Here is a 144179-nt window from a genome sequence, read left to right as displayed (position 1 = left end):
TTCAAGACTCTGTTATACTGCCCTACTAGTAATTAAGATTTTCTCCAGAAATCTAAGTGGTTCTTGTATCCTGAACTTGCCAGTATTTTGAATAAACTTTTGTTCAGCTTTTTTTTTTGAAAATGTGAGTCTTCATTTTCGTAGCATTATGGCCAATGGTGGGATTCAAATTTTTTTACTACTGGTTCTGTGGGCATGGCTTGGTGGTGTGGCATGGCTTTGTGGGTGTGGCTTTGTAGGCATGGCAAGGAAGGATACTGCAAAATCCCCATTTACTTCCTACCCCACTAACCTGCTTTCCAGCTCCATTCTCCTATTCAGGGCAACAAAAGAAGATCAGCTGGGGGGCAGCAGGGGCGTGGCCAGTCTATTTGCCAGTTCTCCAAACTACTTAAAATTTCTGCTACCAGTTCTCCAGAACCTGTCAGAACTGGCTGAATACCACCTCTGGTTACAACCCTCTTAACTCAGGGTAAAGTCGGGGTGACAGGATGGAGCTGAGCATTTACTGGCTGGATGCCCTTCCTGGCACCACGTGGAGTTTGCAGCAGATTTTTGTTTCTTTGAGCCCTAGGAGAGAAATGTCTGCTGCTATCTAGGATTGAACTCTCAACTTTCATATAAATGGCTGTGTTTGTATGTGTGTGTGTGTATGTTCCAGCATAACTCTGGAACGCCTTCAGCAAATTCAACCAAACTTGGTACACAGATGACTTACTCTCTGGAAAAAAAACACTGTGGGGGTAAGACACTCCTAACACCCCTTGGGGGGATGTTCTGTTAAGATACAGCCTATTGTGCCTTGAAATGGCTTCTACTGTACTGCTGTAAAATGGCTTCTCCTGTACAGCACAGTGGAATTGCTTCACAGTACTCCACAAGGGAGCTCCCTATGGTAAGGGGGTAAATCCAACATTAGAAATTATGTTTGGTCCAGACATTTTCCCCTTATAAATAAATACCCAGGCAACACCGGGTTATCAGCTAGTGATAAATAAAAGTATGATACTTCAGAAACGTCAAAGCATTTTTGAAGAACTGGCAAACAAATTTATAATAAATCTTTCTTGAACATTATAAATAATGACAGATATAATAAATATATTCAAGACTTTGTGGACAGACAGGATTAACAGGAAATACAAACCCTATCTGATGGAGAAGTTTTGAAAAATAACGAAATGGAGGATTATAAAACAGATATAACAATCAGATTGGAACGACAAATGAGAAATCAAGAGCTGAAAAAGGATCTGGGCAAGGACTTGTTTTTGAATTTACAAAAGAAACATTCTAAAAAGTTGAAAAAAATTGAGATGAGAGAAAGAAAATCTGCATGGAGATTAATTCTATAACAGCAACTTGATGGATTAAAAATTAACATTGGTAGAAGCAAAAGAATTTAAGATTAACTTATTTCCATAAAATCTGGAATATTTTTATAAAATTCTGGAAAACCGTTATGGACTTTTTGCTGACATTTGGAAAGAAATGAAAACGATTCCATTTGTGAATGGAAAAGGGGAAATATTGGGGAAAAAATGAGTATGTACTTTCACAGGGATTGGACAACTATTAATTTGCCTGCACCTATTGCAAGGACAATCAGAAATAATTTCTTTAAATGTTCTTTTTTCTTTCTCCACTTTATATTTCTTTTTTCCCCCTATTCTTTTTACTGGTTCCATTTTGTATTTTATTTTAGTACAACATTTAGTACTCCCCAACCTAACGGTATCCCAAAGGCGCTAAGCAACGTGAGTGCCTTTCCCCCCTAGCTCCTGTGGCTTGCCGCCTTCAGGATACCCCTTAGTCAGTGAACAGTGCTCTGCCTGGCAGGAGGGGGAGGTTGTCCAGGGGGATTATTTTCAGGGGTGGGCTTATATTTTTGCCCACCAGAAAAATGTGGCAAGGCCTTAGTTTCAGGACAGGTTGTATTTTCGGGAAAACATGGTACTTCGGAAGGTCCTCCTCCATTTTAGGGGCATGGGCCTCAAATTGAGGCACAGCAAATGTGTTTTTGCTGTACCCCAGGTGGAATTCCTGGGCTTCTTAGTGGACGCCCAGGGCATCCACCCCACCCACTCCAAACTTGCCGCCATTAGGGACGTCCCCACTTCTATCTGTAAGGTGGAGCTGCAGGCGTTCCTTGGCCTCCTCAATTTCTAAGCCCCTTTCATTCCCCACAAGGCATCACTTGCTGAGCCACTCCATCGGTTGCTCGACCGACTGACGGCCTGGTGCTGGGGCAGCCGCGAAGCACATGCGTTTGCAGCTGTCAAAGCCATGCTTACGTGAACATCTGTCCTAGTACAGTATAATGACAGGCTGCTGCTAACGTTAGCGTGTGATGCCTCCCCCAATGGTGTGGGGGCTGTCCTGAGCCATGTCTTCCCTGAGAGCTCAGAAGCCCCCATTGCTTTTTACTCCTGGACACTATCTTCCACCGAATGGAATTACAGCCAGATTGACAAGGAGGCTCTGGCTGCAGTGTCTGGGATTTAAAAGTTCCATGATTACCTTTATGGGTGGCACTTCACCTTGCTCACCAATCACAAGCCTCTCCTTGGGCTTCTAGCCAGTGACCAACCACCCCTCCCATCCTTTCACCTCTCATGTCCAAGTGGACTGAATTCTTGGCAGCGTATTCTTATACTCTGCATTATTGCCCGGGGAAGCAGCTGGGGCATGCTGATGCCCTTAGCCACTGCTTGTTGCCCCTCGCTCTCACAGACCACTCTCCGGCCTCCTCGGTCTTAGCCATAGAGTCTTTGGACCTGCCACTCTCAGCTTCTGATGTTGCATCCCACTCACTGACGGACCCCACTCTCTCACACGTCCTCACCTGGGTGCAGAGGGGGTGGCCATTGGGGAAGTTGGCTGATGATTTTTGGCCTTTTAAGATAACCAGAATTTCCTGGTGGTGGTGGATGCCTACTCGAAGTGGGTTGAGCTCTTCATCATGACATCAGCACTGCCGAGGCCACCATCCGAAAGCTGCAGCGCCTTTTTGCTACACATGGTATTCCGGACACATTGGTGTCTGACAATGGCGCTCAATTTACGGCTGCAGCCTTCCAGGAGTTCCTGGCCAGCCTGGGCATCCATCATGCCCTCCCCAGACCCTACAACCCTGCCTGTAATGCCGGGCGGAATGTGTGGTCCGCTCAGCCAAAGAGGCTATGGGTCGAATGGGCCCTGGTGGCTGGCCGGACAAGGTCACGACCTACCTCCTGGGCCAGCATTCAACCCCCCCGCCCTATCTCCCACAAAAGCCCTGTGGAGCTGCTAATGGGTCGCTGCCTGCAGACCACCCTTGACCAGTTACCTCTCACTACATTACCCCTCTTCCGGATGGTCCCGGGAGCCCTCCAAGATTTTTCCAGGTGGGGGATTTAGTCTACGTCAGGTCCTATACCAGGGACCCTAGGTGGTTGATTGCCACCATCACCCAAATAACTGGACCCTGTTCTTATAGGGTCGGCTTCCTGGATGGGCGTGAATGGCGGTGCCACATGGACCAACTGAAGTGCCACCTACCAACCAAGGCCTTCCCTGAGTCAGACCTCTCCTATGACGCTGCCACCTGCCGGCCATCATCCAGCTACCAGCCTCAAGCTGTACTACCGCTGTTGTTGGACTTACCTTCTCAGATGCTGCCACTTGTCAGGGAGGGTCTCCTGACATCACCTGGAGCTCCACTCCTGTGGGGAAGGAGCTACCATGGGCACGTCCTACCTCTTTGCCTGCAGCTCCACTACTGCGGCGCTCTGGGTGGATCCAGTGCCGCCCCACCTATTTAAGCCACTTCGCTTGCGCCACATCTGCGCATGCACCCTCGCTGGGGGGGAGGAGTGTTATGTCCTCGACTGGTGACTGGTCTTAAGTCCCCAAAGTACGACTGTCCGCAAATCTTCGACATACGACTGACAGCCGGCAACTGTTGAGCCGCGCCCGATTGGCTAAGGTGTGGCTGGCTGAGCACAGGCTGTTTCTGCTGTTATTATTGGTTGCCCTACTTGATAGCTCTAGTATAAATAGCTGTCAAGCAGGGCAAGGTTTTCAGTTGTACATAGTTATCCTTGACTCTTGTTGTTAATAAAAGCTGTTCTAATTTACCTCAGCTGCTCCACGCCTCTTATGTCTCTCTCGGTATTCTTTACCTTTACATTCACCTTTTTATGGCTTAAGAAATGGCTGTCCAGATATCAATCTATTCTTCAGTTTAGGACAGGTATTCTGTCTACACAGCAGTTATTTACGGATTCTGCTTGGTTGATTTCCCTGGAACTTTCACTCCTTCCACCTCCAGGAAGAAAGCAAATGTGATCACTTTTCATGACCCGAAGGTTATGCCATTTCCATTAAGAATCCTTTGGTAGCATTAACTCTTCTTTGAAAGTTTTAAAAATATCCATTCTCCCTCTATCTTCATGTCATGTTCTTCATTTCTTCTGAAAGAAAAATATTAGTTCTAAAGTAGTTCATTGGAATGAAATTTCAGAATAAATGATGAGAGAATCACTCAAGATTCACTGCTCTCTGACAGGAGCAGGAGAAAATTCCTGCATTTTTTCTGCTAGGACTTCTCATTCTGTTGGATGAAAGAGTATTTGCTTTAAAAATTATCCAAAGACGTCAGGGACGTTTCCCTGTGCGGGTCATGATTCGCTCATAATTTATGATGAGGTGGCCCAGCTGTGTGTGTGAACATCCCATCTTTCACTGCACTCTCTCACGGCCTGCAGTCTTTTTGCTTTCGACTCTTTCCCCGAAGTTGCAAGAGAAACTTTCATGAGGAAATCTTCCAGTCAGGCTCTTTTCAGCCAGAGAAGCTTTAAAGTGAGAAAGTTAACAGAAGAACCAGTAAGTACCACTTCCAGCATGAGGATAAACTCAAAAGCACAGCTAACAAAAATTTAAAAATAAAAAATCCTGAAATATCAAGCAGCTAACAAAGAAAAATAGAAAAAAAATAGATTTGAGAAGCTGCAAGGTAATATTGGTGGCAAGGACTCTAGGTCAGGGGTGAAATCAACTTATCTTCGCTACTGGTCTGCAAGTGTGAGAGCGCGTGTGCGAGGGCTCACTTCACTAGTGCCGCCTCCGCACATGCACAGGACCTTCTGCGCATGCGCAGAGCATCAAAAATGAGACGTGATGATGTATAGGTGGGTGAGCAGAGCTTCCCGCCGTCACCACTACCCGTTCACCCAAACCAGATAGAACCGGCTGCATTGCACCTGCACTGGTCCAGGTTAAAATTAGAGAAACATTCCTTTACCAAGACACAATGAAAGATCCTTGAAGGATTTCATTGGAATTCACTTAATAGAGTTATTTTACATTCTTGGGACATCTTAACATTTGTTACTTTTTAAAAATCCAACAAAAAGATTTGATGGATTCATATAAAAAATATTTCTTTTTTTTTTAAAAAGGACTTTTCCAAAAAATAGAAATTGCAAAAGAAACAGAAAGATATGTATTTCTGATATATCTCTGGGGAGCTTTTGGTTTTCTGTTTTCCTGCTTGCCAATTGAATTATATCCATGAATCTTTGAACGGCTTATCGGTTAGCTGGAAAGAAATATGCTTTATTTTTCTTTGCACAATGTAACAATATTTCCCCTTCTATTCGGAAAAAAAAACCTTTGAGAAAAATGCACGCTGGGATATTTATATTGTTTTTGTTGTTCTCCCTTTGGCCTTTGCGTTCCCAATTTATTACCCTTCATTGCAAATTTATTTCCATCCATAACAGTATAATTATGTTTAGTGGTAAATGATGGCAATGCTCTTCAGGGTGTATAAATGTGACCGCCAGGGGGCAAAGCCACAAATGTAACATGGAATTAATCTGAAGAACAGCAAAATGGTTTTCTTGTATTTCTTTTTGATATAACATAAATAACATCATCATTTTATCCAAAGATCTGGTTGACTGAATAACTGTGCATAAATCTTTACATTTCCTCACCTCTTCATTCCTTTTTTTCTTTCACAATACTGAATATTTGATTCCATTATGTATTTAAAAAATATATCATGATAACATGCAGCTGCTTTTTGCATACATATTTATTTGCTGAATTTATTTGTGTGCAATCTTGGGACTCTCAGCAGCATACAGAATATAACAAGAAAAAATTAAAACAGCCATGATAAGATTTAAACACAAACAAGAGAAAGAGGAAATAAAACTGGGGAAAAAATTAAATAACAAGTAAAAGAAGATGTGGTAGGTTAAAAAAGACTGTTCTTCCAAACAGCCCAGTTTTGAAGACCCTTCAAAAAAAGTCATCAGAGGTGACCTAACCAGAGGTGAGTTCCTACCAGTTCAGACCGGTTCATCCGAACTGGTAGTAACTTGATGGCCTGGGTTACTGGAACTGGCAGTGACCCAGGCCTGCCACGCCCCAAACTGGTTCTCTCGTTGGCGCTGTAGGCACCACCATCTTGTTTTTGCCTTCTCCGCATGCAGAGATAAACTTTTGTTGCAATGCACATGCACACACAGCATACATCAAGCCCGCGCGTGCATGGCACGTCCCTGAGTGAACCGGCAGTAGCGGTAGCTGGAACCCACCCCTGGAACTAACAACATCCTGGAACTCCAGAGGAAGTTCAATACAGAAGTGTGAGACCACTAGGAGGTTGTCTCAACTCTAGGAGGTCACTTTTTTCAGTGCTGTTCTAACACCTACTTCTAACAATCACTAAAAGAACTGTTGTAAGTGAAGGATTACCTGTTTTTAAAAATAGTAAAATTTTGTCATGTTGGCCAATAAGTTATTGACCTAGGTAGGTGTTATTTTTTTCCTTTAAAATACATTTTAAAATGTGCTTTTTATCCTGATTGTGTATATGCTGTTATGTCTATGAACATAATAAAATTTTAATTTGATTTGATTTGAAGCTGATAACATTTGGAAATGAGGACACATATAAATTGATGTTTTCTGAAAGGTCAAACAACTCTACCAGATCTCAAGTTCTGGCATTTTATAATGTCAGCCAATGTTCTATTTCGAATGCTCATGTTAGCATCACTGGAATTAGGCAGTGTATTGCCTCAAGTTCACAAAGAAGAGACGAAGAGCCAATAACCTATTATTTAAAAAATTTAGCAATCCAGAAATGTGCTGTGCTTGAACTGAGAAAGAATGTAAGAGCAATTCTTAAAGTATCTGAAAAACTGGAATCTTACCAACTGAATACAGCCTGCAGTTATTGCTTGCCCTGAAAAACTACAAATACAAAGACCAGATGCTTAGTCTATTCTTCTAGAAACTATCCTCATGCTGAATATTACCCAGGAAAAACAAAGTAGATGATTTTGCTCAACACCCAGTAAAATATCTTGGTTCAGATTCAATTTGATTTTTAGAAGTAGTCTTATTGCATGCTTCAATATTTAGACTGTATTTCCACAAAAATAAGACAAGGTCTTATTTTCTTTTGACTCCCGAAATAAGCACTTGGCCTTATTTTCAGGGAGGTCTTGTTATTTTTTGACATTCAGGAGGTGGTGAGTTTGGTCACCTCACAGCTGCTTCTGTGTTGCAATATTTTCAGGGAGGGTTTATTTTGGGGGGAAGGGCTTATTTTAGCGCATGCACTCAAAAGCCCGATGGGGCTTATTATCAGGGAGGGCTTATTTTCGGGGAAACAGGGTATCTGATTGCTTTCTTCACTGTTCACTTTACTGTTTTTGACTCACAGCTATAGGCAATGCTGAACTTTATACAAAATGATCGACCATCACATTCATTTAATATGCCCAACCGATTATTGGTAGAAAAAAGATGACTTATCAAAAGGATGAGATCTCTATGATGACAGAATTGTTCTTCCAGTTCAGATGAGATTAAATGGTACAAGAAGTACCAGAAACACCTACATTTAATATATCTTCCTTTTCTTTTCTATCTTTTTATTTTTTTTACTTTTTAAATTATTTTTAAGTTTGCATTAGTTTTTTTTCTTTGTATCTGTAAACTTTAATAACAATTATTGAAAAATTTACATGGCTATCAAAATTATTTTTTCTAGGGGTTGAAAACATGGCCAATCAAATCAGATCAGCTTCTATGAAGCACTTTGAAAACATTAGTTAGATGGACATATACTGATAAACCCATAATGTATCTAAGTCAGGGGTATCAAACTGAAGGCCCACGGACTGCCCTGGAAACAGTGAAGGACCAGCCCACAGTGTGTCTGCCAGTGAAAACAGAGCTCAGGAGGGCCACATATGGCCCTCCCAAGCTCCATTTTCGCTGGCAGAGGGTTGTAGGAGGCCGGTCCAGCCAGAAACAGAGCTCAAGAGTCCATTTTCGCTGACAGAGTGCTCAAGCCACCACAGCCCCCCCCAGGAGTGATGTCAAGCTGGCCACACCCATCCTGGCCACACACACCCCTACCTCCCAAGGTCAAACACAACCCTGAGGCAGCCCTCAATGAAATCGAGTTTTACACCCCTGATCGAAGTTCACACAGAAAGATCTCGATGATCACATATGGTTCTAGGCCACATGCTATCTGCCATTGATCAAAAGGGAAACATGCTATAAATCAGATGCTGATACCATTTAGTTAGACTTTGACTTGAAGCATAAAGGTTAACCACTCTGTAGTCATGGTCAATTGTTTTCAGTGGCATTGGTCTGAAAGTGCCAAGATTTGTTCTGTGACTGAAGAATCATCCATAAGTAGACATCCAAAAATGTTACACAGTATTGGATTAAAAAAATAGAAATAAATATTTTCTGCCCACAACATGGTAAGGACACACAACTTTTGGTTCCATCTACACACGTTGAAGGTCCCAAAGGTGTGGTGTTTTTTTTTTTTTCCAAAACGCAACTGGACTTTCTTGATTTCTTTGAAAACATTTCATTTCTCATCGAAGAAGTTAGAAGTTAATTTAAGTTAGAACTGGAGAAGCTGCTTGGATGAGAAGTGAAATGCTTTCTTAAGACAAAAACAACCCCAAGAAAGTCCAGTTGCCCTTTTGGGTGGAAAAGCACCTTTGGGAGAACCATCACCTGGATGATTGAAAATCTCCATAGATACATGTTGAAGGATAATTCAATTATCTGATAAAGTTCAAGGTGGGTGACTGCCATACCCAAACTGCCATACTAGAACAAAACCATGCAGAGAGTGTGCCAGTGAGATACATAAAGTGACAACAAAGTGTTTCCTTTTTCCATCATAGTCCTAGGAAATTTCAGCATCACAATACTTTCAGATAAATTTGTGGGTACTTGCAAAAGCAGATTTCTTTTACATTGAGAATGACATTCTTTCTTTATACTTTTGAATACTATTTTCTGGCAGGCAACAATAATTCTGCAGGCAGGCAGAGAGAATGTTGTCAGCTGGAACAAGTCTTGGAGATGGGCCGTTCTCCATTTGGAACAATCTTCTTTTCACCTCCAGTTTTGTACATTAAATTATAGCCAACGCAATCACTGGGGACACCCCCCCCCCCTACATACTCTCTTTTGGATTGTGTCCATGGAATTGTCACATTCCTTAATGCTGTCATTAGTCCAAAATAAACTTCATAACCACCAAGCTTTGGAACAATTCTTTTCCAGAAAGGGTAAATTAAGTAAATAAACTCTTCAGGTGGACAATTCTCCAACCTCCCTTTTTTGGGGAAGGTTGTTGAGAAGGTGGTGGCCCTTCAACTCCAACAGACCTTGGATGAAGCAGATTATCTAGACTCCTTTCAGTCTGGTTTCAGGCCTGGATACTGCACTGAAACCGCCTTGGTCGCGCTGGTAGATGATCTCTGGCGGGCCAGGGATAGAGGACATTCCTCTATCCTGGTGCTCCTTGACCTCTCAGTGGCCTTCGATACCATCGACCATGGTATCCTTCTGCGACAGCTGGAAGAGGTGGGAGTGGGAGGCACCGTTTTACAGTGGTTCTCCTCTTACCTCTCCGACAGGTCGCAGTCGGTGTTGGTTGGAGGACAAAGGTCGACCCCTAGGCCCCTTAAATATGGGGTGCCGCAGGGCTCGGTCTTGTCCCCCCTCCTATTCAATATCTATATGAAGCCACTGGGTGAGATCATTCGCCGGCACGGGATTAAATACCATCAATATGCGGATGATACCCAGTTGTATCTTTCCGCCCCGTGCCAACTCAGTGTAGCGGTGGAAGTGATGTGCCAGTGCCTGGAAGCTGTCAAGGTCTGGATGGGAGTGAACAAACTTGCACTCAATCCTGACAAGACCGAGTGGCTGTGGATGTTGCCTCCCAAGGACAGTCCAGATATTCCATCTCTAAGCCTGGGGGGTGAAACTCAGAGAGGGTCCGTAGCTTGGGTGTCCTCCTGGACCCGCAGCTGACATTAGAACATCACTTGTCAGCTGTGACCAGGGGGGCCTTTGCCCAGGTCCACCTGGTGCACCAGTTGCGGCTCTATCTGGATCGGGAGGCACTTCAAACAGTCACTCACGCCCTCGTCACCTCAAGACTCGACTACTGTAACACGCTCTACATGGGGCTGCCCCTGAAAAGTGTTCGGAGACTACAACTGGTCCAGAATGCAGCCGCGCGTGCGATATTGGGTGTACCAAGATACACCCATGTTACACCTATCCTCCGCGAGCTGCACTGGCTTCCTATTGGTCTCCGATCACGTTTCAAGGTGCTGGTTATTACCTTTAAAGCCCTACATGGCCTAGGACCCGGATATCTGCGAGACCGTCTTCTGCCGCATACCTCCCAACGGCCGATAAGATCACACAGGGTGGGCCTTCTCCAGGTGCCGTCGACCAGACAATGTCATCTGGTGGCTCCCCGGGGGAGGGCCTTCTCTGTAGCCACTCCAACCCTACGAAGTGATCTACCCCCAGAGATCCGGATCCTTCCCACTCTCACAGCCTTCCGAAAGGCTACCAAAACCTGGCTATTCCGGCAGGCCTGGTGCTGTTGACCTCATGAATGAGGTCCAGCCCCGCCTAGATTGAGTCATGAAGCGATCTTTTAATCTGTTTTTATCTCTATTTTTTATTTTTTATTTCTCTTAAAAATGTATTTCTATAAGCCGCCCGGAATCCTTCGGGATTGGGTGGCCTGTAAATTTATTAAATACTTAAATACTTAAATACTTAATTCTGCAATTCAGCAGATCTCAGAGTTAATTATACTCAGAATATTAATTTCATCAGGTGTACCATTCATGTTTTTATGATTATGCCTGAAAAGTGAATAGTCTAATTATAGGATATACAATGTAGCTTGCATCATATAAAATCTCAGAGATGATGCTATGACCCAATTACTATATTTCAAGCGTGCATCAATGAGCGTAGTCCATTCTTCATTCTTGTCACAACACCCTTGTTTTTGCATCACAAGAATGGTCATGTTCAAATCTGCACTTTCCCATGTATAGGTAGTTCTTGACTTATGACCACCATTGAACCTTAATTTTATGTTGCTAAGTGAGACAGCTAAGTAAATTTTGCCTCACTTTATGACCTTTCTTGTCACAATTGTTAAGTGAATCCCTGTTGTTAAGTTAGTAAGTTAAGTTTGTTACTACTTTTGGAGGATTTTAGACCATTGTATTGACATTGCTAATGAGCTATAGCTGAACTTTATATTCTTTTTTATTTAACTGAGCTCTCTCTCTCTTTCACACACACACACACACACACACACACACAGAGAGAGACACGGTTTAGGGGTTTTCTTAATGTTCCCCAGCAATTCAAAAACACAGGAGTGTGCCAACTGAGTCCAGGCAAAAGCAAACCAACATTAATCCATAGAGCAATGGCCCAATGAGTCCATAAGATACATGGAAGTTCCCAACAAGGTAAGTCCACCAGGCAAATTAAATCTACAATACAAGAGAGTTGAAAAGGCAAGAAGAGTCCAGAGTTCTGAGGCATGATCTAAAGTCAAAGCACAGTGCCAGTTCAGAGGTAGGAATCACGATAACCAGGAAACACGTTCCCAACGTCATCTCCATCTATCTGCTGTGCTAAATAGCCAACTTTGAATGCAGCCCATCAAGAGGGCTACTGCCTCATAAGTGGCCAGACTTGACCTTCGCTGCACCTATCTTTTCTTCACCTTCCATGATCTTGGATCAGGCAGAAAGGGCAGTCCCTCTTCCTCATGGTTGACCAGCTGCAACTGTGTTCTTCCTCCACCAAAGCCTCACGGCTGTCCTACTACTGCTGTGCCTCAGCCAAATCACTCTCAGCCATCTGGTCACTCCCATCGACCGTTCCACCTCACTTGGACTCACAGCCCCCGCTTCAGAGCCATCAGCTTCCTCCCCTCCTGGTGTGCCCAGGACTGGCACATCTTTTTCTGAACTAACAGCCTCCAGAGAAGCTTCTGGGGAAGCATCCGGGAAAATGATCATATCAACTTTCTGAGGGAATTACCGATATGAATATGCTTTATTTGTCAGGCTCTGTAAAAGTTGAGTGACATGAAAAATCAGATGTCACATTTTCTAGAGGCAGAAATTTTCAGAAATTAGGAATGCCATAAACCTTGTTGACAGATCAACCGAGCTTACCATATGGGTAATTACATTGATCTCGAAGCTGTTGCCATAAATGTTTACAGATCTCTGCCATTCATTTGTCAAGTCCGAAAGAAAATCACAGATCACTTTTAATTGACTGGATCTTTCAGTCTTTCCTTTTCTTTCATTTATTCCCTTTTGGCAGTTATAAATTCAGTTCTGATTTTGTATCCACAGACACAATCAGATAGCTTTGGGGGTTTCTGTCTTTATTTTTCATCAGGGGCTACAAGTCAATTAAATTGTTTAGACATTTTTTGTCAGGAAAAAAATGCTCACTGGAATAAAAAGTTGTTTATTAGGATGTCTCGACTATGGGTAATTATGTAGTATGGAAAAATGAATATGCATACAGCTGGGAGAATAAATTAGATTGTACAGTATGTGCTTCAGGTTAATTATTACCAATCAAGTATTTTAATGTTTTAAACCTGAAAAACAGTATTGCAGCAAACCAATAGTACTAAATTATACAAACTAAGCTGGATTAGGGCAAAAGTTTCTTTAGTTTTGCCATCTGTTTCTAGGTGTAGTCAATCCTAAATGTTATAGCTATCTGTAGATATGATGGGCTAGATCCAGAATAAATTAATACTTAAAGCAGAATTCTGCAACTTGAAGACCACAGGCCTGAAAGTTGCCAAGTTTGGGGGCCTCTGACTTAAAGTGAAAGTAACATTAAATGTTAATTATTAGCAACAATTCCATGGATTTTAATGGTATTTTGGCACAATTAAGTTAATAAAAATCCAAGATAACAATGACAGTTAAGATTTCTTGTTTCTTCCCAACCTCTAATAACATCATACTTCAGTTGTACCTGTGGCTTAAATTGAACCAATTAAATAATTAATGGCAATAAACTAACGCAACCTGCATGAAGCTACCAACCCTATTTCAAACAGTAATTAAAACCACTACAGACATACCTTGCGGTGATACCTTCCATGAATTAAATTGGAAAAAGAATATTCCATCTTAAAATGAAAAGCCGTATCAATCTGAATAACAAAAAATGGTACAATTTGTTGGACCTGATTTGTCCAACAAACATGTCATTACTTGCCTATCTTTAGGTCTGAGAGTGACAACATACAATACACACAGATCAGAAAATAGAGAATATATTTGGTAGATAAAAGCAATTAGTATTTTAAAATATATTTCAACAAACCTGAAATAAGTTTTGTTTCTTTTAGGATGAGGAATATTTTTAACCTCTTATACAATTCTTATCTAGCATATTCAACAAACAATTTATTATTACAGCCTTAGACTAGTGACCAGAACAAATAAGAGCACTCAGTATATATACACTTAAAACTTCTAGTGTAAAATAATAAATAACTAAAATCTATAATAAAATCCAGTGTCAATTATACATGGTCTGACTATAAGATAGTTGCAATCCCTAAACTGCATGGCCCGCCGTAGGTACAATGCTAAAAGGGAAGTGACTAAGGACTGCAAGGGGTTTGCCATGATTGTTATATAACATCGCTATGGAGAAGAGACGTGTTTGCGATGAATCCCTAGTGCTGCTGTGCAGAACCTGGCCACCTGCGCTGTAGTTATGGACTGTTCGTCCTCAAGTAGCCACTGGAGATAGGTAGTGTCGGAATGGCCAGGATCGTGGCACGACAAAACCGCACTCGACTAAAGCGCGCCCGATTAAACCCCGTCGCTGATGTCATCAACAGGGCAACAACAGCGAGCGCGGAGAAAGAAGGGCGTTTTAAATAGCGCTTTGAAAGCAAGCCGATTCAAGTTAAGGTAAGGGTTAGGTTTAGGGTTAGGTTTAGGGTTAGGTTAAGGGTTAGGGTTAGGTTTAGGGTTAGGTTAAGGGTTAGGGTTAGGGTTAGGGTTAGGTTTAGGTTTAGGGTTAGGTTAAGGGTTAGGTTTAGGATTAGGTTTAGGAGGGTTAGGTTTAGGTTTAGGGGTTAATTTTAGGTTTAGTGTTTACAGCGTGCTTTTTTCTCCACGCTGTTGTCGCGCTGTGATGACGTCAGCTACGCGGTTTCGTCGAGTGCCCTTTAGTCGAACGCGGTTTTGTGGTGGAACTGGCCAGGATACCTAGCATATTCTTCTCTGATTCCTTCGCCTGTCATAAGTTGACTGTTGACTGAAGCTACTGCCAGAGCCTACATAATTTTTTAGATATATGAAAGACTCAAAGTTCTCCCCCAAAACAATTGTATTTGGTATTTTGCAAGACCTGGATTCAGAGTGTTAAAGAGAATGATATGTTCTGGAAAAGTGAAGTGTGAAGCTATAAACAGAAGAATTGTGATCTGTGTGACTACAGAGTGATATTTGTCCTTTAGCTGTTAAGAACATTTGTAATGCAATTCAGATATGACAAGTAAATGCTTTATCTTTTTACTTAATATTTTTGTTTGGGTACACTAAAGCTAAATATTTTTTAAAAAAATGTGGATCATGGGAACTTTTCTTGTAATAAATTGTACAAATGCAATTTTTCTGTGCACCCCCCCCCCCCAATAACACTAACACACATATACACTGCAACAACAGAGGCTTCTGGAAAATATTCTAGATCTAGATCCATAGCAATCTGGCTTCAGATCTGAAGAAAGGAATATAAACTGTGTTGGATTCTACTATGGAAGACTTGGATCATGTACTGCCTTGTCCTCCAATCCAGTGTTCTCCAACCTTGGCAACTTTAAGACTTGTGGACTTCAACTCCAGCTTTGCTGGCTGAGGAACTCTGGGAGTTGAAGTCCACAAGTTTTAAAGTTGCCAAGGTTGGAGACCCCTGCTCCAATCTCTCTCAGAATCCTGAACATTCACTTTCTTGATCGTCTATAGGTTTGTGATTTGGCAGTGTTTTAGAAGACACGATCCCTACCCAATATGCAGTTAAAGGGAAAGAGATTGGGCCTACAGGCCCTCTTTTATGGACCCTACCTTATTTAACACCTACATGAAGCCACTGAAAGAGGTCATACATCTATTTGGATGATAGTTATACATCTTCATCCTGAACCCAATGAAAAATGATGTAGAATTACTGACTCAATGTTCTGATGGTATCAGGGTCTAGATTGGGTCTAGAACAGTTCAGACTCAACCCTAGTCAGACAGTTGAAAGGCTGGACAAATCAAAGGGAGATTCAAAAGGATTATGTTTCCTCCGAAAGCACATTATTACTTGAAATATTTTTGATAGATGCTCTGCTAGAACACTTAATGCCTATCAGGAAATGTACCATTACAATGGAAAAATTACTAAATTTCCTCAAATCAGTGGACCTCTATTCTCCTTCCTGCTGAACCATAAACAAACCAATTATACAACCAGCAGAAATGCTTAAGAAATGCATTGCACAGATCATGATGCTCAAAATAGATGCGTTGTTAGCCTAAGGGAAACAAAAGAAAACAAGGTATAATACCTATCAGCCCTGTATGGGATATTCTTCAACAGTGTTCTATGCCCTGTCTTTTTAGGCACAATCTAAACAGTGCAGTGGCTCAGGGGCTAAGATACTGAGCTTATCGATCAGAAAGGTCAGCAGATCGGTGGTTTGAATCCCTAGTGTTGTGTAACGGAGTGAGCTCCCATTACTTGTCCCAGCTTCTACCAACCTAGCAGTTCAAAAGCATGTAAAAATGCAAGTGTCAACTTGTACAGGGACCACCTTTGATGGGAAGGTAACAGCATTCCATGTGCCTTTGGCGTTTAGTCTTGCTGGCCACATGACCACGGAGACGTCTTCGGACAGCACTGGCTCTTTGGCTTTGAAACAGAGATGAACACCCACCCCGTAGAGTCAGGAATGACTAGCACAAAGGTGCGAGGGGAACCTTGACCTTGACCTTAAACTATCACAGAGGGAAAGGGCAAGCATTCTGTTTCTGGTTCACTTTTTTCCAGGTGAAAAGACTTCAAGTTTTGGCAATTGTTGACTCCTGATTCAAGCCATAGTATATTGCAATTTCTGGCTTCTAATGCTAACCTTTTGTATATTACAGGTGCAAATCTTAAATAACAATTTTAAGGACTTGAGAATCATTGTGGATCTTTTCAGTGTTTCTTTCCTGCCTTTTTTGTGTCTTGGATTCAGATCCAGTTTCTCTAAACTTCAATCAAATATTTTGACTGTTTTGTGTTTCTGCCAAATTGAAAATTGGTTCATTTATAGCTGTGTTAATAATCATTTGCTACTATTTGTTTACTGCTTCCATAGTTGAGAATTGTATGCTTTGTGGATTTGGCGTGGCTCACAATTAGTTCCATTTACGTTCCTGTTCAGTACAACACTCTGATCATTCCTGTAAATCCACAAACTTTGGGAAACAGTTTCAGATCGGCTTTTTGCTTGCCTCACTATTGTGAAATTGAAAATACATGAAAATCCACATTAAAAGTCTGGGTATTATTTAGAGCATCTTAGCATTTGCAAGAAGGGTGTTGCAAAATCAACAATAATATTACTTCTCTCGATGTAATTAAATGGTATTTAAAAACCAGGGAAGCAATACTGAGTTGGTGTTATTTAACCTGTGCAGGTAATAAGGACAACCTGGAAGCCAAAAGTCAAGATGATGCAAAAGTTCTCAGCAATGGTCTTTTGCAAAGATTTGAAGAGCTCCTGAGTTTCTATTTTAGTGCAATGCATTTCCTGTAGAACTGCAGCCAAGTTGCAATAAAGCATCTGAACTGAGACTTATCAAAGGAGAATGTGGATATAGCAAAAGTGTTATTTGTGCAGGTGCCCAAAATGTTATTGTTTCAAACCATTGTCAAGCGAATGGTTGTAAGTCGAGAACTAGCTGCAGCTTATTTATAATACAGCAAATTTTGATCAGTGATATTTTTGATAAGATTTTAAATCTAATAGAAACAGAGTTAATAAATTCAAAAGCCTTAATGTAACTTGTCCAAGAAATGCAAACATTCTTAGTGAGGTATCTTCATATTTTCCACCTTAAAGAACTGATTGCCTAGTTATTCCTGCTTTATGCAAAAAACCACCCTTGTTATAGCAATAGCAATAGCAGTAGACTTATATACCGCTTCATAGGCCTTTCAGGCCTCTCTAAGCGGTTTACAGAGAGTCAGCATATTGCCCCCAACAATCTGGGTCCTCATTTTACCCACCTCGGAAGGATGGAAGGCTGAGTCAACCCTGAGCCGGTGAGATTTGAACCGCTGAACTGCTGATCTAGCAGTAGCCTGCAGTGCTGCATTTAACCACTGCGCCACCTTGGCTCTTAAATAAATTGGAGAAGATAAAATATGCGAAATCTTTAGGATATTAGTCATTTGGGGGTGGGGGGGTGGAATGATGTCTGTAACAAATACTATGTGTTATGTAATAAAATGGCAACTTATTTGGCTGATGATGTTTGAAAAAGAAAAGATAAAAAGCCTATGTGAGTACTACAATGTTAATCAAAATAAATTACTTAGGCATCTACATAAAATGTTCGGGTTCTTTGTTCAGATTTCTCCTATTTCCTAATTCTTGACTTTTCTCCAGCTTCTCATTAAGTATTTCAAAGTTCCTTTGGTATCTCATCAATATCTGCAAGAATTTCAAAGTAAAAGACACATAAACAAAAATGCTGAGCAAACCAGTAAATAAAGCCTTCTCAATAGAGGCATATTTTGTTTTGCCAAAGTACTGGAGAAATTGCACTTGATTTGCTAGAGAAAAACAGTGGCACACAACTTTATATCATTTCTGAGATCTGCTTGTACTGGAAATGCCAGATTTCTATTTTAAAAAACCCAAGCAATATGGTGACTTTGTTTCACTCTTGTGGATGAGAGAGAGAGAGAGAGCAGCATGAAAGTTTTTTAAAAGTGGAATTGCAAAAGTGGAGTTGAAATGAAGCAATCCTTTGAAATGGCACAGCCCTATGGTTAAAAATAATTCTTTCTTTTTCCACTAGGTGGCCTTGCATAACCAGCTGACTTCAGAAACTGCTATGTTGGATTTTTTTTTCCTAATAGCAAGACAACTGCAAGAAAGCCATATTAAATATTTTCTGAAATATACAAAAAATACTTTCAGCTGTACCATCTTTTTAATAAGATTGAAATCAGTTAATTCAATAGCTTCAATAGCTTCAAAAACATTTCCACCTTTATAAAGGAACATCACATTTAACTCACTGGAAGAGAATTACTATGTGTCATATACAGATTAAAAAATATTATGGTGTATTCAATCATCTTAAATCATTTATATATCGAACACCAAATTAAGAAGATGTAAAAACACACATTTGTGAGACTAATAAAACAGATTAAGAGAGGAAACAAATGGTATAAAGTAAGAGGAAAATAGGATAAATTCAATAGGATAAAGTATTTTATATATGTTCATAGCTATAGCACAAGAGTAAATAGCATGAGATTATTTTTACAGTCCCTCCAAACCCCCAATGCTTAAGACCCAAAGAAGTCTGGACTCATTAGCTTCTGATAGTGTTGTGGCCTGGCAGGAGCTGTTGGAGCTGCCACCAGACTCCGACAGCGAGGGGCCCTATGAGTCAGCCCTGGAGGATGTGGAGGACCCTGGACAGGGTTCCGACTCCGAGCAGGGCACAGAGAGACTGGTTGGCCACCAGGTGGCGCCTGAGCCTTGGATCAGTGGGGAGGAGACAAGAGAGAGTGATCCAGAAATCAACAGTGAGTTGTTCCGGGATGCACGCCGTCGAAGGGCTACTCGGCGTCAAGAACTACTACATAATTACAGGAGGTAATTATGCTCAGCTGATGGTCATTAAGCTTCTCTCCAGATTATAAAAGAGACTGCTTGTGCCACACTCTTCTTGCAGAAGTCAATGTTTGGGACTAAAGAGAAACAAACTTGGCAGGCTGGATTGCTGCCAGAATTTGTTTGCATTGCTGCCAAGGTTTGTCGGACTTGCTGCCAAAGTCCTTACCTATTTGTTTATTTGGCTTTCAGCCACCAAGATTCTGCTCTTGTTAATTAAAGGACATTCCATTTTACGCTTGTCTCGGCTTTCGTTACTGGACGGAGGAGGGGATCAGAACAGATAGCTATTGTACAGAGTAAGATTCAGCACCTGTCGTGTTTTCAAGGGTTGTGAGAGGTGGCAGTTGTAACAGCAGCTGCAATTAGGAACATCCCCATCCCTTTGCATCCATGTGTAATGTCAAGTGGGGCTTTATTTTCAGGGGTGTCAAAATCACATCATCATGGTAGCATCATGTGATGTATTGCAACTTTTATCCCCTTTACTAAACCGGGCGTGGGCATAGCCAGTGCATTCACAGCCCTGATTTAATATAGTCTTAACCACTATCTGAACACTTCCTGACAGGTGTCTTTCAGAGTTAAAATAAATGTATATACATAAATTATTGCTTTAATTTCAACAAGCATTTTCCAACTTTTCTGGTTTCTAGGCTTTCAAAGGTTATACAGTCCTGATAGAAGTTCAAAAATTTGAGAAATATTGACATTTCTTAGCGTCACTGAAAACTCTAAAAACTCAACTTAGGAAAGTAAAGAAAATAGTATTCTGTGAGTCAAAACTACCATAAATCCTTTGGCACAATTGTAATTGTTACTGTTGTTAAAAAGGAGAATAATCATAACCGAAAGCAAATACTGTATGTTATGCCATATTTTGACACATTCTGTTTGAGAATGATTCCGTTTTACCTCGAGGAAAAAAGAAGAGGTGCATCATTAACTTTATTAACAAGAAAAAAGGCCAAGGATAAATAGGTAGCTTGGGGAAAACGAAATAATAATTTACAAAATATTACCTCAGATTATAAAATGAGCAAACTTTTTACAAATGAAGTACTACATCTTTTGGGCCATTAGAACATTCTTGATAAAGATAATGTCAGAAGAAATTATAGACCATGGTTAACTGACTCAATTTAGGGCGAGTACAAAGTTTGTCCATTACTGCCTCCCAAAAATAATTTTGGTCCTAGGACAACTGGTTAATATGGATAAGCACTATGAACAGAGAGAATAAACTCGGTATGTTTAATCTTAAGAAAGTGAAGTTGGCTTATTCCAGTGGTGGGTTGCTCTTACCATCGCTACTGGTATGCTGCTCATGTGCAATCCACCACCCCTGCGACACCCAGCTCCTTCTTGGGGCTTGTGCAGTCACCGCATGCTGTGCGCACGTGAGCAATTGGCCGGTTGTTTTAAAAACAGGTATAGAACGTGGGCGGGCGAGCCAAACAAGCCATCGTACCAGTACGCTGTCAGCTGCTCCCGGCTACTACTGGTATGCCCAGACTGGACCACACCGAACCAGGAGGAACCCATCATTGGCTTATTCCAAAGATATCCCACAAAAGATGACCAAGATTCATTTCCCATTATTCTAGAATGCAGGACAATAAATAAGGAAGTTACAGGAAAACATACCAGTGAATATTAGAAAAAAAACATTACAGCAATAATAGTTCAATAATGGAGTCAGTGAAGTAAGGTGAAGGTCTCTTTCATTGGATGTGTTGAAGTGAACACCAAGCTGTTGTGGATGTTTTAGTTTGGATTTCCTCACTGTGCAGTACACAATGGCTAGAACAGCTCTTTCTGTCAAAGAATACTAGGGGCCTTACCTCAGTATTCTTGCTTTCTAATGTCAAGCTGTAGAAATGGTGGCAGTAAGGAACCAATGTTGAGCAGTGATGTGCAGTGACGTTTATGGCTGGTGAGGTAGTCCTCTCTCCCGACACCCCACTGACTAAAGCGAGCTCAGGCGGGCGAAAGAAAGTGCTTTAGTCAGTGGGGTGTCGTGGGAGAGGAGAGAATGCCTGAGCATTGCATTTATTAAAGAAAAAAAGGAAATTTGAAGGAAAAGAGGGAGTGTGGAGTGGGGGTCATCAGAAACGGAGAAAGAGAGGAGGAAGAGTGAGCACAATGCTGCAGTTTTAAACAGAATGACAGAGTTGAAACCTCTACTATGAGGCAGGAGAACTGCGTGCCTCAACTATCTCGGGATTTTTTAGGCTTTTAACCCTCACTTAACTCTGCTCGAGCACCTAAAAGTCAGACTAGATGAGGCATGCAGTTCTCCTGCCTCATAGTAGAGGGCACTTTTTTAGAGGCTTTTTTAAACAGGCAGTCATTCACGGTGTGGCAGCAGCTAGCTAGCCTAACCTCAGCACTCGCCTTTTCCCGTTTACATTTTTTTCCTTTTCATGATTGACAGTGTTGAGGCTGTTTCTCCCCCTGCCTCCATGTCACTGATGTTGAGTAATATAGGTTCTTATGCAACAGAAGATATGGGACCATGAACAAGAAGTAAAGAAATAGACAAAAAGAAAGAGATGGTTGTTTACTTCAGGAGGACACAACACGACTGCTCCCTGCTGAACATCAATGGCTCTTCCATGGAGATCGTAGAGAGCACCAAATTCCTTGGTGTTCACCTGGCAGAGAATCTCACCTGGTTCCTCAACACCGGTTCCATAACAGGGAAGACCCAGCAGCGTCTTTACTTTCTTAGGAAACTGAGGAAGGCACAGCTTCCACCACACATTCTCACAACCTTCTACATCGAGAGCACCCTGAGCAGCTGCATCACCAGCTGGTTTGGGAATTGCACCGTTTCAGGTCGCAAGACCCTACAGCGAATAGTGAGGATGGCAGAAAAGATCTTCGAGGTTGTTCTTACTTCTGTCATGGACATATACACCACATGCTGCATTCGTAAAGCCAGAAACATTGTGGCTGACCACACAAACCCCTCATACACGCTCTTTACTCTCCTGCCATCTGGAAAAAGGTACAGAAGCATTCAGGCCCGCACAAACAGACTGTGTAACAGTTTCTTTCCAGAAGCCATCAGACTCCTCAACGCAAAGAAACTGGAACCATAAATACTTGTGTATTTAGCTTGTGTATTTTTTGTGTATTTAACTTGTGTATTTTTTAAGTTCTTAGATTTAGAGCTATATGTAGCTCTGTGTCCTGCTTTGTCTGACGTAGCACCGTGGTCCTGGGGAAACCTTGCTTCGTTTCACTGTGTACTGTACTGTATATTGTTGAAATGACAATAAAACTTGACTTGACTTAAATGTTTATAACTTATGTAAACAGTTCCAATGATTAATTCTCCCTCATTCATGCACATATATAATGCGCTGTTCCATAACCAGTTTGTTCATAATTTGATCTGGAAAAGGCAGGCAACAGAAGAAAAACAAAATGGGTCACAAGTCTTCTACCAAGTTTCTTGATTCCATCTTCCTTTAATAATATTCTTTTTATTGTTTCCTCCATAGTAGCATGCACTGTTCACAACCTTTGGCTCTTTTTGGGGGGGGGGATATTTCCAGGGGTGGGATTCTACCGGTTCGGACCTGTTTGGGCAAACCAGTAGCTCCAAAGAACTGAGTCGCTCCCACTATCAAGTGGGTCCACATGCCCGCTTCTGCGCTTTACCTACATCTTCTCAGCTGGGTCACACGTGGCTCTGCTGCACCTCAGCTGTTTTCCTTCCCAAGCTGTAATCCGGAAGGTAAGTCTTCTCTAAACTGTGCAAACATGTGCAGGGTGCGCTCAGTGAACTGGTTGTTAAACTGGTAGGATCCCACCCCTGGATACTTCTTTTTTCATGTACTTGCTAGCCTCAAAAGGATTGGTTTTCTGCTGTTATTGTGAATCCTTGTCTTCCCCATGGTGACAAAGAATTCATAATAGCTTTCTATTGGTTCTTCCCATAGCCTGTTTTTAATACTTTGAGCTTTGTGATTCTACAGTTGTATAAGAGGGGAAGAACTGCTTAGATGATCTTTGGAATATGCAACTTACAGGTGAAACTCCAAAAAATAGAATATCGTGCCAAAGTTCATATATTCTAGTAATGCAACTTAAAAGGTGAAAATAATATATGAGATGGACTCATCACATGCAAAGCAAGATACTTCAAGCCGTGATTTGTCATAATTGTGATGATTATGGCTTACAGCCCATGAAAACCCCAAATCCAAAATCACAGAAAATTAGATTATTACATGCAAACATTAAAACAAGGATTGTACATAGAACAAAATTGGACCTCTGAAAAGTATAAGCATGTATATGTACTCAGTACTTTGTTTTGGCCCCTTTTGCAGCAATTACTGCCTCAATGTGGCGTGGCATGGAAGCTGCCAGCCTGTGGCACTGCTGAGGTGTTATGGAAGACCAGGATGCTTCAATAGCGGCCTTCAGCTCTTCTGCATTTTTCAGTCTCATGTCTCTCATCTTTCTCTTGGCAATGCCCCATAGATTCTCTATGGGGTTCAGGTCAGGCGAGTTTGCTGGCCAATCAATCCCATGGATATTGAACCAGGTTTTGGTGCTTTTGGCAGTGTGGGTAGGTGCCAGGTCCTGCTGGAAAATGAAGTCAGCATCCCCATAAAGCTCATCTGCGGAAGAAAGCATGAAGTGTTTCAAAATCTCCTGGTAGACGGCTGCATTGACCCTGGACTTAATCAAGCACAGTGCTTCATTAAGCACACCAGCAGTTGACATGGCTCCCCAAATCAACAGAGACTGTAGAAACTTCACACTGGACTTCAAGCATCTCTCCATTCTTCCTCCATACTCTCAGTCCTTGGTTTCCAAATGAGATGCAAAAGAGGACTTTGGACCACTGAGCAACAGACCAGGTCTGTTTTACTTTAGCCCAAGTAAGACGCTTCTGACATTGTTTGTTGTTCAGAAGCGGCTTGATAAGAGGAATACGACATTTGAAGCCCATGTCCAGGATCCGTCTGTGTGTGGTAGCTCTTGATGCACTGACTCCAGCCTCAGTCCACTCCTTGTGAAAGTCCCCAACACTTTTCCCTTCCAGATAACTTTCTATTAATGTGCTTTGATACAGCACTTTGGGAACATTCAACTTTTTTTGCAATTACCTTTTGAGGCTTTCCCTCCTTACGGAGGGTGTCAATGATGGTTTTCTGCACAACTGTCAGGTCAGCAGTCTTTCCCATGATTGTGACTCCTACTGAACCAGACTGAGAGACAATTTAAAGGCTCAGAAACCCTTTGCAGGTGTTATGGCTTAATTAGCTGATCAGAGTGGGACACTTTGAGCCTAGAATATTGCACCTTTTTACAATATTCTAATTTTCTGAGATTGTGGATTTTGAATTTTCATGAGCTGTAAACCATAATCATCATAATTATGACAAATCATGGCTTGAACTATCTTGCTTTACATGTAATGAGTCTATCTCATATATTAGTTTCATCTTTTAAGTTGCATTACTAGAATAAATGAACTTTTGCACGATATTCCAGTTTTTTGAGTTTTACCTGTAAGTGGTACAGGAAGCTTCATCCACTACAGGAAGTTGCTTATACCACAGCACACATCCTTGGGCATGTCCCAGATTCACTCCAGGACATTAAAGTACATCTATTTATCACTCCGAGAGATAAAGACCTGTAATGTTCAACTGTATTAAACTTAAATGACAGTATGAAAAAAAGTTCTCTTAAGAGGTGCAAAAAGTGTGAATAATCTCCAAGATTTCTGCTTAAGAGGAATAAAAGAACAACTTAAAATATAAATAATGAAAGCAACGTCATGTAAAAGTCAGGAAAATGTAAAGCCCCAAGGATTCCTGTAAGTGTTTTATTTTAATGGAAACCATCAGGTTAGAGTGCAATGATATGAAAAAAACTGTAAAATACGTACACAATTTCCATTTGAAAGAAATAATTCTCATTCAGTTCATATCTTTCTAGCACTTCATAGACAATAAACAAGACTTGGTTAAGGAAATGCCTGTTAGTTATGAGATAATGGAGAATTCATAATTTTTCCCATTAATTTCTCCAAAGGTTCAGTGTGAGAATGATCTGATTATAGGCCTGTTTGTCAGTGAAATACATTGTGTAACTACTCCATAAAGAAGCAAACAAATTAGCATGTAACCAACTATAGCACTTCTAGTTAAGTATTTAAGATAAGGGAACAACCATCACCTCTGAGTAGTTTTTGTTGTTACTACATGAATCCCACAAAGTACAAAACTGGTTGCTTGCATGTTTCCAAGATTGTTTAAATGCTGTATCTTTACGTTAAATGTAATCTGTGTCAATAGTGCAAAGGATAGTTTGGAGGCTGTGTAAAATAAATTGCCTATTCCAGGAACGCCTTTGGGATTAACATAAATTGATGCGTTCAGCAGATTTAAATTGAAGTCCATGGAAATCAACCACACCTAAACTATTATTAGGCTTTTAGATATTAAAATCATAACCTAACACAATCCTCTGAATTAGCCTCAATAAAGAACATATTGAACGAATCTAATTGTAGTATATATTTTATCAGTTATCTTTTCCACAACAAATGCCAGAGAAATGTCTCTGCATCTACCAATTATCATTCATTTTGATAAATTTTTAGGCTTTATTTAACAAGAAGAGAGAATTTCAGATAATTTCTCCAATGCCAAATTGTATTCTTGTACTTGGACCATGTCACAGCCAACTAGTACTTGGTTGTGACATGGTCAAAGGAAGGTATAAAAATAGCCTTTTCAACTGTCTTTCTTCTAGTGAAACATTAATCTGCTTTGCCATGTAGGTAGTCCTCAACTTATGCCCATTAGTTTAATAAGTGTACGACAGTCCTGAAAAAAGCAATTTACCACCATTCCTCAAATGTACGACTGCTTTAGTGTCCTGAGGTCATGTGACTGCTGTTTGTGACTTTCCTTGGGGCTTCCAACAAGCAAAGTCAACGGGGGAAGCTGAGTCACTTACTGGCCAGGGCAAAAATGGTCATAAAATCAGGCGTTACTCGAGCCGAGGTGGCGCAGTGGTTAAATGCAGCACTGCAGGCTACTTCAGCTGACTGCAGTTCTGCAGTTCGGCTGTTCAAATCTCACTGGCTCAGGTTTGACTCAGCCTTCCATCCTTCCGAGTTGGGTAAAATGAGGACCCGGAGTGTTGGGGGCAATATGCTGACTCTGTAAACCGCTTAGAGAGGGCTGAAAGCCCTATGAAGCAGTATATAAGTCTAACTGCTATTGCTATCAACAATCACATTGCTTAGTGACGGAAGTTCCAGTACTGATTGTGGTCATGTATCAAGACTATCTGTACTTTAGTTAAGTCCCAAAGGAAGAATGAGGGATTTCCTTTCAGTGGGCTCTGTTACTACAGCGGTACTGTCACTGCGGTAAGTGATTATTTTCTTGCCCAAGGAAAAGTTGAGGAATTTCTCCTTTCCCTGGCCTGGAGATACTATCCATCCAGTTTCTTTGCACACAGTTTTAGATGATAGAATGAGGCTGGCTTTATTCATTATAAGCATCTAGTTTTAGCCTATCGTTAATCATCTGATACCATACCACACAGTACTACCAGCCTTTAAAACTACATAATTGAAGAGCTGAGATGGCACAGTGATTAGAGTGCAGTACTGCAGGCTACTTCAGCTGACTGCTAGCTGCAGCTCAGCAGTTCAAATGTCACCGACTCAAGGTTGACTCAGCCTTCCATCCTTCCAAGGTGGGTAAAATGAGGACCTAGGCTGTTGGGGGCAATATGCTGACTGTTGGGGGCAATATGCTGACCTAGGCTGTTGGGGGCAATATGCTGACTAAGAGCCAAGGTGGCGCAGTGGTTAAATGCAGCACTGCAGGCTACTGCTAGATCAGCAGTTCAGCGGTTCAAATCTCACCGGCTCAGGGTTGACTCAGCCTTCCATCCTTCCGAGGTGGGTAAAATGAGGACCCAGATTGTTGGGGGCAATATGCTGACTCTCTGTAAACCGCTTAGAGAGGCCTGAAAGGCCTATGAAGCGGTATATAAGTCTAAGTCTACTGCTATTTCTAAACTGCTTAGAGAAGGCTGTAAAAGCACTACGAAGCGTTACATAAGTCTAAGTCCTATTGCTACTGCTATAATTGTTTATAAACCGATTGCCCTCATTGACAATTTATGGTATAATTTACCCCAAAGGACAGAGAAAGAAAAGTCTTTGCTGAAAAAAATGATCTGATATATAACAGTGTAGTATGTTACCACTCCATGGATAGCTACTGTGGGCAAGGCATTTCTGCTATGCCCAGCTAAATAATATACTTACTAGGGAAAAATTAATATCCTGCCCTTCTGGTGCATGTACACATCACTTAGAGAAGCCACCAGGAGCAATTAAAATCATTCCAAGGAAAAAAAGGAAGAATCAAGAAATAGGCCGATCTGGTAGCCTAAAAAGTCTATCTGGGACACAAGTAAAGGTGTTACGTGTTCAATAAAAAACTAAGCTTTATCACACGGTGAAAGAATTACCACGGGACAAAAGAGATGGACTATTTGGATTGCAGTCTCCAGGAAGGTGTTTGTCCTCTTTTCCTCAACCAGGCCTCTCACATTAGGATCAAATTAATTGTTTGTTCATCTGGTTATGGGCACCTACTTCTACATTCTCATCCACTTTAGATGACTTGCTTGTTCACAGGAATACAAATTAATATTCTAATAGGAAGATATCCATATCCTGGGTGGATGGATAACCATCTTAAGATAAGGCCACAGGGAAATCTTATCTATTATTGTGTGCCATTCAATGGCCCAGTAGATATACCAAATAAACAGAAAGGAGGAGGTAATTATCTTACTCCATTGTTGCTTCCCAGTAAATTATTTCGGTCATGCTCCCTTATGTTGGAAATACTGTATTTTGAGGGAAATGAGAGAAAAACACTCAGGACATCTAGAGAAACTAAAAAGGTGGAGTCGCAATATTTCTAGAATAGTGTTTCTCAACCTTGGCAACTTTTACAATGTGTAGATTTCAATGTTTAGTAATGTAGGAATTGAAATAAATACATCTTGCGGTTGCCAAATTTGAGCAACAGTTCCAAAATGTCCTCAGTCCAGCAGGCCTAACCGGCTTTATCTTTTCCTCCAGGTGTATCTATGGAGATTCTCAACCATCCAGATCATGGTTGTCTTAAAGATGGTTTTCAAAAGGCAACTAGAGTTTATTGGGTTTTTTCCTTGAAAACTTTTCACTTCCTTGAAAATGTTTCACTTAATTTTTTTTCTTTGAAAACCTTTTGTTTCTCATCCAAGAAGCTTCTTCAATTCTTAATTAAAACTTCAGTTAGAACTGAAGAAGCTTCTTGGATAAGAAGTGAAATGTTTTCAAGCACAAAAACCAAGAAAGTTTTGGAAAAGCACCTTTGGAACAGGTCTGAACCTGGAGTTTCCCTAATGATATTTAGATTCCCTTTCTTTCTTTTTCTTTTTTGTATTGTAACTCTATTAAAGCTTACAAGGGCAAAGTTAAAAGACTAATGTAAAGTAAGGAAAACAAAAAAAGGAAAAAAGAGAGTACAGAGAAATAGGAAGAAGAAAGGATGATCTTTCTCTAGAGAAACATAAACAATTTTAGTAATAATACCTTCTCTGGTATTTCAAAAGAAAAAATAATCTCCCATCTCTTTTCTTATCAATAATCAAATTGTAAAAAAAAACCATTCACTCTTAATCAGCAACATTCTGTTCTGTTCTAAACATTCTATTAAGAACTATAAAAAATAGTAAATTATTTTTTAATTTGTATTTTGCTTAATGTAATCAAACAAATCTATTTTGTTCTCTCTCTCTCTCACTTTCTCTCTCTCTCTGTATATGTACACACACACACTCTTATCCACCAATCTTTAAAATCCCTTCATTCAGTTGTGATCAAAAAGAAATTCTATTAATACCTACAACATATATAATTTAACCCATATAGATAAAAATGGGCCATATGCTTGGGAACAAATTGATTAATCCTAAGGAAGAAAACAATGGCAAACAGAATCGAGAAAAATAAGAATACTTATTACAGTGTTACAGCAGTCCTCTTTCTGGTGGAAATGTATGGTTTGGAAAGATGTGTGACTTGAAAAAGAGTGACGAAAGATAATCTGTCTTCAAATTATGGATCTGAAATCCACAAGACTGGACTGTCAGAAGAACAGATTAACTGTGGATAAAACAGACTTATTGCTTCCTGGAGGCAAAGATTGGCAAACAGAAACTCATACATTTTGAGTATGTGGTGCAAGTGGAGGATTTAAAAACTTCGATGGGAACAGCAGGAGGAGGAGGGCGAGTCATTCAGTCTCTTTGAACTGTGACCCAATGGACATACTATCAAAAGGATTGTCTCAGTAACTGATGGGATTTGTTGATAGGATGAAGAACACAGGAAGAGCTACAAATTATTATTATTAAATTCAACGTGTATATATTTCCATGTCAGTGTACATGTAGTAAATATAAAAATCAGTGCCACTTTGTTTAGATGTGATAGATTTATTTATTTATTTGTCAACAAGTGGAAGAAACAAGCATGAAAACACATGAAAAAATGACACAAATAAATGGGTATAAATAAGCAAAACAGCCATAAACACATAGAGAGTACATATAAATGGGACAGTAGGACAGGGGCGGTAGGCACTGGTGTGCTTATGCATGCCCCCTTAGGGACCTTTCAGAAACGCATAAGATCCATGGTAGACAGTTTAAGGTAAAAGGTATGGGGGTTAGAGGATAACAGTATCACAAGTTGTTCCAGAAACCATAACCATTACTCTTCTATATGAAGCTATTCATCCACCCTGACCAGTATTAAAGTGTGCAAACTGAAAAATATCCATTATAATTGGATCAGCACACAAAAAAAATTAAATATACTACATCTAACTTATTGAATGTTTCAATTGACCTGTTGACACTTTTGAAGTTATTTGAATCACGTTCAATGAATGGTTAATTATTAAAATGTACATGTATTTTAACAACATTGAGCTTCTCATATGGTTTGCGCTGATTATTTTATTCAAACTGAACTAAACACATTACATTTGTGGAAGATTTGATCTATAAAGTGGTTAAAAACATGAAAGGTTCTGGATAGAAAGTTCTTAGTGCTGTCATTCTAATCAGAGGTGATATGCTGCCAGTTCGCACCAGTTCAGGCGAACCGGTAGTGGCGGCGGCGCGAGGCTCCGCCCACTCACCCTGACCTCATCACGGACTTTCTGCACTTGCCAGATGTCCGTGCACTCCCATTACCGAACCCGTAGTGAAGAGAATAGAATACCATTACTGATTCTAATGAAACTATGAAGCTATGCCATCTTTTAATATATTTTTAACAAAAAGAAAAACTTTTTCTAGTAGTAGAAACACATGGAAGTAATAAGGTAGGTAATAATTCCTATAACCCACAACTAAGGCAGGCTAAGTTAAAAAAGAACATTCTAGTGATGTTACTCATATCCTTATGAAACCAATGTCATGATTTGGCCTATTGCTTGTTATCAATCAGAACATTAAAATATGTGACTCAATAGTAATTACAGACGTTCCACAAATATATGTTAAGACCAAGAGATCAAATATTTCTCTCACAGAATGGACTAGGCTATTGGCTGTTTATTGGGTCAGATAGGCTTATGTAGGTATTAAGTCTCTTTGTATTCATTTATGGCTTAGCAGACAATAACAAGTAAATACTGGTGAGAAAAATACGCCCTGCTTTTTAACCTTTTTCCTAATTTTGCAATTCATTTTTGTGGAAATTGTTCTTTACTCTGTTCCCATTTATTTTATACATTCCATGGGAGTAACTATTTATTCATTTCTATATGATTTTATACCCTATTAATTTTACTGGTGAAAGACTTTCAGAGACAAATTCAACTCTTACTTAGATTTACTTGAAAATAGCCCATTAACCTGAAACACAACAAATTACTTGTTGGACGTATCCCTTTTAATTTCAAGAAATAAATACACTGAAGTTTTCCAACCTGTGGCCTTTTAGGAAACTTCTGATGATCTATAATGTCCCGTCAAAATAAATTAACCTGGCCAAAAGTTTGCAAAATTACCAAATTTCACAAGGCTTTGATACTCTTTCTTGAAATCTTACAGAATTTGGCATTTAAAGAGGTAATCCAGAGTTTCATGCAGTTTGGTGAGCTCACCTGATTTGAGCCATCACAACACATGCCTGTGTGCCCACATACACAGAGTTTAAATTTCATTTTGGAATGCTACCTATAGGATATCATTTGTGGCATGATATTGAAAACTTTGTGTGGTGATCCCAAAAATCTTTCAGTGTACTGATTTATAGAAAAGTACTGCTGGTTTTCATTACAGATATCAACAGTGTTTTGTTTTTTAAAGTAAAATAGTTTCACAACAGAATCCCTTATTATTCTAGTTTTGTTACATAGCTAGAGAGCTTTGTGAAAATCAGAAACTGCATGTATTATTTTTGTGGAAGAACTCCATATGTTCCAGCAATTCCCAGACGATTCAAAGTTTCAATTAAGAGATATATTCAAGCTGTTATTCAGGGAATCCTGCAGTTCCAAGGACATTTAACTGGATTCCTCAGTAAGAAATAACAATAGATGCTTTCTTTTTCTAAGATAAAATATTGGCCTAGTTAAAAATCTAAACCTAATGAAATCAAGTTGTAATCAAGCTTAATGATGATCAAAGGTTTGTTCTCTGAAAGATGAACTCAGAGCTTTTGTATTGTGAGAAGAGAGCACATTTGGAGAAACCCAAAGGCAACTCAACTTTCTTGGGTTTTTTTTTCTTCATTTTGGTAGTTCATACATTACATCTAAACATAAAACCATGACCTAATTGCATAATATTCGTTAATGATTAGCATTACAATGTGGTTGGATGATAGTTTGTGATTCTGGGTGTAATACAAATCTGGGTATCCATTTGCTTTACTAGATGCATCAAATCTTCATGTTTTTTTCAGTCAGCTTTCAGATGGTGCAACAGAATGAATGAATCTGTGATTCTGTATTAACAAGTGCAAACACTTCAAAAGATGGACGGACGGACGGGTAATAGATAGATAATTTACTAATTTATTACTCTTATGACCATAATAACAAAAACTTTGTCATACCAAGGAAAATTTTACAGTTCCTCATTCATAACTTTCTCTAAAGTTACTACATAGTTTAATCCTCATATTTTTTATTTTCCTTTTGCTGTTTTAATACAGAACAGCCAACTTGTTTTACCATATACCCCATGTGTTACCCAGCCAACTAGAACACATTTACTAAGAGATTCTAAAGATTAGCAATTAACTATTTCTGGAATCTCTGGGGCAACATTTAGTGTATGTTATGTGTGTGCCAGGGGTGAGTTCTGGCTGCTGCTACTGCCGGTTTGCTTGTTGCACGCTATGCGTGCATGCACAGTACTAAAAAAATTGCTTCTGCACATGCAGGGGGTGTGGGAGGCCAAGTTACTACCTACTTGGCCGAACCGGTAGGAACCCACCTCTTGTATGTGCATTGAAAGAGAGAATCTTATACTACACGCTACATGTGTGTATAGTGCAAGATCCTCTTTAAATTTCCCACTAAATATTACCCTTCTCCTCTCCTAGACCATCAATACACGTCACCTAAAATCTACACTTCACACCCACATTTACCCTGGCCCCACAGCAGATTAACAATGTTGTTGTAGTCATATATTATGTTATTGGTGCATTGGCATTGACTGTTATTCTGTACACTGTTTAAATAGTCTATAAATTCATAAATAAATACACTAACTTAAGTCTATCTGTGATTCTGTATTAACAAGTGCAAACACTTCAAAAGATGGACGGACGGATGGGTAATCTAGATAGATAATTTACTAATTTATTACTCTTATGACCATAATAACAAAAACTTTGTCATACTAAGGAAAATTTTACAGTTCCTCATTCATAACTTTCTCTAAAATTACTACATAGTTTAATCCTCATATTTTTTTTATTTTCCTTTTACTGTTTTAATACAGAACAGCCAACTTGTTTTACCATATACCCCATGTGTTACCCAGCCAACTAGAACACATTTACTAAGAGATTCTACAGATTAGCAATTAACTATTTCTGGAATCTCTGGGGCAACATTTAGTGTATTTATGTGTGTGCCAGGGGTGAGTTCCGGCTGCTACTACTGCCGGTCTGCTTGTTGCACGCTACGCGTGCATGCACAGTACTAAAAAAATTGCTTCTGCACATGCAGGGGGTGTGGGAGGCCAAGTTACTACCTACTTGGCCGAACCGGTAGGAACCCACCTCTTGTATGTGCATTGAGAGAGAGAATCTTATACTACACGCTACATGTGTGTATAGTGCAACATCCTCTCTTTAAATTTCCCACTAAATATTACCATTCTCCTCTCCTAGACCATCAATACACCTCACCTAAAATCTACACTTCACACCCACATTTACCCTGGCCCCACAGCAGACTAACAATGTTGTTGTAGTCATATATTATGTTATTGGTGCATTGGCATTGACTGTTGTTCTGTACACTGTTTAAATAGTCTATAAATTCATAAATAAATACACTAACTTAAGTCTATCTCACTAATGCATTATGAATTAGATGACGGCAATGTCATGGAGAGATGGTAAAACAAGGGGTTAATATATTTATATATTTGGTTAGTTATGAGTTGCAACACAGTCTTACTGAGTCTGCAAAAACAGATTTAATGTTTAGAGTAAACCTGGATAAGTAAATTCTAAGAAACCCAGATAAAAAGATTAAGGAGCCACCAAACTGTTCACATTTCACGAGTTACCTCCTTTGGGATATACTTCTCATGAAGGTATTCAACAAAGTAGACCGCAACCTACTTTTGGTAAGCTAGAAAAAAGTGGGATAAATAGCCTCACCATCAGATGGATTTGTAACTGGATGATACTAAGCTGACAGGAATAACCAACACCCTAAATGACAAGCTCAAGATCCAGATGGATCTTGACAGATTTGAACACTGGGCCCTATCTAACAAAATGAAATTCAATTAGAGAAAAGTAAATCCTTACATTTAGGCAAGAAAAACCAAAAGTACATATGTAGATTGGGTGAAACCAGGTATATATATATATATCATATTTCCCCCGAAAATAAGACCCTCTAAATAAGGGCTTGGCCTTATTTTTGGGGAGGTCTTATTATTTTTCAGGTGTAGGAGGCAACAAGCTCACCAGCCCCTCTCTCTCTGTCCCACCACCTGCTTGCCTGCGGCCACAATGATCCAAATTCTCCTTGCATCCTGGCCTTTGCCTGCCCTGCTTGCTGGCCGCCAAATAGCTGACTGTGCTGCTCTGGCCTCGCGGGGGGCTCTTCCTGGCAGAACACGCACACACACACACACACACACTCCCCTTCCAAGGCAGCCACATCCCTTCACTAACTTGCTTTCCAGCTCCATTCTCTGTTCCACGTGCAGGACAAGAAAAGTAGACTGTATGCCTATGGCAGTGGTGGGATTCAGCCAGCTCGTACCTATTCGGGAGAACTGGTTGTTAACTTTCTAAGCAGTCCGGAGAACCGGTTGTTGGAAGAAATCTCCTTTTGTTTTTTTTCCCACTTTACAGGGCTAATCCTGTAAGGAAGGCAGGAAAGAAACATTCTGGTTTGTTGCCCTGCTTACAGAAACTGCCTCTCCGATTATCCAATGTGAATATACAGGTGAGAAACGATTTCCTGTAGGCATGGAAATCCATACACTTGGGACATCAGAAGAAGCCCTGCAAGGAGATGCTGCTGCCGAAATGTAGGAAATCCCCCCCTCCCCTGCAAATCATCCTTTCAAAGAGGAGTTTCACCAGGACGAAGAGGTGGCTGAAGGTAGCGTTTGTGTCTCCTTCATCCTAGTGAAACTCCTCTTTGAATGAATGATCTGCAGGTGTGGGGGGGGGAGATTTCCTGCACATCAGCAGTGGTGTCTCCTTGCAGGGCTTCTTCCGATGTCCCGGATGTATTGATTTCCATACTTTCCTTTCCTGTTTTGTGGACGGAATTTCCTGCTGTGACTGTCATCATTAAGTAAGGAGGGCATGAGGCATTTGGGTTGTGTTGCTTGGCCTCCAGATTCTTTTGCAGTCACAATTGGCTGCAAAAGCAACTGGCGCTTGCTGGAGGCAGAGGCCTGAGTGGCACCCGCGAATCAGCTGTTTTGTGAATGGAATGGCTCAGCTGATCTGATTAAGGGGCTGAGAAGCCCTGAGGTAACGAGAAAGGGAAGGGCTGCCCCCTATTCTGGTTAAACCCACCCCTTCACTAGGGCTTATTTTCAGGTAAGAGCTTATATTTTTACCCATCCCAAAAAACTGGCATGGCCCTAGTTTCAGGACATGTCTTATTTTTGGGGAAACACGGTGTATGTGTGTGTGTGTGTGTGTATGTATGTATATGTATATGTATATGTATATGTATATATATTGTAAAAATGAGAAAGTAAACAAAGAAGAATATGTATAAAATAATAGAATGGAAAATGGAAAACCTGAAATCAGAAAAAAGAAATACCAGTAACAGAAAGCTGTAAAAGTGTAATTGTGATTTTAATGTTTGGAAAATGTCAAATAATTTAAAAAAAAAAAAAAAATACCTCCATAAAACCTTAGTAAGACCACACCTAGAATACTGCATGCTGTTTTTGGTCACCACACTATAAAAAAGATGTTGACACGCTAGAAAATGTGCAGAGAAGATGATTAGTAGACTGGAGGCTAAAACATACGATGAACAGTTGCAAGTACTCGCCATGGCTAGTCTCGTGAAGAGAAGGACTAAGGGAGACATGACAGCAGTGTTCCAATATTTGAGAGGGTGCCACACAGAAGAGAGGGTCAAGCTATTTTCCAAAGCACCCGAAGGCCAGACAATAAATAATGGATGGAAACTGATCAAGGAAAGATTCAACCTACAAATAAGAAGAAATTTGCTGACAGTGAGAACAATCAACCAATGGAACAGCTTACCTTCAGAGATTGTGGGAGCTTTATCACTGGAAGCTTTCAAGAAGAGACATAAATTTCATAAATGGTGTAGAGTCTCCTGTTTGGGCAGGGGGTTGGACTAGATGACCTACACGATCCCTTCCAAATGTGTTAGTCTGTATAGGACATAATAGGAAGTTTTAATTTCTCAATAATCAAATAGAAGTCAATTAAAACAGCTATTCTGTTTTAAGAAATGTGATCCCTTTAATTCTTACTAAAATAGGTCCTAGAAACGTTAAAAGGTTGTTCCAATCAAATATTTACTTAGTGCGGGAATACTAACACAATTCCTGCAAGATGACCCAAAGGTGGCCACCATCTTTAAAAGCAGCTCTGACCATTAGGACATTCTTCTGAGGTCCAAATAAAATCTATTGCCTCGGAATATAAATCCATGGATTCTTCTCTTTGTCTTCTTGAACAATGCAGATAATTATGTGTCATCTTCTACGCAAAAACCCTTCTTCTACAGAAATATCACCATAGTGGATTTGCAGCCTTCTCTTTTCCATGTTAAACTTTGCCAGTCCTGCCAACTGTACCTTATAAGTGTTTCCTTTTGGGTCCTTCATCACTTCTCTTGCTGTCTTCTGAATACAGTCAGTTCAACACTTAACACTTCCCCTTAGCTTCCTGTAGAATTGTAAATACAATGATATGGATGTTCAGCTAATCATAGCATAGTTTAGCATCCATTATGCCATCTTCTCTATGAGAATATCATGAGAGATTTTCAACTATTAATCTGAATGTTTAGTGTTTTTATTGTTTTAAAATTTTATTAGTATTTTTAATTGTAATATTTGTTTCTTTTCTGAATCTAAGTCTCCCAGACTGAGATGGGGGTAGTTTAGAAATTGAATAAATAAACCAGGAGTGTCAAACTCAAGGCCTGGGGGCCAAATGCAGCCCGCAGGGTGCTTAGATCTGGTCAGCAGGGCTATCCTGGAAACAGAATTGGCCCGCGGTGCTTCGGCCAGTGAAAACAGAATCCCGTTTGGTGTGTGGCAGAGGGTTGCAAGAGGCCACTGCAGCTGGAAATGGGGCTTGGGAGCCCGTTTTCGCTGGCAGAGTGCTTGGGCCATCACAGGCGCCCCTGCCACGAGGGACAACGCCCACCCTGGCCACGCCCACTCGTCCCCTGAGGTTAAACACAAGCCCTCAATGAAATCGAGTATGACACCCCTGAAATAAATAAATAAATAAATATTTTGCCAAAACCAATGTATTTATATTGTTGTGATCAAATAAATTAGGCACACTGCCTAAAAGGGACAAGGTTATTTTGATGAATCCACACTGATGCCTACAAAGGAGTGCATTTTTTTTCTAACTGCTACAGTAGTTAAATCTTTATTCTGTTATCTATCTGTGTATATATAGCCTTGTTCAGAATACTGCATGTTTATGAAACAAGTAAAATTTAGTTTTACCCAAACATTTATTCAAAAAAAGTGTTAGAACTTCAATCCACTTGAGTATTCTTATATGTGTCAAGTTATGTTGTCAGTATAGAAAACTTTGGAGGCACCATCTTTTTACTTACTAATAATTTTAGGTTCTACAAACCTGTTCAGACAAGCAAATATTCAAAATAATGTATCTCTTCTGTCATCATTCTGCCCTTGAAATTTTACTTACCACATTGGTGTCACACAATGTACTCTTCAGAATAAACAGGTTTTACTACTTATTTTATGCAGGATGCTAATTATTTAGCTCTTAAAGAGTCCCACAAAATTGTAGTTTCCCTAGAAGCAGTCTGGTTTGGTCTTAAACCAGATTAGGTTATTTCTCTATGTAATCCATTTTTTCGTAGTCATTCATATTGGGAACAGGCATCTATCAGAAAAAGAGAGGGGGAAAATGGGTATTAGGTACCATTTTGCTTGAAATGCATTAGAATCTTTCCCCCTATTCCAGGGATTTCACCCTTTATCTAGAGAATAAGTTCTATACCAAGAAAGTTAATTTTATAGCTAAGACATGGACCATTAATCACTAAGAGACAACAAAACCAATCTGATATTCTGTTGTTATTTATCTGTTCAATATATAAGGTTTATTATACAACAAATTAAAGCAATAAAACTGTAAAAAACCACACACTCTCCCTCCCTCCCTCTTTTGAATTCTTTTTTTCAAAAATGATAGCATAGAACTTTGAAGTTTGGGCACTAAGGGAAACCAGAAGAAACTAAAGATTTTAATTAAAGGTGAAGAATTCTTAAATATGATTTACTAGTAAAGAATGGAGCAACATATTTTAATATTGAATGTACTGAAGGATACTTGTGAATAATCGATCCAGAAATTAATTTTTCCATAACTTATTTAAACACAAATAAAGTTTTTTGTTTAAATAAGTTATGGAAAAGGAATGGGTTTTACCAGAAAAAATTGACACTGATCTGAAAATAGATTTAAAAATGACAGACTTCAAGAATGGTATGGAAAAATAAGCTACACCAGATACACAAATGAAACTGGCTGGTGTCTTAATAAGGCAAAGTAACAAATCAAAAGCGCGACCTGCATGATTTTATTATATTGGATTTACAAAAGAGACTTCTTAAAATTTTGAAAGATTTTATGAAAATGGACAAAGAAATGAAAAGAAATCAAATTCTAGGACGTTATTTGAAGAGTTTAAAGAGCAGTTAAAAGTAAAATAAAAAATATGTAATTGGTTAAAATTAGATACAGTGCATTCTCTGGTCATTCTTAGGGGACTTTTATGATCAGGACTGAATAAGGATTTAAGGATTCAATTCTAGATAAGAAATTAGATTTGGGGAAAAGAGATCATTTGTTGCATTTTTTTAAAGTTACTAAATTGTTTATAGGTGTTCATTGAAGAAGTCATTTATATATTTTTATTGTCTATATTCTTTTTTTTCTTTATTTTCTTTTCCCTTTTTCATTTGTATTACTTTTTTATCTTTTCAGTTGCCATGTTTAATAAATATAGATTTAATAGGGCAGGAAAGTATAACTGCAGAGAGGCAGTCCCTCCAGAAAAGCATATTTTGCATAGTTGCATAAGCTCAGCAAAAAACTCATGCCATATGGATAAACTGATCTGTCTTCAGGACAGACTACAGACAACAGAGTAACAAAATTACTGCACACTTTTCTGACTATTGCTTTGAGCAGAGGTGGGTTCCTACTGGTTCGGCCGAGTAGGTAGTAACTCGGCCACCACGCCCCCAAACTGGTTCTATCGGCAGCACCATAGGTGGCCATCTTGTTTTACTACTGCGTATGTGTGCATTGCACACATCAAGCACGCCAATGCATGAAGCGCGTCCCTGAGCAAACCGGCAGTAACAGAAGCCAGAACCCAGCCCTGGCTTTGAAGCTTCTTAATAGATTTACAGATTAAAACTAGCAATATATCTGTCAAGTGCAACCAAGAAACCAAAATATTTTGGCAGCTTGAATGGAAAGATACACTGCCTGTAGTGCACCAATATGGTGCAGGTATTCCTCATTTACTGACTGCGTTTAATGATTCAAAATTAAGACGCAATAAACTAAAAGCTTTGTGACCATGACATCAATCCATTATTGCTATAAGGGTGCTTCGCAAATGGCACACATTTATGACAGTTTCCTATGATCACGTTATCCCTGCTTATGGGCTTCATAACTAGCATCAGAAAGCCCAATTATGGTTACTAAGCAAAGATTACTTTTGCATTTCTTAAGCTTCACTAAAGAAAACTCATCAACTACAAGACTTACTTGTTGAAATCAAAGCAAACAAGATTTACTTATTGCAATCAAATAAAAACATCAAAAACATTCAACAAGGCAGGTTGAAATGTACACTCATCTGATAATATCCTCTGCCTGTTAAATAAATCCAGCCAATGAGAACAGAGGGAGAAACCACAGACTTCAATCTTTTTTTTTAAAGCTAACCACAGTGCAATCTAATGTTCTCATTCTCCATGTTACATAATTATCTTACTTTCTTTTCTTTTTAATATATGTTGAGTTGTTTAATTATATTTCATTCTGAGACAAGTTCTTATTTAGAAATACACATCAATAATTGAAAACATACATTATTTCATTTCTGTGTCTAATTTTCCCCCCAAACAACATAAAATTGCATGCATGAGGTTTGCATGATACTTTTCATCTTTGAATTAGTGCTGTGGGTGCAGTAGTTAGAATGCAGTATTTCAGGCTAACTCTGCCCACTTCCAGGAGTTTAATTCTGACCAGCTCAAAGATGATTCAACCTTCCAAGATCGGTAAAATGAGAATCCAGATATGTTGACTCTGTAAATTGCTTAGAAAGGGCTGAAGTGGTTATGTTGTGGCCTGACCCCGGGGGGGGGGGGAGGGAGGAGAGAGAGACAGAGAGACAGAGACAGTGACAGAGAGAGACAGAGACAGAGGCGGAGCCTGGTCCATCTGTCAGCCCTCAGATGGAGAGACAACAGCCTCCTAAAGGCTGTGCAGACCATTTTTGCAAAGGGGGCAGGGTTTGGGGAGGCAAAAAAATGCTGTGTTCAGTGTATAAGACGCACGCAGATTTTCACCCTCTTTTTGAGGAAAAAAGGTGCGTCTTATATTCTGAAAAATACGGTAAGTCTCAGTGCTATTGCTATTAAAGAGAAATAGAAGGACATGCACCAAACAAAAGAAAATAAAGTCCACATACACTTGTTAAAAAAACCTTAATGCTAGAATACAGGTTGTCCTCAATTTACTACAATTTACAACAGCACTGAAAAAAGTGACATGACCATTTTTCACACTTAAAAAACTGCAGCATCCTCATAGTCACATGGTCAAAATTCAGATGCTTGGCAACTGACACATATTTATGACATTTAATGTCCCAGGGTCATGCGATACCCTTTTGCAACCTTCTGACAAGCAAAGTCAATGGGGAATCCAGATGTACTTAACAATTGTGTTCCTAACTTAATAATGGCAGTAATTCGCTTGAACAACTGTGGCAAAAAAGTCATAAACTGGGACAAAACTCACCTAACAACTGTTTCACGTACCAACAAAAATGTTGAGCTCAATTGTGGTCATAAGTCAAGGACTACCTGTACTTTGAAGAAAAAAATACCTTCTTCAGGGGATTATGAATGATGGAAATGTCCTTTTATAATAAATATTTTGAAGTACCGTAATAGTTTCAGATAAAATATGCACAAGGAACACATTAACCAGCGTGAGACAAGATCATCCAAAAGCTTTTATATGTACAGTTTCTGTTGTTTATCTGTGCATTGATAGTCACAGCTGAATTTCAGTAAGGATGCTTAATCATGTCTTATACTTTCAAAGCATAGTTCTGACTGTATAACTTAATAGTAAACATGCTGAACAAAGAATACTTTATTTCCTTACTAAGATAACAATAGGTTTAACACATACCTACCAAGACAGTACGCATAATTTGATTGTTAAATTATTTGTCCTGGTTTTTTTTAAGAAAAATATATTTTTACTATTTACATACAGGTACTATATTTTTTGGAGTATAAGATGCATCTTTCCCTCCCCCTGAGAGTGTGGAAATGTTGGTGGGTCTTATACACCAAATACAGCTATGTTTAGCCTCCCAAAGCCCCGTTCCCACATTCCATTTTTGCGAAAAACGGGCAGTTTCTCACAAAAACTGAGGCTTTTTGGGCTTCTCTCAGCCCCCACAGCATTCTGCAGGCTTCAGCAGGGCTGGGGCAAGGCAGAAACGGAGGCGTTTTTGCCTTGCCCCAGCCCTGCTGAAGCCTGCAGAATGCCTCTGGCGGCTGAGGGAAGGCAAAAACTTTTTTTCTTACTTACCTCTCCGAAATCTTGGTGCATCTTATACACCGGTGTTTCTTATAGTCTGAAAAATACGGTATATCGAACACAGTATGACCATCCTCGATTTCATCTGCCATAAAAACCAAAGTGAAAGACAAATAACATATATACTACTTACACAGTGCTAGTCTTGTACAATTATTTTTGACCAATACATATATAATACCTCATTCCAGGTCTACTTAGCCTAATTTTTTTCGTGTTCCGACTCCTACCTCGTGTTTCCAGCCTTTGATAAAATCTGTTCCATGTGACAAGATATTCTGTCTCTCCTTCGTTTTTTAATTCTAAGGTTAGTCTATCCATCTTTGCGCATATTAATATCTTCCTTATTATCTCCTTTTCTGAAGGGATGTTTTCACTTTTCCACTGCATACACCATTCTTGCTGCTATCAGGATGTGAAGTATTAGGTATATTGACCCTTTGCTATAGCCTTCTGCTTTAATACCTAATAGAATTATTTATCCTGTTTGATCACACTACTTCAGATGCTAGCATTAGCAACAAGGCTTAGATTTATATACCGCTCCTTAGATAGCTCTGGGTAGTTTGCAAACATCATCATATTGCCCTCAATAATCTGGGTCCTCATTTTATCTCACTTTATTCCAAAGTTTAAATAAAGTTTTAAAGAAAGAATATTTTTTTCAGTAAAAAGAAAAGCAAAATAACCCACTGTTAATTTTACCTGCTTGACATTAAAATAGATCTGTTAAGAATGCAATTTTGAGCACAGTTTGTTGACTGCTCAAAGGGAGCTCAAGTAATAACAACGGATTGAAACTCAGCCTAAATACTGATTAGAATGCATTTGTCCACAATCTAGTTTCCCTGTTGGGCTGGTTTCTGAATCACAATTTTAGCTTGAAAAAGCTAGTAGTTAACCAATGCAATCTACTAATACCTTATGGATAATTATACAATAAGCAGAGGTCTTCAAACTTGGCAACTTTAAGACTTGTGGACTTCAACTCCCAGAATTCTCCAGCCAGCTCGCTGGAGAATTCTGGGAGTTGAAGTCCACAAGTCTTAAAGTTGCCAAGTTTGGGGACCCCTGGATAGTAGTAATCAAATTTATGGGTCTGCTTTGACCATTTATTGTGGCTATTCCTTTCATAAAACGCTGCTCTGCGTATGCCGGTAGGAGTAATCTCTTTCAGCCCAGATAGCATTGGTTAATTTTAACCAGTGGTAGTCAACCTGGTCCCTACCGCCCACTAGTGGGCGTTCCAGTTTTCATGGTGGGCGGTAGGGGTTTTATCTGATATAGAAGCACTTTTCTTTTTAAAATTTAATTGACTTCCCTACTTTATAAATCACCATTACTGTGGAACCGGTGGGCGGTTAGAAAATTTTACTAACAGAGATACAAAAGGGGCGGTAGATATAAAAACGTTGACTACCCCCGATTTTAACTATTATTAAAGAACAAACGTTAGGTACTGGCTGTGCCCAGGACACTAAAGGTCATTTTCGCCTACCTGAAGTCTTCCAAATATACTGAAACGACAACTCTGGTCATTCTCAACTTGTCCTTTGGCCTCGTTGGCCTTTGAGAATTTAGATAATTGCACTCGCAAAAGACTTGGAGGGCACCAAATTGGATGCATTTTTTAAGAGGCGGCCGCATTCTGCCCTGTACGGTAAACTCCCCAGAGGCTCATAAAAATCAGGCGAGCAAGGCGATTTGCTGGTGGCTACCGCCTTACCCACCCACCCCAAAAAACAAAAAACCTCACCACACCCTCAATCCGTAGAAGCACGTGGGCGCTATTACAACTTTATCCACCCACCCCCTGAAAATTGGCTTCCAGCTAGCTAGGAAATAATTGCAGTTTGTGACTTAAAGCTACGCCGCCCGCATCCGACTGCGCACTTTGATCCTTTGGCTGCTGGCGTTCGCCTGAGCGTGACGTCATTTCATTCATTCTCGGACCGAAGGAGGAAGAGGGAGCGTTTGAAAACCGACACGAAAGGGGAGCCTACGCCGCTTTGATTAGCTACCCCTATCGGTTAAACGCTTTCAAACCCATCCATTCATTTCAAGGCAAGCTTTCGGTTAAAATGTATCGATGCTAGAGGTAGATTTAAAAAAAAAGATTTTATTTTTTTTAAATCGTTTTTCAGTACTAAGATTTCTACGTATCGAATAAGCTCAATAGGCAATACCCCCCTCCCTCCCCCCGTTTCCTGAATCTTAGTGGTGCAGTCCCTTTTGATATTCCGCTAGGAATCTATCTGCCTCGGGCGAGTGCGAGAAGTGTGGATGCTTCTGGGTCTTAAAGTCCATTAATTTAAAGTACGTTCTTGCTTCCCCATGGGCAGGTGTTGAGACAGAGAATTATTGGGTTTTTTTGCATGCATATCGTCCTTAAATGATTATCTATGAATGCTAAACAAGGGGGCATTGTTATCCTGATCCTGATCCATCTTAGATATTACCAATAGAAACTTTCATGAGCAGAGTTCACTTCATTAAAAGGAGTGAGGAAGGGAGTTGTTACTCACGAAATCATATGCATTTAATAAAAGTTGTTAGTCTGCTATCAGACCCATGATTTTTTTTTCTAGGGTACATCAAAAAGGTTTTAGGCTATATCAAAAGGTCTCTATAAACACAAATGGGTACTTAACACGTGGCAGTTTTTAATACATTTATTATCAAACATTTTAGGAATGACTACACAAAAAGAAAAAAAAGAAAAGATATAGTGGAGGGAAAATAAAATATCCCTAAATAAACAGATTTGCAATTGTCACAACATTTAAAATATATCACTTGAAAACATTTCTTTGACAGTTTTGTCTTAAATTAGACTTATTGAATTTTTCCACCAGTCTTCCAATTGTTGCATTGTATTTGTTTAAAATTTTGAATCCAAGATCCTTTATTTGTTCAGTGTCTGTCATAGTTAACAGCAATTTACATATATGCAGTACATGTCGTCCTTGATTTACAACCATTCCTTTACTGACTGTTTGAAGTTACAACAGCACTGAAAAAAGTCACTTATCACCAGTTTTCACACTTATGACAGTTGCAGTATCTCCACTGTCATGTGATCAAAATTTAGATGTTGGCAACTGACATGTATTTGTGACAGTTGCAATGTCCTGGGGTCATGTGATAACCATTTGTAATTTTCTGACAAGCCATGTCAATGGGGTAAACCAGATTAGTTTAATGACCACATGATTTGCAGAATCACAACTGCAGTGATTCACTTAACAATGGTGGCAAAAACCAGTCACAAAATGGAGCATAACTCACTTAACAACTACCTTGCTTAGCCACATACATTGTGGGGTCAATTGTGATGTAATTCGAGGACTACCTCTACCCTAATTTGCCTGCCCACCTATCCTACTTAGCATAATGTCACACTGTACTTTCTAAATTTTGCTCCTTGTCCTTTCTCATAGCTTTCAATCAGAATTCGGCCAAACATTCCCAGACATATTCAACAGATTAATCCCCCTGAAGCTTTTGCATTCATTCTTGCTTATTCCCCTTTTGTATAGGGGAGCAGTAATAGCATTCCATCAGTTCTCGGGCACAGATGTAGACTTCATCCATACATTAAACAACCCACACAGCCACTCCATATGCAACCCACATCCATATTTTAAACTTTCTCCAGTTACAATTGCACTTTACAATTGTTCAACAGTCTTACATCATTTTTCTTTTTTCCCTTGAGCACTAGTATTGATTGATTACATGCCATCCAGCAGTGTCAGCTCTTAGCAACCACATAGATAGACCTTCTCCAGAATAAGAGACTGACATTAATAGCGTTCAATTCAGTTTGACGCATCAACATATCACTTCCATACAAATCTCTAAAATGGGGCATTGGCTTTCTAACGTTTCAGTTTCATCCCAAGTAAATTCATCACTTATTTTGTTTACATTCACTTTGCAGAATCCCTCTTGTCTATTCTTTTACCTGCTTCCAAAACATTATATTTTCATCAAAATTGCTCTGCATTTTCAAACCCAACTGAATTTTTATTCTTACTGACTCAATGCTTTTATCTAGGCTTCCTTTCTTGTTGCCACAATGCTACCATTATTAGGCAACAATAATATTCCGCAAAGAATTGTATAAGCCAAGGTACTTGATTAATCTTGGGTATTTCTGGTTCTTTGACTTCATTTGTAGCAGTATCTGTTTTCCTTATATACTTCACATGGTATCTTTCTCTCAGCTTCAGTTCTGTAGTCATCACTATCTGATATCTGTTTAATTTAAAGCCTACTTTATCATTTAACCAATAATTCTTTTTTATATTTCTGATTTGTTTGTGGCATTCCATTGCATAATTATATTCTTCTACTTTTTTCTACCCACTTTCCACCCACTCCATTAGAAGAATAACTATCTTGGTAACATGTACTTTTCTTTGTGCAGTTTTTCCCTTAGTCTTATTTTCTTCGCTATTTTTTTTCTTCTCTTTCATGTGCTAGCTGTTTATAATAATTTGTGTCACATTTGGAATCCTTTCATCACGCTTACATTCTTCACAAATTAGTTTAGTCTTCCATCAAAAACAATCAAATTAAGCTAGGATGCCACAAACATAACCAAACCAGTTTACTGCAGGCATGCTCATGCTAACCTGCACATTCTACAGACTACCTTACTCCACAATTCAAATCCATCTATTAGATACAAGGCATTTTCATGCAGTTGTAGGTTGTGTCGTTTTAAAAATACTTTTGTACAAGGAGAACTGTAAGGCTGAATTTCATTTCTAAAAAACGTTCGCTCGCTCTCCCGCACCCCTGCTTAAATCAGTGTTCATTCCTGGTGACTTCCTAGAAAAGCCCTCTGCTTTACTTGGCAAGATGTCTGGAAGGGATTTGCCATTGCCTCCTTCCTAGAGCTGAAAGAGGAACATCTGCCCTAACTCACCCAGCTGCCTTTGTGCCCAAGGCATGACTAGAACTCAGATTCCCAGTTTCTAGCCCTGGCTATTCACCAAATTTCCTCTCAAGAAAGATCTCATTGGGATTTAACAAAATAAATCATTAAAAAACAGTCCAAACCCATTATATCTAAAATGTCTTCCTACAGTTCAATAACATTTTATTATCTGATTAATATATCTAGAATGCAGCAGAGGCTAAGAGGTGGCTCAGTGGCTAAGACGCTGAGCTTGTCGATCAGAAAAGTCAGCAGTTTTGCGGTTTAAATCCCTGGTGCCGCATAACGGACTGAGCTCCCGTTACTTGTCCCAGCTTCTGCCAATGTAGCAGTTTGAAAGCATGTAAAATTGCAAATTGAAAAATAGGAACCACTTTTGGTGGGAACTTTTGGCATTTAGTCACATCTTCGGACAGGGCTGGCTGTTCAGCTTTGAAATGGAGATGAGCACCACCCCCTAGAGTTGGGAACTACTAGCACATATGTGAACCTTTACCTTTACCTAGAATGCAGCATTTGTTTGGCTTTTGGTGAGGAAATACAAATGTACACCCAATCTAACTCACAAAAACCATAATTTTCCCAGAAAGAAATTAATGAGGGGAAAAACAGGGGTCTCCAACCTTGGCAACTTTACAACTTCTGGACTTCAAGTCCCAGAGTTCCTCAGTCAGCTTCACTGGCTGAGGAATGCTGGAAGTTGAAGTCCACAAGTCTTAAAGTTGCCAAGGTTGGAGACCCCTGCTTTAGAGGCATAATTGCCCTAGACTTTAAGCCTCTCCTATCACCAGGAAATTCTGGAGTGCATTATGACACTTTAACACAAACTTGCAAGGTATTCATTTTTCTGGGAAGGCATGTATGTGTGTGTGTGTGTCATTCTTTTTATCGCTGATGCCAAAAAAGAAAACATTGACAAATTTCATAGTTGCATTGGTTGAAATAGACAAAATATGCAAGCAAAAAATGCTGTATGGGTAGTTGGAGATTATAAGGAGGAAAATACAGTTGGGCTATATGGGCTAGGAAATAGAAATAAAGCAGAACTACATATTGGAATAGAGTAGAGACTGTGAAGGGAAGGGGAGAGAGGAGAGGAGAAGAGGGCAAAAAAGTCAATATTCTCATGAAGGAGTTTAACAAAGGATGGGATGGAATGGGATGAGATAGCTATTTGGCCAAATGTGATTAAAAAAACAAGGATTTTGTCTTTGATTAGAAGTTATCAGCATACATGAAAAACAAAAGAGTAATTAGTAATCCTAATAATTATACCAGTAGGTGGGGATAGTAGAAGAGTTGAGAAGGATAATAATAATCTAAAGCCATAGACATCTGTTAAAAGAGACAAAGAAGTCGTACAAAGAAATCGTACTATAATAAAAGTAGTACAAAGACATCTGTAAGGACATCAAAGACGGAAATAGAGACCTTTCTCAGGTTGTCTTTGGGAAAACTCTCCAACCTCAGAAAGTTAAAATGTTAATGGGCAGATAGTAACCAATTAAAAGATAGAAAGAGAAGATTGAAATTCTGTAGATAAAATATCTAAGATGCCCTAGAAGATGGGTTTTCTAAAACATATAAAAAAACTTGAATACTAGAAAATGAAATTGTATCAATTCTCTGATCATCACGTTAAAGCTACAGGGACTGCTAGAATATCTACAGAAATATTGCAAAGAACAGAAAAATCAGTAAAGGTTCTAACAAAATTATGTCAGCAAATTGGCAGAATGATACAATGGCAACAGATTAGAAGAGGTCAGTTTATTTTACCAATACTAAAGAAAGATAACACCTTTAATTTCACATGCTAGTAAAATAATGCTTAGGATCATTCAATGTAGACTAGAGCCTTACATGGACAGGGAGAGGTCAGATGTTTAAGATGGTTTTAGAAAAACTTGAGGAACAAAAGATGCTGCTGATAATGTATCCTAGACAATTGACAAATCTAAACAAGTTTAAAGACATGAGCTTCATTGTCTATTAAGGGCTTAGATGTGTCCACCATGTCAACCTGTGCAATAATCTGAAGAAAATGGGAATACCAGAACGTCTAATTGATTTCATCAGAAACCTATATATTAAGAAGCCATAGTCCGGAAGAAACATGGTGAAACAAATTAGCTCCATGTCAACAAAGAATGGTAGTGAGTGGAAAACTTATTATCGGGGTGGGCAAGGGGTTCTTTGCCCGGTTGCTGGATGGGCGTGACCTAGTTGGTCTCTTGCACCACCGGGGGGGGGGGCGCATTTTTGCCCTACCTGGCTTTTCTTGAGCCTCTGGGTGATCGAAAATGGGCTTCCCAGGCTCCAGAGGCCCCCTGGAGGCCAGAAACGGGCCCATTTCCGGCCTTCCCAAACTTCTGGTAGGCCTGTTTTTGCCCTCTTCGAGCCTCGTGCCCTGCACTTACCTGCATCCAAAATGGGCCATGTGAGGACTCTTGGGAGGGGTGGGGCAGGGTAGCCAGGAGTGGGATTTGGGGGTTCTCTGAACTGCGCAAATCTTATCTAGAGGTTGTCCCAAACCTCTACAAGCCTCCAGCAGCCCACATCTGCTAATTATGTTCTCCAGAAAATGGTTACCTGCTTTTCCAGCAACTAGATAATGGGGATGCATGTTGAGGAGACAGGTATATTGAGGTTATATTTTAAATATTAAAATGCAAATACAAAATGCAAGGGGGTATTTTAAAAGGGAGTTTCTTTCCTAAAAACTAATTTTGAAAGTGTTTTCAAAATTCTACTGTAAATATTGCTTAGTTTATTTCCATCTAGTTAGTAAAGTGAAATAGTTGTACAATTGTTTGCTCAATTAAAAATGTTTTCCATTTTTCTTGGAAAGCATCAGAAAGCTTTCAAAGATGACAGTCATTATAGCACTTTTAAAAATACAGGTCTATCACCCAATTAGAAAAATAACTGAGGCTTTTATTACACTAAGTTGGGAATGAACTACGTAAACACAAAGTAAATTAAACTTCTCAGTAAACATATATATCTTTGTACTAGTTTAGTGGAATGTCTGTTAAATAATAACTTTTGCATAGATCTGCATGTGAGAGAAATAATTGGTTTGAGAGAAATATGTCATTTGTTTTTAGGAGATTAATGCATGCTATAATTAGCAGTAATTTTGTGCCATGGCTAGGCTAACTGTAGAAAGAGCCTGGAGGGAGGAATCCTATGCCTAGACATTTTCATTCTTGCATTAAGTTTAATTTTTGTAATCTATAATCCTCCTATGGGTGATCTGGCACATGTGTTCAAAATTGTCCATGTTTTTGGAGTGAGCAAGCTGAGTTGGGATGCATTGCTTTGAGGGACAGAGCACAATGCCATTTTTCACATAATTTCCTTACTTCTGGCAACACAATCAGAAATATGTCATGGCCAAATATACCAAAGAGTGCTAGGAGATTTTAAAAAGAAACAGAACTGCTCCTGCTACAGGAATCAGCCAAGGCAATCAAGGATCAAAACAATAATTATTTGGTTCTGATCTGTTCTATGTACTGTAAGCCCCTTATGCGCAACCATCTAATTATACAATACATTATTAGATCCTGGCCAATGATAAAGCTATTCAGACTGCTATTTTCTCAACCTCAGATACTATACTATCACATAGTTGTTTTAAATTCCTTCTGTGATTGTTTTTATACTCCTTATATACTTCTTCAAAGTTTTCTTTATTTAGATTATTATTCTAATAAATATATTTTGTTTTTCCCATTGTAAGATGTTCTGGACTTGAAAAATCACTCAATCAATCTGAGTTTATATCTAAGTACACAAGGAGGTGTTTTATGGCATAAATTAATTTTCTGACGCTTTCTTTTTTCACTAGGGATATTTAGCATAGAGTAGTAGACTAAAGTGTTGTGAGAATACAGCCGGAACATTATATTGTTCCATCTTCCTTTCCCATGTCAGCCGGCTAACAAAATGAATTCAGGAAATATTTTGAGAATGCTGATTGACATTTGCTCCAGAAATGTATCAATGATAATCAAGGCTAGGTTCCTTGCCTGAACACACCTTCTCAAATCGGTGGGTGGAGTCAGATAAAATTTAGACCCTTTGGCTCTCTGACTGATGAAGCAGGAAAAACTGGTTATTCACTGGAACTGGAAGAATTAGCAGAAGACTTTACAATACTGCATGGGCTGGGAACAAGATGGGTCATCACATTTTTGTACTGTGTGTAGAACTAATTGGTGAAGAGTGACCTCATGTTCCCTGATTTCAAACCACTGTGCATCTTAAATATCAACATCTTGAACTGGCTTTAAAATATGCTGTATTCTCTCATCAGGTTTAAACAGGTGATGATCTGCCTTCCCACAACATATTATGCTTATTTAATATTAAGTTAGTATTAATTTTTATTTCCTTGGCATGCTGCAGAAGTACAGACAACTTGGTTAGTTTATGATTCAGTGAATTGTATAACTGTCCTTCAAATGGATTAATTCAGACATCATATTAAATTATATTAGGTGAACATAGCCATTGTTCAGTGTAGCTGATGCTAAAATGAAGAGTTGACAGTTGAGATTCTGATATATTTTACCCTTTAGTTAGCTATGTTTTGAACGCAATTTAACTTAATGTAAAGCTTATCACAATGGTCCAATCAGGAGATTTTTGCAGTTCCAGTTTAGAACTACCACCAGTAATAGATTGCAGGTCTGACAGATTTACCGAGAGACACTGTCGTGCTCTTCTGTGATAACAAAACTGAGGACCAACAGGAACAAGAGTGCAACTGATGCCTCCTGATGTTATAGTGATTGTAAAGAGACCCCCAAAGTCCAGGGATAATCTTGGATTATAATTAAAGAGTCAGAACATGACAGGGACTATTTGGCAAGAGATCTCTATTATGTTAAGTATCTGATTCTAAGAAAGGGTTTATGTAGGAACCAGTAATCAAGGTATTATTCAAGTCTATTTCTACACTATTTCTACACTTGACATTATAGTCTGTAAGAAAGTTGGAAAAACATGATAAGTATTACAGAACAGAGATCATTCACTTTACAAAACATTGATTTTGTCAGATCATTAATCACTCTAGATCTATATTGTTACTAGTTGCTTAGCCAAGTGATATCCATTTGATTCAGACACTTACTGAGTCTTATCCTGTGTGCTGGTATGGACAAGCCAGATGTGAATGAATGTCCTGGAATGGAAAAGAAGTAGCAATAGTAGTTATAGCAGTTAGACTTATATACCGCTTCATAGGGCTTTCAGCCCTCTCTAAGCGGTTTACAGAGTCAGCATATCTCCCCCACAGTCTGGGTCCTCATTTCACCCACTCGGAAGGATGGAAGGCTGAGTCAACCTTGAGCCGGTGAGATTAGAACCGCTGAACTGCAGATAACAGTCAGCTGAAGTGGCCTGCAGTACTGCACCCTAACCACTGCACCACCTCGGTGAAATAATACAAATCAACACACCATATAAACCATATTGGGGCTTAGCATAACAAATGATCAAGCTGTAATGTCTAAATACAGATAATTTATTTAAAGCAACTTGGCCTCTGTACCAGTAGCAATTATTCACTACTCAAAAACAGCCTTTCCATTTGAACTGCACGATTCTTTACTACAGTGTGCAGGGCAATCCCTTCTTAAACATTTTATATCAGCAGCTGCTGATATAAAACATGTACTCAGAGGAAGTTCAGTGGTTAGTTGGCTTTTCATTTTCTTTTCATTTTCACCCCTTCATAAGATTTGCTTCGTTATTTATCATTATCTCATTGTTTAAAAAAGGTGTTTCCGAAGCAAAAGTCAAAGCATTTAAAAATTATTTTCAAGTAGGTATATTCGTCGCTTGCATTCTTCTGCGGTGCCACTATCCTCTTGTTGTTTCTTTTCCCGCGATCCTTTCTTTATTACTCTTGCTGATGAGTATCCCTACCAAGCAAAACCTTCGGAGAACTTAAGGCAAACGCGGGCATCTTACTTACCGGGGTTACCTACAAAAGACTGACGCTGCAAGCTCCGCCTTCTAAACGACGATTGGAGCGTGGCCAGACACAAATTTCTCGCTTAAAACGGAGAATGAATGGCTCTGGGAGGACTAAAGCGAGGGTTGAGCACTAAGACCACAGCGGATCTTTCACCGCCCAGGTTAGATTGCAGAGACGAGGAGATCTCCAGACACGAGAGAGGGGAGGCTATATAGGAAGAGCAGAAAAGCAATGCTACGGCAAGCACAAGGCTGAAAGGGAGAAGGACGCCAGAAGAGGAGACACCTGGCGAGACGCTCCGAAAGGAAGGGGGGGAAAAACCACCAAACCAAACGAGGCGGAAAAACAACAGGGTCTAATCGCAGACTCGTGTCCTTTCTCCTAGGCGTAGCGAAGCGTCCTCTCCAAGACCGCTCCAATGAACATGTCAGTGTTGACTTTGCAGGAATACGAATTCGAGAAGCAGTTCAACGAGAATGAAGCGATTCAATGGATGCAAGAAAACTGGTAAGTGATGCGGGAGGCTCGCGCGCCGGGTCGGCCCGCTCCTTGCCGCCACGGGGCTCGTGCCTCTCCCGAGCCGAGGTGGTGGTGCCCGTCTGCGTCTGGCGATCTCCACGGCATGGATTATTAAAAGGGAGCGGAGGGAGGGAGGAAGGGAGACCGGCGGCGGCGGCGGGGGTGGGGTGGGGGTGGAGGTCAGTAAAATCCGAGAGCCACGGAGTGACCGGGAGCGAAGGGTGAGAGCTCCGTTCCCGGCGCGCCTCTGATGCGTACGTGGATATATGGATACATGATTTGTTGTTGGGGAGGGTCTGCACATCGCGGGGAGAAGCGGGGAGAGGGGGAAGGTCATGTTTTTTGCGTGGCTGACTCTGAAAAGGAACATACCATTGCCGGGGAACTAGCCTCCTGGATTCCCCCCCCCTTCCTCCTCCGGTGCAGAATAAATTATATAATATACTATATTTCCAAGTGATGGATTCAATAGGCTTCTTTCTGCCGTTTTTTTTTTTGTTGTTGTTGTTTTGGGGGGCTCGAGCCTTTGATCTTCCTCCCCTACCACGCGGAGTACCGTGCCCTGGTCTTAAAACTCTTGTCGGCACTACTAGTAGTCCCCTTGCCCTCCCCGGCCACTATTTCCGCCCCCCTAACCCATTGGCGGGCATGTTTGCTCTCCACCCACTCCTGGGCTCTATGGAGACCCCATAAAAATTGATTTATCGGGCGAATATAAAAGGCTCTGTCGGGGGAGGGTTCAGGGATGGATGGGGAGGAACCGAAGAGTGCCCGAAGCTCAAAGAGGGCCGGGAAGTTAACAGTAGTGTAGCCCATCCTCGGCGCGTCCTTAAAGTTACCCATAGTAAAGACGTTGCCCTAATAATTCATGCCCTCCTGTCAGGGGTGCTTTGGAAAGTTATTTATTTCATCGTCAACATCCTGTGGCGAGCTGAAATCGTGCCTTTTATTGTGTTTATTGTGATTCTTCCTTCTCCCCACCGCCATCTGACTTAAGACAGAAACTTGTGCGGCTTGGAATGACCTTGACTTAAGTATTTTATTTTTAAAAGCTGGGGCAACCTCTACGAGGCACAGTGGTTGAGAGAAGTACACTTCGATATGTCGGAAAACCTGAAGAGATACAGGATTGCTAAGCTTAGTGGGATAACGTGGGGGGTGGGGTGGGGGGGCGGTGGGGGCGGTTTGGTCGTTCCAGGCTTCTCCTTCTCTCAGCGGGCATCATCCCTTCACCAACCGGCGGCGGCTCGCTCGCTCAGACCGGCCCGCGAGGGCTCCCTGTAGATGCGCGCGCGCCTTTCTCAAACCAAACGCACGCCTCGAGTGGCGAATGAATGGCAGGCGGCGGCGGAGGAGAAGGGGAAGTGCGCGCCGGGAGCTTGGCGGGGCTTATGGCAAGCTCAGGTTCTTTTATCCCGGAAACTTGTACGTTTAATATTTCGGCGCATGTGCAGAGTGAGTCGAATCGCCGGCCGGTGCACAGTCTGCGTTGGAAGAAAAAGGCGGCAAACGTTTGTGTGTGGGGGGGGGGGGAATAAAGGGCAGGACCTTTCGGGGGGGGGATGTTGAGCCTCATTATATATTGCTTAAAGAACTGATAATTTAGGAAAGGAGGGAGAGCTTGGATACACGAGTGTCTCTTAGTCGTGAGTATCCGGGTTTTTATTTTTCCTTTCGGCGTGGCTTGTCCTCCACTACCACGGCCTCCCCCGCCTTCCTCGCTTTGCAACCTTGGCGTGAGGTCGGAGTTGCCCCTTGGACCACAAAGGGACAGTTTGCACCTTGTTGGCAAAGGGACTGTTTGAGGCTGTCTTGCACAACGGCTTCCCTCCCTCTTCCCCAGAGGCAGGTTGGCCTGCAGCTACCTTGAGCAGACAGAAAAACTTGGCCCAATGTGAATTTGGAATGGGCTGAAGAGGGAAGGCTGCCAGGTGCCCTAGAAAAGAAAAAGCAAGATAGTTCTTTTCCTTTCTTTCTTGGCTTACTTCTGCCCTTTCCTGCTAGCTTAAATAGGTAGACATTAGCTAATGTGGCTTTGGCACTCTAGGGGGGTCTGTTCGTGTTGACTGCACATCACACAGCTCCCGGAGTAGCACAAGCCAGTTCAGAAGAAATGCAAGAGTAACCTGCGGTTCCCCCAATAGAAATAAAAGGACCCACTTCAGTTTCAGTCTCCAGAGACGATTCTCTGCTTGAATTCTGTGGTTCTCCCCCCTTCCGCCCCAAATGAAAAGGGGGAATCATAGACAAAGTGACTGATGAAGAACTGGACTGGGTTCTGCTTCAGAATTCTGCCCATCTTCTCTTGTCTGGTCCATCACCCATATCCCATTTTGCCCCCACCCGATTAAAATTCTATTAAACAAATGAAAATGCTGTATAGAAAGACTGAGGCGTGGTTTAGTGCAGTGATTAAGGCATCAGGCTAGAAACTGGGAGACTGAAGTCTAGACCTGCCTGAGGCACAAAGCCAACTGGGTGACCTGGGGACAGTCATTCTCTTCATGCCTAGGAAGAAGTCAGTGGCAAAACACTTCTGCAATCTTGCCAAGAAAATTGAAGCGAGGGTCCAGGCACTGCCTAGAACTCTGATTCAGAACACACATACCCTTTCTCCTCCCAAACCAGGCTAAACAGCCAAACAGGTGAGTTAAAACCAACCATCTGCTATAATGGGAAAAGAAAATGCTTGAAACTGTACATAAAATTAGCCAATAAGCCTAAATAAGCCATTTTCCCTAACAAAATAAGGAAGGTTTGTTTCTTCTACTTTGTCGGAAGCCGGGTGTCAAAAACAGTATCATGGGGATGGATGGCTATGAAAGGAACTCAAGAAACCAACTGCTAACCTAGAAAACAAATGATAGGAAAGAAATGACTAGGCTGGAAACTAGCTAGTGATCAGAAGACAGTTGGCTGATCTACACCTCCTAAAATCCCAACACATTTCTCTCCACAGCCAATACAGGTCACTTAACTTCAATGTAAGGAATGACAAAGATTTTATACATCTTGAGACTGTTTTTGAGAAGCACTGAAATAAGGGGGAAGAGTATTACTTTTGTAATGTTTAGGCTAGTCTCACTGATGGCTGGGAATAAAACGGAAGCAACCTCATGAAAATAAGGGGGAAATTGATGAAACTGATCTTGTCAGGGCAAGACTGGCATGATTACAGTAAATGTAAGTAAAAATTATGCTGATGTGTTTGAAAAAAAATCCTTTTTTCCAAAGTTTTTTTCCTTACATAAGATCTGCTCTAGTCTGATCAATATGATCAATTCATATATTAAGCCATATTAGATTTTGTTTTGTTTGGGCTTAGTGTGTTGTATGAATGTTAGATTCATACATCACACTAAGCCCAAGCTAAACAAAATCTGCAATTTATAAATCATGATTTATAATAGTGCGTTATATAATCCAGACAGCAGTGTTTCAGTCAAAACATAATTAAAATCAGTTGACTGTGATATACAAACTCACTATAAGTTTTATATTTCCTTTTCCTCTGCTCACAATTTAACAACTGCCATTGGCCTAATGGCTTGATTTGGACAATATGCCAAGAACAAGAAACAAACCACTTTTAAAACTAATAAACATAGCATATTAGAAAAAGTGATTTTATGTCTCTTGATGTAACCATACACAAGTCAAGGTATATCGTTAAGTAAAAAGAATGCTTGATTAAAATTTTATAACTATAGAGCCTTGCACCATAATATACATTAATTTCTAAAATGTCACAAGACTTAGTTTTTTTTTCTTACATCACATTAACTAGTTAAAAAGCCTGTTGAGCTCCTCCCTTCTCTATTTTCTTCTGCCACCAAGAAACAAAAAAACCATCACTTTCTCTCACTAGTTCTGCCCACAAGATAAAAGATGACATTTCCTTTCTAGCACACACTATTTAGGGGTTGTTGTTTTTTTGAAGAGAAATGTTGCATAAACATTGAAATAAATGTATGCTCATTTTTGATTCTGCAAACAATATGAATGCAATAATAATGACAAGGATTTAAAATGCGGTACAATTATAATATGAGAAGTTACAAAAAGTAATTATTCTAGAGAACTATACAAATTGTTCTGAGAACTACACAAAATTTTGAAATCACTTTTCTGTAATCTCATCTATGCAAGATAAGCTTGGTTACTCAGTGCATGAATCAAAGGATCTTTCTAAATATTAGGGAGTTGTATGTATTTTGGCATCCTCAAATGAGACTTTAATATTTAACTACAGGCCAGACCTATTACTTTATAGAGAGAATGGCTATTATGATAGGTTTAAATATCTGATTAGAGATCAGGGATAACCTTGAATGTGAATTGCACAAAAGGTACTTCTGAGTTGGAACATTTTACTTGTTTGCCTTTAATTTATATAAGAAGATAATCATGTCTTCCCCAGAAAATCCATGCAAGGAAAATGTCATTTTTTATTATTGCCAACAGATATTAAGAACAAAGGAATGCCATTCCATTGTCTCTACAACAGTGTTTTTTCACAGTAGTGTCAATGTCTCTACTGTGAAGGTTTGGTTGTACTGTAACATAGGATTTTAGAAGCCTTTCACTTACCAGCCTGCCTTCATTGAGGACCTATATACTGCACAGGTCAGGAAGGCTGAGAAAATAGCTACAGACCCCTTTTATCCTGGACACAAACTGTTTCAACTCTTCCACTCAGAATGCTGCTATAGACATTGCATACCAAAAGAACCAGACACAAAGATAAGTTTTTTCCCTAGTTCCATCATTCTGCTGAAACTTAATTACCACAGTATTTATTATGTTTAAGGATATTTACCCATGTACTATGGCTGTACTACTATTATCCTTTTCATCTTTTCTACTACTTTGTTATATTGGTATCTTACGATTATATATACTGAGAGCTATGCACCAGAGACAAATTTCTTGTGTGTTCAATCACAGTTGGCCGATAATTCTGTTCTATTCCTATTCTACTCTATCCTACCCTGTTATTTCACTCACTGTGTTGGAACCAGAGAGACTTTTGCTTTAGTGTGTGTATGCTACTGGACTTTGGTGTAGTGAATCTTCTTTGATAAACGTAAAGCAGATTGTGTATATATTTTATTTTCTCTGTGTGTGCATGTTTAAAGGACACACAAAAATGCCATTAACTTTCCAGCCTACATAATGCAATGAACTTCCAATAAGTACCATTTTGTGTTCCAATGTTATCTCTAGAAAAATAGCTCTCTGTCATGTAGAATGTCTGTTAGTGCATGGTCCAAAGTTGCTAAGCAAATTTTTGTGAGGGGGGTGGATTTGAACGTTAGATTCCTTGAGATCAGAAATCTCAATTTCTGTGGCTGAATTACAATTGTAATCATAAGACTTTTTGTTTTACTTTACTTACAGTTTTGTTATTTCTTAGTTTTTTCCAGTGACAGCAGAATTATTGCTGGCTAAACTTATGTTCAATTATCTTGGGAACTCAGTTAAAAGTTTATATATTGGGACAACCTAAATTATAGCTAATTAGAGAATTTCATTCAACACAGCTACTGAGCAATGTATGTGGTATTGCAAAAATAATGTGTCAACATATAAATATCAGAGTGACGGTGAAACATCCATCTTCAATCACTACAAAAATGAATTTTAATCTTCCTAGTAGTATAACTTACCATTCTACATTTTCACCTAGACTATATTGTGAATATTTAGTAAGTTTTAACTTCTAAGGACTATATAGCTCTTATTTCTATTTCTTCAGCTATAATATCAGGATAAATTTATCTGAAAGAGATTTATTTTTTAAAAAATTCCGGAATGCTCTATGAAAAAGTGAAATACAGAATATGGTGCATTGCACAGTCATAATTATATATTTCACAACCCTAATTATAGTATCTCTGGAGTATGCTAATTTGTTGCACAATGTTACCTGCTGGATATCTCACGCAGTAATGTTCATCACATGCTGTTCAATTTTATAGGGGAATTAGCTGTGTTAGCTTTAATGTTAGATAACTACATATTGGTGTCACATTTGTAAGACTGTATTTTGTGAATGAACTGGAGTGAAATGCCAGTTCCACTCATGTTTAACTGCATATTGTTTCAGAAAATTCTGGAGAAGGTTACAAATGCTTTGGATGTACTTCTCTTGAATATGTAAAAGTTTGCTCATATGTAATTATATTATTGGCTCATCTACTTTTATCTTACCTGTAGTAAGTTGGCAGTGGATATCTAGATTTTTTTTTTTAAAAAAAAGGTATTTAATCATGTTTTAGTTCTACTTGGACTGTAACTGGGGCTTGTTCAACGAAACCATTCTACTTTCTAACTAAATTACAGCTTTTCCAATAAAAGGTTGCTTTTTTGTAGGCGATCCTCAGCTGGTTGATTCTAGCGACTCTCTTATATGTTTTTAGTTTTTAGTTTCAGCTTTGTTAATCTGTATAACAGATAAGAGCAACATCTATGCTCTTATAGATTCTTTTTTAATAAGTCATTCTCCTGACTTTCATTGCAATGAAAGCACTACAGAACTAAGTAGATATGTGAGTCAATAAATGTAAATGACTGTAGATTTGGGGAGGAAGGGAGAGAGAGAAAAAGAAAGAAAAAGAAAGAGAAAAGAGCTGTAAGGCTATTTTAAACATTTTCTCCTATGATGGCTTGTCAGTTTCTAAAAGGCAAATTCAAGTTGCCAGGTGATCATCTCAAAACTGCAATATAATAAGAAACGTCAACTGAGAAAAGATACAGTATTGATAAGAATATAGAATAAGAAAGGAAACTTCAAATCTTTTTCTTTGCAGTCTTTATAAATCTACACTCATAGCTTGATGATGCTTTAAAATTATTTCCTCAAAATAATTGCACAGCATTTGAGCAACATTTAGTCTTGAGATTCAAACATCCATCAATATACACTATATTGCCAAAAGTATTTGCTCACCATCCAAATAATCAGAATCAGTTGTGAGTGAATACTTTTGGCAATATAGTGTATCTATTACATGTTTTTCCTTTTCCTGACACGCAACATACCTATTTTTCTTTCATTTCTTGACACACAACATATCTATTTTATTTATTTATTTCATTCATCTACACTATTTACTCTTATGTTCCACATTGCAATCTTCCACATACCTTCGTCATTATCAAATGGGCCCATTTGTCATGGGCTTTGGTCAGACAAGTAATGTCACATAATGTCTGTTAGCAATATAGGGTATCCTATGGATCTGGGTTGAAGGGTGTGTGGCCTAACGGTTAAGATGCTGGGTTGTCAAAAGGAACATTGGCAGTCTGGGACCCACATACCAGATGACGGGATGAGCTCCTGGTCTTGCGCTAAGCTAGCAGTTCAAAAACATGCAAAACCAAGTAGATAAATAGATACCGCTGTGGTAGGAAGGTAGCAACGTTCAATGCCCCTCGACATATTCTGTTGGCCACATAACTTTGGAAAGGATCTTCGGACAATATTAGCTCCCTCAGCTAAGAAATGGAGATGAGTGCCAACCCCTAGAGTTAGACAACTGGGCAGAGAAAATATTTTACTTTTTTTTATATAGACTAGGTTACAAGTGAAATTCTTTATTGTGCTACATGTTGCATTCCATTGTAATTACAGATGCAATGCTAGTTATTGGATATTATTTAGTCAGTTTTGTTACAAGGAAAAGGCAAAGTCAAGTTTGTCCCAAGCATTTTCATGTTATATTATGTTCTCTAATAAGAGACGTTTCTGTAAATCAACAAACTGTTACCCATATTCTTCCAATTTTGAGGTACATGCAGTATAATGATACACATTCTGTGGTGATTACTAAGTACATTTTAATCAAATACTACAAAGAAGCCCACAAAAACTAATGAGGGTTTTTTTTTGTAATAGATTTTGGAAGCTGATAAAGGAGAGATGGGGAATTGAATTTCTATGTGGCTTCATTTCTATGCTGAATGAGGAGAACAGAAATGTCTTTCAGCTAGTCAGCTTATTTACATGTATTGACTCTTGTGAACTCCCTATTCATCTACAATATAACTAATAAGTAGTGTTTAGCTAGCTGGGATCCTTTTTAAGAATGCTACATTTCACTCTAGTCTGCTATAGAATAATTCTATACCTGTACCTGATATAAAACATTTCAACATGAGAGTCTTCTACATTTAACAGAATATATTTAAGCAACTATTGCAACACTGTTGTTGTTATACCTGGTTATGAAATGGGATGACAAAACAAATTTAGTGCATAAATACATTTGAAATGTAGTTTGTATCCTCAAGCAAAACCAACTATTTACATGAAAGAGTGTTGTAACTAAATTGCTAGATTTATAGTTTTAAAATGCAGAAGCGATTTTAAGATATAGCAAATTTATTTCACTTTTGTAATAATTAGATCTGTGTGATACTACCAAGTTTTATGAATTGTCAATTGTATCAGTAGAAAATCAGTAAGATGAAGCAACTACTCAATTTCTGATTAAAACTGTGCTTCCAGTTAATCAAATGACAGATTAAATAATCCCCCCTCTCCTATAAAAATTGTTAGGAGCTGCTGCATATCTTTTTTTAAAGTATATCTCCATATACATACTTACAAAGAAAATTGTCCTACTAAAATTATACTATATGTACATCTAAACACAAAATAAATACCTCTATAGGACATTATTTTCAGTTACATGCAAATTGGTGCATGTGTAATAATTTTTTTTAAAGGAACATTTGGATACATGAACAGAGGTATGTATATAAGCATTACGTACATTAACTTTCAGGGAATTCTTTCTCAGTAGTTTAATCTACTGAAGTGTTATGTATCAATTGCAAACCCCCTGTGTGTTTTAGAAGATTGGAGACAAATTTGTCCAGGGCATTAACTAGATTTCTTTCATGTTATCTGTGCATTTTGTGAGGTGCACATCATGACTATGCAATTTAACAGTACACATTCTATTCAGGTTTGTTTGCCTAAATCTATTTATATTTCCATTTAGGAACAATTTGTTATGCTCTCTTAAGGAACCTAAGATACTATTGGGTTCTAAAATTCACAAATCATGGGCTAATTGCATTGTGATTGGCTATATACATATATTCTGTTGGGAGAGTTTTGAAGTTTCAAAATCTTGTCAATTTGTATTTTGTGATTTTTTTTCCATTTTTTTCAATCTGGAACTTAGATCATCTAATTGCTTTATCATGTTCAAAATTTTGTTTGAAGTTCACTTAGTATGTAATATTGGATGCAGGAATGTCTAGTATATATTTTCTACATCTTTTAGTACAAAGAAGTATTTTTAAACTGCATTACATTACAGAAATGTAAACACATTTGGGTACTATGCATTAACATTTTTGTGCATATTTTTCATTTGGTGAATTGCAACATTTTTAAAAAAGAATTTTGAGGGATAATTGTGTTTGCGTTGATTAAATATTGATTAAAAGTGCAAAATTAGCTAAATGAATCTCTGTCCTCAAAGTCTACAGCGGTTTCTCACATTGTGACCTTTGGATCAATAGTGCTCAGCAAAGATCCATCAGGGCACCAGAAATGATTTCATTGATCTGTACAAGTGATCATTCAAGTAGCAATATAAGTACTAGAATTCAGAAAACCAATAGTAATGAAAAGGTCTCAAGTGAAGTTACTGACTTCCAATCCACATGTGCTAAGCAGAATTGTGATTTCACCCAAGCAAACCCAAAAGGATATTTGTGAAATAGAAAATAGAGCAATATACAGTATATATAAGAATGGGATCTCATTCAGCTAAGATTTATCCAGATTTCTATTAAAACCCTTCTGACCAGCAAAGTGGTGCTACTAGATGTTATTATTATGGCATGGGATACATAAAGCAATGCAAGTGATGCACAAGTAATTTTAATTAAATATTTGATCGAACATTTAATTTAAAAGGGTCTTTAAAATGTAGGTAATGGGTAAGTATATACAAATTCAAATACAATTATTACTTATTTACTGCAAAAAATGAACTCCCATGCTCTAAAAGGGGGGGGGGTGTAGAGATTTTTTCCCTGCATATTTTGAATAGTCAACAGTGCAAAATTGCAGAAATTTAAACAAATACTGCTTTGAGGAAATGTAACTTCATCTGAGACATAGAATTTCCTACTGTTGGAGAAATAAGATATCCCGAAAGAGCTTCGTGCTGCATGGCTGATTTATGTTGGAATTAGATATAAATTACTAGAGGTGATAGTAAAATTTAGCCCAAAATTTGCATTGCTAAGGAAGTCAGTTGTGGAGTTTTGCCTCATAATCTTTTTTGCCAGGTTGTTAAATGAATTGTTGCAAATGTTAAGTGAATCATGCAGTCATTAAGTGAATCTGGCTTCTCTCATTGACTTTGCTTGTTGGAAGCCAGTTGCGGAAGTTAGAGATGTGATCACATGAATCTAGGACAGCTCATCTGTCATAAATACATACCAGTTGCCAATGTCTGAATTTTGATCGCAGACCATGGGAATGTTGGTTGTAAGTGTGAATACTAGTCATGTCACTTTTCAGTTCCATTTTAACCTTAAATGGTCACTAAACAAATGGTTGTAAGTCGAGAACCTCCTGTAGTTGGTGAAATATTATTAAACTGTGAAATATACCCACATTAATAATTTGCTTCTCTTGAGCAGGAAGGATATATTGTTTGGCAACTCCTTTCTGACTTGGTATATTCTGGTTGGTTCCCATTCTGATATTTGATGAAATCTACCAACTTTAAATTTCTTGGCACAATGCTACATTTCACTTTTACCAACTGCTTGTATTTCAGCTCTGTCAAAGTAGAATGATGATGATGATGATGATGATGTAGAGAAAATCAGATTCTCCTACCCTTCCAGAGGTATTAGAATACTATTCCCATACCAATTTACAAAGTAAACCACAACAGGAAAGGATCTGGTTCTGGAAAACTAGGAAAGATTATAAATCTGAGGCTCTCTTCTTCCACAAAACCATTGACTGAAACTGCTTGCTCAGAAAGGTAAATCACTGTAAAACAGAGCTCCAATCCTCACCAGCAGGCCAGAAATAAACCATCATTGGTAGCACTGAAGGCTGCTGTGAAGTTTAAAAGACCAGGAAGGTGCATTCCCTTCATCCAACTCTCAGTGAAGGAGTTGGGATCGTTTTCTATGATTTTTTCATTCATTTATTCAGACAATTTATATTCCTGCCCAAATCACAGTGACTCTGGATAGCTTATTGAAATAAACCCTCAGTACAAAACCCAATAAACCCCTACCCCAGGCTTTCCACCACTAATTATTCATTATGTTGTGTTAAGCTATTAAAAGTTATAGTCAAAACCTCTGGAAGCCACCTGGACTTCTCACTATATTGTAGTACTACTTATTTGTTTAAAAGGATGCAGAAGAAAAATTCTGTATGAAGGGATAAAACATTCCCATCACAACTCCTAGTATGCCAGTTGTGACATAAAAGGAGGAAATGTTTGAGGCACAATGGCATTTACCTCAGCCCCACAGTAAATGTAGCTCCCAGTAGATTACTCTCAAGGGAATACAATTCTATACAAAAAGTTTTCTACCATCTAAGGAAATTGAAGCCTAATCCTTTCATTATGTAGTCTTTGCAAAGTACAAGAATTGCACACCAGCAGAGATTGAAAGGAAAATCTCAGAGATTATAAAAGTAGTAACTATTTTGGCAGGGGAAAATTGCAAGCTCAGTATTGCATCACAGGAGAGTAACTGCCTCATAGACTTAAATTTATAGTAAGATGTTGTTCCAATTTTTTCAGTTTTAAATACTTTTCCTGGATCAGAAACAACTGTTTTGAATCTCTATTTCAAATGCACAAAACCCCCTCATTTTTAATTAAACATTCTTTAATTAAACATTCACAACTCTTCTGGAGCACTAATTCAATGGCAAAAGAGTTGCATGGTTTGCCAGAATGTGTTTTAAAATCATGCTTCTGAGCCAATATTTCATTCAGCTGCACACAACTAGTTTAGTTTAAACTGACACTGTCTATATTGGCTGTCAGAGTGAAAGAGTTCTAAAAGCTGATGTTCCTAACTTGCAGCTGCATTTTGGGGAAATTGCAATTAAAAGAGAGAGAGAGAGAAAAAAAACTCCAACGAACATGCCATAACACCCCATTTCCTCTTTGCTTTGATTTGCATAGCCTGCTGGGCTAGCAGCATTGAAAGACAGTCACTGTCCTTGTGAGCGCTCAGCCAATAGTGTTCACCTTCTGATGTCTGCTGATAGGGAACACACCAATAGGAATTTGGGAGGGTTGTGCTGACTCTTCGAGAATATAAGGTTCATAACATTAGAAGAGTTGGCTTTTTGTTTGGTGTGTGAGAGAGAGTGTGTGTGTTTGTGCGCGTGAGAGAGTGTGTGAAATTCCATCAAAACTCAAGAAATCTTTTCTTAGAATCACACACAATGCATCACAGCATGACTTTTGTCAGTCTTTTTTTAAAGCTTCCTTGCAGAGTGGTCTTTTCTGACAGCTCTGAAATAGGCTTTCATTTTATGTTTTGGGCAAAATTAGAGGGACTGAGAACAAAACCTCTTTATGTATGCACGTGTTTTAAGTAAATAAACCACACATCATGTTTTTCTCAGAAAAGGCTATTTTTTAGTGTCATCGAAAAGAAATTGCTTTTAAGTGCCTGAAATATTTATTTCAGTAGCTGAGCCTAATCTAGCATACAAATATTGTACATGATAATGTTAAAGAAAATTGTGGAACATAATAGAGTCCTGTAACATTTAGTTCTAAACCTTATGATGTATGTGGGGCTGTTTAAAATATAAGTACAACTGAAATATACTACTGTAAGGATCACTTTAATAGGGGGTATAAATATTAAAAAGAAGACAATTTAATTCATTGTATATGCGTAGATGGGAAATAACACAACCAATTAGATGTTTTATGAAATATTCAAGTCCTTTTTTTCTATGCAGCATAAAGCAATCTTTTATATTCTTCCATTCTGGGCTGTTAGCAGAAATATCAGAAATATGTACATAGAAAGGAAAGTTAAAACAAGTTGCCAGAAAAATATTTTTTTTTAAAAGCAGCAAAATAAATGATTAGTATTATATGAGAGGAATATGGTTTTCTTTATTTTAGCTGTATAATCAGATGACAACCCATCAAATATATAAATTAGGACAATTTGAAGAGGGATTTAATTTACTGTGCTATTTTATTTTTTTACCTTATACTCAGAACAACTCATCACATCAGAGTGAAATGTTTTCCAATTGATATTTTGATATTATTATTTTATTTGCAGATTAATTGTGGGGCTAGGAGTTGCATTGATGTTTCTTCCAAAAAGAAACAATTCTCATATATAGAAGTAAATGTGAACGATAAAAAGTGATTTGCAAAGTATTTATTCCAACTTCAGAACTTAGAAGACAACAATAATGTGATCAGAATTTCTCCAAAATAAATATGTTTTTTAAAATATTGATCAAATGTATATGGCAATATCTGTAAAAGGCACTTCAGATTCTCTGTGAATACAACGAAACATATGACATAGGACCTGAATTTAGCATAGAGAGCCTCAGATTTTCTGCTGTTTTACTAAAGGCAAGCCAGGGATATTTTATGATTGTGTATTTCTAAGCATTTGTGTTTTGTTTTGTTGCTGTCAGGTCAGTCTTGACTCCTGGCAGCTGCCTAGACCAGACAAGTTTTCTTTGCAAGATTTTTTGAAGTGACCTGCCATTGCGTTCTTCCCACGGCTGAAAGGAAATGACTGTCCCAAGTCACCCACCTGGCTTTGCCCCTTAGGATGTCCTGATTTATAACCTGGTACTTTAAATCAAGATTTTTCAACCTTGGCAACTTTCAGATGTATGGATTTCATCTTTCAAGGTTGAGAAATACTGCCTTAAACCACTTCACCAAAGTGGCTCCTACTTCTGAGCATACATACAGATGCAAAAGAGAATGCAAAAAAGAATATGAGAGATATATTTTGAATATTTTTAGAATATCGCTTTCTGAATCTATGAGCAAGAAGGGCACATCCTGGATTTCCCAGCTTACTTTCTTCTTTCTTTGTCTGTTCTCAGATGCTAATTTTCTGTTCATTTTCTATTTTCTGCTATATGTTAATATGACCGTTATTTAAATAATTGATTACTATGACTAGATGTCAACCGTAGCTTGAGATTAGTTCTAATTGTCACTGCCTGGTTTCAGTTACTTTGGTTAAATATGATTAGAGGAATATGAAAGTTAAGGTAGTAGTTGGCCCATAGAAAAAATAGTACAAAGTCTGTGACCTTGTGATACATTTTTTGACATACAAATCTGAAGGAGTCCTTGAAATGAACCTTCAGATTTTTTCCCCTTGTTTTGGCTAATCATTTCCTACTACATGATGTAGTTATGAGGATTAACTTAAATGTTATTAAGAAGTGCTTATCCAGAGTGCGTTACAGATTATCAGTAAATGCTTTAAAATAGTATTTTGAATTAAATTGGCAGAGCGGAAGCAGGAATCATTTATCTTTTCCTGAAAAAAAGCTATCCATGCAAAGTATTTTATTCCAAAAGATGTATCATCTTGCTGCCATCCTTTTTAATAAAGAGATTAGGTCAAGTAGCTTCAGCCTCCATAAGCAAGCTAAACAGCCCCGACCAGACTTCTGGATAAATGCCCCACTTCCCTGTGGGTCTGTTTTGTCTCTAGCATCATAGTAGCATGGGATGAATTCAGTTAAAGCCAATGACAGGGTCATCTAGTCCAGCATTATGGTTAGACAACTGCCTTTCCAAAGTAGTTTCTTTTCTAATAGATGCAGATGGATTTGTTATGTATGTAAGGTATCTGTTCAGCTATTGAGGTCTATCCTGATTGGCTTTATATATTGTTACATCATTTTTAAGTTGTCTGGATTTCCATGCATAGGATTGAGATCCTTAGCATTTTCCTGAAGTTTCGGTGGGAGGGGCTACAACAGGGTTTGTTACAGTCTGATTGGCCCAGAGACTGAGGGATTTTTCTTAAGTATCCTCCTTTCCCGCTCGGCTCCCAGTTTCCCTCAGTCTTTGGTCCAAGCACTAGCTGTAGCTCCAGTGAGGTACAATTTAACTTGTTATAAAAGATTTTATTAATTGGATATTCTAAAATTGATTCAAAACAAATTGCCATCAGAGAGACGTTCCAGTCTCACGGAAGAGAGGAGGGGGCTTCGTCTCCTACTCCACGGCCAACCTGAGAGCTGCCTGCTCCTTCTGAGCGCAGCGGAGGCTGCTTCTCTAATTTCAACGCAGCGGCTCAAACGCGGCCTCTAGCGATCATCTGAAAGCTCTGGCCGATATTGATCGGATTTCAGTGTCGCTGCTGCGGCTCACTTAGTCATCAGACAACGCGCCAATTTGGATTTGCCGGACAGCGCGGCCCATAGAAACAGGGGGACTGCAAAAAAAGCTGGGCGCAGGATTCTTTCAGACTTGACTTGTCATGAGGCTAATCCCTCAGAGCCACTTAAAAAGTTGTGATCGCCCGATTCATCACCCACAAGGCGTGGCGGCCATTTTTGGTGCGAACTCGTGAGCGGCAGCCTCTTGCCGCGTTACCAGCAGCGGCCTGCATTAGAATTTCCTTTGAAGCCTGCAGGAGATGACGGGTGCCAAGATTCACGAAACAACTACAGCGAAGCCAGAGATTGAGGCCGGCAGGCGCCCCAGTCCATCCTCAGACACATGAGTGAGGCATGGCCTCCTCAGTTCCAGAACCACACCCCAAGGAGATCTAGCGGAGGAGGGCCAGGGCAGGCTTAGGCCCAGGGCAACGGCCTCCAGGCTTACAGCCGACCAGCGCCCTTCCAGAGCAGCCACTAGGGATGAATCCAGAAGAAAAAAAGCCCTGGAAAAACAGGTGGCTAGGGCAGAAAGGCTGGCACAGGGAACTAGGCCTGAATCCCCCAACAGATCTAGGTCTCCGATTGGGCCCCGTTCTCAAACATCTGGATCGTCCCCTAGGCGCTTCAGTCCTTCCTCTCCCTCTATTTCTCCTGCAAGGCTCCTCAGGGGGGTGGCCTATCCTCCCCCCATCTCACCTAGAGTCTATAGGGAAAGGGTGGTGGACCTGGGATAAGGGGGATCCTGGGACTACCTACCGGCAGCCCAACTTGCCCCCCGAAGGCCTCCATCACGAGGCCCTTCCAAGGAGGATTTAGAGGATTTAGGCCAGTTGCCTGATAGCATCAGGAGACTCATCTCTGCAGCTAACTAGAGGTATTTCCTCGGGCCTAGCCCAGAGAGACAGTTCTTCCCAAGGGGTGCCCAGACCACCGGCGGTTTGCCCCTCTTCTTCCAGAGGACACGATAATCCTAGGCCTCCTTCCCCCTCAATGGTCAGTGAGGGTTCCATCTTGGGGGAGGTCACACACCCAGACTTGGGGTTTTCAGAAGATGAGGATTCCGCTTCCCTAGAGGCCCCAGCATTTCCGGGGCTTTTTCCTCCCCCCGCTTTCAGGCTTATGTTACACAAGGCCAAAAAGACTACTCAGATTGGCACGAGGGCTCCGCCAGTCTCCCAGCACAGGGATCTCAACTTGGCCATGTTTATAAATCCCAACACGGATAAAGAGGAGGTCCCAGCCCCTCCCCTTTTTTGGAAGTGGTACAGAATCAGTGGGCGAGGCCTTCCTCGCCCAATCCTGGAAGCAATGATAAGCATTATTACAATGTGGAGCAGGCCTTCTCCCAGGCTCTGCAATTTCCCATGGTAGATGCTCCAGTCGCCCTTTTAGTTAACGCATCCACAGTAGTCTCGGGTGACGTGGTCGACAAGCTGAAGCCAGAGGACAGGCTTATCCTTCGTAAGAACTTCAACGCTTCTGCCTGGGCCATTAAAGCGGCCGCAGCAGCATCCTATTTCAACCGCACAATGGTCATGTGGCTCCGGCAACTACAGGACCACATCCCGATCCAAGATGTGCATCTTCACCAAGACCTTACTAAGATCATTTCAGCTACCCAGTTCTCAGCGGATGCCATCCTGAATTCCATTAAATTTGCATCCAGAACTCTATCCACCTCTGTGACTGCGAGAAGACTCCTGTGGTTCTGTAATTGGCAAATGGACAACAAGTCCAATTGGAACCGGGCGGCAGCCCCCTTCACCGGCCCTACCCTTTTTGGAGCTTCCCTTGATCCCATCCTTGTGGAGAACAAGGATAAAAAGAAGGTCCTATCTTCAAATTCCAAGAAGCCGGACAACTGTCCGTCTTCATACCATAGGCCTTCATCGTTCAGGTCACCTGACCAGGACTACCGCCAACAGCAGTACGCCCCGTACAGATATGATAGACAGAGTCAGCAGCCGTTCTACCAAGATAGGAATATGTTTCAAGGTCAATCCAAACAGCCCTTTCACGGAGGGGGCAGCCGTTCCTTCCGCAGGGGGAAATGACTCCAACCCGAGTCAACCCATAGGCGGCCGCATGGCATCCTTCGCAGACCAGTGGGATCAGATAATATCAGATGCCTGGGTCAGGTCAACGGTCAGGGAGGGTCACCGTCTGGAGTTCCTCTCCCCTCCCCCGACACTCTTCAGAAGTTTCCCCTCCTCCAGAGAGCCAGAAAGGCATCTCCTAATGCTCCTGGACATTCAGGCGGTCGAGCCGGTTCCTCTGGAGGAGTATGGGCAAGGTTTGTACTAAAAACTTTTTGTTGTCCCGAAGAGCTCCAGGGGATGGAGAGTGATCCTAGACTTGAAGCATCTGAATGCATTCCTGGTCTACTGGCGCTTCAAGATGTCCTCTCTCAAATCCATATTACTGGGGATGAGACGGGGAGACTTCATGGCATCAATAGACTTAATAGAGGCATACTTGCACAATCTGATTTGGTCAACCCACTGCAAATTCCTCCGTTTTTCCCACGGGGGTCGTCATTTTCAGTACAGGGCACTCCCATTTGGCCTAGTCTCTGCTCCCCGCACGTTCACGAAAGTCCAGGCGGCAATGGCGGCTCACCTGCGCTCCCTGCCGGTAAGACTCTATCGTTACCTCGACGACGTGCTCGTCCTAGCCCACTCCCGAACGCAGGCGAATCTGGATCTGCAGATCACCATCCAGATGCTACAGTCCCTGGGGTTTTCCATCAACTTCCCAAGAGCTATCTCTCTCCATCGACAAAAATCCTACACTTAGGCACAGTGATAGACTTGAGAACAGGGCTAGTTCGTCTTTCACCAGAACGTCTGACAAGTCTGCAAACCTTGGCATGGCGCGTCCAAGCAAGTTGGTCAGCTTCCATCCTGACTTTGGTGCGATTGCTGGGCAAGATGGTGTCGTGCATAGGGATTGTCCCGTGGGCCCACCTACACTCCAGAACACTTCAGTGGATGCTCATTCCATTCCAACGACATCGGATGAGCAACTCCCCGCGTTCCATTCATCTATCACCAGGCCTCCGCTGGTCCCTAAGGTGGTGGTTGTCCCCATCATTGAACTGCAGGGCCAAATTCTGGGGACCAGACCGCATCTCCATCACAACAGACGCCAGCCTCTTCGGCTGGAGAGCGGTAATGGAGACCAGCCTGACGATGATCAAGGTCTAATCTATGCCACAACATCAACATCGTTGCATCGCTGAAAATCTGCTATATTCTTGGCATCATCATCGTTATCTGGATTCCAAGCAGTTACATCCAGTGGAGTCTGTACAGCATCCCATAAACCTTCCCTACGCAGGAGTAGACTGCATTTCATAGACCAGGAAACATAGTTTGTTCCATCCAACTGGGTTATCATTAATAGGCTTGTTGATGGGTTGCTCGCCATCTTCTCCAGGATAGCACAATCACTAAATAAACAGCTGTCTGTATGTGGTATTGCGTATCAACACCAACTCTCCTTTAGCTACGTCTGGTACACTCTGGGCCCATAACCAGTGTTAGGTAAGCTCCCCATTGGGAGAGTGAGTAAGTTCAGAGAAGCGCTGTTAGAGTTGTGTTGGAGAACACACAAACCAGCATACAGAGACACTGTACACTCCAGAACACTTCAGTGGATGCTCATTCCATTTAAATAGGCTTTTACTTTCGTGGAAATAGAGGTATCAGAGTCCATCAAACAGTCCAAGTCATACATGGATAAGACAGTCAGTCATCAATGTCTTTCAGTTAAGGGATAATCCAAATAACATAGTCTAGTATCATATAATCAGTTCAGTACTCAAAGTTTGCTAGCAGTTGCAATTTACCGATTTATTCACCACCCCCTCAACACCCTGGTTCTACTCCAGGTACCAGACATGGAGGGTGGAGGGGGTGGTCAGTCTCCGATGCCCATGGCCCCATGGACTCCTCTATGCCTATCCACCCTTGCCCCTGATTCTCAAGGTCATACAAAAAATCCTTCAGGAGGGGGCGGAGGTGGTGCTGATTGCCCCTCACTGGCCATGGTTTGCCGATCTTCAATCGCTCTTGGTGGACAGGCCCTGGAGATCCCCCAGGAGAGGATCTCCCTCAGGCAGGGGTCACTGGAGCATCCGGACCCTCAGTGGCTCCCGTTGACTGCTTGGCGCTTGAGCGGAGCATCCTGAGGAAAGACCACTTCTCCCCCAGGGTAATGCAGACCATCCAGGCCTCCCACAGACCTTTCACGGAGCACATTTACGGCACTACCTGGTGTGCCTTCTCTACAACTCCCTGGGGCATGATCTGGTGTTGGCCACTGTTCCACAAGTTCTGGACTTTCTCCAGGCGGGCCTGGACAGAGGGTTAGCTCCCAATACAATTAGGAGACAGGTCTCGGCCATCTCATCGATTCTTCTGTGCGGCAGGGCACAGACCCTGACTCACCATTCCGTGGTCAGGCGATTTCTCAAAGGGGCATCCAAACTGCCCACGGTACACAGGTACCCTTCCTGGGACTTGCACAAGGTATTGGACGCTCTGACAGGCGCTCCGTTTGAACCATTACAAACAGTGTCACTTAAGTTTTTAACTCTTAAAGTGATGTTTCTGGTGGCCATCACCTCCGCCAGACGGATATCCGAACTGCATGCACTGTCCACCAGGGAGGACCTCTGCGTGTTTCACCGGGACAGAGTGGTGCTACGGTTGGATTCCTCCAGGAGCTGATATTACCCAACTTCTGTCCAGACCCTTCTCGCCCGTTGGAGAGAAAGTGGCACACCTTGGACGTAAGGAGGGCTCTGAGGATTTACCTCAGAAGAACCGGCCGAACAGGAAATCCAAAGCCCTGTTTGTCTCCTTCCAGCTCGGGTCTCTGGGCAACAAGGTGACTTCCACCACCATAGGCAAGTGGTTGCGGACCTGCATTACTATGGCCTACCAATCTCAGGGTCTGCAGATACCGAGCCCTATCACAGCGCACTCCACACGAAGCACAGCCACTTCTACAGCCTGGGCCACACAGGCTTCATTGACTGAGATCTGTAGGGCAACTATGTAGTCATTCACCTCACCATTCATGAGGAACTACAAGTTGGACTCCTTTGCCTCGGCAGAAGCATTGTTCGGTCGCAGGGTGTTACTGTTCACAAGGCATGGGACACACCCCACCAGGCATAGTTTGGCCATGTTCTCTTCATGCGTAACCCTCCCTAGGGACGTGTAGGCTTTGGTACATCCTATCCTGGATACTCCTCCCCTCACTATGGAGAAAGGGCATTGGTATTTACCTGATACACCTCTTCTCATAGTGGGGGAGGAGTATCCAGCCCCTCCCTGACATGGTTATGTAGCAAGCGTTATGTTGGTTGTTAAACTGTTATATTGAAGGTATGAATCAATAAAATTTTTGAAACTAAAATAAAAGTCTGGAGTGGAAGGCACAACGAGTTGGATAGAGTTTTTCGCTGATAATTGGGCAGTACCTGGTGACCAGGGCGTGTCCTAAAGAGCTTATCTGACTCAGTCCAATCAACGAGAAGACAAGATCAACTCATCCTGGATACTCCTCCCGCACTATGAGAAGAGGTGTATCAGATAAGTACCAATGCCCTACTGCCATATGTTTGCATTTGGTGCTGACACAAGGCAAGTGGCAAAGCACAATGCCAAGGCATATGCCTTTTATGCAAATGGTCCATAGTTTAAACCTTGTGAAGTCCAGGCAAATGTGAGAAAAAACTCCTTAGCTAAAATACTGAAAGAGCTGCTGCCATTCTGAGTATGACAGTTTTGTCTAATCTGGTATGCTTTAAATCTGTTGGGTTTATAATTTCAAGCATTGTCGCTCTAAGAAACCTGGCAAGGATCATTAGTATTGAATCAGCCAGACCAATACCTGTAAGGCAGTTTCCTGTCTGAGGAAGCCTTGAAGAGTCTTTCAACTATCACTCATTTGTTTCACAGGTATATACAACACTCTTAAGCAGGCTCTTAATGGAGCTGTTAATTAACTACACAAAATAGCTATTTTTAAAAAAATAAAAGACCATCAATGTTGTGAGTGGGAGGGAATGTCAAGATTTACAATATCTCAATAAAATTGTCAGGCCATATCTTATTAAATCAATAAAAATATTATCACCTGGCACTCTAGTAAGAATAGTTGGCTCCAATCAAGACTTCATGAAGCATTTTTTCAAAGAAAAGAAGTTTCCTGCCAGGTGGTTGATAAAGCACCACTCTTAAGAAAACAACTTTGTAAAAAAATCAGAATCAGGGGAACCACATTCTGTTTTGCTGCTGCTAGATTTCTATTCTGTATAAACCTTTGGAGGTATAGCCCAGTTTAAAGGTAAAGTTCCCCTCGAACATATGTGCTAGTCGTTCCCGACTCTAGGGGGCGGTGGTTGTCTCAGTTTCTAAGCCAAAGAGCCAGTGCTGTCTGATGACGATTCCGTAGTCATGTAACCAGCATGACTAAATGCCAAAGGCACACAGGGCAATGTTACCTTCCCACCAAAGCGGTCCCTATTTTTCTACTTGCATTTTTTACGTGCTTTCGAACTGCTAGGTTGGCAGAAGCTGGGGCACGTAAGCTCACTCCGTTACAGGGATGCAAATCCCAAACTGCCAAACTTTCTGATTGACAAGCTCAGCGTCTTAGCCACTGCATTCCCCCTTAGCCCAGTTTACAATTGTGCTAAACCATGGACTGTTTTCACAGGGATCATCTCAAGAGTTCTTTCCCCAGCCTTACTCACAGGTTCTGAAGAAAGGTACGGTTATTTGGATAGGGCACGGGTGTCAAGCTCACTGTGTCACATTGCTGCCTTGTGATGTATTGCCACATATTTTCTCTTCACGGAGCTGAGGTAGGCATGGCCTATGTGTGTTGCATATCGCCAGCGGCCAACAGTTTGACACCCCTGGAATAGGATGCTAAAGCAAATAAACAGCCTCCATTTTTTTCTTATTCTAGGTTTAAGAGAATAATCCAGATAATAGTAATATTTGCATGAGCTGTATGTCAGCTTTCACATTTGTAAAGAGCGGTAAAATATTGAAACACAAGTAGCCAAGTTTCTCTGAGTGAAAAATCTGCAGTCTTTTTCGCCCCAGAAAGATGTATTTTGTTGGCTTTTCTCTTTATTTTCTAGCTGTATGAAATATTTTCTGTGATGGAGTAACTAGAACAAAATCCTGTTCCATAGATCAATAGATACTTACTTTCTTGGGTAATGAAAAATTGTGCAAGTGAGAGTAAATGCAGACAGCTCTTTTTCCCTTTAATTTGCATTTCTTTATTTGTTGGAGGACCCACATTTAAAGTTGGAGGACTAATTCAGCGTAGTCAGGAGAGTTCAAAGTTAGACATAGAATACGTAAAAGGAATTAATAACCTGAAAGACATGAAACTTGTCAATGCACCCCTCTCTGTTTCTCCTACAGAGAAAAATGTCTGAAGAAACTTCTGTATATATTTTCTTGTAAAACCTTATGCCTACCTTGCAAAATAAAGAATTCCCATAGTAGCATGCATTTATATCTACATCTATATCTAATTTCTTAAATAATAGTTAAAATGCCCAATAAATAAATATTATTAGTGCTCAATTTCAAGAAAACAGCAACATTGCTGTATGAAAATAAAATGGGAACAAATAGAATACATTCTGGGAAAGGATGTTTTATTGCATGGCTGATGCATCTTGTACTTCAGCAAAATAATGGAGTACTATACTGATTGCATGCATTGATTGAATAGGTCAGAAATCTTTGTCAATTTAACAGGTTGCATTAATCTGCTGAGTCACTATTGCAACTGCTTTTCAGCCAGGCATGATTTGATTCCACTTAACTGCTAAGGTACCTCCTAGAAGCTGTAGTCTAAATTAAATACTTCCTCTAAATTTTTTAGAATGTAATTAGCTCTAACTGCATGAAACACAGAATCTCATGATACATCACTTCCCCCTTTACTCATTGTCAGGATATGTACAAAATGCCCTGCATATTCCTCGGTAACAGTTTCAAACATCCCTAGATATACCAAATACCCCATTAGCAAGTATTACTGCATAAAACCTACTGCTATTTTTGACACGTTTTGAGTAAGAAAAATATTTCAGTATGTTAATTCCAAACAACCTTCTCTACTAAATAAACATACCGTCTTGTTCAGAAATGAATAGATATGATTTGTCATGTAATTCTGCTTGGTCTGTCGTCTTCTGCTTGGTCTATTATTCCCCAAATAAGGAACCAGGAACCTGTCACCCTACAGAAGTTGTACAATTTCAATATCCAGCATCTTTCATTCTTGGCCGCTGTAATTAAAACTATTGAGAGATAAAGTGACATTATTTAGAAAAAATGTATGTTCCATTTCCCCCCAGAAAATACTAGAGACTAAATCATCAAATATGCCTGGATTTCTGCTATATGTTGAATTAAAAGTATAAAAACATGTCAGTTTTGCTTTAAATTCAAGCTATTTTATGTTTGAAATGGCATTTAACATAGATGTAATCTGCACAACAGATCCCATCTATGTTAAATGCCATTTCATGTGATGTCATGTGCAGCATGTTAAAAAATAGACTTCTAGATGAAATTGCATCTAGATTCTTGTATGGAGGAAAAACTAATTCAAGCTTATAATTTCTCATTAATCAGCATCATTACATATCTTGTGATTCATGAAGCCTCTTGCTATACTTTATGCTAGATTCTCCATTCATTTTTGCAATTCCAAAACAAAATCAAGAACAGAAAATTTAATTTTGATCACAAACAGTTAGGATTTCAACATGTTTTATTTGGGAATCCAAGAGTATTTCAGTAATCTATACACCCGCACAGCACAATATTGCTGAATTTAACCCATTTTTTGACTTGGCACAATACACTGAGCCATAAATTAAACATCATAGAGACACTCTCCTGAAGAACTCAGGTTAGAAGTAAATACACCTGCAAGTGACCTATATAAGTATATTGTAAACACAGCTGGAAGTTTTGTGATAGATTCTTGTTCTGGATCTTAGTCAAGCTGTCAAAGCACCTGCATGCATGTTATCATCTGCTAAATTTAGATGCTCCGTATAGAGAGGCCTAGACTTGTAGCCAAAGACCACCTTCATTTGCATCCACAAATTAAAAACTGCAATTTTATCTCTGGTCCTCACAACAAATTTGGCTTACATGTTCAAAGTTATAAGTGCTGACAATTTAAAGGGGGAAGCACTTCTTTTCTGAATCTTTGGTATCAAGCAGCTTTTTACTGCCAATATTGCTCCAGGTATTATTGCCTAGTAAAGCAGGCTTGCAATTTCTGAATTTTGTAGTGTAACATTTGATACCTTGAACTTCAACATTCATTTTTAAGCCCTTGAGCAACTCTGGATCACACATCCATGAGAGTATGATTGATGGACCAATCATACACTCATGGATTTTTGTTAATATAATTCAGGAGGGAAGCTTCCCATGTACGTCATGACCTCTCAAATGAAAACTTGGGAGAAGGAAGGAAGGGGAAGAGAAGGAATGAAGGGAGGAAGGAAGGAAGGAAAAATCCCGAGTATATTTTTATCAAACTACTTCCAAACAGATCACTGTGTGTTACAGAAAAATAAGTCTGGTGTCACCATTTATAAGATCACTAACAAATCTATAGAGAGCCAGTTTAGTGCAGATGTTAAAGTATCAGACTAGGCACCGGCTGTTTTAGTCCCTCCTTTATTACAAAGCCAGCTAGGTGGGAAGAAGGCAAGGGAAGCCACTTCTGCAATCTTGCCAAGAACTAGTCCAGGCAGTAAAATAAAAATCAACAAAAAGAATATGGAAAGATTTGCCTCTGGCACACACTAAATAAATTCAGTCTTACTCCATTGCTTTAATCAGGAGATCTTCAACTTGCCAGCAAAGAAATATAAGTTTCCACTCTGGATTAAGTTCCCATGTGCCAACACACAGATGTGTTTCTTAATCTCTGATCGACTGGTTGAACCATTTACAGAGAAATGCATCTGGATCTAAGTTTCAGTCTAACTGCTTTAGATATAACCTTGAATCATTTTTTTGTCTCTTGTGTCATTTTCCGGACTATCGCAATGAGATTCTGAATTTGTTTTTAAGAAGATTCTCTCGGAGAGAGTGTAAGTTTTGATGGGCAGAGAAACAGAATTTCTTATTTTCACTTTGATCATTCTAAGATGATGCAGGCATAATTATATTCTTTGTAGGATTTTGCACCATTAAATTCCAACATTAATTAACAGGATGTGAACGATAAGAGAATTATGGTATGATTTAGAGTATACTATACTTTAATTTTTTTAAATGTGATTAAAATTAAGACTTGGGATACATCTTTAAAGAAGAAAACACTGTGAATTCAGGAGGATGTCAAACAGGCTCAAACAATATGCAGGAAAACCCCATTTGTCCTGGAGCAGCAGGCAGCTATATAAAAACATTTTCCTTCATTTTTAGCTAAATTAAAAATCCAAACAGTCATATCTCTTCTGCATCCTTTCTGTAAAGGGTGTTAATTTCTAAAAGCTGAAAACAACTGACTGCATGTTGATGTAGAACGTGAAAAAGGCAAACAAGATCTTATATTTTTATTAGCTTCTCCCCTCATGCAGGCACCCATGCCATTAGACCTAGAGGGGAAAGAAATAGTACAATCATCTTTAAATACACATCAATATACATTACAATGATGCATTGTTATTGTTTCTAAGTACTTATTTTTGTAAAAGCATAGGACGATCAAAGCAATCTTGCAGAATTGTTTTTCCTCCAGGAAAGTTCACTGGAGCTATATGAGTAATCTACGTATTCCATATTAACAAACTGATCTGGGGTTAACTGGGATGCTAATCATAGCGGCAGGATCAGCAGCAGTCTCAAAATCCAGCTAGCTCAGGATTCTTTACAATTCAACAGTCTGCATTTTTCGAACACATTTGCAAACTCCAAAAGTGGTTCAGCCTCCAACTCCACCTTTGCACAATTCTTAGTTAATTCTTCCTTGATTCATGACAAATGTTTTTATATTAATTTAGCACTTTCTATGGTGTCCTTCATATTATACCAACATTTAAAAAGTGGATTTTTTCATTGTGCATAATAAAGCAGCATTATTCTGAAGAATAAGGCATCAGTGGGCCAATTCACTCTTGCTAAAACTCGGAGAGACAATTTAATGCAGTAGTTATGGCATCAGGCTAGAAACTAGAAGACTGACTTCTTATCTTAAGCACAAAGCCAACTGTGACCTTGGACCAGTTACGTTCTATCAGCCCTAGGAAGGACACAATGGCAAACCATGTCTCAAAACTCTTGCCAGGAAAACTGCAAAGTTATCCAGACAGTTGCCAGGAATCAATGTTGACTGAAGTCACAAAACAAAAGAACCCTGAGAACATAATCTGGGAGATTTTCAGGTGCAGGTTCCATTGAAAATAGAAGTGTCTATATTTTAGTGAGGTTGTTACACATCAGGAGTGTCAAACTCGCATCGTCACAGCAGCGTCATGTCACAATTCCCCCCCTCCGACTTCCTCCCTGACTAATCTTAATTGAAACTTTACTCCTCATTGTTTTCCATTTTCCAAGGTGTCTAATAAAATAAATATATATTTTAAAGGGAATATTTGTAGCTCCAGATTGAAATGAAGGGTCCTTGATGCTCCCTGAGCTTGGTTGTTTTCTTGCAGATGTTTCATTACCCAAACTAGGTAATATTATAACCACTCATGATGTTACCTAGTTTGGGCAATGAAACATCTGCAAGAAAAGAACCAAACTCAACCTCATAAGATGTATTTTTAATCATATATCTCTTCATAGCTGCTACACAATAATCTTCAGGATACCATGCAAAGATCTGAAAGTGTTTAAAGCTTGCCATCTGGGTAACAGCAAGAACACATCTGACTCAGTTTGATTCTCACAATGTGGCCCAGTAGGTTCCCTTAATTGCTTTGAATATTGTAACATCTTGCTTACACAGAGATGAGATAGACAGCTGGAAAAGAAATACTGAAAGAGTAATTACCCCAGGTCTTGCATGTTTTCGTAGTAATAGTGATATGATTGGGAATTGCTTCTTCCAAATTTTCAGGTACCTTAATAATTCTATATTTTATTTACTCTTTAGATCAACACATGTTAAATTACTCTTAAAAAAAGGAATGTTACATCCAAAAGAAAGACATGGGATTGCTTTAAGTCACAATTTTATTTTGATGAGGTTTGTTGGAATTACAGTGTTATTACCTCAGGACTACAATGTTTAAGAAATAAATTAGTTGTTGAACATGTGCTGCTGACAAAGCATCCAAGATGCTGTAGCATCAGTTTTGAATGATGTATTTGTGTTGTCTCCAAGAAGAAAAATATAGTTGCTTTTATGGCATGATGGATTACCTACATATCAGTCATGCAGGAAAGGCCTTAAATGAATTTCCATCTAAACCAGAACAATAGCTTTCTGTAATAAATCTAGTTGTCACATTTGCTGCCCATCACTGATATTCTCACAACTTGACTAAATTGGAGGGAGAACACTGGATGGGGATCTTAAAGTCAGACAGACTTATTTCCTAAAATTTTCCTAACCTTCCAATTTACCTATGCATTGCTCTGCTTTCTAGGAATTTTGCTGCATATTTAGTTTAATTCTTTTCTTAATATCAGTAATAGGAAAGATAATGTCCTAATAATAAGGAACCAAATCTATTGCATACTGTTTTTGCTGCCATGTATTTTGAGAGTCAGGAAAGTCTACACAGTACTCTGGCTGCCAGCAATTGTTAGTTCATTTAGTTCACATTGCCAGGGTGTACCATGAGGAGGTGAGCTGCTTCACACAATTGCCATACGCTAAATAAATAAGGAATGCATACTGTGTATGTTTGTGCGTGTGTGTAAAAAATAAGTATTTTTGGCTACCTAGCTCTAAACCAAATCCATAGCAGATTAATCAGTGAATCTTTGCTGAATTGCATGAACCATGTAGCAATAGATAACATTAGCTACATTAAAAGGCCTGGTCATGAACTGTACTAAATATTAGAAGATACGATGCCAATGTATGTGCTGTCCCTATACCTTATGACCCTAGTTGCTAGAAAATAATTGAATATGTTTTGCAATGAAGCCAGAAATGTTGTCTTAAATATACTTAAAATCCTAATCCCTGAAAACAAAGCACCTTTCATCCTCACATATATCTTAATACATCTATGTCCAGAGGTGCAGTTCATCCCTGAGCTTTCTGTATCAAAGGTGATTGGCCCAGGCACCAAGCATTGTGGCAGATCATCTAATTGGAGCCTTTGGCAATCTGGAAAGCACTCCAAGTCTTCTAGATCTGTCTCCATTGTTAAACTGTCCACGTGGTACTGGAGAATTCCCGCACCGGTCCGGTTTGGTATATAAACAAAAATGATAGCATAATAACGGTTAGGAATATAATCTAACGGTTGGGTTGGCAATATATAAATCATGTAACAATTTATACCTGTTTCTTTAAATCATACGGTAAAATGTAATTGGTTGCTGTTTTCCCCAATCGGCCATAAGAGGGAGTCAGAACGACTGTTAGCTCACTGTTTCGTTAGATGCTGGGCTGATCTGATCTGAGTGTTTTGGAAGCTGGAATTGCTGTGAGCTATTGTACGTTTTGCAACTGTTAGCAAACTTTGAATACTGAACTGATTATATGATTATTGGACTATGTTATTTGGATTATCCCTTAACTGAAAGACATTGATGACTGACTGTCTTATCCGTGAATGACATGGATTGTTTGATAGACTCTGATACCTCTGTTTCCACAAAAAAGCCTATTTAAACTGCAGTGTCTCTGTATGTTGGTTTGTGTGTTCTCCCACACAACTCTAACAACGCTTCGCTGAGGGTACTCGCTCTCCCAACGGGGAGCTTACCTAACAATAACTTCATCTCTATTCTTAATATGAGATCTGGAATCATTAGAATGTCATTAGAATATTTTCATTATTAGAATATTTTTCATTCTTTCTTCATCCTGGCAATCCATATACTGCAAAATGACCACTATCCTTGCTGATCAGTTCAGCCATATCAGAACAGCTACCCAGTATATCAAACAGTAATGGCCCTTATCAAAATCCATTGGGACATTTTCAAGGTGATCTTGCCTAAAGGGATAGCAGATTATGCTTAGTTTTTTGCAACAAAGGTGGGAGAGAGAATTCTTTCCCCTCCTTTTTTAATGAGCACCCTCTTCTACAACTTTCTGCCCATTTTCCTGCTCATTCTCTGAAGATCACCAAAGATTTGATCATCTGCATTATAATTGCAGTGTACCTGTTTCAGCTGTGCTCAATCTCAGCTGTCCTGTCTCACCTGCTAGGAATATTTCTGAACCTGACTTTGAACCTGTAGAAAGAGGACAAGATGGAGCAGTTGATTTTTTAAAAGTCTTCTGTAAGGACCAAATGAAAATCCTCTTAAAAATTTATCCAGAAATAACAGCTTACAGTATTCCTTGCAGTATTTAGATGCATCGAAGTTGGTATTTTCTCTGCACATAAAAGAGTGAGATTTCATTTACTTTTCAATAAGGTTACATCATGTGTTATCTCTTTTGTTTTTTCCTAGCTCACTGATAAAATAATTCTATATATCTCTTGCTATATTTTGGTCTGGAACTGCTCACTTGTTTGCTGTAGTGTTAACATTGAAGCCTTTTCAGTCCATAGTTCCCATTTTGATTTTTCCTCCACATATGGCAGAACCATAGCTGGGATATCAGCACATTAAGCCATTATTTACAAATAAGTAACCAATTCTCTCCACCCCCACCCCCCTCAAATTTCCACACTGTGGAAGCAGGTGCACATTACATTGCATTTTTAAATCAAATTTGTGCCAGCTTGCTTCCAAAGATCCAGTCAAGATTCATGTTCTAATAATATTTATTATACAAGTGAAGTTAGATACTTTTTTTGCCCACATGTTCATCAGCTGCTGATTATTATTTAAACTTGTAATAGTCATTCTTGCTGTGTAAGCATAACCATTGTTTTTCTTTTTTTTAAACAACATTCTAAAGAACATAATATGCTTGCGTGAGCCAACTTGGCTATCTCATTGCTCACATTAACCCCAGAGACTTTTATGTATAAAATAAAAAGGGAAGAACTGTTACTTGTTGAATGATTTTCCACTTTTGGACTTAGTGTTAAGTATATTTAGTACAAACTTTAAATTTCTTTAGTATTTAATTCCTAGATTTATTTTTCAGCTTGCTTTTACAGCCTTATTTTGACTATGGGTGACAATTAATAAATGAAATCAATAGTACTTCTCTTAGCACGAGTGCTTAATTCTCTTACTTACTTAAATAGCAGACTAAATGCCAGTCAATTACATGTTTAAAAATTGTGTATAATGAGGGAAAAAGATAAAAGATTTATATTTTTTCAGTGACTGTAGAAACTCCCTGAGTAGTGATAGAGTGGCCAGTTATACAAGGATATTTTTACTGTGAGCAAATGGGATTTCTAATTTTCCTAATTTAGATAAAATTGCTACCTCTGTTAGAAATGCTCTTCAAGATATGAGCATACATTTTTATAATACTTATGCATCAAGCATTCCCAGGGGTAAATAACTCTCTAAATTATAATTAAATGCACATCCTGGACAATGCAGTTAAATTATTAGCAGGGCAGGTGACAAATTTTGAAAGTGACTAAAATAAGCTTGTGATTCTTTTTATCACATCCTCATTTTTTTGCGATCCTGAAAGGAAAACAGATCCTTTCATATATTTTTTTACCTATTTCCCCTATATAAAATTATGATGATGACTTTGGGCAGGTATTGAATTTCAGCAACCATTGCAACTGAACACTGTGATGAGATTGTGATGAGAAATGTTAAGTAAAAACCAAACAGGCACTCCTAGTTTCCCAAACCTGTTACAATTGTTTGCTTTCTTTCTGTCACAAGTTTTTCAGATTAAACAGAGCCCAATATGTTGACAATGTGGGTGGGGAGTTAGGAGAAAAAAAGATTTCTTCACATCAGCAACACTAGATATTCAGTTACAAGCTCTCCACAATTGTTACTTCTGATCCAGCTGTCTTTCAGTGAGTGTCACCAGATGAAATAGCTCCCAAATACTTGTCAAACAGAATCTGACCATTTAAGCCAGCTAGTTAAGGCAGAACTGACATAATTTATTGTATTTTAAATTATCTGTAAAGAAGATAATATAAAACATGAAGATTAGCAGAAGATTATAGTTGTTTTATAGGGACACAGTGGCTCAGTGGCTAAGAGACTAGCTTGTCGAACAGAAAGTTTGGCAGTTTGAATCCCTAGCGCCGTGTAACAGCGTGAACTCCCGTTACTTATCCTGGCTTCTGCCAACCTAGCAGTTTGAAAGCATGTTAAATGCAAGTAGAAAAATAGGAACCTTTGTTGGGAATGTAACAGTGTGCCATGTGTCTTTGGTGACTAGTCATGCCAGCCACATGACCATGGAGACGTCCTTGGATAGCACTGGCTCTTTGGCTTTGAAACAGAGATGAGCACCGCCCTAGAGTCGGGATCAACTAGTACATATGTGTGAGGGGAACCTTTACCTTTTATAGTTTTATACTTTATATTTCTTATTGTTGCGGTGAGCCACATATAATTACTTAAGATGGGCAGCCATGTAGATCTTTTTAAATTGATTAAGTTATGAGTTATTTGATTGCTTGTGGGCTGCCTAGAGTCAGGTTACGAAGCAGTTTATACATTTTTATAGCAAATAAATGTGTATGCCTGCATGTATACCAATCTAAAGAACCTTTTAAAGTTTTCATAAGTAATAACCGTTGCCCCATTGAGAAATATAATTAATCTCAGGGTATAAATTGAAGCAAGCACACTTGAACTAATCTGGCAAGATTATAGTTCATATTGAAGGGTTCCCTTTATGTTGAAGGATCAAAAATGTCCATCTATTTCAGTTCTAGGTGCTCAATTCAGCAAAGTCTCAATAGAGTGATTCTTGCCATTGCAGGATTTTTCCTATGCAGACAACCTGTTCTCAAAAGATAGTAAACAATAGAGTAGTTGTAAATGAGATACTAGCATTTAAGCCACCTTCAGCCCTTTTCTTCTTATTAAAATGAAAACACTTATTTCATACGAGAGAGGTGCATGATTCATGAATTAATAGCATGACTATTTTTTGAGAAGAGAGGCAAGATATGCATATTTTCTAGGAAAATGTATATATTACTATATTGTCTTGGAAAGAATAGTTTATGAATTTGTCATAGAAATAAAATGTGTACTGAGAAAAATAAAGCTAAGCTAAACCAAGTAAAGCTGCTTACTTTGTATTAGAGAAAGTATAAATTAGGAAGAATTCTTTCTTGTTCACAGTTGTTTCAGAAATGTTAATACATGGTTAAAGCTTGACTTTTTATTGTGTTCTATTTTAAACAGTCAGAAGACAAATGGAGATATTAAAAAAGGAAGACATCAGAAAAGATTCATTGTGGCATTTTAGAAATGCTTAGAAAAGGTGAATATTAAATTCAAATCCTCAACATATAAAGTGCAGCTAGAATATAATCAGCTGAGATACTGGAAATTCTAAAAGTTATCCATTCTTCAGAATCACTGAGGGTCAGGGAGGAAAGAAGTTTAATAAATTATGGTTGATTGCATAGTCATCCAGGTATATAAACCTGATTTAGCATTTTTGTCCACTTATTATTCTGATTTTTTTGCTTAATCAGCCAGATGTTTGGAATGAATTTGGCATTTGGATCACTTGTTGAGTTCTTCCCAAGGACATGGGATAGGTAGATGTTGTTGGCCTTGTCCAGGCAGTCACAAGGAATAAAAAAACTGACACGAAGGTATCCTCCCCTACAAATTAAAAAAAAAGATATGTTAATGTGTAATTTATCTGTCTAAAATATAATTATGTATTTGTATCTCATAACAATAAAAGTCATAAGCTTCAGAATTGGTATCAAAAACATGAAGTTTATTATAAATATATATTGCAAATAAATGTTTAGTGTTTTCATTTGCAACTTCCCAGACAACTGTATCCATAGAATTGGATGCTTATTCATTACTAGCAGTTGGTACATTACAGTACACTATAGGCAATAAGAGCTGTGTCAGTGTGATTTTCATGGAACACAATAAACACTCAAGCTGAGAGAGGAAGGAACACAATACTTTGGAGATCTCTTAACAGTGCTAGGGTACTATTGTAACATTGCATAATATTAACATAGCATAACTTTTGTCCTTGCATTTCATACCTTCAAACAGAGATCTTATTCCTTCATTTTTCAACAAGACAATAATGAATATAAGTATACTCTCTGGGGAAAATAATGCTAATGTTAACTGAATAGATATTGTAGAATGAAAATGAGGCTTTTAGTTATACTAGATGAAACATTTGCATGTAATGATGGTTTTTTTTTGTTTTTATGTTTTTATTTTTTTTAAATCTTTTTGTGCTTTTTTCTTTTCTTTTTTCTTTTCCTAATTCTAGGTTATTGTGGTGTCTATTAAATATATAACAGAGAGATACGGGGTGTGTGTATGGGGGGAAACATAGGGATGGATTGCTACAGGCAGGGGAATAAGAAACGATATGAAATTATAATCTATTAAATGAAACAATGAATGTATAAGAATGATAAAGGTTAAAACACCTGTAATCAAATGACATACTGCATGGGATGATGGGCTTTGTCTTTCTTTTTGTGTGTGTGTGTGTGTGTTTTTGGTTTTGTTTTTTCTCTTTTTTTTTCTCTGCCTTTCTTTTTCTATTGTTATGTGATTATGTTGTCTATCTAACAAAAATAAAAAAAAATTTCTATAAAAAAAATATTAACATAGCATAACTTGATTGGAAATGCATACTTTGTAATTTGACACATGCAAAGATTTTTGGCAATCAAACCTGCTCTTCATCTTTCTGAAATATGAGTATAAACTTGTTGCAACTTTGTTAAACATGGTCTATTTTTAATACCTTCAGTTTTTTTAGCCTTATTATTTTCAATTTGAGTCTTCATCTTTTTGATAATATTATCTTTCTCAACTCTACTAGGAAGGGAAGAGAAAATTCAGTCACTCAGCACTGACCTGCCTTCGTGTCTAAACTTCTCTATTCCAAACTTGTAAATCTTGTAAGCTTCTTCTGTCTCTTTATCGTCTACATGCTTTCTTCAATCCTGCTTAGACTGGTCCAACTGGAAGAAGCAGTGATATTTCCAGAACACATTACACATTGCAATTCCCAGAATACTAATCTATCAGGGAAGCCTGAATGGGAAGGAAAATTTATTTTCCTATTTAGATTGTTTTGCTTGATCTATTTATCCATGGATTTATTTATAATATTTGTAGATTGTAGATTTATTTATAATATTTGTAGATTGCACCAGACATGAGCCTCTGGGTTGTGTAGAACCATTAGAAAGATCAATACAACAGTGAAAACAAAGCAATACAACAAAATGAGAAAAAGGAGGGAATAGGAACTGCAATTCAGTACATCTTCATTTAAGACATAAAGACATGCCTTTGTTTAGTGCAGCAGAATATAGGGATAACACAGATAGTACTTAAGTGATAACCTCAACTGGGACCAGAATTTCTGTTACTAAGCCACGTAGTGGCTATCAGCACTGAGTGGGACCAACCTTGGAACATAGAACAATAGAGCTGGAAGGGACCTTGCAGATGTTCTAATTCAACCCTCTGCTCAGGCAGGAGACCTTATACCTTGTGGTCCAGTCTCTTTTTGAAAGCCTCCAGTGATGGAGCAACTACAATTTTACAATTAATTTTCAGATCTTCATACTTTGTGATCTTCTCTATTGTCTTCTGTTCTACTACTCCCTGGTATTGCAATATCAATTATTCCCCGCTTTCTTCTTTTCAGCCACAGATAGATTGATAGATAGATAGATAGATAGATAGATAGATAGATAGATAGATAGATAGATAGATGATAGATAGATAGATAGATAGATAGATAGATAGATAGATAGATAGATAGATAGATAATGTTGTATTTGTGCTGATAAGTAAATAAAGGCACAAATACAGCACAAATACAACACAAATGTAACAAAGGCAACAGTAAAAATATTGGGTTTCTGTCTGGATGGTCTCTTGTGACGAGCCGATGGACAGAGAATGGGCATACCAGGGGTTGTGACTTTAAATACATACATACATACATACATACATACATACATACATACATACATCTTCTTGCACGAACTAAATATATGATCTGCTTTTTTGTAAAATCTGGATTTGAAGAGAGTTCAGTTATGGCTTTGATTTTATTAGTTCAATAGCGTGCACTTGCACAGCCAAAATCAAGTCTTTGGGGTTTTTTCTTTTTAATGTTTCCAATGAAAGCTATTGGTAGGTTTATCTTTATCCACTTTACCCTTAATCTTTTTAGATATTGATTGTGCAATACCTTTTCTTGCTAGGATTCTGTTTGTGTTTTTCTATTTTGATGCTCACTTTTTGTTTCCTGTATATTTAGTAAGTTCCATTTTTAACATGCATTCTTGCTGTATTTTATAATCTATCAATATCAGTATGGGATGTAACGCATAGTGAATAGTCATCAGTTGTCTTGCTTTTTTATCCAAATTGCTATTTTACCTTGTGTCCATTTAATAACTCCAGCAGTATATTGTATTGTTATTGTTGTTTTTGTTATTATTATTTAAGTTTTAATCTTCAATTTGATTCACAATCTGGGACTCATAAAAACTTAACAGTTCAAGTCCTAAGTTTCCCTTGTTCCCATCTTTCAGCAGAGGTTGTTTTGCTTTGTTAATGTAGTCATTTAAGCCATGTTTTTCTTCTTCCACAGTTTGTTTCACCTGTAAGAATCTTCTGCCACCCTAAGTTCTTGGCAAGTACAATTGATCAATAGCACTTTTTGGGTGCAGAGCATGGTGCACTGTGGTTCTTGTCTTTCGATCCACGTTATCAAGTTCTAGTCAATTCCAGCTGAGTATTATATTATAGACACTGTCCTGGTGTTAACTGCCTTTATGATATTTCTTCCAATCAGTTCTGATCTCAAGACTTTCTGGACTCATTTTATATATTTTGTTGAAGTAGGACTCACTTTATGTATTTTGTGTTGGGTTTTCTAAAATTATTATTTTTGTTGCTGCTGTTGTTAATCTTCAATTCGATTCACAGTCTGGGACTGGTAAAAACGTAACAGGTCAAATCCTAACCCAGGACCTTAAAGCTATTAAGATAGCATCTAAATCAGTGACTAGAGTCAAAAATATTTACTACCTGTTCTGTGGGCATGGCTTGGTGGGTGTGGCTTGGTGGGCGTGGCAGGGGAAGGATACTGTAAAATCTCAATTCTCATTCCACTCCAGGGGAAGGTTACTGCAAAATCCCCATTCTTCCCGATGAGCTGGGACTTGGGAGACAGAGAATAGATGGGAGCAGCCCAGTCAGAGATGGTATTTACTGGTTTTCCAAACTACTCAAAATTTCTGCTACCGGTTCTCCAGAACCTGCTGAATACCACCTCTCATCTGAGTATATAGACAATTCATAGTAGGATGGGTGTTGGTTTTTTTTTGCAAAGTCAGGATATTCAAAGTTTCTATGTATCTAGTCAGCCCTTTGGGTATTGCTCCAGGAGCTCCTATTACTATTGGTACAACCATTGATTTCTTCTTCCATAATCACTCAACTTGCAAATCACAATATTTTGTTATTTTTTTTCTAGCTGTTTTTCTTCAATCCATGCATCACCTGGTATTGTAATATCAATGAACCAGACTTTTTTCTTTTCCACAATAGTGATGCTCAGCGTGTTGTTGTTGTTGTTGTTGTTATTATTATTATTCATTCTTTTGGTCAAGTTGACAAATATACCTGAAGTGGGTTGCTCCCAGTTCAGTCCAGTTCAGCCGAACCGGTAGTGGGATTCAGGCCTGGGTTGCAGAATCAGCAGCGACCCAGGCCTGCCACGCCCCTGAACCGGTTCCCTTGCCACCACTGGGCCACCGCCATTTTGGTTTTTAGTGACTGCGCATGCACAGTTCACTGTAAATTGTTCTGCACATGTGCAAAGAACAATTTACATTGAACAGCGCAAGCAGCGTCTAGTAAAACCAGCAGCAACCCACCCCTGAAACATACCTAAGGCTTCTAATTCCTATTTTTGCTGCAACAATACAGTAACATAGTCTTAAGAATGCAGGATGGCAGATTCTAGTGAAGGTTTAAAAGCTTAATTGTACGATCCATTATCCAGAGAAATGATGAATTTCGTTGAACATGTTTAAGCAAAAACTACACAATCATCTGTGGATCCATCCATCCTTCTTTCTTTCATTCTTCTTGAACTTAGCGAGATTGGACTCAGTGGCCTATGTGGTTCAAAAGATTCTTCTGTCAAAGTAACGGCTCTGTTCCCACCAAGGTTTTCTTTTTGCAACTTTGTTTATTGTGGGAAAGGAGCCAACATATACTAAATACATTGCTGAAAGTTGCTTGTTCCTTTCTGATAACAGGAATATCTCTGTTATCAGAATACAATGTCTTTCTGATATTCCCCACCATCCCAACTGAAAATCTCATTTTATTCATTTTTCCACATATATTGCATGAGTTGGCATGTGAATTGGGGCATGTTGTACATACGTAAATAAAGATATTTGTATTTAGTCATAAGCAGGATCAGTTGTGACATGGTTAATAGACCGTCTTTCACTATGATGGATGGTTCTTTGAACTTGTTCTTTTTCCAAATTTAGATAGAAGAACCTGTAAAGCAAGAACATATTCAAATTCAGAATACAAATGAATGCACATACAGCAGATTTAAACCTTTGGTATTTAATTTATATATTTTAAATAGCTTATGGCCAGACAAGACATTCCTTCATCTAGGTGTAATGAACAGACAGCATCTTTGTCAAATGCCTCTTGATTGTATAACAATCTTGGCATTGGAAGGAAGGATGACATTTTTTTGGAGGACGCCATTTCTGGAGTATTCTTCTCACTAAACATAATTCAGGCACATGTTAAAATGTTTTTAAAGTTCTTGTACACTGTCTCATATTGCCTGTGTTTCGCTAGTTATAACAGTCTTAAATAATAAGGCCACAGTAGAAATGCTGAATACATGTCTTACTCGTGTAAGTAAGAGTAATTTTATTTAATTTTTTCATCGTGTATGATTTGTCTTTTATTAATTCAAAATTTCTCCCTCTGAGCTTTAATTTAATCACATGAAATTACTGAAAATTTTAAAAGATGACTTTGCTCCCCCCTTAGCCTTTCTGAGCATAAGATGCCTATATTTTTAACTCAACAATAATTATTTTTAGGTTTGATGATAACTGAACTTAAGAACTATGCTTTCTATTCTAATAAAGTGTCAACTCCACAAGATACATCAAACCAGGAAATCAACTCCATAGGAAGGTTAAACCTATTTTTATTGAAATTTGCTATAACAGAAACCTGCAAGCCTGATTATTGTACTGCCTTCTCTTTCTTATAGTTTGGTAAATTAAGGAGGTATCTGTTTGAGTCATTTCCAAAAATTATTTTATTCTGAACTTTAAAAATCCTCTATCCCTCTTTGCTTTATTTTTCTTTATTCTGTATACATAGTGTGTTTAGTAATCTACTAAAATCTTTGGTATAATTTAGTAGTCCTTGTCAACTTCAACAACCAAAAATAGAACTTTTAGTTTGCACAGGATTTATACAGAAATTAATTAATGTAACCACTAATTCAGAAGTTACCAACATAGTAAAGGAATTAGAACCTCTTGTTAACAATTGCCCAACTTATAAGTCACTGTTTTTCTCACCCATAAATATATTTTGTTTGCTAGCAAGTAATTAAATGACAGCTGTATTTATGTTAACCACAGCCAGAAAATAATGTACTGCTTAGTGTGTAAGAATAAGCAAGAAAGCAAGAAATTCCCTTCTAGAAACAATTCAGTAGAAATGTGAATAGTTAGAGTGAAAGGGTATGCCTCAAGTTCAGGTTGACGCTAAAAACATCCTGTACATTCTTATTTCTTATGTCATCTATTTTTGATTTTCCTATCATGAATGCAACTTCTATGTCACTAAACAAAGAACAATGCCTGTAAACAAATGGAAATAAAAATAACAAAGGAATAACTTCATACAATTTTAGGAGCTTTGTACAAGGAATTTAATCAAAAGCAAAAAATGAGCATGGAATTCAGAGGTGGTATTCTGCCAGTTCACACCAGTTCAGCTGAACCAGTAGTGGCAGCCAAGCTGATATCATCATGCATGCGCAGAAGGTCCTGCACATGCCCAGAAGTGCAGGCTCCCACTACTGAACTGGTAGCGAAGAAAATAGGATTTCATACCTGATGGAATTGTTGAGAATCCAACATTCCCACCCCACTCCAGGGGAAGGTTACTGCAAAATCCCCATTTTCTCCTGATCAGCTGGAACTCAGGAGGCAGAGAATAGATGGAGGTGAGGCCAGTCAGAGGTGCAGTGATGTGCAATCGGGAGGCAGGGGAGGCAGAGCCTCACCACTGTCATCATGAAAAGAAAAAAAAAGGAAAAAGGCTGAGGTAGTTGCTGCCAGAGTCACAGTGGATGACTCTGCTTAGTGCTTAACTGTTTAAAAAAGCCTCGTAAAAAGTGCCCTCTACAGGAGGAGACAGGAGAACCACGTGCCTCATCTAGTCTGGCGTTTTATGATCACTTGAGCACAGTTAAGCAAGGGTTAAAAAAAGTCCTGACGTAGATGAGGCACGTGGTTCTCTTGCCTCCTCCTGTAGAGGGCATTTTTTTAGAGGCTTTTTTAAACAGTTAAGCAGAGTCATCCATTGGGGACTCTGGCAGCAGCTAATCCAGCCTGACCTCAGCAGCTCTTGCCTTTTTCCTTTTATATTTTTACATTTTCATCATGGCAGGCAAGAGCAGAGTTGAAATCCTCTGTGATTGTGAAACAGCTGGAAAAGGTATGTGGGTCGGAGGGAGGGGGAGGAATTCAAAATTAATGTAATTTGTAAGTAATTGTAAGTAATTTGTGTGTGTTTGTGTGTGTGCTTTTCTTCACTCAGAGGGAGAGGCAGGGAGGGCAGCCTGCCAGCTTCTTTCTCTGTATCGGGGAAGCCTGCCAGCAGAGGCAGGTCTTTTACCCGCCTCTCGTGGCGGGCTGGCCCTTTCTTTCTTTTGCCGCAAAAGAAAGAAAGCAGCTTTTGGCTGCCCCGGCACTATGTCTGACATAGAGGCGGGTCGCCCAAAAGCCGCTTTCTTTCTTTTTGCCTCACCAGCCATAAACCTCACCGCACGTCACTGCAGAGGTGGTATTTACTGGTTCTCCAAACTACTCAAAATTTCCACTACGGGTTCCAGACAGACAGTATGATACTATAGCTCTTAAGGTTCAATAATATTTTTAAAATTAAAGAGGAAGAAAAGTTACTAGCCTTTAGTAACTGGATGGAAATGGGCTACCTAATTATCATTAAACTGTTATTTTTCTGGAAAAGAACGAAAACCAGCGTTTAGTAGAAACTTTATCAGTTTCTACTAAACAGCATTAGATTGGAGAGCTAGTTTGATGTAGTAGTTAAGGTATGGGCTAGAAACTGGAAGATCGTTAATTTTAATTCCATTTTAGGACAAAACCAACTGGGTGATCTTGGGCTAGTCATCCTCTCTCAGCTCAAGGAAGCAGGCAAGGACAAACCGTTTCCAAAATCTCACGAAGAAAATTGCAGGAACATGTCCAGGCAATTGCCAATATTCTACTTTTAAAAAATTGCTTAATTTAAGAAACTTCTTTCACTAAAATATATACTACTAGGTTACATCACAATGATGCAGTTTTTTGACATTCAAAGCAACGGGCCCAGTTTTTATGCCTATTGGCTGCCATAGCCATAGACCCATGGTTAATCATATGCTATCCAATTATCAGAAGGTGATCTAAACACCCACAGTACTCAGTAAGAACCCACTACCTTTCCCAAGTATGGAAGCATAGTTACAAACCAAGTATTAAGCTGCATTCATATACCACTTTTTATCTTCAAAAAAATACTTCCTTGAAAATGTATATTCTACTTTGTCTTCCTCTACTTTTTTAAAACCATGTATATCACGGTTTGGAAGCAAATTTTTAAAAAGTAGAACAGGGCAAAAAACTTTGCAGGAAGCATTTGCTGGACATACTGCACCTATCAGCACAATGCTAGAAACTCTATTCCATTATGCCAAACACACAACTTAAATCCAAAGTTTTCATGCTACATATACATTGCTTTCATGATCCTTAAAAAGACTTTAATCCTTTCTAGAACAATCTTCAAAAATAGGATTTTAAAACTGGAAGACCATTCAGATTGGCAAGGATTAAAGCATAGGGAAAGGGAAGACAACAATTTGAAAAGAGGAAGTGGCTGCATCTGTACCTCCCCTACATTCTTTGCCATATTACACTAGTAGTGGGTATACTAGTACTTAAAGTTTCAACTTACATCCAAACTCTACTACAGATAACGTGTCATGCAGAATTTCATCAATTTTTCGAAAAAGGCAAAACAATATATTCATTGCACTTATGAATATTACTTACTTCACATTAGGACAGCATAATAGTATGTGTAGAATGGAGATTTTACAGTATCATTCCCCTGCTATGCCTACCAAGCCACGCCTACCAAGCCATGCAACACCCAGAGAACCGGTAGTAATTTTTTTTTTAATCCCACCACTGCCCAGGAGCAAATGTACCAAGGAGCATTGATAATGCAATCTTGGATATATTTAATGGAGCTTCCTCAGTGGAAGCAGGGATAGCAGAGCAGAAGATGTTGAATCCATTTAATTTGAGAAAAGATCCAAGCCAGTGTCTTTGATTTAATTCCCTAAATAATAGAATCACAAGCTGGAAAGGGCAGCTTAGGTGTTGAAGTTCATTTCTACTCAGCACAGAGATACAAATTAAAGTATCTCCAGTGGGAAGGAGCTCACAACCTCCTTACTTGTTTTGTCCTCAAACTGCTCATATGGTTATGGAATATTTTCAACTGAAATCTGTCTTCCTGTAGTTTAAAATTATTATTTTACATCTTGTATTCTGAGTTTTGATTTTCTACTTTATATATTTTTCTCAGCTATTGTGAAAAGTATTAGGTTACCCTATCCTATTTAGTCTTTTCTTCTCAAGGCTTAACATCTCCGGTTTCTAAATCTCTTTTCATAGGACTTACTTGATTTCAAAACTCAAGTTAAGGAAATCAAATACGTCTGAGTGAGGAAATGTATTTATTCCAGTTAAATTTTGTTCTGTTGTTTTCAGTATGATTATGTTTAAGAATATAATGACCATGCACAGAAGTCCTGATTTGATGTTCACATAGGGTTTATATCTACCCGCAATAAGCTACCACATTCCTACTGCCAAATTAATGCAATCTGCAAATATCTATTAATAAGAAATCTCCATTAAGTTCAATGAGTCCTGGGCTAAGGATATGCAACCTTAAGAATAAGTTGAAAAACTCTTCGCATAATTTGTCCTCTGTTGTAATTCAAGGAATAGCTCCACATAGTAATCTTCAGCATGTGGTAATTTGGTGACAAATTAATACTATATAACGAAATGGGCAACTGGATTTATAGTATTAGCTTGCATGACTGGTAACCTAGTAAGCAAAAAAAATCCTGATTCTAATTGTGACACTATGGTCATTAAGTGTATTCTTGTGGATTAAACAGGATAGTCTCAGATGGTGATCATATAACCACAGAGTTCTGTAACGGTCCAAATAAGTACTGATTACCAAATGCCAAAATTGCAATCACGTGACCATGGGAATGTTGCAACAGCCACAGCGTTAAGGACTGTCATGAATCTCCATTTTTCAAGCCATTAAAACTTCAAACAGTTACTGAACGAATGGTCAGTAAGTGAGAACTACCTCTATGTATTGCTACAGACACCAAATCCTTGAAATCAAATTGAGGAACGCTAAGACTATCCAGTGTGCAGATCCCCATAAAGCAAGCAGATGCAGCAAAGAGTTGGCTTGTTTTACCTTTGTTTCTCATCTAGTTTGAATTTTTACATATAGGATGAGGCTACATTGGAGAATCCAAAGGTATTAGCAACAAAGAATTATAAACAAGGACAATATTTTTTTTTAAATCAAGACTTGAGTGTATTTTTGTTTCCTTTTCATTTCTTTCATCTCAAGCTTTTTTAATAACATCAAGTTTTTATTTTTCTAAGCAGATTTTTTATTATTTTTTCCCTTCTACAACACCTTACAGTCATTACATCACATTGTTATGTCATCATACCTGTACATGTATATAATATTTTGCTTCTATATTTACACATCATATATATATATATATATATATATATATATATATATATATATATATATATATATATATATATCTCCATATATCTCCATATATATATATATATCTCCATATATCTCCATATATATATATATCTCCATATATCTCCATATATATATATATATATCTCCATATATATATATATATCCATATATATCCTTAATTAATTTTATTCTTGTTTTGCAGCCACTTGTACCCATTGTTCCAAATTTCATAATATTCCAACTCTTCTTTATCTTTTAATTTCAGTGTTAATTTGTCCATCTCTGTACAATCTAAAGGTTTTTTTATCACTAATTCGTCCAAGAGGGTATTATTTTGTTTCCAGCATTAGGCAAATGCTATTCTAGCTGTAGTTAGCAGATGTGTTAATATGTACTTAATTTTCTTTGTATATTTCCCTTTGATTATTCCCAGTAGAAAGATTTCGGGTTTGTATTTTATCTGTTCTCCTGTAATTTCTTGCACCCATTTCCAAATTTTTGTCCAATATTTTTGTGTTTCCAGGCAGGTCCACCATATGTGATAATAAGTCCCTTGTACTTTTTTACACTTCCAGCAGGTCGGTTTCATGTTTGGGTACATTTTAGCCAATCTTGTCGGTGATAAATGCCAACGATAAAACATTTTGTATATATTTTCTTTAAATGCTACTAACATCAAAGCTTTTAAAGCATATAATTATGGTGTTTCAGTGTCCTTACTTTATGCCAAATCTGTGACAGAAAATGTGTGAGCCCAAAATTGGGAACCAAAGATAAGAGTTCCAACACCCATTTATTCTAGTTTTCAAATTGGCAAATACTAAGGCATAATGTTCCATTCAACACCCGCTAAGAAGGCAACAAAAATAGGAGTTTTTATCAAACTGTGAGTGAAAATAGTATGTGAAAGTCAATGCAATATGTTTAACAGTATGGACTTGCTGTTTATTACTCTTGCTTTAGGCTGTTAGTTTCATTGTGACTTAAAAAGAAATCTATCATTAAAAATAAATTCTGGTTTAGAATTAAACATTTTCCACATGAGGGATTTTCCTTCATCTGCAATCATTGCAAAATGATGTTTATTTTCTCTCTTTGAAGGACAGAGAACCAAAGGGTTGAACTGGAATAGGAATCTTAAAAATTCTTAATATTGTTTAATATAGTTCTGCCCCCTTGTACTTGAACACTGTTACATTTAGGATTTGTTTGATTTTCATTGGTATTTTCCAGTCAGCAATTGGTTCAAGAATTATCCCTAACTTCTCAAATTAAGATAGGCTTTTTAACATGTTCATTGTACTGCTTTTTTGATCATTGAAATATGTAATCATTTAGGATAAATTCAGTAATAAGCTATTCATTCATGTCACAAATCACACTGTTCCTGTAAATAAAACTGAAAGGCATTCAGCTGCCGTACATCTACCCGCCCAGGGGTTGGCTGCTATTGGTTCACCCAGATTTGGGAGAACCCTTAGCTAATGTTATGGCCGGTTCTGAGAATCTCCAAATCCCAACCCCTCCCAGGAGTCTCCACGTGGCCTGTTGGATGTGAGATAAGTGCAGGGCCTGTGCGGAGGCTCGAGGAGGGGGGAAAACGGGCCTTCCGTAAGGCCAGAAATGGGCTGTTTCCAGCCTCTGGGAGGCCTTCAGAGCCTGGGGGAAGCAGTTTTCACCCTCCCAGAGGCTTGGGGAAAGCCTCCAGAGCCTGGGGAAGGCGAAAATGCCCCCCTGCCATGGTGCAGGAGGCCGACGAGGCTATGCCTAACCTGAAGAAAGAATCCACTTTACTGACTCTAAGGCACCGCAGCTTCAGCAACAATTCAATTTCTATGTTTCAATTCTAATTTGAGGTCAGTGCAAGACACATTTTTATTATGCTAGTGAAACACTATTATGTGCATGCTGCTATGTTACAGGCTAATCCAGTATTTGAAGTTATCATTATAATATTTTTAGGAGTATCTGGAAGCACTGAAATGCCTAGAGTAGTATTCAAAATCCCAATTAATGCTTGTAGGCTATTTCCTGATATAGATATAGGTCAGGGGTCCCGAACTGTCAGGCCTCAGCTCACTACTGGTCTTTGAGCTGTTCGGAACTGGGTCATGAAAGTGGCAGGCAAGCACGTGCATTCCCACTTGCACAAGCCGTGCATATGCACACCATTTGTGCAAGTGGGCATGACAACTGCACGCACATACTTGCCCACCGCTTGCGTGGAACCATCCCTCCCCCTCCAGTCCGCAAAGCCGGAAAGATTGGAGAACTCTGATATAGGTGATATAGATATAAATAGATGTAAGCTGGTCTGTTACCTTCTATTAATACTCATCGAAAATCCCATATCACAACCTGGAATGAGATACTATATATGTATTAGAACAAATACGTTGGTCAAAAATAATTGTACAAGACTAGCACTGTGTAAGTAGTTATATACGTTATTTGTCTTTCACTTTGGTTTCTATGGCGGATGAAACGCAGGATGGTCACACTGTGTTCGATATACTTACATGTAAATAATAAGAATTTTTTTAAAAAAAGAGAAAAGAAAATCCCATATCATTAAAACATACAAAAATACTTTCACTGAAAATGCTGGTCCAGTTCAGATGTAACATTCTGGCATGCTTTAATTTGGTTTTCTATATTTGCAAACTTGCAAACTCGTATGGCATGTTGAACCATTATTTAATCATGATTAGTTTACACAATGTGCTCAATCCAAACCAAAGAATTACATTATGTCTTTAAGCAGCCTTCTGTCAGAATATTGGATTATTACTAGGAACACAACAAGATCACAAAGTAATTTTAACTGGGTTTCACTTTATAATTATATTTTGAGTTTATTACACAGTGATTAATTTGCATTCAATATTCTATGTTTTGATTGACTGAAAGAAATATATCAGTATTTCATGAATGCTTTTCTTGTCACATACCTTCAAATATAGATTTTCACACTAATGGCTGATCAAATAGCATTTTATGATGGAGGTTTATTTCATTTTTCTTTTTTAGGAAAAAATCTTTCCTGTTTTCTGCTCTATATGCTGCCTTTATATTCGGTGGTCGGCATCTAATGAACAAAAGAGCAAAATTTGAACTAAGAAAACCATTAGTTTTGTGGTCTTTGAGTCTCGCAGTTTTCAGGTAAGCTATTTTTTGGAAGCTATTCATATTTAAATTATTAACTGGTTTAAATAAGGAAAATATTTTAAAAGTTAATTTTTAAAAAAACATCAGGATTCTTACATTTTACAACTGCCTTCGCCAAGCAGGAGACCTTGGAGACAGAGAAATTTCAACTCTGAGAATTCCCAGCCAATGTGTTTTATAATATATGTGTACCACAATTGCAAGGTCTGAGGCATCCCTTTCCCAGTTATCTGGCCACTTATTCCCCCAAGTATTAGGCTGGATTGAAATGGAAGCCTGAGGATGGCATGTTAGGGGCATCACAGGACAATGGATATGGCATGGGGCGGGGGGGATGTTTTATGTTTTATTTTTCTGCTTTGTGCCTTTATGCTCCACGGCAGGGGTGTCAAACTCACGTCGTCACCGGGCATCACATGATGTATTGGGGATTTCCCCCCCCCTTCGCTAAACCAGGCATGGCCAGCGTGTGACGCTTCCGGCCCACGGGCCGGGAGTTCAACACCCCTGCTTTACAGTTATGCTCAAAATGGGTGCATCTAAAGTTAAGCTTTAAAATGGGTGGCTAGACAATTTTTTTAGATAAATAAAAATAAACTGTCCTCCTGAAAGATGTATGTCCTTTCAAGCTTCATTAAAGCATATGAGGATTGGCTCAGGATTAAGAAACATCTGAGGAAGTAAGTACAATATTATTTTCACCATCTTTAAATTGTGGATTTAATCTATTTACCACAGCTTTATTGCAATTCAACCTTGCAATCTTGTACTTGTCTACTCAAATTAACTCACATTGGAAGCAATAGTGCTTAATCCTACAGGAATGCAGGACAGAAGGACAGATTGTTAGTAGTCAAAAATAAGGAGAGTCTGGTAGCACTTTTCCAGCCTAACATATTTTATGAAAAGGCATAAGTTTTTATGTGCTCCAGTGTGCTATGTCATGTGCATGGAAATGTAAGATGTAGCCTAGGTTTCTGTTACATATCTAAAGTTTTCTGACAGTTGAAATGTGTATGAGAGTTACTTTGGTGCATCAGTCTTAAGGAAAAAGGCAAGGCAAACCACTTCCAAAAATGTTGTTCAGGATTAATTCGGAGACAATCATCATCATCATCATCATCATCATCATCATCATCATCATCATCATCATCAATATTTTAATTTAGGATAATGATAGCTAGATAGATGACAGATTTCAATGGTGGATACTCTATTGCAGGGGTGTCAAACTCAAGGCCAGGGGGGCGGATCCGGCCCACAGGGTACTTAGATCTAGCCCATGGAGCCACCCTGGAAACAGCGAAGGACTGGCCTGCAATGCTTCTGCCAGCAAAAATGAGCTCCGTTTTCAGCTGTCTCGGCCTCCTGCAACCCTCTGCCAATGAAAACAGAGCTCAGGAGCTGTTTTCACTGGCAGAGCACTCGGGCCACCACAGGCTCCCCTGACAGGAGTGATGTCAAGCTGGCCACACCCACCCCGGCCTCCTGAAGTCAAACACAGTCCTCATGCGGCCCTCAAAGACATCATATTTGACACCCCAGCTCTATTGTCTCCAACATCTGGATACCTCTGTTTTTTTAATAACCTTAAGAATATCCTGTAGAAATAGGCTTCCTTCCTTTTTAGACTGCTGTTCAAATCTTTATAAAAATCTCAAGACGCTTTCAGGATTTAAGATTTACTACCATTACCATTATGATCACAATTTAACAGGCTCTTTTCTGAAAATAATCATTGGGGATTATTTAAATTTCATACCGTATTGATGCATGTGTTTTGAACTGTGTTAAAGTTTATTAAGTAACTCCTTTAAATTACAAGGAGATTATTTGCCAAGTAGAGAATTGAAACTGAAAACATCTATGAGAAGCTGCCTCATTTTACTACAGTCACATATGATGTTTTTAGTAATATAATTTTATTCCACTGGGTAGCTTTAATATATTTATTTAGGGTTCTGTAAATAATATATACATTTATTTTCATGGATTATATAATGTTTTGTGTCATCTGTTGAATCTGCAATAATATTAGCATGTCAGAGGATTACAGGAACTTTATTTCCACACTTAGAATATCCATGTCTCCCTGAAAAAAGCATGTGTTTATTTTTAAATCTACTCCTATCACATTTTATTAATTTACAGTATTGAATATTTTCTTAAGAAACTTGATCTTGTTTGGGGAGAATAAATTGAAACAATAGTAACTAGCAATTTGTCTAAAACTCCCTAAATAAATATATTTACTATATTTATAAATGCTGATTTATCTAACAAAATTTAAGCAAACAAGTAAGCAGTATTTTTCTTTAAAAAAATTAAACTAATGTTCATTCCATCTTTTATAATGAAAGAAGATAAATATTTATATCAATTTCTAAGAGTTGTTTACAAATGAGATTGGAAATGTTAAAGAAAAGATAAAACACTGCAATCTATTATAGATTATACTGCTTAGAGTCTTATGCCAGTTTGGCACTCTACATTTACTGGAATTGCCATCTTAAAAGCTCTTCATTCCTTCAGCCATACTGACTGGAATCTCTGGGAACTGTTCAGTCAATATATTTGAATAGTCTACGCTCATTCCAGCCTTGGGTATCCAGATGGCCTTGAAGAATGGAAAGAGGACAATTGTAGTTGGGAGCCACTGGAAAAGCTAAATCAGTTCCTGACAAATTATTAACAGAAAGAGTTATCTAGCCCAGAGGTGGGTTGCTAATTTTTTTACTACCGGTTCGGGCACGTTCCTGCATGCACAGAAGTGTCCGGGAGGGTGGGCGGAGCCTCCCACTACTGGCTCGCCCGATCTGGACCGAACCGGCAGCAACCCATCTCTGATCTAGTCTCATTTACACTTCACTTGTTATTCAAAGAAGTGTGATGAATAAATAAGCAAGCAAACAAACAAACAAACTCACAGGATCCCAGCATACCTACAAACATTTCTTATTATCCACAAGGCTACAAGTTCCATCTGATTTTATGTCTCTGCAATGTTTTTAAGTAGAAAATGAAGCATAAGACTGCCATGGTGTAAAGAAAAGTTTCAAGTCTTTCTTCTTAATAGTGCTTCTGAGTCACACCAAGCACTCTTAAAATAATAAAATGGGGGGGGGGGAGGGGGAAAGACAGTGATTTTTTTTAAATGTACCCATCTGCTCAGAAAAAGAACTTGAGATAGTATAGATCTGTCTGAGAAATTAAAGGGTTTCCTGTTGGCAGGAAACAACTTAGGCAGTTTAACTTCTCACTATTATATGATTGGTCATGCATATAATAGTAGAGATTTGAGAGTATTCCATTAACATGCTCCACAGCCCAAATGTTTGGAGACGTTTGCCTTCCTTGAATACCCATATACCTCAATGAATCCTTTATCAGAGCTATCATTCAATGACTGGCATTGTGCTCCAATTATGTTACTGCTACTTAGTTTTCGTGATACCTTTTTCTCTGGTAGGATCACCGAAAACAAGTATGGGTGATCCTTGCTTACTCACCATTCATTCAGTGATGGTTCAGCTACGGTGCTGTTGAATAAGATTTATAACCAGTCCTTGAAGTTGCAGCTGCTGTAGTTTCCCTGTTATCATGTGATTCAGTGATCACATGATTCAGTCGCTTGGCAGCTGGCAAACATTTATGACAGTTGCAGCATTCTGCGGTCACATGATTACCATTTGCAGCCCTCACAACCAGCTTCCACCAAAATTGTCAGTGAGGGAGCCTTCAGGAAGCCACAAGTCATTGTCATGTGACATCATGCTTAACAAGCATAGGTGATTATCTAATGACCACAGCTGGAATTGCCATAGTAAATTGGGTGCAACCATGTAACAGAGCTGTTAGTCTAACTGACTTTCATCAGTGAGGACTACCTGTAGACCAGGGGTGTCAAACTCACATCGTCACAGCATCATCACTTGAGGTATCACAACTTTCTTCCCCTTCACTGAACCAGATGTGGCCAGCATGTGATGCATCCAGCCTGCGGGCCGCCAGTTTGAACCCCTGCTGTAGACCAAACTGGGATCCTGAAAAGTTAAAAAAATAATCACCAAGGTTGGCCATCAGTAGAAATATTTGGATTTTCTTGCTGCCCCTTAATTAAAAATGTTATTTACATTCTTTTATTTGTTTCTTTTCATATCTTCCTCCTGGAGTCTAAAGTGGCATGCAGTGGTATCTCGGCCCAGTTTTATTCCTACAAAGCAGATTAGTCCGAGAGTTAGTGAGTCTGCCAAAATACTAATGAAGCTGCACTTTAATGTAGTCGCTATTATGCTGACATAATCCCTGATGTTACACTGGTCTGATCCCTATTGAAGATATCCTTGCCCAATTCTCTGGGGGTGGCATCAGCTGATCCTAAGAATAAGCTCTTTATTTGGAACATTGCCTTGTAATTGTAATAGCTATTTCAATCTTTTGTTACAATTTGTTTTTTTGGCTGAATAGATGAAGATGAATGACCTGATTGAGATGTTGTTTGCACTCACATGGTGCTTTCAACCAACTGTTGTTTTGGCAGCAAATGATTTAGAGATTCACACTAACTTTTCAGATTCTTTTGAGGTTGTTTTCACTAGGAACCTTTAGATTGAAAAGAAATGAGCTATTTCTTAGTCTTCCAAGTGACTATTAGAATAGGAATATAGTTGGTTATTATTAGTTGTTTATAACTTTCTTACTACAAATCTTTTTATCCTTTTGTTTATTCATTGTGACATTTATTACATTTCCTATCATTTTTAATCAAACTAAGACTTAGGTCAATGGAGGAAAATACTTTATAAATAAATATATTTACTGTACAACTAAAATGCGTTCATGCTGTTGCTACCTCTATGAAGCTCATAGACAGGTAGCAACAGCCTGAATGCATTTTACTCCATAGATCAGGAGTCTGCAACCTTAAATACTCAAAAAGCCATTTGGACTCATTTTCCACAGAAAACAAAATACCAGGAGTCCCAAAACCTGGGTGGGCATGGCCAACTCAATGGCATTCACTCCCACCCAGTCACATGATCCCTCCAGCCACGCCCATCCAGGTTTTGTAACCCCCAGTGTTTTCTATGGGAAACAGGTATCTCTCTGTGTGTGTCCCTCTCTCTTTTTATCTTTTTTCTCTCTCTCTCTCCTTCTCATCTCTTTTTCTCTAGCTTTCTCCTCTCTTCCACCCTCTCTCTTTCTCTCTTCCTCCTTCTCTCATATCTCCCTCCCTTTCCCTCCATCTCTCTTTCTCTCTTTCATCTTTCTCCATCTCATCTCTCTATTTCTCCCTCTATCTCCCTCTCTCTCACTCTGATCTCTTTCTCCCTCTCTCATCTCTATCTCCCTTTCTCTCTCATCTCTCTCATCTCTTTCTCCCTTTCTTTCATCTCTCTTTTCCTCATCTCTCTCTTTCTCTCTCACATATCTTTCTTTCTTCCTCTCAGTCCATCTCTTATTTATTTCCCTCTCATTCTCTCCCTCCATCATTTTCTCATTTCTTTCTCTTTTTCTCTCTTTTTCTCCCCTTGTCTCTCTCTCATGTCTTGCACGCACGTGTGTGCACAAGCAGGATACCCTCAAACCAGGATCATGGGAGTGGCCGGGGTGGGGACTCCTCCTCCTGCTGCCGCCACAGTGAGGCAAGTAGCTGGCTGTGCTGCGCAGAGAGCCAGAGCTCTTCCTCCTTGCATCCGGCTGCGGTGACTGCTCCTCCCCATTCCCCTCCTTCCTGAGCCGACACGAAGGTGACCATGTCTGATGCTGAGCTGCCTGCAAAGGATGCGGAATCGCAAAAAGCAGCCAGTCGCAGGCAGTGTAGAGAAAGTGCTAAGGGCATTTTAGCCGTGCAGCTCTGTGGAGAGGCTTGCGCCTTCTCGGGGGGGAGAGCAGGTCGCATGATCAGGACAGCAGAGAGCCCCAGGAGAAGGGTCAAAGAGCCGCGTGAGGCTCTCGGGCCGTGGGTTGCTGACACCTGCCATAGATTATAGATGTCATTATTGAGAACATAGTTACTTAAATAGAAATTTATTAATTTGCTTTTTTTAAAATAGCATTTCCATCAAATCCAGGACATAGCTCAGCTTGAAAAACAAATAGGGTCCTTTTTAGCACTTTGTAAAATATGAAACCATTATTATATAAGCTTCAAGTTTACCCTAAATGTACCATATAATTGGTGCGTTTAGATTGTAGCAAATTCTTCACTTATTGTGGAGTCTTTGATATTCTCTGACCTTGTTAGTTCGCTTGCAAATATTTTGTTACCCAATTGGGTAACATCATCAGTACTAGTGGGAGTGGTATTTGCTCACTGTTTACATGTAGCTTGTTCTACAAGTATTGGGGGGGGGGTGTCGTTTTCTCCTTGGTAGTTCTTTGATTAGGGCATTATGTTCTGTCTGATTGTTTGTCTGGTGTTGATCCTTGCTTATCTGGATGTAGGTTGCTGGAGAGTACATGCTCCGGTCTTTTTGTTTCTTCCTTGGTTATATTAGCAGGTAAATTTAAAAAATGAGGTCCTTTCAGTTTTCATGTTTTAATGTCTATAAAGCTTTATAAGTACTGCTAAAATACCCTATATTCATGTTGTCACATATCACGTGCTATGTGGTAACAGTTAGCAGCTGCTTCAGATTTTAAATAAGCTGTCCAGATTTTAAATTGTCCTCGTAAAAAACAGGAAACCAACAAGGTTGTGAAATTTTCAACTTATAAAACAATTCACATTTCACATCTTCTACATTCTAAGGTGAAGATTACCATGGCATGTATAACTGAGGCTGAGTCATATTTGAGAGCATGGTGCTAGGTAGTCTGGTATTTGATAATAAAAAATGCTATGTCACCAGGGCTACTTATATTTCTATGTGCAAAGGTAGATCTGTTTTCTATAGGTACACAGCATCTGAGTAAACTAAATATTAACTGAATATCAGGAGAGCAAGTTGGATATAGGGACAGTGGACATGATGATGCTTTTATACCCACAATGCAGTGTTTTATAAAAAATATTGTAGATACATTTTATTTTCTCTTTTAAGCTTTTGTTAATGGAATAGAAATTTTATTAATATACGTTTATATTATTTCTCAAACATTTTTGGTCCCACAAAAGGTATGATCATATGAAGATAAGTTTTTTACCGCATGGAAGAGATGTGATCCATTTAAACATTTATATTAAATTCAAATGAAAAAATAGAGCATATAACAGAATAGCAGAGTTCAAAAGCACCTTGGAGATATTCTAGTCCAGTGTTTCTCAACCTTGGCGATTTTAAGTCCTGTGAGTTGAAGTTCACAGGACTTAAGTTGCCAAGGTTGAGAAATGCTGTTCTAGTCCAACCCCTGCTCAGGCAGAAACCCTATACTATAGTTGTTCAATTTCTTCTTAAAAACTTTCAGTGTTGGACCATTCACAACTTTTGGAGGCAAGTTGTTACATTGATTAATTGTTCTAACTGTCAGGAAATTTCTCCTTAGTTCTAAGTTGCTTCTCTCCTTGATTAGTTTCCACCCATTGCTTCTTATCCTGCCCTCAGGTACTTTGGAGAATATGTTGACCATCTCTTCTTTGTGGCAGCCCCTGAAATATCGGAACACTGCTATCATGTCACCCCTAGTCCTTCTTTTCATTAAACTAGACATACCAAAATCATAGCAACCGTTCTTTATGTTTTAGCCTCCAGACTCTTAATCAACTTGGGTTGTTCTTCTCTGTACTCTTTCTAGAGTCTCAATATCTTTTTTACATCGTGACAACCAAAATTGGATGCAGTTTTCCAAATGTGGCCTTATCAAAGCATTATAAAGTGGTATTAACACTTCACGTGATCTTGATTCTATCCCTCTGTTAATGCAACCTAGAACTATATATATCTACGAGATATGTATGTTTCCCCATGTATAACATAATAATTAGAGTCCAGAAGCTGATTACCTTAGTTTCTTGCTAATTGACTCGTTAATCTGGATTTCCGATAATGTAACTTGGTTCTGTGTCAGGGATATAATTAATCATAAACACAACCTCCAAGTGATATAATGCTGAAACTTAAGTAGACTTAAGTCAATTGCGACCAATTAGATCACATAGATTAGGCCTCCTCCGAGTTCCATCTGCCAGTCAGTGCCGACTGGCAACCACACGGAGGAGAGCCTTTTCAGTAGTAGCTCCGACCCTTTGGAACGATCTCCCCGTGGAGATTCGTACCCTCACCACCGTCCAGACCTTCCGCACAGCCCTTAAGACCTGGCTAGCCCGTCAGGCCTGGGGACAAAGATAACTGTCCCCACCCAAATGATGAATGACTGTTGCTTACTATTTTACTTCTATGTATTGTTTGTGTCTATTGTCTGTATACCCCCCCCTCATTTTATGTAAGCCGCCCTGAGTCCCCTCAGGGAAAAGGGCGGCCTATAAGTATTAATAAATACTCAAATACTCCTATAATTCAGTATAGTTTCCCTTTTATCCCCCATTCCTTCTCCCCCTCCTCCTTTTTCTCTTCTGCTTTTAACTATACACATACTATTATAATGTTTTATTTTGCTATTTCCTTATTTTCATTGGTTGGACTATAATCCCATCAAAACCAAGAAACGGTTCAGCAAGTATTACATTTAATATAATTTAGCAGAGCTTTACATTCTTGTATTGTTTTATAAATTCTAATATTACTTATGTTCCTTTTATACTTATCTATCCTATCTATTTATAGCATTTAGATTATTCATTTTAAAATTAATTGTAGCTTTATACAATGGTGCGGCCATGAGCGAACCAGCAGTAGCGACTGCCGGAACTCACCCCTGCTGTGTAGGTTCATGAGCAATATAAATTTGAATGATTGACTTATTTAAAATATGCTTACGTATATGCAATGTAGTCTCCAAAGAATTCATGCAAAACCACATATACGCTATGAAATTTTGAAATTTAATTAATGACTACCAAATTGTAAACTATCTGCAAGTTACTCACCATGCCTTGCAATCTTGGATGAAACGAATTGTCTGGGTTTTCCAATGTTGCAGCTCAGGTTACCACTGGAATAGCCTTGGATGATGGATAGTTCTTATTAAAAAAGAGAGAAAGGGGAGTGTAAAGTTATTGATTCTTTTTTCTTATTGCAATAATAAAATTAAGAGACAGTTTCATTTATAATGCTGGATTCATTACAGAGATTGCATTGAAATTTTACAGAAATGGTATGTGTGTTGCATTTCCTTTGCTCTTTCACTATGTATGCAGTAAAATTGCTTGGAATATTGTTACTAGTCTGCCATTGATAAGAATTCTCTCTTTTGTTTACGGTTGTCTAATCAGGGTGCTGACTCTTATATAAATATAATAACAAGTTGGTGAGGCCTTTCTTGTGGGAAAAGAGTAGCCAGAGCTATGGCGGGAGAGTTAAAGGCCTCATCAGTTTAGAGTTGTTGCATTCTCACAAGCACTCCAAGTCCAACCCTTCCTGAATTGCTTTGACCCTTATCTGGTACCAGTTTAGTACTTGACTGGATTCTTAGACTTGAATAAATCTTCTATGCTGCAACCTTACAAATGTTCCTGATTCTTTGCACCTGACTTCACCAGACGTGGTATTCAGCAGGTTCTGACCAGTTCTGGAGAACCGGGAGCAGAAATTTTGAGTAGTTTGGAGAACCAGTTAATACCACCTCTGATTGGCCCTGCCCCTGTCTATTCTCTGCCTCCCAAGTCCCAGCTGATCGGGAGGAAATGGGGATTTTACAGTAACCTTCCCCTGCCACGCCCACAAAGCCACGCCCACAGAACTGTTAGTAAAACATTTTGAATCCCACCACTGGACTTCACTGCACAAAACCCTAATCCTGACCAGATTAAAAAACTATTGTTGATGATTTATGGGTATATATATTTAGGTCTAAGTTTCTAAATTTCCTCAACAACTTTGAATCCCCCTTCCCCACGTTTTGGCTGAGGATTTTCTTTAATTCATCATTGTCCTTGGAGACTCAGAGAGGGTGCCATATGTGGACTGCAAAAATCAGGACAGCCACTACAGGTTTTCAGTATCACTTTGCTGCCAACTAGAAGTCATCTGTATTAGCCTGGATATACTGTATTTGGTGTATACAGGGAAGGCTATAATTGTGAATCCAAAATATTCAGACAAATTGGTTGTCTCGTAGAACTAACATAGAACTAACATTTGTATAATACCACTGGAAAAAAATAACAGTTCATAAGTAGATGTTTTCCTCTGTTCTTGCTTGCTTCCTCAATTAGTGATTCAGTTAGGGTTGCTTTTATATAGATAATGTTTAAGTGTTCTGTTTGTCCCTCATTCTTTCATATAGTGAAAAAAAAATTAAAGAAAAAAACATGACCAACTCTGCACGTTAATAGTGTCTGTAAATTTTGCCTCCGTTGGTTCTTGCAGTTAATGACTATTGTTTGTTTTTCTCTTTATGGTCACAAAGTATATTTGGTGCTCTTCGAACGGGTGCTTATATGGTGTATATATTGATGACCAAAGGACTGAAGCAATCTGTTTGTGATCAGAGTTTTTACAATGGACCAGTCAGCAAATTCTGGGCGTATGCATTTGTGCTAAGTAAAGCACCAGAATTAGGTAAGTGGCTTTTTTTTTAAATAAAAACTTTATGGGACATAATGAAAGCAAAGAAGCAAAGTTGCAAAAGATTTACCTTGGTGTTTTAAGTGGTTTTAAAATATTGCTCTGCATCCCTTTGACTTTCATATTTGTAAGTTTGAAAATCACTTTCAAATTGTAAAATGAAGAGCATATCAAACAATTTGAGGAAATTGTTAATCCATTCAGTTTAGATTTGAATTATAAAATTTCTGAATTCTTTTCTTTATTCTACTCTCCAGCTCTCCCTCTGCACTAGAAAATAGCACTTTCTCCATACAATAAATTCTGCACTAGCCCAGAGATTGATTAATGCAGCCACAATTCATAATGTCTTAGTGCTGTGAAAAGTTCCAGGTGGAAGGGTCAGTTCATTAATTGGTTAAAATTTTATAGACTAGAACCGTGATGGCGAACCTAAGGCACATGTGCCAGATATGGCACACAGAACCCTCTCTGTGGGCATGCGTGCCATCCAGAAGACCAGCTGTCTGGCGCTCATATGCGCGATGGAACTGGAGGAGCAGCTGGCAACCATGTGCCGCTCTCTTCCAGGTTCCAGTGCTCCAACACAGGCGTGCAGACATGCACTCTCGTTTCGGCACTCAGTACCGAAAAGGTTAGCCATCACTAGGAGAAGAAGAATGAAAAAAAATCACACCTACTCAGTCCCTGGAAAGAAATCTTGATTTTGCTGCTTAGCTTACAGTTTATTTTGCTTGTTGCCACAAACCAAAATGCAATGAAATATTGAAAGTCATATCTAGGAGTTAAACAAACTTTTTGGTTTTTCTCTAAAAATGTTACCGTAGATCTTGAGCCAGTTTTCTGGATCTTTTGAATCTGTTGTGTATGTATATATATATATATATACAGTTGCAAGAAAAAGTATGTGAACCCCTTGGGATTACGTGGAGTTTTGCATGAATTGGTCATAAAATGTGCTCTGAACTTCATCTAAGTCACAACAATAGAAAAACACAGTCTGCTGAAAATAATACTACACAAACATTAGATGTTGCTATGGTTTAATTGCACATAACATGTAAACATTCACAGTGCAGGGAGGAAAAAGTATGTGAGCCCCTATCCTAATGACTTCTCCAAGAGCTAATTGGAGCCAGGAGTGTGCCAACCTTGACTCCAATCAGTGCGATGATATTGGAAGTGTTGCTGACAGCTGTTCTGCCCTTTAAAAAAACACACCTATTTTGGGTTTACTGGTTTCAAGAAGCACTGTATGATGTGAACCATGCCTCACAGAAAAGAGCTCTCAGAATACCTACGATCAAGAATTGTTGACTTGCATGAAGCTGGAAAGGGTTACAAAAGTATCTCCAAAAGCCTTGATGTTCATGCGTCCACTATAAGACAGACTGTCTACAAATGGAGAAAGTTTAGCACTGTTGCTACTCTCTCTAGGTGTGGTCGTCCTGTAAAAATAACTGCAAGAGCACAGCGCAGAATGGTTCATGAGGTAAAGAAGAATCCTAGAGTGTCAGTTAAAGACCTACAGAAATCTCTGGCACATGGTAACGTTTTTGTTGACACATCTACAATAAGGAAAACATTAAACAAGAATGGAATACATGGGAGGACACCACGGAGGAAGCCATTGCTGTCCCAAAAAAATATTACAGTACGTTTGAAGTTTGCAAAAGAGCACCTGGATGTTCCACAGCACTACTGGCAAAATATACTGTGGACAGATGAAACCAAAATTGAGTTGTTCAGGAAAAACACACAACACTATGTGTGGAGAAAAAAAGGGACATCCCCACTGTAAAACATGGCGGAGGGAGCATCATGGTTTGGGGCTGCTTTGCTGCCTCAGGGCCTGGACGGATTGTTGTCATTGATGGGTAAATGAATTCCAGAGTTTATCAAGACATTTTGCAGGAAAACGTACGACCATCTGTCTGCCAACTGAAGCTCCGCAGGGGGGGGTGTGTGTGATGCAACAGGACAATGACCCAAAGTATACAAGTAAGTCAACACAAAAATGGCTTCAGCAGCACAGAATACGCCCTCTGGAGTGGCCCAGTCAGAGTCCTGACCTCAACCTGCTTGAAATGCTGTGGCATGACCTTAAGAGAGCGATTCACACCAGACATCCCAAGAATATTGCTACACTGAAACAGTTTTGTGAAGAGGAGTGGTCCAAAATTACTCCAGATTGTTGTGCAGGTCTGATCTGCAACTACAGGAAACGTTTGGTTGAGGTTATTGCTGCCAAAGGAGGGTCAACCAGTTATTAAGTCCAACGGTTCACATACTTTTTCCTCCCTGCACTGTGAATGTTTACATTTATATGCAATTAAACCATGGCAACATCTAATGTTTGTGTAGTAGTATTTTTAGCAGACTGTGTTTTTCTATTGTTGTGACTTAGATGAAATTCAGAGCACATTTTATGACCAATTCATGCAAAACTCCACGTAATCCCAAGGGGTTTACATACTTTTTCTTGCAACTGTGTCATTCGTTATCTTCAGGTATGTTTGCTCGGCTTCGTGCTTCCAGGAGCAATGTGAGATCTCAGCTGTTGCTCCTGGAAGCACGAAGCCGAGCAAACAAGCCTGAAGATAACGAATGACACTTCATCGAAACGTCGCCAAGACACTCCCAATTTTACGCGGGAGAAAACCCGAATAACCAAAGACACACACACACACACACACACACACACACATTTGCATCTTAGCCTGAAAAATATGACCTTTTTAAAAAAATTATATTGAATTTAGATTGCAGAATTGAGTTTTGGGAGAAAAGAGAGGTAGTGTATGTACTGTTTATGATACAGTCAACTATGATTAAAAATTCCAGCAGGTACCCTCTGAAGCAGTATTGCACACTAAGAACTAAATCATTGCAATTCACTGAACTATATTTTTCACCACCTTTAAAATATCCTTCACACTAAAATCAGGTCTGTGTTACAACTTAAAATGTGAAAAACAGATTTGTATAGATCTTAGCAATTTTTAATCTTTCTAGGGTAGAATATTTTTCCCCTTGCATTGTCTTCACAATTCAGCTGGAAATATGAGGTGTTTAATCCAAAGAGAGAGCTGAATCAACTGTGTCATAGATTTAAAGTTTCCTCACAATTCATATTAATACTGCCTTAACACATACACTAATCTCTTGTAACTAAAATTATTTTTCCCTTACTGTTTTGGGTATTTGTTTTCTATTAAAAAATATTTTTGGTTCTAAATATCTGAAGAGAATAAAAAAGGTTAATCCGGGTTGAAGCACATTAACATGATCTCAGAAAGCATATTGTAATTTAGAACACAACTATTTTCTTCATTGCTATATGTTCTTTTGTTTATGCTAATTACAGGCATAATTATTATCTATTCTAGAAGTGTAAGATTATCATAAAGATGTATTTAATTGATATTTAATCATTTAGGGAGATTATCTTAATTATTTCTTGTGTATCTTTCCTTATTAAGCAGTAAAAATTGAATCTAAAGTTAGGGCCTTGCAGAGATTTTTATTATGATGTCATTATACAAACAAATACAAATGGTCACTATTAAAGATGCTAAAATCAATTTTAATATGATATTGCATTCAAAATATTTTTATAGAAAATCCTTATTTCTTTGACGTACATTTTTAAACTGATGTAATGTTTCAGAGTAATTCAAAGGGTTCTTTTAGTGTCTTCTTTTTTCCTAAAACCATGTTGTACAATATACATATTTATTCTATTCTCTTTCTTTTTTCTCTGCAGGAGATACAATATTTATTATTCTTAGGAAGCAGAAGCTCATCTTCCTCCATTGGTATCACCATATTACAGTACTACTTTATTCTTGGTACTCTTACAAGGACATGGTGGCCGGTGGTGGCTGGTTTATGACCATGAACTATGGAGTACATGCAGTCATGTACACATATTATGCCTTGCGGGCTGCGGGCTTCAGAGTGTCACGCAAATTTGCCATGTTTATCACCTTGTCACAGATTACACAGATGTTTGTGGGCTGCATAGTCAACTACCTGGTCTTCGCCTGGATGCAACAAGGCCAATGCCACTCACATGTTTACAACGTCGTTTGGTGTTCCCTCATGTACCTCAGCTACTTTGTGCTCTTCTGTCATTTCTTCTTTGACGCATACATTGGCAAAACAAGGAAAGCAAGGAAGGCTGAGTAGTGCTAGGAATACCGCTAAGCCCCCACTCAGCTCGTCGACCAAACCAGAAACACAAAGCAAAACAAAATGGCACAACAAAAACCATTTATATGTGGTGCAAGTAAAACTCAGCAGCTGTGGACAGATAGGTTTGTTCAAACCGATAAATTTATGATCATGTTACGGTAAGGACTCAAGGAATGATCTTTATATCTTAGCAGGCTGCTGTAAGACATCTTCTTTCTTGCATCTCTTAAAAGAAGCAATCTTGCATTTAGAAAACAAAAGGAGAAAAAGATCAGAATTTTGCGAAATAAAATATTAAGAATATGGTTTCCCCGATCATATAGATAACCTTTATTTTAAATGAAATTTATTATATTCTTTCTAACTTTTGTTTTTAAAGATCTAAAACTTGAACAGAATTTAAGAAGAGGAAACAAATAGTCTGTATCCTGTGAAATATTACAAATCTGCCTTACACTGTCAGAGCATGGTTCTTCTGAGCTCCTCCTTCTCTATTCTGACCGGCAGCAGTTCCACTAATCTTGGGAAATGCCCTGCAAGTAAAGATCCTGGTTTATTTTATATACATACAATACACCCAAGAATCCAAGGATTAAACTTTGGACATTTCTGCAGGCAAAGTATTTGCTCTCCAATTGAGTTAAGGGATCCTTCCAGTATTTGCCAGTATTTCTGTAAAAGTGGGGGGAAAGCTCCTTCTTGAAAAGGTTGCACTCTAGGAAGCCAAATTATTTTTTAAAAAAGGTTCATATCAAAGCTCTTATTAGGGCAGCCTTTTAAATTCCACTGAAGCACTACATGACGAAAAAAATGGTAACCATGGGTGCACAAGAGAGCATGGGTGCCTGGGTTCATATATGTTCTGTATTATGTTGTCAGAGGCTCTGGTATGTCAAGTTAAATTAAAGATTTAGAATTAGAATAATCTAAAGATTGAAGGCTTTCTTCAAAAAATGTTAGAAAGCATTGGTTCAAGCGTATTTTGAGTCTAAAGTGTGGCCAAGAATAATTGTAATATTGAGTCAATTAGTTACTGGAACTATTGATAATAGAAAGCAGGAGGAGAGGGGGGAAAAGGGATAGGAAATGGCCCTTCCCAGTAAGCCAATTTGCAGAGATCTTTCCAGCTACTGTGCTGTGATGCTATTTGAGATACAGAGGATATTGTTCACTCTTCATTTAGTTGATATATTGTCATCTGAATCACTTTATCCACAGTTATTTCTATTACCCAGAATTGTTCAAAATAAGGGAATGCAAATGTTACAGTAAGGCTGGTTTTTGGAACGACGTTTCCTGCTTCCAATATCTTCTCTTTCTTCCTGTTGATTCCAATGACGGCTCACAGCTCATAACCACAAGTCGTTGTTAAGAGAACTTGTAATTTCTTTATCATAGATCATAAACAGAGGTACAATTTTCATTGGTGTATGCAAATTGCTTCTCCTACCAAACAAGTCTAAGGCTCCAAAACTGAGGTGGAACCATCATAGGGAGAAGAAAATAGAAGCTATCCTAAAGATGATAGAGCCCGAAGATACATCATTAAGTGCAATTGGAATGAAAGGTACAAAGACAAGCAAAAATTAGCTTTGGAGATATATTACTATTAGAGAGATCAGGAAACAAATACTGTGGTATGGTACACATATTTTATATTTTTATGAACTTCAAAGAATAGATATCTGCAACTTTAAATAGTATTTTACAGACTGTAAATGACTTTAGCTAACACTGTGCTTCTGTATTTGCTTCACAAGCAATGCAAAGATGTTTAAAGTGCCCTCCTGTGGCCACTTAGAGATACTACTCTAGAAGGCAGACCATGGAATCATACTGCAAGCTTTGACGAGGGCAAATCCTGAATGGACTGGTTGTGCTGCAACAAATTAATGTATAGAAAAAACTTCATGCTCACTTTAAAAAAAAAAATCCATAGGAAAGCTATACTGTAGCATCCTTGATTGCTTAAAAAAAGACATCTGGTTCTTCAGTCAGCTGCAGATAAAAAGATGCCACTCTGAACCTCAGAGAAATAGCTGAAAAGAGCCATATTTTCTACAAAGAAAAAGTAGATTGTATTATCTGTAAGATTTCAGTCCTTACAAAGCCAAATAAAATATATAACATTCCTAATACTTCAAAGAAAAAAGTATGTAAATTTAATGTTGCAAGTGTATTAGCATAATGTTTTCTCATTTCTGTTCGGTTCTTTTTAACAATTAGAAGAACTAGAGAAAGAATGAAAAGCTGCTATTTTACGTAGGGAATCAAACGTACATGTAACTACATATATAATCCTTACATGACTTGTCCAAAATAAAATTAATGGGGCCAGGCAGAATCACTTTTTTTTTCTAATGGAAAATGTTGTCCACTTTCTTACTTTAACTTCAGACTCAGAGATTATACTCAGACATAGTAATACAGTACATAGTAATTTGATTTAGCTTCAACTGTGCTGTCTATCATTCAGGACTCAGTGTAATAACCCTGTTAGACATAAAGGGCTTTCAATGTTCCATGATGTCCAGAAAACTGCTACATTCTATATGATTCTATGTGAACTGTATTTGGGGGTGGGGGCTATGGGATTCAGAAGCTCTCTAGGGCTTAATCATAACTGTGAAAAATTGAAAAAAAAAGTTTGTAGCTGTGTCATTTAAGTTATTGATGTTCTGACATTGTTATACACTACAAGAATAACAAAATATTATATTAAGTAGAACATAAAAATATAATAGTAAATTATAGGACTTATAGGGTACATGGGCATTAAATTGAAATGTAGACAATGTTATTTGGGGTTGCGAGGGTAAGAATTCTATTCCACAGTAAACCTTCCTTTGCTTTCTGCTCCCACAACAAATATTTGAAGCAAAACTAAAGTGTGGAAAAGTTGTGGGAAGTAGTAGTTGGTAATTTGCAGCTGTGCCCTTACCATGTGTATCTTTCATGTCTCTCTTAATTGTTTGCATTATAAGCTGATGATCTACTCATTCATGGAAAATTTACTTTTTTAAAAGATGGTATTTCACAAGGGATGCTAAGAATTTTATTATTATTTTTGCTCCCTGTAACCAAAGGAATGGATTACATCAGTGAAGATCATTGATTTAAAAGGGTTTTCCCCCCTGTTTTATTCTAATATTAATAAGAGTGATAAGCAACCATTTGCATTCTTTTTTCATATGACTTATGAGAATGCTTTGATAGGGCAGTTCTGAGATAGTTGTTTAAAAGCACAATGTCACAGAACTCAAAACAGCATTCCAGCCTTATTTCTCTTCCATTAAAGCAGTTGTGGTTTACTTTTGAAAGGGAAAGTTTGTTTATTATTATTAGAAAGAAAAATGAGAAAAAATGATATTGCACTGTTATAAAAATAATAATAATAACAGTTATAAGATGAACATTGTTATAAAATGAACCAGAAGAATAGGCATCTTTTGTCCAGAATAGGTTGTCCAGACCCAAAATATTTATATCTCAACTCTCCCATTCAAATAACTGGCTCTGAAAATGTGTGAGGCGATAGCTAGCTGGTATCTCCTTCTCCCCCTTTTATTTATAAATGAGCAAATGTACTGCAATACATAATGGCCTAACATTTATCACCTTTAATATTCTTATAAGAATAAATTCAGCTAAGTTACTATTTAGTAACTGGGTTAAATTATTGCAAAATCTGCAAAATATTTTTTCCTTATTGGAAAGCTAATTGGAAGCCTTGATTCCTGGAGTTCCATAAACAGATTATAATGTTTGCTGAGTCATTTGTAATTTTCTTAATTGTTGCTCATCCACAGAATCTCCTGCTTTAACCATTTAGGTCACCAAAATATAGTGAATAAGTTAAATATACTTGCATGATCTATTCTTTAGACCTAAAGAAGTTACAGATTCTGCAAATCACCTAAACGTGTGCCAGCTAGCTCATCTGGAATGCATCCAATCCAGTGCTGATGATCCAATTTTAGACCATAGATTACATTGAGGCAAGTTTTGGTAAACTTTCTTGTTGAGCAAGTGAATTCATTCATTGAGTCTCAGGCTAAGCACTCGCCTTTTATGGCCTAAATCTAGAAAGACTTGAGTCATGCTTAAGCATGCTAGTATCAGTGGATTTGTCTGTCTTGGCTGAGCTGATACATAAATAGGAGACTCACAAATACATAGAGAGCAAAGCAGTTAAAAAGAAGACATATAAAGGTGGATCAGTGACTGTGTGAACATGACTGATCTGCATTGCCTTGAAAAGTCTTCCATGCAGAAATATGTCTTAAGATTTTGTATTTCTGGAGAATGGAGGAGTGAATAGTTTGCAAGGCTAACCGTGCAGTGATATCATATTGATTCAAAACTAAATCATCTTAGTTCAAGGGAGTGATGGTTATTCCCTAATGAGTGGGGGTAGACCCAACCATGTCCACACTTTAGGATTCTGACTCATACGTCACTCCTGCTAAAGTTTGTCTCAATTATTTACCACCAATGGTCAGTTTGCGTACCAGCCACTTACCCATCTTAGAAAGTAATTTTGCTCCCTTTTTTTAAATGAAAGCTTAGCTTATTTGCATCTATTCAAAAATAGAAGATATAGCTGAAAAATGAGTGATGAAATAGATTTTAAAACTAAATGCTGTGTAACACAGTACATAGGATGCCATTCTGTTCTCATTAAGATGTGCATCTTAATGAACCAAAAAAAAAATCCGAAACAACGATGAGGGTTGGCTTGAGGCAAATAGAGAGGGAAAGTGTTTCAAAGCCTCGATTAGCAACTTCCTTGCTCTGTGTTTGCCAGCAATTGGAAATCTTGATCCTTTCTCTCCCTCATCATAAACTGTCCAGGAGCTTTTCCTCTTGCTTAGAGTCAGCTTCTTTCAAATAAGAAGTTTGAATATAACCATCTAAAAGAAAAGCATGGCCACTAAAAACTCAATTTCACATAATAAATTTAACTAATATAATACTTTTCTATAACACCTGACACTTAACATGTAAGCATATCCTGAAGGGCATTTCATCTGATACTTAGATATTCACAGGTGAAATTCCCAAATGTTATATTTGCTGGGAGTTTTGACATATACCGTATACTGTAGATCCATCTTAAGGATGCCAAAGAACTTCAGAGAATACTACTCCCTTCTCCTCCTCCTCCTCCTTTGCAGGAGAATACAGTTGTAAGAAATGGTTATCATTCAGAATTCCTTGACATTTAGGAACAAATTGTTTTCCCATCCTTTGTTTCCCTAATTCAGCAACTCCTGCTTAAATCCTACTGAAAGCATTCATTTGGAAATTTATTGCTAATTTAACGCATCTGGTTAAACATTGGCAATTTAATTTCTTCCTGCTGTCCTTCTATTCCCCGTGAAAAGGTTTTGAAAAACATATTCCAGTTTTCAGCATTATAGTTTTTATTTTTATGAAAACAACGATTTCCCTTTTGAAGAAAAGGAAAAAAAAAAGCAACATGTGTCAATTTGGTTAAAATGGCCCTGAAATAATCATTGCTAGTTTTGAATAAGCCTGTAAAAACAGTGTGTTAGTAAACAAAAATGAAAATGAATCTGTACTCTGAATTTTTACTATCCGCCTTTTAAATAGTTTCTTGCACAATGAATATAGGCACTCTATTTTCTATTTTTATATATGTAGATAGGTCACGAACGAGGAAGATATAATTAAATGCTGATGAGGATCATAGTTCTAACTAGTACCCCTCAGAAAGAAAATATATAGTAGGCAGGGATGAGGTCTATTTTTTCACAGAGCCATAAGTCATTCATAAGCAAGCAGGGGTCTCTAATGCCTAGAACAGGGGTGTCAAACTTGTGGCGTCATGGGGCTTTTTACCCCTTCACTAAATCAGGCCTGGGCATGGCCAGCATATGAGGCATCCAGGCTGTGGACTGTGAGTTTGACAGTCCTGGCCTAGAACCTCCCCCCCCCCCCCCAGCTGTGGGGGAAGGTTCTTCATGTTGAAATTTCATAATTGACTTCATCATAGGGGCCGGGATAAGAATCTCACTACGATTTGCTTACCTATAGTTTTTTTTAAAAAAATAAACCACAATTGGCTGGGATCACACAACATGCAAAGCCCCCATTCCACAATGGCTGATTCAGGCTATATAACCAGCCACAACCCAACCAAGGATATTGGGGCTCAGCATTATGTGCAAAACCAGGAATGGATTCTATAAACTGCCCGTTCCACTTTTCCAATGCTTTATTCTGCAGATGAACTGAAGTGAACTGCCTTGTGAAAAAATATAATACTTTGTACTTTTACAGCCACTGCAACCGAGTTACATAATCTCAGTTAAAGTATATATCAGCTTTGTCAAAAGGGAGAAGGATTCTTGCCAGTCCTTTCCATCCACTGCAGTTATTGCACCATAAACGCTCTTTATTTTGAACCAAAGCAGCTAGCAGGTTTCTCTTGGGCAATGGGGGATGCCATCCTCTCTTCACCTGATGCCCATCACTTCCACGGCTTCAGGGACCTTTGCTCAAGAAAGTGGTGTATTTGATCATCTCATCTGCTTAATAGGATACCACCTAATGCATGCCAACACCCGAGCTGGGTGAGCCCTTACGTCATTTTCCCAAGAGAATTATTCATCTCTGTGTGTCAAGAGCAGTTTAAGTAATTTGCCAAGCATTCTGTTTCTTCTAGAGTCTCTCTGTCTAGCCAAAATGAGACCATTTAACACCATATCATTCTTCTAGTGCCCTACTGGTTCCCAGCATGGGATTACAGGCTTCTCACCTATCTTCATCCTCCAGAGCTATTTGGTTCTTCAGTGTCTTAAAGCTTGAATCAGATGTATGTTCAGATTAAAGTTGTCTGTAAAGTATCTATAATGATTAGGAATAGCTTTATTTTGTCATTTTCAAATATGGATGTTTCATTCCATAAAAGGGAGAGTTTTTAATTTTAATTTTATTTTGGTATATCAATATTCTAAATAAAATGTGATTTTTTTTGTTTAAAATAACACATTTGTCTGTCTTATTATGCACATATATTATGCATTATATCTTGTTTTGTCTTTAAAAATGTATCAGTACATATCTGGTTGTAACATACAGTATGTAAAACATTCTGAGAGAAAGAAAAATATACTACCTTACTGTCTCCAAAAAACCTGATGAAACCATTTCTAATCAGCATCCCAAAAATCCTTATAAAACAGTTTCCTGAGGATTAACATAGAACTCTGAGAACTACCATGGTTTAACACTAAGCAAATTAAATTAGCTTCTATTTTTTTATGGTGGAAGACACAAAAATACATTCATGTAAACCCAATCTCCAAAAATCCATATTGATCACAATACCATTTTAACCATAAAACCTGTTTTCATTTATCAATGTTATGGACCATAACCTAGCACATTAAAAGTCGAAGGTTTCTATAGAATCACAGCGCCCCACTTCACTATCCTATCCTATTCATTTCCATTTTGCTTTTAGATGCACCCCCCCCCCAAACCCTACACATGTGCAATGAAAGGCCATGTTAGCATTCCATTTCCATACTGAAAATAGGATCATTTCTTTAATTACTTGAAATCATCTCTGTGCCAAGTATTTTATTCTTTGTGTAGAGTAGATTCAACCTACTTGAATCTAGCTTCCTAATTAATAGCTGCTATTCTTAATGCTTTTGTCCACTGCTATGAAATAGCTGGAAGTGTATTTGGTTACAGTGTACCTGTCTGGAAGAAGGTAGTGAATAAAACCAGGAATAAGATAGTATAACAACACCAAGGAAGATATCAAGCTGGTTCTTTGCGGTTTCCAGAGTGGCCCCATGAGCCAGATTTAAGCACCCCATGGGCTGGATTTGGCAATCCAGAGAGCTCACGAGGGCAGTGTGTGGCCCTCCCGAACTCCATTTTCACTGGCAGAGAGTTTCAGGAGGCCGTCCCAGCTGAAAACACAGCTCGCAAGCCTATTTCACTGGCAGAGCGCTCGGGCCACCACAGGCACCCCTGACATGATGTCAAACTGGCCATGCCCACCCTAGCCATATCCGCTCCCCCCAAGGTCAAACACAATCCTAATGCGGCCCTCAATTAAATCGAGTTCGACATCCCTGCCCTAGACTATACTACAGTAGAATATAGAGGGAGCCCTAACATCATATCAAGAGAGCAGTTTTATATCATTGACATGAAATTGTTTGAAAATGTAAGCATTGTCTTGACAGACAATAATACAGAAAGGAGTAAGGCAGGGTTGCCCACTATCACATCTGCTCTTTATCCTGATGCTTGAAAGTTTGTTAATAAGAATTAGACAAAATTTGGAGATAAGAAGAACTAAAATTAAAAAAGAGGAGTATAAAATTCAGGCCTTTGCAGATGATTTGGTATTCATTGTAGAAGACCCGCTAGAAACAGGAAATAGCTTAATGCAAGAAAAATATGGAGATGTAGCAGGGTTAAAGATTAATAGAGAAAAGACTAAAATGATGACTAAAAATTTGAAGGAAGAACAAAATAAAGAATTAGAAAGAATAATAGGACTGCAAGTGACAAAGAAAGTTAAATATCTTGGAATATGGCTAACTGCAAAGTGCTCAACAATAAAAGAAAATAATTATACAAAATTAGTGCAACAAATAAAAAAAGATTTAGAATTATGGGGGAAACTACAACTATCATTATTAGGGAAAATAGCAGCGATAAAAATGAATGTACTACCGAGACTATTATACTTATTTCAAACAATCCCCATAAAATTAGGATTTTTTTTTTTACTGAATTGAATAAGATTATATTAAAATTTATATGGCAAGGGAAGAAAGCCTGGATAAAGTTGAAAGCTCTACAGGATGACAGAAGCAGAGGTGGTATGGGACACCTTGACTGGGAGCTTTATTACAAAGCAGCAGCACTAACACGGATCAGGGATAGGATAAATTTAAAAAATAAAAGAATACTAACATTAAGGACCACGATTTGCAAACAGGATGGCATTTTTTCCTATGGGAATAGGGTAAAAAGAAACAAAAATACTTTCACAGACACTATATTAGAGATGCACTGATACAGGTCTGGAGTAAAATTAGAGAAAAACACTACATGAAAATACCGACATGGCTTTCCACTATGGAATCCATGACACATCCCAATACACTAGATCTATTGAAAATGGTTAGATATAGTGAAATTTTAGACATCCAAGGAAATTTGAAAACAAATCAGGAACTAAAGGAGCAGAATATAAATATAGATTGGTGGACATATCTCCAACTACAATCGAGATACAAAAAAGATGTAAAAGAATATGGAATATACACAGAATTACAACAAATAGATAAAATTTTAATTGGCCCTGAAAATAATTCATAACGAAAATTTACAAATATTTATTAGAAGTAACAAAGAAGAAAAAGTTAAAGGTTGCATGATAGCATGAGCCAAAAACTTTGGTTACAATATAGATCTAGTGGATTAGGAAAGAACTGTGTATAAAGATGTGTAAACATAGAAGCAAAATAATATATACATGTACAGGTATGATGACATAATAATGTTAATATAATGACTAAGGTGTTGTAGAAGGGAAAAATTAATAAAAAATCAAAAAATAATTAAATTAAATAATTAATGTTTGACCTCAGAGGGTGGGGGGATGTGTGGCTGCCGGTGGAGGTGTCCATGGCCACAGCCATTTTTGGCCAACAGTGCTGCTGGAGACTGGGGAGACTGAAAACAGCCCATGGGGGGTGGCGTGTGGGGCCTCCACGGGACCCATTTTAGCCAAAAATGGTAAGAGGCACCTCAGGCCGGTCCTTTGATATTTCCAGCCCAGCCCCGTGGGCCAGACCCAGCCGACGTGCCTTTAGTTTGACACCGCTGATCTATGAACTTGCTGAAAAATGACTGAATTCCAGCAAAATGGAATAAATGAATGGTGATAAGACTTCAGGATATTGGGGAATAAGAAGCTAGAGTAACCACCAACTTCAAAACATTTGTTCTCAAAGATCAGGATGCCCCCTTCCCCCATCCCTGTAAAGAAAATGCTCTTCCAAAGAGCTTTTGCAGTGGAAAATTCTATTTAGGAGATTGCAGTATTCAGATTTAGTGGCTTAACTGACCTTTAGATTTATGCTTTTAGAATCCACCTAGAATTAACAGCATACAAAAGTCTGCAAATAACTAAATTCCATATCCCAGGAAATGATTGTTCCATTTTTTTTCTGTACTTTAACTTATAAGCTGTTTTGGATGCCACCTCTTAATAAGGTTTCAAAAACAGGCAACTAGGATTATCAAACAACTACAAATGAATATATCTTCATGAGAGGCTCATTAATGTGCATTCCTCTAGCCTTTGAGTAGTCAGAAAAGTTCACAGGCATAATTTTCATTCTCTCAATAATTTTGCTATGTAACAAGACGTATGAATCAGGTGGGTTGCTCCTGATTCGGTCCAGATCAGACAAACTGGTGGTAGCGGCGGCAGGAGGCTCCGCCCACCCGCCCAGACGTTTCTACGCATGCGCAGAAGCATCGCATGAGCGAACCAGTAGTTTAAAAAAATGGAAACCCACCACTGTTATGAATGGTCCTGTTATGATAGCTTTGTTGCATGATAATTTAAGGGCAGAAAATGGCCGGTTCACCTAGCTTTATTTCCCCTTCATTTATCCAATAGCTAACCAGCATGGGGGGAAAACACTACCAGTTCCTTTTCCTTAATAAATTCAGGCAATGGTCGGCAACCACCTAGGATGGGATATTAACCAGATTTAGAGATTTTGTGACAGACATCTTCCACTGTCATTTAGTTCATTTCAGAAAACAGAACTGCCCATTTTGTTTTTTGGAGAGCAGCAGCCATATTTCCAAAAACAGCTCAGTAATTTGGTGATGGGGTATGGAATGAAATGGGAGCTTACTTGCATGGTGCATCAAAAGGACTCCCTGTTAGTGTCTCGTCTTGGTCCCATCCTCTGCACAATTCGCTTGCTCACCTGATAGATTTTGCGCACATGTCCAATGGGAGAGTAAACTGGAGAAACTCACGCAAATGAGAATTTAGAATTTACTGGCATTGCCCACCCACCCCCCAAAAAAACCTTAAATTTGCGGCCTAGTATGAACATTCATTTTTTTCTTCATCCAGCTTTAAGAGTCTTTGATCAAACAAATCAGTATATTAACAATCTAAATTTAATTAGAAGTTTAATTTCCTCTCACTCTAAATCATGTCTGATTATTCGCAACAACAGCAGACAATGATATGTGCCCTGGCACTCTTAGAAGTCTTAACGGAGGTAGGTTCCTACCGGTTCGGACCAGTTTGGCTGAGTAGGTAGTAATTTGGCCTGCCACGCCCCGAACAGGTTCTCTCAGTGGCACCATAGGTGCTGCCATCTTGTTTTTTTAGTACTGCGCATGCACGCATAGCACCCATCAAGTGCGCGCAAAGCGCGTCCCTGAGCAAACTGGCAGTAGCAGCAGCAGGAACCCACCCCTGAGTCTTAAGATAGGAATAAAACAAAAAACAAAACAAAAATTACAAAAATAATTCAATATTGGAGATGGAAATATTCAGAAACAGCTTAGCAATTTTTAAAAAATGAGGGTTTTCCCCCCCCCAAACGTATTTTTCCATTTGCCTGCTCCTCTAGTAACAGAGAACATTAAATGTAACTTAAAAATGCAATTGAAGTACAATGTTCAAATTGTCTCTGAATATTCTCTGCCAAGGCCCTTTCACAGTTGCAAAGCTTCCCCAAGTGCTTTGCAGCCTTTATTCCGGGGTCAGCATGTAGGCTTCAAAATGTTTCCATTGCAACTGTTTTACTATAATGTTGAACTTGCACTGCTCAGTCTGGAGGAAAAGTACATTTAAAAGCTCTATAGGAAAGATGATCTGGAACTGCTTTCCACCGTTAGAGAAAGAAGAATCAGAAATATAAGCTATAAATTGCAGCTTTCTAGATTTTTAAAAAAATCTAAGAGTCTAATGGAAGAAGAGGAAGCCAAAACCATGAAGAGATGATTCTACAAAAAAAGGACATTCACATTCCGCTTCTGTAAATTTCATTTATTTCCATTGCAAACATCTTTCAAGCAAACTATTTTTTTCATTATATTGAAGCAAAACTGATTGGGGAAAAAATTGCAGGAAGATTTATGTATCAGCCACGCACTATTAAAGTCTTGTTGGCTAACTGACAACCATCATTTGCTCAATTAACCCAAGCATTGATTTAGGGCTTCTCCCACATGGATTTACGCATTTTTACATGTGCAAAATGATTGTGCAAGGATACTTCCCCAAAAGCAAGTGATTATTCTTTTTTTCATCTTGTCATAATCAAATAATGTCTTGTGGGCTAAACCCCACTAATTTATTAACCAAACTATGCTTGTTCCTATCTAAGCTTCATTTTCTGAGGTTTCATCACCCAAAGTTTGACTTTATAAAATCATCTTTCATCTTTAGTCTATATCAAGGGTGTCAGACTCAAGGCCCATGGGCCGCATCTGACCCACAGGTTGCTTAGATCTGGCCTGTGGGGCTTCCCTGGAAATAGCGAATGACTGGCCTGAGGTGCCTCTACCAGCGAAAATGGAGCATGGGAGGGCTGTGCACACTGGCTCTTTTCACTGGCAGAGGGATGCAGGAAGCCATCACAGCTGAAAATGGAGCCAGGGTGGACACATGTGCTAGTAAAACAAACTACTAGCAAAAGTGGATCCCCCCCCAGGCCACCCCAGGTGCCCCCGACACAAGTTACCTCAAACTGGCCATGCCACACCCACCCAGCCTTCCAAAGTCAACGCCTGATGGGCCCCTCTATGAAATTGAGTTTGGCACCCCTGGTCTATACAATAATAATCAAATATGAATCACAAAGAAAATGTATCATCTCATCATCTGTATATGTTCCTTTAAGAAACCTAGTAAACGTATGCTAGTCAATAACTAGCCTTAATATTTTGGGAATAGTAACAGTAAATGTAGGGTAAAAGGGATGAATTGTATCTTGAATGAAGTCACAGAAGAGTTGTTGGTTCTTCTTTCCCTCCCCCTGTATTTTTCTTTGGAGAAAGATCAAATCATTGATTGATTGACTTGTTTGTAGGATTTACATTACGGTTTTGACGTGTGTCCCACCTCAGAATGGCAAGAAGGGCCCTCTCTATTTGTGATTCCAAGAATCATCCCTGACAAACGTTTTTAAAACTGAATTAGCAAATAAGTTCCCACATCATATTCTGAATTGACTTCCAGGGGAGTACAAACAAAAATTACTAACTCATGGAGAATAAGGTATGTTTGCTGAAAATTCTTAGAAAACAAGTCATTTTGTAGTGTACAATGGGTATGTTTTCCCCTGCAGTACATCCTGGGAGAAATGAGGAGGTGAAAAATAGCCTTTGTTATAGGATCTAAGAAATTTTAAGGTATCCTGGGGATTGTTGGGAAGTCTTTTCTGGTCTTCAGAGATTTTAATTACATCTGTCCATATTTTCATTTTCAAGGCTACTTCATATTCCATGCCTGCTCTCTTTATTTTGTCATTCATAATAACGTGACATGGTGCCTATTGAATTATTTAATTCATATCCTTCCCAAATTGGTGCTGCGGGCAAATAACAGTAACAAAATTAAAGATTAAAAACTCAATTACAATTTAAAAGACCATATTGGCTAAAAACCAAATTAAAACATAATTTAACTCCAAACTGAAACATAGGAAAAGAAATGGGGGGAAAAGAAACAACCACCAATTAAATAAGAAGTGTCTTATGGCTACTGGATACGCTAAAGGAGAGATTGGAATTACACAAAACACCATGATGGGGCGAATAAAATCATCTTTCTGTTTTGAAAAGATTTTTTAATGCCTCATGTAGGTAAGCTGTGTATACGTCACATTCCAAGTGAGACATTTAAAATGCAAAATATGGGCAGGAAGAAAAATAGTTTACATTCTACTGGAAGAACAATATGGAAAAATCTAATTTGATCCCCTCAGCAAGGAATTCCAAAGTCTGGGTATAATCTTCACCAAAAACCTTCCTTACTATCTACCATGCTAGGTTTCTAAAATTAACATCACTGTAAGATAGAGAAATCCATAATATAAACTTTCCAAGTTGTAGAGATAAATTTCACCTGCTTTTTATATGTGTAGATATCTTATTAATACAGTTTATTTATTTATTTAGCATGTGGCATATCATACATGGATTAGCAATATATATTAGCATTTCAACTAGATTAGTAGACCACAATCTACATATATAAAAACAGCTCTGTGTGTATGTTCCAACATAACTCTGGAACGCCTCGAGCAATTTCAGCCAAACTTGGTACACAGATGACTTACTCTCTGGAGAAAAACGCTGTGTGGGTAAGACATCAGGGTGTGTGTTCTGTTAAGATACAGCCTGTTGTGCCATATTGTGGTACTGGCTTCTTCTGTACAGCACAGTGGAGTTGCCATGGTAACGTCTTCACAGTATTCCACAAGGGAGCTCCCTCTGGTAAGGGGGAAAATCCAACATTAGAAATTACGTTTGGTCTGGATATTTTCCCCCTGTAAATAAATACCCAGGCAATACTGGTTTATTGGCTAGTAAAATATAAAGGTTAAAAAAAATCTATGTTTGAGTATCGGTGTCTAGGCCATCTAACCATTGAAGCACAGCATCATTTATATATTAAAAAAATCAGATGGGCTAATATATGCCCTCAACTTACAGCTGGGCAAAATGTGATTGATAGTGTGGCATGGAACCTGCAGTCACACTGAGGGGATGACACTATGCCACATTTATATGCAGTTCTGAAATAACAGTCATAGAATAGCCTATGATATTCAATGCAGCCTAATACAACATATTAACCATTAGTTAATGCCTCTACAGTTTACAGAAGTTTACAGTATAAACAATATGCATTATTCACCCATGAATCTAAATAAGTAAAGAATGAATAATTAGTTTGATGCAGCCAAAGTATGCCAGCCAGAAACTGTTGCATTGAATAAAAAGGAGGAAATACCAATTTGGTAGAAAGGAAAACTGTTTCACTGCAAATATGAGGGTAATATGAAAGAAAGAGTTAGGGAAGTGAACCAATAAAGTTTTTGAAACCCAATAAATGGAATTTTATAGACAATTTTACAGCCAATTTAGAATGACTGGGAAATACTTGAATTTAATGGCTTGAATTCTAACTACCTTAGATGGAATGGATCTTTCTTTTCAGAGTTAAAACTGAGATTTAGGGGAACAACCGCCTGATAGATGGGAAGGACTGTATCTTTGGTTTCACATAATGCACTAAACCAAAAAAGCCATTACAATTTTAAACAGTGGTTTATGATGTATACAATCTATTATAAACCAACTGTGATGTCTTGTTCAACCAATCACATTTAACACAAACTGTGGCTTAAAGTTGCTGGCATATATATAGACCTTTCTAGTCTTTTATTTCCTCCTGCCCCATAACTTCAAAAATACAGGTGATCTACAAAAGGAATAAAATGGCTAAACTTTATTCTGCAGACTCATCTGATAAATGTAAGGAAAGTTAGCAATTCTATGCCTTTAAAGTATCAGTCTTCAATTTGCCTTTCTTCTCATTTTTTGCATGATAAAGAAGAATAAAGCATTGGAGATATAGAGATGACTAAAATTGTGAAGTTGGCTGTTATGTGGATGTCTGCTACAGCAGAGTTTTGTCATGCCATAAACACCAAGAGATGCCAGAATATATGATAGAATCACTAAACTCTTTATTTTCTTTCACTATTGTTTAGTATAAAACTAACCTTAGATCCATAGGTGCATATTTTAAGAGTGTGTGCGCTCTGGTGGTATGGAAACACAGAAAAGGAGGAAAGAGTTCTGATTTCTTTGAAGATTTTTTTAAAAATATAACTTTTTTTCTATCAGTTGTGATCAGTGGTGGGATTCAAAAATTTTACTGCCAGTTCTGTGGGCATGGCTTGGTGGGTGTGGCTTGGTGGACGTGACAGGGGAAGGATACTGTAAAATCCCCATTCCCTCCTGATCAGCTGGGACTTGGGAGGCAGAGAATAGAATGGGGCGGGGCCAGTCAGAGGTGATATTTACCGGTTCTCTGAACTACTCAAAATTTCCACTACTGGTTCTCCAGAACTGTTCAGAACCTGCTGAATACCACCCCTGGTTCTGATGTATTTCTTCACATTTCAGAAAAAGGAATTTACATTTCAATGCACTTTTTTCTAAAGGGAAAAACATCCTGAATTTAGTAGACTGATGTAATCAGCTAGTCATGCAACAAATCAAATTTCTGTGGCAATTTTCATGATTTTGTAACAAATGTAAATACTCTATGTGCAGTTTTGAAATAGCAGTCATAGAACAGCTTGTGATATTCAATGTAGCCTAACACAGCCATACGAATCAGTAGTTAATACCTCTACAGTTTACAGAAATTTACAGAATAAGCAATTTTCAGTATTCATACAGTGTGACATATGAATCCAAATATGTAAGGACTGAATAATAATGTCATTCCACAAATAATATAAATTGCTCCACATGTATTATTTTTTTGTTTAATGGATGGTTAATGGACATGACCACATCCTATCTAATCTGTTAAAACAGGTTTCACTATAAATACTAAACTAAACTATGAATGCTAAAGCACCAGTTTGGTAAGCTGTTCTTTTATATCTCCATTAGTGTAAGCAAAACATCTGGGAAGCCAAAAATGAATGCAATTATTATTTTTAAACTTTCCAATAGATTAATAGGACTGAGGTCTCTGTTAGTTCAGCTAAATTGGTAATTCTCCCAGTCTAAACAATGATTCTAAACATTGTTTCCATTCCGTAGAAGAAAGCCCGGAGAAATATTTATTTATTTCCCATATCACTAAAAATGTGAGCTGTCCATGATGATCAATCTATAGAGTTTAGCATTACAATAATTGAAAATGTACTACAAAATTCAGGAAGAGTTTTGTTCCATCTGTGATGAACATACCTGCTTAGTTTGCTGACCATATGCTACTCGACAACTTTCCCTGCTCTCCTTAATTTATGGACTTCCATCTTAAATCAGATCTGAACTACAATCCATTTCAATGGGAGGCACCTTCAAATAAAATGTCACCTTTGGCAGGCCATCCTATTCCTTTTCAGTTTAAGTATATCCAATTAAGCCTTGCCTATGAGGTAATAAGGTAAAAAGACTCGGTGGCTCAGTGGCTAAGACACTGAGCTTGTCGATCAGAATATTGGCAGTTTGAATGCCTAGCGGCGCATCACAGAATGAACTCATATTACTTGTCCCAGCTTCTGCCAACCTAGCAGTTCAAAAGCACGTAAAAAATGCAAGTAGAAAAATAGGGACCACTTTGGTGGGAAGGTAACAGCGTTCGGTGCGCCTTCGATGTTGAGTCATGCCGGCCATATGACCACGGAGACATCTTCGGACAGTGCTAGCTCTTCGGCTTAGAAACAGAGATGAGCACCGCCCCTACAGCCGGAAATGACTAGCACACATGTGCGGGGGAACCTTTACCTTTACCTATGAGATAATAATCTCCTTTCCCATTGTTGTATTATTTGATACAAAGTGAGCAAAGAGATTACTTTTAATATTCATTAATACTTGTGATTTGTGATATGCCTCAAAAATTGGCATATGCAAAAACGATGCCCTAGAAAATAATTCTGAAACTAGGACGGGTAAAGCACACTGGGCCTATGTGCCAACATGGGGAAGGCAGAAGAGATAACAACAATCAAACCACTTTTAATCTCCTGGATTTTGAAATATTTACCATACATATAAACCCTATATAAACTGGCCTAATATACATCAAGTAACACCTGGACTCCTTTTAAATTCTCAAATTATTAAGATAAGAAAGAAATGGTCTTCAACTTGCTTATCTGAACACTCACAACCAAGAACTTCTCAACAACTGCTTTTGTAAGCATGCAATAAAAATCAAACAAAATTTCTCACAGTGTGTATTTCTCATCATGTTTTATTCTAATGTCTATAAAAATTGTGTTTATGCATTTTTCCTCTTTTATATCTTTGTATATCATAGTGAGCAATCCAATTTTAACTGTTAATTTAGACTGTTTTTGTTTATAACTCTTCTGTAATACTATTGTGGTTTGAGATATATCCATTTACAAAAATTGCTTTCCCTCAAATGGCGGCATTAAAATGTTCTTAATAAATATTATGAGTAAAAGGTTTAATAACGCAGAGAAATGCAGCATTCACAGACATACAGTGGAAGCCATTAGGGCATTTATGACATTTGGCAAATGTCATCACACAATTTATGTACACTACACAATTTTGATTACTGTGTTTATTTACATACTGTGACTTACATGCCACTCTGGCTTATCAAACCTTTTCTAATAAAAGGATCAAAAACCATACATCAAACTAACCAAAGAGTTACGAAAACAAAGGCAGTAAACACATTGCATTAAAGAAGTAATCCAATATCAAACCCATGATAATTGTGCCATGATATGAGCTACATAGGGGTGTTATGGCTCCGTGGATTACAGATGCTGAGCTTATCAGCTAGAAAGCTGACAGCTCCGGTTTAAGATCTGAATGCTGTGCAATGGGGTAAGCTCGAGAGGTGGATTACTCTTGGTTCGGACCGGTTCGGGAGAACTGGTAGTGGTAATTGGGCGTGGGTCATGAAACCAGTAGTGATGGCTGGCTGGCACACCCCCAAACTGGTACACTTGGATGCTCGCCCTGCCTCATCTTTGCCATGTCCATCCACACAACTGCCTCCTCGTGCCTACAGAAAGGTAAGCAGCATTCGCACTAGTCTAGCCCCCCCCCCCCTCACCACCAGTCAGCGTCTCCTGAAGCTGCCGCCATTGCAGCCCAGCAAGCTGTGCATGCCGGAGAGGGCGGCAGAATGAGAGAGCAGTGGTGGCAGGAGGAGAGGGCAGTGGCGGCAGGGAGAGCAAGTTTAGCATGCTTCCAGCTGCACCCTGTAGTGCCTCCATCTGCTGGCTCAGGGCAGTGGGCTCAGCTGCTGCTAGACAAGCCAAGGAAGTGCAGGGAGCCTCCCGCGTGTTGCAGGGGGGGCTAGCCTCCGCCCGCACCTCTGCACTGGCCAGTGTCTCCCAAAGCCACAGGCATTGCAGCTGTGATGGGCATGGGGGCAGCCCGGCAAGCTGGACGCCTAAAAAGTGCCCAGAGCGGACTATGTGTGCTGGCTCCAGTGGCACCCGAGCTGGAGAAGGCAGTGGTGGCAAAGCCTCAGGGCTCCTGGAGTGGCCCACGTGCACAGAGCTGGAGAAGGTGGTGGTTGTAAAGCCTCGGGGCTCCCAGAGTTGCACATGTGTGTAGGGCACCCAGCTGGCTCTGGCGGTGCCTAGAGGCACCGCCACAACTGACCCCCTCCTCCAGCTGGGACACCCTGCGCACATGGGCCGCTCCGGGAGCCCTGAGGCTTTGCAACCACCACCTCCTCCAGCTCGGGCACTGCCAGAGCAAGCCGAATGTCCTGTGCACATGGGTCGCTCCAGGAGACCTGAGACTGCCTGAATGGCTGTTTCCTTCCTCCCCAGGCGCCGTCTCCCAGACAGATGGGGCAAACGGAGCATCCTGGGCAGAAGGAGAGAGAGCCCCAGGGCAAGCCTATCAGCCACAGCTGCCACTTCAAGAGAAGGCTACTTGGCTTGTCCCCAGAACCATCTGGGAGACAGTGAAGAGCTCTTACCTGGCGCCACTCCCCCTCGTCAAAAATTTCTGCCACCATTTCAGTGGGCATGGCTTTGTGTGTGGAGGTGTGACTGATGGGGCATGAGTGATGTGAAGTTGGCCATGCCCCCTCAGTCACATGCCCCCCACCTAGCCACGCCCACCTAACCAGTATTAAAAAATTTGAAATCCACCCCTGTAACTTGCTCGAAAGCAGGCAAATAAAATTGTTTGTGTGATGACATCATGACATGCATGATGTCACTTGATCCCCTTCTCGTCTTATAACAGGAGTGTCGAACTGGCAGCCTGAGTGCTAGATGCATCATGTTCAAGCCACACCCACCCCAGCTCCGTGAAGAGAAAAAAATGTTTTTTTGAAACCCATGTCTTAAAACATTTAAATATTAAAATATTGAATACTGAAAGTTAACAAAAAAAAGTGGGTAAAATAGGGACTAATGTGATGATGTGGAAGTGAGAACTTCTTAGTCAGATCAGAAAGGGTAGGCATATTCTGTTTCCCCTCAATTAAACAGTGTCATCTTATGGGATGCAGGAAGGATATTTTCTCTGTCACAACAACTTCCCTATAGAAAAAAAATACTCCTTGAGATTAGGACGATCCCACTCGTGTTGGCTTTTCATGGCAAACTGGAGACCTGGTTCCTCCCCCATGGATTGGAACAGAGCATCAGTGCGGCCAGCTTCTGTACCGGTAGTTTTCAACTTATGACCAAAATTGAGCCCAAAGACCATTGTTAAGCGAGTTTTACTCCATTTTATGGCCATTTCTGCTATAGTTGTTAAGCGAATCACTACAGTTAAGTTAGTAACCCAGTTAACTGAATCTGGCTTCCCCGTTGACTTTGCTAGTCAGAAGATCGCAAAAGGGGATCCCACCACACCAAATGTCATAAATACATGCCAGTTAACAAATTTTGATCATAGAGTATAGAGTATAGAGTATAGAAGTTTATTTGTATGCCGCCCTTTTCCCTGGGGGGACTCAGGGCGGCTCACAACCCAAAAGGGAGGGGGAGACAAACTTTTAACATAAAGACAATACATAATTAAAAACACAACATTCATACCATTCAGGTGGGTTACAGTCTTAGCCCCAGGCCTGACGGGATAGCCAGATTCTGAGGGCTGTGTGGAAGGTCTGGAGGGTGGTGAGGGTACGAATCTCCACGGGGAGATTGTTCCATAGGGTCGGAGCTACCACCGAGAAGGCTCTCCTCCGCGTAGTTGCCAGTCAGCATCGACCGGCAGATGGAACTCGGAGGAGGCCTAATCGATGAGATCTAATAGGTCGCGTGGAGGTAATTGGCAGTAGGCGGTCTCTCAAGTACCCAGATCCACTACCATGTAGGGCTTTATGGGTGACAAGTAGCACCTTGAAGCGTACCCGGAGATCGCGGAGGATAGGTGTTATGTGGGTGAAGCGAGGTGATCATGTGATCACGGGGATGTTGCAATGGTTGTTAAGTGTGAAAAATGGTTATAAGGCACTTTTTTCAGTACTATTGTAACTTTGAATCATCACTGAATGATTGTAAGTTGAGGATTAGCTGTATTTTAAAGTCAATTATTGTCACACTGGTTCAATGTATTTTGTTGCTTTTTTCTAACCTAGTTTTTTTTTTTAATTTTCATTTTAATGATTGTGACTTACAGTTGGTATGTGAGTTGATGGCCAGATAAAATGAATGAATGAGTGCAGATCCAAAATGCTAGGAATTCTTTGAAGTTTGGCAGTCAGATAAATCAGGCACCAATGGGAACACAGAGATAAACCACATTTATACATCATACGCAGGAGACACACAAAAACCTTAGGAAGAAAACAAAAAAAGCACATTCCCTCCAGCAGTGCACAATCAGATAAACAAGGATCAATATCAGGCAATCATGTATAAAACAATACTTTAATCAAGGAACCATCAAGCAGGAAACCACACCTCTACCACTCCTGGCAAACGTAAACAGGTAGTAAATGCTATCCTCATTTGCGGTGATGATGTTATCTACTTGGGTAATAAAATATTTTCAAGCAAGCAAGCAAGCACTCAAGTACCAAGAACTCCACAGATGTATATGTATTTCAGCAGGTTTTAATTTTTAAGATGACTTTGCATTTATTTGATTGTAGATTTAATATTTACTTTATTTACCTTTTGTTAGTTCCTTCAACAAAACAGAACAACAAGAAATAAACCAAATAAATAAATTTGGATTCTACTAATTGTTGTGTATAACTTCACAAAGCTGATCTTGACACAAGACGAGGAAAACAAAAACAAAAAGAATGTTACAGAAGATTAAATAAGATTTGATTTAATCAACGTAGTCCAATATTTAGTTATCGAATAAACTAAATAAAGGGGAGAAGAGCTGGTGGGCTTGATGAGCCCACCTTCCTCTTGCAAGATCTGGGAGGTTGTGCATTGTGTGAAGAACCTTTGGGGCAGGGGGCTCTCCTCTCCCAAGCAGGGGACTCTCCAGCGGGGCTGGCCAGCCCGGCTTTTGTCTCTTTAAGGATGATGGGAGTTGTGGTTGTGGAAGCTGCTGGAATTCATCAACAGTGGTTGGGATGGGAAGCAGTGGACTAAACATTAAAACTCAATCAAAATTACATTCGATACTGGGATTAATTGTAGCAACAACTGCTCCTAAGGATATCTTTATTTAGAGCAGTCTGAAATAGAAGGATAGCTGTGGTTTTAATGCACCTTTCTTGTTTTAGAAGTTTACATGCTGGGTTTTTTTTCACTTAAGTTTGTAATAAACAGGGGAAACACAATTCTGTTAGCTGATTAATTCTGCATTGTTCCATGCATTATTTCCAATGAAATAAAATTGTCGTCCATGTGAAGTACAATGAATGAGATCATGAGATCCAGTTTCTCATTCCTTTCTTTCACTGTTCAGTTGCCCAAATCCATCCAAAAGCATTTCCCCTCCAGGCCAAATGTCGTAAGTAGCTTGCAAAATCTTGGATTGTGATTCTGTACTTTCCTTCCAACTGTTCAGCTGGTAATAATGATAGGAGATGGGATTAGGCATCACTAGGCCCCTCAACACGGAAAGGAGAGCCCAGCCAACAGTGGTCTCTAAGAAACAAAGTGCATTTTCATCTCTACAATGTGAATTGGTCATGTCATCATGTTGGCATTTTTTAATTTAGACCATCCCTCCAACTGTTTGTGCACAGCTAACAATAAACACTGTCACTTGATTGCAATGCGTTCAGGCAGCTGTGAACTTTGAAGGATCACATAACAATGAGCTAAGAAGAACTCTGGGTCCATCGAAAAATACTTGATAGCCCTCCCAGTGGGTATTTAATATATTTAATGTATGAAGTATTTGATGGATAATCTCAAGTCGATCCCTGATATCCTTTGATTTCTCCTTTGTTTTGCATTACTCTGTGTTACTATAGAATTACCAAAGGCTTAATAGTTGGCAGCCTCATGTCTTTCCTTTTAGGGCAGGTAGGAGTGCGGCTGTAGCTCATGTTAGCAGCTATTCTGTCTTCTGCCTAGGGTTCCCTCTTGGAAAAACTCTGTTGTCTCCTGTAGAAAGAAATAAAAATCAAGGAATAAAATTCTCTGTGGACATACATTTTATGGTTATAAAATATAGTTCAAGCATCTGTTTGTTTTGTTAGCTGAATTCCAATACATCTCATTCCGTACCCTGAAGTGTAACACTAATCTTTAACAGTTGAAGGTGAAACTATTATTATGGTATTCCTCCAAGTATAAGATGGCCTGGTCTTCTAGATGGCAATTATAGGAATTGTAGATCAGTAACATACATACTTTGCTGAACAAGAGGGAGGATGCTATACTATTGGTCATAGCTAGGAATAATCAGATTGACACGGAACCCGAGAGATAGAGAGATTGAGTTCAGTCTTCCCTCGCCTACAATTCTCAGATATATTTAACATCCATTTTGCTTACAAAGATGTCAAAATTAAAACTTGTCTATTTCCCAATGGGTAGAGAAAGGATGAATGATTAACGGCTCTTACCCAACAGATATTGTTTAAATTTCAATTAATCTATCTGAAAATGCTTGTCCAGGTGTGCTTTTTCCAGATCCTTGGAATGTATGTGGTCCCTGATTGTTGCACTTAATTTTAACTAATAAATCAGAAGCTGAAAAATATTAAATGATTGCTTGATTATGTACGATCAAGTTATTTTCAACTCCTAGTCACCACATAGATTTTCCTATCTCTCCAATCTATCCCTAATCTGTTTTTTTTTCCAAGTTTTAAAACCATGGCACTATTCATATTAACTGTATTTAAACTTAAATTCAGATTGCAGATTCAAAATTACTTTTTCTATGTTCACTCCAACTTTATACATGTAATGGATATTTAGGTCTATGACATACCACTTAAAGGTGCAACCCTTAGCCTAAAAACTTGCACATGGCTTCACCCACAATTGAGTCCCAATTTCTTTGGATGCTTGACAGTTTTCTCTGCAATGAGAGTTGTTTGATTAACTTTACATACGTCAGTTTCCCAAAGCTTCAACTTTTCAGGACAATCAATATTGACCTCCACAATAAAAACGAACAGATTTCAAACCAGCTACCTTTTAACTTTTATTAGAGCCTCAAGTACAAACAATCTCCACTTATTTCTAAAGACAAGAATGCTATTGAGCAGTTTATTTACCTTCCAAAACTAAACTAAGTTCATAATCTTTCACATTCAAGAGCTCTCTTCCCTCTACTAAGCTTTCGTCATTTCAGCTTAAATTGGAAAAATCCCTTCTGCTGTTGCTATTGCTAATCTATTACTAAACGGATATCAGAAGTATTCTATGCAAGCAGCCCATTTTACATTATTATCATAAAGGTAAAGATTCTCCTCGCACATATGTGCTAGTTGTTTCTGACTCTAGGAAGCTATGCTCATTTCTGTTTCAAAGCTAAAGAGCCAATGCTATCTGAAGACGTCTCCGCAGTCATGTGGCTAACATGACTAAATGCCAAAGGCACACGGAACGCTGTTACCTTCCCACCAAAGGTGGTTCCTATTTTTCTACTTGCATTTCTTACGTGCTTTCAAACTGCTAGGTTGGGAGAAGCTGGAACAAGTAAGGGACCTCACTCCATTATGCGACACTAGGGATTCGAACCGCCGACCTGCCAACCTTTCTGATCGACAAGCTCAGTGTCTTAGCCATTGAGCCACTGCATCCATTTTATTATTGTCATAAAATTGCTTAGATCAGTGGTAGTCAACCTGGTCCCTACCGCCCACTAGTGGGTGTTCCAGCTTTCATGATGGGCAGTAGGGGTTTGCTGTAACTCTGCTTTATAGATTTTATAAAGTAAAGTTACTTCCCTACTTTATAAATCAGCACTACTGTGGAACTGGTGGGCGGTTAGAAAATTTTACTACTAACAGAGATACAAAAGTGGGCGGTAGGTATAAAAAGGTTGACTACCCCTGGCTTAGATAATAAGTAAAGCATTTAGGATGCTAACAGTGGATTGTATTAATTGTGGTACTTTTTACATATTAACTACTGATTACACTCAAGAATAATCTCACCATTCAAAAGTTAACACTTTTCTAATTGTAAACTCCCTGTCCAAGCGGGAATCCCATAGTCACAAATATACATACTGTACATAATTGGGTAGTATGGAATTAAAGACACCATCCATATATAAGTAGACCCCAGGTTTTGCTTAAGTACCCCTCCAATACAACATCCCTAAGGTATAGAATAAGCATACAGTACTTCAAGAAACTGAATGGCATTATACACGCTGCAGTATGCCTCTCTGAGTAGCACCCTGAAGAAAAAAACATCATTTTCTTTATTTGTTTATCTATAGATTCCATTAGTAAGACTTCTTGGTAATTGACTATAGCAGCAACATGAAGATATTGTATGTATTTTATAAGCCTTATCTTTGCAGGCCACGTTATTTTTATTTTTGCGAGTATATTTTGTTAGATTTTGTATTTTGTTAAACAGCAAAATGAGTTCATGTTTTATGGATGAAGTGAAGGCCTCTTACTGACCTGCTTCCAAAACATAATCAATACGTCTTAAAATACAGCAGAGTATGAGTAAAAATGAAATAGCAATCCCAATTCAAATATTGGCTTCTGGACTCCAGTTAAAGGGGGATTTAGATCAGTGATTCCATTTTGATCTAGTTAGCCTACTGATCGTGATAATGTAAACCCAGCCAAGCATGTAATTGAAAACTTGCTTTCAAGATAAACAGTTACATTGTCCGAAACCATTCGGTAAAAGGGAGAAATGAATCAGGGAAAAAATAAATGACAACAACAACAACAATAGAGTGATAGAATAATAATAGAATAGTACCAGTGGTGGGATTCAAATAATTTAACAACTGGTTCTCTGCCCCAATGGCCTGCTGGGTGGGCGTGGCCATGTTTGGCGTGGCCAGGGAGTGTGACAGGCAGCACTAGGCCTCCTGTACTCTCCTGGGAGCAAAAATGGGCTGGGGGGGGGGCATATGATCTCCGTGCCCAGTTTTGGGCCTAGTAGGCTTACCTGCACTTACCTAGAAGCCAAAATGGGGCACGTGGGGACTCCTGGAAGGGGTGGAGCAGGAAGGGCTAGCCAGCAATTTAACAACTGGTTTGTTCAAACCGGTCTGAACCAGCTGAATCTCACCACTGAATAGTACAGTCTAAACACTTGGCTGAGAAAACAAAAATAATAATAGGATGTTTTTATAGAATACATAGAATTAGAGGAATGAATCAGAGTTTCTAAATTTCAAATGTTCAGGGTATTTTTATAATGGTGGGGGTGGTGATGATAATTGTAATACAATTTCATCATTTTGGATGGCTCTATATTTCGAATACATCATCTATATGGGCCATTACCCTGAACTGAGGGCTCAACCATCAACAATTAACATATAATGTAGCATTCTGATACCAGGTGAATTAAAACAATACTGCTTTCAAAGAAACAATATATACATTGAGCAGGTTCTGGACATGATGGTTCTCAGACCATCTTGCATGTGAGGTGAGGTGATTCGGGACAGATGAGGGCTCTGCCAAGGTTGGTTTAGTAGTCCTCAATATAAAAATGTAGAATCTGACATGTGTGTCTACCTACTAATATCAACACACAAGTATGTAAGTTCAGAAAATCAGGGAATGTAGTTTCTCATACAAAGTACCAATATAAACAACTCAATTAAAAAACATAAAAACTAAAAGACTATTATAGTTGGGCAGTTTTGAGAAATCATTTGCCTTAAAAAATACATAACATTCATTAGGCTATTCCCTTTCAACATTAAGCAACATTATACCAAGCAGAGAAAAAAGTGAGAAGTATAAACCAAAGAAACTGAAGAAACAAGAAAAGGAAATATAGTTTAAGATAGTTTCTCCAAACCCATTCATTCCATATCTTTCTGTCCCTCCAAATCCATCATTGTTTTCACCAGGTCTATACCAGAAGTGGTATTCAGCCAGTTCTGACAGGTTCTGGAGAACCGGTAGCGGAAAGTTTGAGTAGTTCGAAGAACCGGCAAATAGGCTGGCCCGCCCCCACTGCCTCCCAGCTGATCTTCTTTTGTTGGCCTGAACAGGAGAACGGAGCTGGAAAGCAGATTAGTGGGGTAGGGAGGGAATGGGGATTTTGCAGTATCCTTCACCTACCACGCCCACAAAGCATGCCCACAAAGCCACACTATGCCCATAAAGACACGCCCACAGACCCAGTAGTAAAAAAAATTTGAATCCCACCACCATTGGTCTATACACACCATTTTATATACTGTATTTTGAGGATCTTAATTTCAACAGCTCCTTCCTGCTAAACTCTTGGCTCTTTCGAACCCACCCCTCTGAAATCTTCACACCTATTCATCTTATTGTGTGCTTTCTCTAAATCAACACATAACAGAATTCCTTTCAAACATTCATTTTATTTTTGATTGCATTTTCTCTTTTAGAGATTCCTTCTTTATCCTTCTCCCATTTTCAGAAAAACTTTTATTTCCATCAAAATTGCTCTGCACTGTCTCCATCTCTTTTAATCTTCATGACTCCTTGCTGTTTTTGATTACATCTGTCTTTTTCTCTATATACACATCTATATATATTATTCAGCTATCTATATAAATTAGCCCTCACTCTATTTTTCTTTCTATAGATAATATAAAGTCTTACTTTTATCCTAATTGTAGTTACATATGATAATGCATTTTTATTGGCATCTTCTTTCAATTCAATTTTAAAGCAACGCCACGAATTACTGTGGCACTATCTAAAAAAAAATCTTTCACAATGCTGCATTCTCTCCAATATATTTTCATAAATATTTTTATGCTTTTTCCCCTGCAATCTTTTGATTACATTTCACATTTCTTTCACTCCCCCTCCCACCCCCGGATTCATTGCTCCAAGATCTGATTTTGACATTATCAAATAATTATCCATTTAATTAATTATCTCTGGTATTTTTCACTACCTTTCTCAATCTTTCATCATAGATAATCAAACCAGCCACGTTTTTGTTTCTGTAGTGGTTAAGGTACTTGGCAAAGAGCAGGGAGATCCAGAATCTAGTAATCCTTGAGAGCAGAATCTAGATGGATTATTGGGCACTCAAACCCTCTCAACTATAATCAGTGTTAAACTCTGTAACAAGCCAGCTGATAAATAAATCCCTTGTCACACCATGTACTGATAGTTTCACTGTAAGAACTAAGTGAGCCCAGTGCAAAGATAAATAAATCTTGCAACATGT

General features: G+C 38.8%; 1 protein-coding gene and 2 long non-coding RNA genes across 7 annotated transcripts; 1 reads left to right on the top strand and 2 right to left on the bottom strand.

Annotated features, from left to right (window-relative positions):
* Positions 1-31056: 31056 nt before the first annotated feature.
* On the bottom strand, positions 31057-36445 carry LOC116513446. The gene is made up of 2 exons (XR_004255988.1): positions 36405-36445; positions 31057-32408 (listed from the first exon to the last, which is right to left on the bottom strand). It is a non-coding gene; the product is annotated as an uncharacterized LOC116513446 (long non-coding RNA).
* Positions 36446-53265, bottom strand: LOC116513444. Of its 4 annotated transcripts, none has more exons than XR_004255986.1 (5): positions 53192-53265; positions 52346-52396; positions 42243-42336; positions 36968-38267; positions 36446-36538 (listed from the first exon to the last, which is right to left on the bottom strand). It is a non-coding gene; the product is annotated as an uncharacterized LOC116513444 (long non-coding RNA). The 4 variants fall into 4 exon arrangements; XR_004255985.1 differs by lacking the exons at positions 52346-52396; positions 53192-53265 and adding an exon at positions 43750-44256 and having other exon boundaries at positions 36968-37058; positions 38067-38267; XR_004255987.1 differs by lacking the exon at positions 42243-42336.
* Positions 53266-53279: 14 nt separating this feature from the next.
* On the top strand, positions 53280-121299 carry ELOVL6 (ELOVL fatty acid elongase 6). 2 transcript variants are annotated; one of them, XM_032224524.1, is made up of 5 exons: positions 53280-53354; positions 53580-53701; positions 100655-100786; positions 111263-111414; positions 115187-121195. In XM_032224524.1, the coding sequence occupies exons 2-5, from the start codon at positions 53613-53615 to the stop codon at positions 115609-115611; spliced, it is 798 nt and encodes a 265-aa protein (XP_032080415.1). In that variant the 5' UTR covers positions 53280-53354; positions 53580-53612; the 3' UTR covers positions 115612-121195. The 2 variants fall into 2 exon arrangements, with proteins under 2 accessions (XP_032080415.1, XP_032080414.1); XM_032224523.1 differs by lacking the exon at positions 53280-53354 and having other exon boundaries at positions 53362-53701; positions 115187-121299.
* The last annotated feature ends 22880 nt before the right edge of the window (positions 121300-144179 follow it).

This window comes from Thamnophis elegans, chromosome 9, assembly GCF_009769535.1.
Source record: "Thamnophis elegans isolate rThaEle1 chromosome 9, rThaEle1.pri, whole genome shotgun sequence".
In the NCBI taxonomy this organism is placed as follows: Eukaryota; Metazoa; Chordata; class Lepidosauria; order Squamata; family Colubridae; genus Thamnophis; species Thamnophis elegans.
This window is presented reverse-complemented; position numbering and strand designations above follow the sequence as displayed.

Excerpts from the sequence above, each read along its gene's own strand:
- ELOVL6 (XM_032224523.1), top strand. The coding sequence starts at position 53,613 with ATGAACATGTCAGTGTTGACTTTGCAGGAATACGAATTCGAGAAGCAG. Across the intron at positions 53,702-100,654 it reads CAATGGATGCAAGAAAACTG|GAAAAAATCTTTCCTGTTTT; the intron begins GTAAGTGATGCG and ends TTTCTTTTTTAG. Across the intron at positions 100,787-111,262 it reads TTGAGTCTCGCAGTTTTCAG|TATATTTGGTGCTCTTCGAA; the intron begins GTAAGCTATTTT and ends ATGGTCACAAAG.